Source organism: Pongo pygmaeus, chromosome 15, assembly GCF_028885625.2.
Source record: "Pongo pygmaeus isolate AG05252 chromosome 15, NHGRI_mPonPyg2-v2.0_pri, whole genome shotgun sequence".
Classification (NCBI taxonomy): domain Eukaryota; kingdom Metazoa; phylum Chordata; class Mammalia; order Primates; family Hominidae; genus Pongo; species Pongo pygmaeus.
In genome coordinates, this window is record NC_072388.2 from 41335067 (window position 1) to 41479245 (window position 144179).

Here is a 144179-nt window from a genome sequence, read left to right on the forward strand (position 1 = left end):
AGGAAGGGCTCCATTTTTAGCTTTCTACATATGGCTAGCCAGTTTTCCCAACACCATTTGTTAAATAGGGAATGTTTTCCCCATTACTTGTTTTTGTCAGGTTTGTCAAAGATCAGATGGTTGTAGATGTGTGGTGTAATTTCTGAGGCCTCTGTTCTGTTACATTTGTCTATGTATCTGTTTTGATACCCATACCATGCTGTTTTGGTTACTGTAGCCTTGTAGTATAGTTTGAAGTCTGGTAGTATGATGCCTCCAGCTTTGGTCTTTTTGCTTAGGATTTTCCTGGCTATGCAAGCTCTTTTTTGGTTCCATATGAACTTTAAAACAGTTTTTCCAATTCTGTGAAGGAAGTAAGTGCTAGCTTGATGGGGATTACTTCTCTCAGCTTAAGCACCACTGGAATGCAATAAAAAGGCAAGTCCAAATCCTAGTGTTTAATTTTACTTTAATGCCTGTTTAGTGACATTAAACAAATCAATATGCAGGACAGGATTTTTCTAGTTCATTGTTTTCAATATAATTGAAGAGGATTTAATCTAGTTATCAGTTGATGGATTGTTAAAATAATTTCTGATGACTAATCACCTTGTGACTTTGGAATATAAATCAAAAGTTTAAAGTATTGTGAGACTTTTCTGTGAAAAGTTACTTTATTTAAATGTAGTTTATTTATATGAACAGTTCTTCAGTGCTTCCACATTATAGCACTTAGAAATTGTCATCTCAATATACAAGCCATGAGAGAAAATTACTATATCTATTTCAATAAATGAGGAAATTCCAGTATGAAATGTAGACATTTATAAACTATCTAAATTAGTTGTACTTATAATATTTTGATCAACTGTCAACTGATAAGTATTAGCAAAGTCTCACAATACTTTAAACTTATATAAAATTTTAAAATACAATAGTTTAAACTTTCATAAAATTTTAAAAATTAGGAAAAACTTTTCACATAAATTAGAAAACTTTTAAAAATTGGAAAACTTAAAAATTTAAAAATTAGAAAACTACAAAATTTAGAAAACTTAAAAATTAGAAAAACTTTTCACATAAATAAACTACATTTAAATAAAGTAACTTTTCATGGTAAAGTCTCAAAGTACTTTAAACTTACATAAAATGTTAAAATAGAATACTTTAAATTTACATAAAACTTTAAAAATTAGATTTATAAGCTCAATAATATAAAATACATGAAATATTTATGTATATCCATAGTTCTGTTTCAGAGAAACATGAGAAGATAGTCACACTTTCAGGTGTAAGTATCACATCAGGACAGATCCTATGGTCAAAGTGGAATTGAAGCATAAATTCAAGGAGAAAAAAGATGTTCTAACAATGTTCCATATAAATGTTTTTCTAGTTTAGCCATAATCTTGTAGATTATATTATTATGTTCTTCAACTGGAATATAATATAAGGTCTAGGAAGAAAGGGATTAAGTGGGGCTGTGCTAATTGAAAGAGAGAGAGACAAATAACCATAGGCCTGTCCTTTTCTAATCTCTGTGATTACTTCTGAAATGCTGTAAATCATAACTTTGAATGTAGTACAACTGATGAGCTTTATATTCCTTTCCAATATCATTATTTTATGAAACATGATTAAAATATTTTCTTCAAATTGGAGCATTCACAAATTTCATCTTCAATGTGTTTATAATTTAGTCATATAAAATTGTATTCCTATAGAGTGTATTTAAAACTTAAAGTGGTACTAATTTTTCATTGTGTTTGAATAATTTGAGAAAATGTAATTTTAGCACTTTAAATAATTAAAAATTTAAATTTAGATTTTACAATGTCAGTAAGTACTTCTGTTTATAAAGCAATTTAAATAAAGTAGAAGTATAACATCAAATAAGGAGAGTAACCATTTCATGCTAATCTTCATATTTACTTACAAATTCTTACTGTTAAGTCTTTTTGTCATGTGGAACTGTGAGTCGATAAAACCTCTTTTCTTTATAAATTACCCAGTCAAGGATATTTCTTCATAGTGGTGTGAGAATGGACTAATGCACACATATAATTAAGATGTTTAAAAGTGGCTCCTAAACATACGAAAAATTTCAATGTCAACAGAGTATGAGAAATTCTTTAAAATAGCAATTAGATACAATTTGTCGAACATTTGCAAAAATTCAGAGTTTGTTGGTGAGACTGTAGGGAAATATGCACCCTCATACGTTGCTATAGAGTAAAAAGTGATTATATCACGAATGAAAAAAAATTCATTGATAACTAACAAAATTGCCTATTCATTTTCCCTTTGATAAAGCTACATGACTTAGACATTACCTTATTGGTAGGCTCCTAAAAATGCAGAAGTATATATGCACATATTATTAAATGAAGAACTATTTGCAATAAAATATTATTGGACTTTACAATTTGGTATGTTTTTGTAGTGGCTGGTACAAGTTGTTCCTTTCCATGCTTAGTGCTTCCTTTAGGAGCTCTTGTAAAGCAGGCCTGGTGGTGACAAAATCTCTCAGCATTTGCTTGTCTCTAAAGGATTTTATTTCTCTTTCACTTATGAAGCTTGGTTTGGCTGGATATGAAATTCTGGTTTGAAAATTCTTTTCTTTAAGAATGTTGAATATTGGCCTCCACTTTCTTCCGGCTTATAGGGTTTCTGCAGAGAGATCCACTGTTAGTCTGATGGGCTTACATTTGAGGGTAACCCAACCTTTCTCTCTGGCTGCCCTTAACATTTTTTCCTTCATTTCAACCTTTGTGAATCTGATGATTATGTGTCTTGGGGTTGCTCTTCTTGAGGAGTATCTTTGTGGTGATCTCTGTATTTCCTGAATTTGAATGTTGGCCTGCCTTGCTACGTTGGGGAAGTTCTCCAGATGACGGGTTGATGGCTGCAGCAAACCACCATGGCAAGCGTATACCTATGTAACAAACCTGCATGTTCTGCACATGTACCCTAGAACTTAAAGTATAATAATAAAAAAATTGGAAACTAAATGTCCAACTTTAGATGACTGATTGTTGTAAACTATAGTACATCCGAACAGTTGAATACTAGGTAACTGTACAAAAGAGTAAGACAGAATTCTATAACCTGTTACGAAGTGACTTCTAGGATATTTTGTTAAGTGAAAAATGCAAAATTCAAAGGAAGCAAATTACAGTATGTGACTTTTTGTGTATCACCAAAAAAAGAATAATAAAACATAAAAACCAACATGTGGCTGTTTATTTTGTTTTGTTTTGTTTTTTTCTTGCCTTTTGTTTTTCAAAATCTTTCTGTGGTAATTCAATAAAACTGCAACTCAGCTACCCCTTTGTAATTACACAAGGAAAGTCTTGTGAACTAATTATTTTATTGATTCAAGCAGCAATGGTTCTAAATCCGACTAAGTGTCCAACCCCAGGTGTGCTCTTGCTGTGTCAGGACTCCCTGCTCAACCCTAGGCCTTCAGATCTCTAAAGCGATGGGGCCTTGAGAGCAATTTTTTAAAAGTTCCCCAAGCTAGTTAGATGACTAGTTCAGTTTAAGGAAGACTTGTCTAGTGGTCTCTTGCAGGGCTTCTCAATGTCAGTATACCCTTGAAAAACTTTAAAAAGTGCAGATTTTATGTCCAATTCCAGGGGATTCTAATTGCTTAATGAGGTGTAGAAATAGACATTTTTAAGAATCTCTCAAGTTGCTTTTGGAAGAGGTTGCTAGTGTAGCTCACTTTAGGGAACTTTGCTCCATTCAGGGTTTGGAAAAAGACAGGCACATGGGAAAAGAACGGGACACATTTATGAGGCTTAACTGTTGCTTCTCCAAGGTCAGTTGCAAATCAGTCCTCTAAACAATGCATGTACCTATGGCTAACATGGTATCTATACCTAGAGACTCCAGTGGCCAGCAAGAGAGAGTGAGGGTAACAGCGACTATGGGGACAGCGTGGGCTTTCTGATGTATCTTGCTCTTCTTTTTTTTTTTCAACTTTTATATTAACTTCAGGGGTACATGTGCAGGATGTGAAAGTTTGTTACATAGGTAAACTTGTGTCATGGTGGTTTGCTGCACAGCTCATCCCATCACCTACACGTTGAGCTCAGCATCCATTAGCTATTCTTCCTGATGTTCTCCATCCCCCCAAAGCCCTTTGGCAGGCTCCAGAATGTGTTGCCCCCACCTGTGTCCATGTGTTCTCATCATTCAGCTCCCACTTATAAGTGAGAACACGTGGTGTTTGGTTTTCTGTTCTTGTGCTAGTTTGCAGAGAATAATGTCTTCCAACTCCATGCATATCGCTGCAAAGAACTTGATCTTTTTTTATGACTGCATATTATTCCATTCAATTCTAATTCATTATCATTGGTTCTATCTTACCGTTTTCATTTTCATATCAATATCTTCTTTCTCTCTGACAGTGAGAACGTTCATGTTCAATATACTTCATTTCAACATCAATATGTACCACATATATGGAAACTATATGTACCACATTTTCTTTATCCAGTCTATCATTGATGGGCATTTAGGTTGATTCTAGGTATTTGCTACTGTGAATAGTACTGCAATGAACATAGGCATTTATGTATCTTTATAATATAATTATTTATATTTCTTCTGGTGTATACCCAGCAAATAGATTGCTGGGTAAAATGGCATTTCTGTCTCTAGAACTTTGAGGTATCGTCACACCGTCTTCCACAATGGTTAAACTAATTTACACACCCATCAACAGTATAAAAGCATTTCATTTTCTCAGCAATCTCGTCAGCATCTGTTGTTTTTTGACTTTTTTATAATAGTCATTCTGACTGGTGTGAGATGGTATTTCATTGTAATTTTAATTTGCATTCCTCTAATGATTAATGATGCTGAGCTTTCTTTCATATTTTGCCCTCATGTATGTCTTCTTTTGAGAAGTGAGTGCTCGAGTTCTTTGCCCACTTTTTAAGGTGATTGTATTTTGTTTGTTTGTTTCTTGTACATTTGTTTAAGTTACTTGGTAGTCTTCACCAAAAAAATTCAAGTAAAACAAAAAGCAATAAATGTGCTTACCTATAAAAATTGAGTGGTGAACAGGGATAGAAGAAAAGTGTGACAGAGTGACATATTTCTGAGAATAATGATTTGCATAACTTTGCCTTTGGAAGTATGTTAATGTTCTACATATTTAAAAAATAAAATTAAATAATTAAGAAAAATAGGAGAAGGAAACTAGAAATAAAATAAAACCAATCAATCACAATAACATTTTAAATAAATAGCAATCCTGTAATCGCAGCACTTTGGGTGGCTGCGGTGGGCAGATAACCCAAGGTCAGGAGTTTGAGACCAGCCTGGCCAACATGGTGAAACCTTGTCTCTACTAAAAAATAAAAATAAAAAATAAAAACTTAGCCAGGCATGATGGCACATGCCTGTAATCCCAGCTACTTGGGAGGCTGAGGCAGGAGAATTATTTGAACACGGGAGGTGGAGGTTGCAGTGAGCCGAGATTGTGCCATTGCACTCCAGCCTGGGTGTCGCAGCGAGACTCTGTCTCAAAAAAAAAAAAATTAAATAAATAAATAGCAATACTGGAGGGATCAACAGGGGTTGGAGTACAGGAGAAAAGAAAACAAATCTTTAATTCTTTAAAAAAAATTTTTCTTAATTTTAGTATGAGCAAAGCAATTTTTAAACTATTATGACTATAAGATGAGCAAATATATTGATTTGAAAGTGAAGTATATTGAATGAGAGGGTTCTCTCTGTGAGAGAGAAAGAAGTTGTTAATATAAAAATAAAATGGCAAGATAGAACTAATGACAATGAATTAAAATTGAAGATATCAGTGTATAAACACATAATTTTGGGACTATGTGTCTTTGTATTTAGACTGGGTCTGAGTCTAAAGATCATTAAAAGGTATTAGAACACCTTTGGGGAATGAGGAATGACTCTCAGAAACAAGAGAAGAATATATATGAGTAGTTGTCAATTGTGTGTATATATCACAATTTCTCTATCCACTCTTATAATGACTTCTTTTCCTCTGGGTAGATACCCAGTAGTGGGATAGCTGGATCAAATGCTAGTTCTACTTGTGGTTCTTTAAGGAATTTCCACACTGTTGTCCCTAGTGTTTGTACTAGTTTTCATTCCCACCAGCACTATAGAAGTGTTCCCTTTTCACAGTGAAAATGGTGTCTTAAACAGCAAGTTAGGCAATCTGGGAAAAGAGTGTCACAGATAATGGAAGCTATGAAAATATGACTAAGGCAGACCAAGTGCTGCATTTTCAAGGGAAAACAAGGAGTTAGTGGTGGTTGGGCAGATGTACAACGGGGCCTATGGTAAGAGACAAGACAACAGAGGGCCAGGAGGTCACATTCTGTAGGGCTTTAAGGAACCATATTTTTGTGTTCTAAATACTTTTCAGATCACCCGAAACGCTGAAATATTATTTATTACAAGATATTTAGTGAATGGCCTTAATAGTGAAGCCAACATATTCTAGCCTGACTTAACTTTAATTATAGTTACAATGACTCCAACTCAAGTTTGTCTGACCACCGACCATATTATGCAAAATAGTTGGAAAACTAAAATTAAAGAATTTGTAAAGGAGTTTGCTAAAATGTTATACTTAGAATAGCTATATATCCAGATTATCGGAGGGATACTTAACTTGAAGGCATACATAACCATTAAAAGATAAAGAAACACAATCCACATCTCAGCGGTGTATAGATGTGAGGTTGCAAATTTGTGCTCCCTATAAACGGCCGAAGGAAGATGTTGCTGTTGGGAGAATCTGACATCTTTGGTAGCAGAAAAAGTTCCACTAGTAATGTAGCCAAGGAATTAATTGGATGTGAATATGTTGTTCAAGGAGAGTTATCTGCAAAAGTCTGTACCATAAATTTTTAATATAAATTATCATAAAAGAGTCTTCTCTAGTGAGTTGTTTAAGAACTGTAGAAAATAACCCCTGTTGAGCTATTGGTATTAGTTTCTTTAAAACAATATTTGTTAAAATCAAGATTTAAATATAATTTATTCTGAATTATAGACTTCTAGAAATGGAAAGAACATTAGGAATATTCCAGTCTAGCTGTTTTATGTTTCAAATTGGGCTGAGAGAAGTTAAATGATATTCCCCAAGGTTACATTAATTGACAAAAATGTTGGAAGTGAAACCAAGTTTCCATAGGTTTATTCTCCCTCCTTTTAAGTGGCAGTTCTAAAACCTATTCGGTCTAATAGGAGTATCATATCCCTGAAACTTTCCTGCAGTGTTCACCCAAATTGAAAGTAGAGTTGTGAAAGAGCAGCTACTATAAAAAGCAAAGAACTCAGGCAATTTATTCTCTTCTCCTGGTAGGAACGCACAGAACAGTATATTCTCATAAAGTTCATAAAGTGAAAACAGTAGAAAGAACCAGAGTTTATGTACAGGGAAAAAGTCATTAGATAGTCTCTTATAATGTCTGTTGAAGTGGTATTTTAAGAATTTTTATGGACATGTTTGCATCATTACTGGCCTGAGAATATTAATTCTTTTTCAATCAACTATTAATGATGGGGATATAGGTTAAGTTTTCCATAACACAAAATAAGATATAGATTGTATGAATCTATATTTTATTGAAATTGAATTAATTATTGACAAATGTAATACGGATGTAAATCACCAGGGGAAGTAAAATGCAGAACTCAGGGATTCCACATTCAAAGGCTGCTTCAGTAGGCTTAGTGGTGAAGACAGAATCTTCATATTTATCACAGGTAACTAAAATAACTGGTTCCTAGACCACGCTTTCAGAAAAGCTATTGCAATGCATCTGGATGTGTTTAGGGGCATTTTCTTACCTTCCTTCCTGGCTGTTGTTCATTGTATTTGTTTGTACTTTTGAAATTTTGCTGTATTCACTGATCATAGATAGACCAAGTTTAACTTTCATCAATGTATTTCCTTCATTATTTTTCTGTCAGTCAAAAAGTGTTGCAGTATAACTTGAAATGGTCATATTTATTACTGGCACTATCTTTGATAATATGTATTATAAACTGAATATAACAATGTATACATATGTACTGTATGACATTTCTACAAAAATTAAACATAAATGTGATTATCAAGATATCAGTTAATGAAATTAATAATATGCAGCTTTGGCTTCTGATAGGAGACTCAAAAGAGATATTCGTTTCAAAATTACTGAAAAGAATCCCTGGCTAGTTAGTTGTACTAAGTTAGAGTTTCATCTAAACTATGAATGAAATCATGTATACTGGAATGTGTTTTTTTTTTAAAGGAGAAGATTGAGCATTAATAAAATCCAGATTCTGATGCAGTAGGTTTCAGGTGAGGCATAAGATTCTGAATTTCTACCACACTCCCAACTGATACCTATATTCTGATCTGTGAATCAAGTTTTGTACAATGATGCTTTAGAGGACATCTCTTTCATTGACATATCACAACTCTGTGTGGTGAATCTATTTATCATACTATATTCACAATAGTGTTCCAGTGGAGTGTTGTTCAATCTACCTATGGAATTCTTTGACAGTGTGTATTGGAGATTTCTTTTGTCAGTTCCTGAAAAATAAAATGTTTTTCACCATCTGAGGTAATTTTTTCTTTGTATCCACTTATATATGAGATGCTCTGACTGTATTATTTCGGAACTAATTGCCCTAAATTGAGAATCAATTGACTCTTCAGCTCACATTCAGCTTGCATTGGTGAATTTTGCAAACTTCACTGTTAAACAAATCCTCAGTGATAAATAAGAAAAAATTAAAATCTTTCTGTTAAACTAAATGCCTCACGAGGGATTAAGAAAAATGTCCATCATTCCAGAATTGTCTGGTCGAATGGTAAAAAACAAGGGTTTCATATTTTGTACTGTAGAGTAAAATAGTTGGAAAATATTGGAAAGGCATTGTGATTTATTCAATTGAAAGGAAAAAAAATAAAAGAATATAGAGATTTATCTTTATAGAAGTCCTGAAATGTGGTATTAAAAAACCACTCATATATTTGAGAATGTTCCTAGACATATCAGGTCTTAAGAAATATGCAAATACCACCTCTGTGATAAAGTCAGGATATTATGACAGCTTTCTAGTTAAACTTAGAGATCTGTTTTAATGTCTCGACTCTCACTTCATTATTCTGCTTCCTGCTATTTCCTGCATTCTAAAGATGAAATAACCTTATAATATGCCATCGTATGCACCAAATGAAAGGAAAGACACATATATGAAGGAAAGAAAATTATTTTCTGTTCAGTTTGTCCTCCAAACCTATGTGAAATATCTCAGAAAATAAAACAAATTGATTTCCATCTTCAGGAAGAGAAAATTTCTACTATAATCTGTATCCTATATATTATGCTTTTCTAGAACCCAGAGCTTGTCTCCACAATTGAACACTAACTGAAGATTAAAACGTAGGTGCGATTGGAGGGATCTGGCAGGATGGCCGAATAGGAACAGCTTGTCTGCAGCTCCCAGCTAGACTAACGCAGAAGGCAGGTGATTTCTGTATTTCCAACTGAGCTGCCATGTTTATTGTTTATCTCACTGGGACAGGTTAGGCAGTAGGTGCAACCCACGGAGGGTGAGAAGAAGCAGGGTGGGGTGTCATCTCACCCAGAAAATTCAAGGAGCAAGGAGCCTCTCTTTCCTGGCAAAGGGAAGCCATGAGGGACTGTGCTATCTGGCCCCGATACTATGCCTTTCCCATGTTTTTTGCAATCTACAGACCAGGAGATTCCCTCGTGTGCCTACATTACCTGGGCCCTGGGTTTCAAGCATGAAACTGGGCAGCTGTTTGGGGAGACACCGAGCTAGCTGCAGTTTTTTTTCATACCCCAGTGACACCAGGAACCTCAGCGAGACAGAAGCGTTCACTCCCCTGGAAAGGGGGCTCTTTTGAGAAGAGTCTGTTTATATCACTTGCCCACTTTTTGAACGTTTTTTTTTTTCTCGTAAATCTGTTTAAGTTCCTTGTAGATTCTGGATATTAGACCTTTGTCAGATGGATAGATTGAAAAAATTTTCTCCCATTCTATAGGTTGCCTTTTCACTCTGATAATAGTTTCTTTTGTTCAGCAGAAGCTCTTTAGTTTAATTAGATCCCATTTGTCAATTTTAGTTTTTGTTGCAATTGCTTTTGGTGTTTTAGTCATGAAGCCTTTGCCCATGCCTATGTCCTGAATGATATTGCCTAGGTTTTCTTCTAGGGTTTTTATGATTTTAGGTCTCACTTTTAAGTCTTTAATAGACCTTGAGTTAATTTTCGTATAAGGTGTGTAAGGAAGATGTCCAGTTTTTGTTTTCTGCATACAGCTAGCTAGTTTTCCCAGCACTGTTTATTAAATAAGGAATCCTTTCCCCATTGCTTTTGTCAGGTTTGTCAAAGGTCAGATGGTTGTAGACGTGTGGTGTTATTTCTGAGGTCTCTGTTCTGTTCCATTGGTCTATATATCTGTTTTGGTACCAGTACCATGCTGCTTTGGATACTGTAGTTTAGTAGTATAGTTTGAAGTCAGGTAGAGTGATACCTCCAGCTTTGTTCTTTTTGCTTAGGATTGTCTTTGTTATACGGACTCTTTTTTGGTTCCATATGAAATTTAAAGTAGTATTTTTTCTAGTTCTGTGAAGAAAGTGATAGCTTGATGGGAATAGCATAGAATCTATAAATTACTTTGGGCAGCGTGGTCATTTTCATGATATTGATTCTTCCTATGCATGAGCATGGAATGTTTTTCCATTTGTTTGTGTTCTCTCTTATTTCCTTGAGCAGTGGTTTGTAGTTCACCTTAAAAAGGTCCTTCATGTCCCTTACAAGTTGTATTCCTAGGTATTTTATTTTCTTTGTAGCAATTGTGAATGGGAATTCACTCATGATTTGGCTCTCTGCTTGCCTATTATTGGTGTATAGAAAGGCTTGTGATTTTTACACACTTATTTTGTATTCTGAGACTTTGCTGAGGTTATCAGCTTAAGGAGCTTTTGGGCTGAGATGATGGGATTATCTAAATATACAATCATGTCGCTGCAAACAGAGACAATTTGACTTCCTCTCCTCCTATTTGAATACCACTTATTTGTTTCTCTTGCCTGATTGCCCTGGACAGAACTTCCAATACTGTGTTGAATAGGAGTGCTAAGAGAGGGCATCCTTGTCTTGTGCCAGTTTTCAAAGGAAATGCTTCAGCTTTTGCCCATTCACTGTGGTACTGGCTATGGATTTGTCATAAATGGCTCCTATTATTTTGGGATATGTTCCATCAATACCTAGTTTATTGAGAGTTTTTAGCATAAATGGGTGTTGAATTTTATTGAAGGTCTTTTCTGCATCTATTGAGATAATCATGTGGTTTTTGTCATTAGTTCTGTTTATGGGATGGATTAGTTTATTGATTTGTGTATGTTGAACCAGTCTTGCATCCCAGGGATGAAGCCAACTTGATTGTGGTACATACGCTTTTTGATGTGCTGCTGAATTCAGCTATCCAGTATTTTATTGAGGATTTTCGCATTGATGTTCATCAGGAATATTGGCCTGAAATTTTCTATTTTTCTTGTGTCTCTGCCAGGTTTGGGGATTAGGATGATGCTGGCTTCATAAAATGGTTAGGGAGGAGTCCCTCTTTTTCTATTTGGAAAATTTTCAGAAGGAATGGTACCAGCTCCTCTCTCGACCTCTGGTAGAATTTGGCTGTGATTCTGTCTGGTCTTGGGCTTTTTTTTAAATTGGTAGGCTATTAATTACTGCCTCAATTTCAGAACTTATTATTCATCTATTCAGAGAATCAACTTCTTCCTGGTTTAGTCTTGAGAGGGTGAATGTGTTGAGGAATTTACCCGTTTCCTCTCTATTTTCTAGTTTATTTTCATAGATGTGCTTATAGTATTCTCTGATGGTATTTTGTATATCTGTGGAATCAATGGTGATATCCCCTTTATCATTTTTTATGGTGTCTATTTGAGTCTTCTCTCTTTTCTCCTTTAGTGGTCTGGCTTGCAGTATATCTATTTTCTTAATCTTTTCAAGGAACCAGCTCCTGGATTCATTTTTTTTTTAAGGGTTTTTCATGTCTTTATCTCCTTCAGTTCTGCTCTGATCTTAGTTATTTCTTGTCTTCTGCTACTTTTTGAATTTGTCCTTGCTTCTCTAGTTCTTTTAATTGTGATGTAAGGGTGTCTATTTTAGATCTTTCTCACTTACTGATGTGGACATTTATTGCTATAAATTTCCCACTTAATACTGCTTTAGCTGCGTCCCAGAGATACTGGTACATTGTCTCTTTGTTCTCCTTGGTTTCAAGAACTTTGTTATTTCTGCCTTAATTTTGTTATTTACCCAGTAGCCATTCAGGAGCAGATTTTTAAGTTTCCATGTAGTTGTGTGGATTTAAGTGAGTTTCTTTATCTTGAGTTTTAATCTTATTGCACTATGGTCCGAGAGACTGTTTCTTATGATTTTCTTTCTTTTGCATTTGCTGAGGAGTATTTTACTACCGGTTATATGGTCGATTTTATAGCAAGTGCTATGTGGTGCTGAGAAGAATGTATATTCTGTTGATCTGGGGTGGAGAGTTCTGTAAATCTCTATAAGGTCTTCTTGGTCCTGAACTGAGTTCAATTCCTGAATATCCTTGTTAATTTTCTGTCTCATTGATCTAATATTGACAGTGGGATATTAAAGTCTCCCACTATTATTGTGTGGGAGTCTAAGTCTCTTTGTAGGTCTCTAAGAACTTGTTTTAGGACTATGGGTGCACCTGTATGGGGTGCATATATATTTACGATGGTTAGCTCTTCTTGTTGCATTGATCGCTTTACCATTACGTAATGCCCTTCTTTGTCTTTTTATCTTTGTTGGTTTAAAGTCTGTTTTACCAGAGACTAGGATTGCAGCCCCTTCTCTTTTTTTTTTTTTTTTTTTTTTGCTTTCCATTTGCTTCATAAATCTTCCTCCATCCCTTTATTTTCAGCCTATGTGTGTCTTTGCACATGAGATGAGTCTCCTGAATACAGCACACCAATGGATCTTGACTCTTTACCCAATTTGCCAGTGTGTGTGCTTTAATTGGGGCATTTAGCCCATTTACATTTAAGGTTACTATTAGTATGTGTGAATTTGATCCTGTCAGTATGATGCTAGCTGGTAATTTTGCACATTAGTTGATGTAGTTTCTTCATAGTGTCATTGGTATTTATATTTTGGTGTGTTTTTGCAGTGGCTGGTAAAAGTTTTTCCTTTCCATACTTAGTGCTTCCTTCAGAAGCTCTTGTAAGGCATGCTTGGTGGTGTCAAAATCCCTCAGCATTTGCTTCTCTGTGAAGGATTTTATTTCTCCTTCAATTATGAAACTTAGTTTGGCTGATATGAAATTCTGGGTTGAAAATTCTTTTCTTTAAGAATGTTGAATATTGGCCCCCACTCTCTTCTGGATTGCAGGGTTTCTGCAAAGAGATCTGCTGTTAGTCTGATGGGCTTCCCTTTGTATATAACTTGACCTTTCTCTCTGGCTATGCTTACATTTTTTCATCATTTCAACCTTGGAGAATCTGACAATTGTGTGTCTTTGGGTTTCTCTTCTTGCAGAGTATCTTAGTGGTGTTCTCTGTATTTCCTGAATTTTAATGATGGCCTGCCTTGCTAGGTTGGGGAAGTTCTCCTGGATCATATCCTGAAGTGTGTTTTACAACTTGGATCCATTCTTGCCCTCACTTTCATGGACCCCAATCTATTGTAGATTTGGTCTTTTCACATAGTCCCATATTTCTTGGAGGCTTTGTTTGTTCCTTTTCATTCTTTTTTTTTTTCTAATCTTGTCTTCATGCCTTATTTCAGTAAGTTGATCTTCAACTTCTGATATCATTTTTTCCACATGATCGATTCGGCTATTGATACTTGTGTATGCTTCACGAAGTTCTCATGCTGTATTTTTAAGCTCCATCAGGTCATTTATGTTCTTCTCTAAACTGGTTACTCTACTTAGCAGTTCCCGTAACCTTTTGTCAAGGTTCTTAGCTTTGTTGCATTGGGTTAAAACATGCTCTTTTAGCTTAGAAGAGTTTGTTATTATCCACCTTCTGAAGCCTACTTCTGTCAATTTGTCAAACTCATTCTCTGTTCAGTTTTGTGCCCTTGCTGGAGAGGACTTGTGATCATTTGGAGAAGAAGAGGCTTTCTGGTTTTTGGAATTTTCAGCATTTTTGTGCTGGTTTTTACTCATCTTTGTGGATTTATCTACCTTCGATCTTTGAGGCTGATGACCTCAAAGAGCAGGGATGTTGCAAGATGAGAGGGTACAAAAGAGAAAACAGGAGGTGCCAGACTCCTCTAAACAACAAGTTCTTGCCCAAACTAACAGAGCAAGAATTCGTTACCATGGGAAGGGCCCCTAGCCATTCATGAGAGGATCCATCCAATGTTGTATCAAACCCCTATGAACCTCAGTAGGAAATGCAAAAGGTTCAAGAGGCCAAAGAAGAGGCTCAGAGCCAGCAAATGAGCCATGAGTTTTTATTATGGACTTACAGGAAAGAGAGTCCAGTGGTGGCAGGCTAGACAAGAGAAATGGCCCAGTGGCGGTGGGCCAGACAAGATATCCACCTTCCTACCATCCAGTGGCAGTAAGCTGAGCAGGAAAATCTCAACCGCCTGCACACATCATGTATTTATATAGCATTTTCACTTAATACCCTCCCCTTATCGACATCCACCTGGCAACCTTCATCCAATGCAAAACTCACAGCCCCAATATCCTTAATGGCCCGTATTCCAAGAGAAGGGACAGGGGATCAAACGTTTCTTTTTTTTTTTTTTTTTGTGATGGAGTCTCGCTCTGTCACCCAGGCTGGAGTGCAATGGCGCGATCATGGCTCACTGCAAGCTCCGCCTCCCGGGTTCACGCCATTCTCCTGCCTCAGGCTCCTGAGTAGCTGGGACTACAGGCACCCACCACCATGCCCAGCTAATTTTTTTGTATTTTTAGTAGAGACAGGGTTTCACCTTGTTAGCCAGGATGGTCTCGATCTCTTGACCTTGTGATCCACCTATCTCAGCCTCCCAAAGTGCTGGGATTAAAGGCGTGAGCCACCACGCTTGGCCTCAAATGTTTCTTATAGACAAGGAACAATTTTCCAGATTGGCCAGCCCCCAATTTCCTACCTCAGAACACATATTCAGATGTTTCTGCCATACAGGGTCATTCTAAGAGTATGCTTAAGTTATTGCTATCAGATATGTTTACCCTATATCTCCATGATCCAAACACCTCCCATCAAGCCATACCTCCAACATTGGGGATCACATTTTAACATGAGATATAGAGTGGACAAAACAGCCAAACCGTATCAATATAATTCTAGAAAGGTCATTAAATTTACTTAGGCTGAAACTTTCAGTTATCCTATAAACTATGTTAAAATGCTTTAAAACATAGCAAAACCTTGTTTTTAAATTATAGTCTATTAATCTTTGTTAGAAATTGTGAAGCTGATTTTTAAAAATAGATTCTTGTATCCATCCTGTTCTCTGCCTTACTTAGTCTCACTGAAACAGACTCCTTTGAATAGCTCTCTTGAATATCTTTATAACAAGTATTGCAGTGAGTCTTTACACACTAAAGCTTGAGAAAACTCTGACAATTTTTTGCCCAGCTTTCCACAAAATAATTCCTCACAAGAAATATTGCTCTATAGAAAACATAAGACAAAGTTTAAAACATGATGAAAGAGATTATTGCTCAATGAAGTTTGAAGAGTGTACAAAAGATAAAAGGGCAAGCATAATATTTTGTATTCCTATCCAAGGCTTTTCACAAAGTCTGGCCTCGACTCCTAAAAAAGATGCAGAATTTACCTTTACAATATCTTAGAATTCTAATGACAGAATGTATTACCTTTTTTTTTTTGGAACATGGTAGATTAATTTGCCAAGCTGGATAAATTGACTAGTTTTTATAGAATTGACTAAAACTAGTATAGCTGACAACTGAGAAAAAAAAAAAAAGCCAGTATCAGTACCCTACATTCTGAGTTCAGAGAACAGCAAGCTGTGAAATCAGAGCCTGATGAGAAGCACTATTTTAGCAGGAGTGTGATTGCATTTCTATCCCACTTGCCTTTTCCAATTTAGGAGAACTACAGTTGGGATATAGGTAGTCTTTTGAGGAAGGAAAAATCATGAAGATAAGTTATCCCATTTATTTTTTCCCTCAAGAAAGGATTATTGACTGATTCTCATTACCAATACAGCATTAGGTGAATTGCTTGTAATTTCTGTGGGTGTCTATGAGGCAGGGCTAATTATTTATTTCCCCAGTCGGATATCTACTTGGCCATTGGGCTTAATGACTTCCACTTATGAGACTAAGTTGAAATGGAATCAGAGTGAGCAACAAATGACTGAGGAAAGACGGTTCGGTCAGGCTGAGATTAGGTAGGGACAACCCTCAAATACATGTTTCTGAAAGGTTGCAGAAAATGGATCTTACTTTTGCCTAGTTAGAATTGTAAAGGATATATGGAACTGGTCTCATATATTTTCTGGGACTACCAGTGTGTGTTTTAGAGTTTCAGGCATATTAAGAACATGCCACCAGCCCCCCTTTCTAGATGCCAGACTGAGTAAGTTCACTCTTCTCCATGTCCACTGATATTTGGGAGAGGTGTTTGAGCTTGAGTCAGCGAGGTCTGCTTTCACCTGTATTTATCTACAGCAAGATCAAATGTGATAACTTAGATCAGTTTTGATAAGCATAAAGTGAGTGAGATGGGAAGCAACTTACTATCTTCTATCTTTGCATATTTTTATTATCACTGGCAAAAAAAGGTGACGGCCAAGTGACACACACTCAAATACTAATATAAATAAACATATTTTATTTAATGCCTTCTCCTTCTTCCCAGCCTTTCACCAAGAAAATAAGTCAGTAGAAAAGAGAGGTGAGTTTGAAAGAACTACACCTGTCCCTGAATGCCCCTTATTCTCTCAGACACACGAGACACATGTGGTGACACTCATCCAACTTATACTAGCAGCTTTGACTCCAATATGGAATCTGTGCTTTATATTTCATTGCAGAAATCTTGAAAACCAAAACTGTCCAGATAATTTAATAACCAAAACCAAGTGAAAATTTAAAGGTGTCTAATGTGATATTATTAAAAGAACCCATTACCCAGGTGGTATGGTATGGCTGAAGGATTAGTTAAAATGGCAGAGAGGTGGTGTTAAATAAATAAATAAAAGACATAGTTTAATATTTATTTCAAAGAATTGAGTGAAATTAGTCAAAATGCTTTGTCATCTTATCCCTTATCCTGATGTTCACTAACTATCCTTTATTCACCACTTTCACTTCTTCCAATGTAGAAGCACTAGATTACAGGAAATTGGAGAAATTAAGCAATTTGGATATGTCACATTACATCTGCAAACCTTATTTCCCTCATTTGTAATATGCTAATTGTACTTTCCATCTCCCGGGAATTATAATACTTAAAGTTTGCTGTGGAAAATTTTGTGAGATGAGGACTAGGACATTTCTGAAATATTTTCTTGGGTTTTGGGTGGAGAAAAAACCAAATTGATTGACTGTCTGATTGACCACATGGGAAGGTGCCGATCAATTCAAATGAGGGGTAATATTTCCCTAGTCTTTCAAAAGTTTCATATACACTCATGGTGAAAAGTCCCTCCCTCTCTACCCTATTATTACACACAAAACACCCTCACAGGTCACATCCCAAAAGGTCCCGGTTACCTCTACCTCATTAAGACACTTTGACAGGTAGACCTTCCATTTAGTAGATTTCCTCAGATTGCTGCTAAAGGTTAAACCATTATAATGTTAAAACACTCTAAATATTTTTTGTAAGACCACAATTCTCCTACCATTGAAAATATTTTCTAACCAGGCATGCTAACCAACTTCTCAAGCAATTAAACAATAAAAGAAGGAATTATTTAGCGAATGGATACTAAATACCTGGATGATGAAATAATCTGTACAACAAACCCCCATGATGCACATTTACCTGTGTAACAAACTTGCACATCCTGCACAATCACTCCTGAACTTAAAATAAAAGTTAAAAATAAAATAGAAAATAAACAATTGGAAATGTTGCTTTCCTAGGGATATCAGCCCAGAATAGCTTAAATCTAATTTCCAATATAATTTATTTTATGGACTATGTTTATAAGTTAACTAGGTCATTAAGCTAATTTTGAATTGTGCCTGTAATATCCATCAAGGTTTAATCAGTATGTGTCTGTGAGCCTCTATTAGCATACCAGACACAATATTATGTATCACATGCTGTACGAAATGAAGAAAATTTTTGAATTCCTCGAAAAATTTTATAATCTATAGATGTGTTGTCTTTAAGATTCCCCAGTTCATTAGAGTAAACCAGATGTTTTTACATTCCTATTATATATGAACTACAAATTTTAAGCCTGTTTGGCAAACCTTCTGTTGATTATATTTTATCTAATTCAAATATTTTGACAAACAGCAATAAAATTACAATGTTCCTATGACTTAACACCAGTAGTCTCCAGGTGAGTAACATTTTTAAATTAACTAAATAATAATAAAAACAAATTATAGCAATATCACATTGCGATAACCACCTTAATTTAACTATTTTTCAGAATAAATGTGGAAGGAAATTAAATTACATAAAAATCATTTATGAAAATGCTTCTGGTGTTCAATTTTAATCTTTAAATTTTTGTTTTTATTTCATACACATTCTATGGCAGTCAGATGAATCTAGATATAGGGATATTTTTCTGAGCTAAGGAAAGATCCATTATAATTACCTATTGTTCCTGCCTCACTTCTATTTTAAAATTGTCATTGGCAGTCTATTTTCCCACGAACTAGATTACTGATTAATATAATTACTAAAACCTTGCTCTAAGGTATAATGTGGAAAATTTTGAGATTTTCAATGTGTTTTAAACATAAAAAGACTCATGCAAAAACAAATTATTATGATGATAAAATGCTTGGCTTCAACATCAATCTCATGTTCTAAAGAATATGAGAATTTAATGGAGATGGTAGAGCATATGCATTTTCAACAGGCACTAGAGAAAAAATTGCAATAAAAGTTATGGTTGATTGAAATTGGCTGGCAGAAACATTCACTTATATGTCCCAAAATTGTAATGTCTAATATTATACTGGCTAAAATTTGGAAACAAATGCACTTCACTGAAAATCCCGTGAAATTTTTCAGATATTGCTTCAGATGAACCCTTTATGAATGATCATCTGTTTAGTATAAAGTGCAGACAAATATCTTGCCTTGCAGAGTCCTGATATTTATCTGTATGTTTGCAGACTTTAAAACACATTGTTGCTGGCATGCCTGAGAAAGCAATTGGAAAGAATAGACACATTTGTAAAAATTACCTGAAAGGAAGACATGGACACTTAAAATTCTTATTATGACATTTGGGTCGGTTCCAAGTCTTTGCTATTGTGAATAGTGCTGCAATAAACATACGTGTGCATGCGTCTTTATAGCAGCATGATTTATAATCCTTTGGGTGTATACCCAGTAATGGGATTGCTGGGTCAAATGGTATTTCTAGTTCTAGATCCTTGAAGAATCGCCATACTGTCTTCCACAATGGTTGAACTAGTTTACAGTCCCACCAACAGTGTAAAAGTGTTCCTATTTCTCCACATCCTCTCCAGCACCTGTTGTTTCCTGACTTTTTAATGATCGCCATTCTAACTGGTGTGAGATGGTATTTCATTGTGGTTTTGATTTGCATTTCTCTGATGGCCAGTGATGATGAGCATTTTTTCATGTGTCTGTTGGCTGCATAAATGTCTTCTTTTGAGAAGTGTCTGTTCATATCCTTTGCCCACTTTTTGATGGGGTTGTTTGTTTTTTTCTTGTCAATTTGTCTGGGTTCTTTGTAGATTCTGGATATTAGCCCTTTGTCAGATGAGTAGATTGCAAAAATTTTCTCCTATTCTGTAGGTTGCCTGTTCACTCTGATGGTAGTTTGTTTTGCTGTGCAGAAGCTCTTGAGTTTAATTAGATCCCATTTGTCAATTTTGGCTTTTGTTGCCATTGCTTTTGGTGTTTTAGACATGAAGTCCTTGCCCATGCTTATGTCCTGAATGGTATTGCCTAGGTTTTCTTCTAGGGTTTTTATGGTTTTAGGTCTAACATTTAAGTCTTTAATCCATGTCCAACAATGCTAGACTGGATTAAGAAAATGTGGCACATATACACCATGGAATACTATGCAGCCATAAAAAATGATGAGTTCACATGCTTTGTAGGGACATGGATGAAGCTGGAAACCAACATTCTCAGCAAACTATCACAAGGCCAAAAAACCAAACACCGCATATTCTCACTGATAGGTGGGAATTGAACATTGAGAACACATGGACAGAGGAAGAGGAACATCACACAGTGGGTCCTGTTGTGGGGTGGAGGAGGGGAGAGAGATAGCATTTGGACATACAACTAATGTTAAATGACAAGTTACTGGGTGCAGCACACCAACATGGCACATGTATACATATGTAACTAACCTGCACTTTGTGCACATGTACCCTAAAACTTAAAGTATAATAAAAAAAAAAAAGAAATGTTGAAGACAGAAATGTAACCCTGGATTTTTCACTTGATGTTGGTTGGCAGCCATAATTATTACTCTGTTATTTTTTCTTACAAAAAAGAGATAAAATATTGATAATGCAACAAAATATTATATGAAGTTATATTTCAGCTTATTTTAAAACTCATATTCTGTCGATTTCAGTGGCAAAAAATATTTCCTTGTAGTAGTATTATTTATTGTCATCAGTTTTGGTAGGTTTTTCATAGAAACCCACGAGGAATCTGGTTTAAGGGTTACCCTCTTCTTAGGTAAACATATAGCCTTGAAGTTACTGAAAAGGGTCAGCATGGTGGATAGTCAATGCACAAGCAATAGAAACTTTTCATTTCAATTTATTCTCTAAAAGCCATAACTGCTCAGCACAATTCCATTGTACTTATCAGGTATTACTCACTTCTTATAGTTTTAACAGCTCTTAATTCATTTAATAAATAAATGTTTTAAAATAAAAAAATGCATATTATGAATAAGAACATAATGTAAGAACATAATGACTACATTAATCTATTTTACTATTTTTCTAAATAAGGGCTGAGGCAGGGCAAGTCTACTTAGCAATTTCTTAAATAAACTGATAACTTAAAATGCAAACACTTATATTAAAAATAATGGATATGTTCTCATTTTGGAGGGTCCATTAACCTTATAGATATATATAGTTTTTGCATCATATGTATTTAAGATGCCATTTGCCCACATACCCCTACTACAGCAAGGCAAAATATGTGTTAGCCCTTATACTTACTGTGACCTGCACAGGCCTGTTAGAAACCCAGGTATAAAACTGAATGAAAGAAGTCATTCAGTTTTAACACATATTAATAGCCTCAAATAAACTCTCTTGAAGTGACTTTGTTTTCTGGAAAATAAAGCTTTTATTTAACCAATTGTTGACAATGCTATTTAAATGTAGATATTGGAATCTGTTGTGTTTTTTTTGTATAGAAATTTGTAAATTATAGTAAACTACTGTTGACTGAATGTATAATATGTCTCACATATTAAACTATATGTCATTCATACATTTTTACAAGAATCTTAGGAATCCTTATGACACATATTCTAAATTTATATCTGAGGAAACTGAGGGTTAGAGTTGTTTGATAATTAATTTCAAGGCTCTTGTATTACAATGACAAAAATTTTCTTACTCCAAAGCTTGTTATAACAAAGCCATAAGAACCTATTGCTGTAGTCAAGATCCAACGTAAAAAATTTTTGATATTTAACAGATAGAAAAATAATCATCGAAACCAAGATTTTCTATGAACAACAAAGGATTTATTTCCTGAAGAAATGTTCTTACAAAGAAAAGTTTGAGAATAACAGGACTAAATTAAAACTCAAATACTGCTGTGGGATAACACATATATTATGTTATCTTTCTGAATGTCAGTTCCTGTATACATGTAATACATACAGAACTCTTTACAATATGCTTTACATATTATACCACATACAAATATGTAAAGCATAATAGCCACTAGAAGCATATGCTATAATATAAGCTTGTCCTACCTGTGGCCCAGGGGCTACATGAGGCACAGGATGGCTTCGAATGTGGCCCACACAAATTTGTAAACTTTCTTAAAGCATTATGAGGTTTTTTTTCTGATTTATTTTTTCTCATCAGCTATCAGTGTTAGTGTATTTTATGTGTGGCCCAAGATAATTCTTCTTCCAATGTGGCACAGGAAGCCAAAGGATTGGACAGCCCTGCAAATACTATAATATTTAAAAAAATTTAATTATTCCTTTTTTTTTTAACCTTCCTGGGAGAAAGGTGGTTACAAATAAGCTAGTAGCACAAATATAAGAGGGACTGTTTTCTCCAGCTTAACACTGCAATTTTATGTCTAGGGTAGGGTCATAATACATTGTCAAAATATAGCAACAAAATATGCAAATGCCCAAGAATAACATATGCAAATGCTCAGAATATAACAATAAAATAGCAAATGCCCAAATTAAGTGAGAGATTTTAACAAACATTTCAAAATATGTGAGAAAAGAGCAGAAATTCTCATAAATAATATATTGTTAGGAGGCAATTATCTATGCAACTATTGCATTTCTGCACATCTGGTAAGCAAAGGCATTGAAAGTCAACTTTTTTAGATGATTTTTTAAGGATATTTATGTAGCAAACAGCTTTGGAAGATAGAGATAGTGTCTTCCTCCAGAGCAAAGGGCCAGTTTGCTTATAACCTTGGAAGATGGTGATAGTGTCTCTCTTTGGAAAAACTAATGGCCATTCTTAGTGTTCAGGATAAAGATTGGGATTTTGTAGACTCTTGGGTCCTCTCTTTTAATACAATTTACTGCATCACTGGGTACCACTTGGTTTTATTTCTGTTGGTCTTTGTGAATCGAGATGTTGAAAAGTGACACCAAGATGATGATCCTCTGATACTCTGGCTACTCTGATTTCTAAGATTAATAAACTGTTGACTCAGGAGTCCTTGGGTCCTGTCATATCCAAGAAACTGTGATAGGCTAACCTGTTAGCTAGTATGTTGGTGAAAATTTTATGCTCTTTAAAACATACGACATTTTAAAGATGATAATAAGAAAATAAAAAACAAAAATCATAGCTTTCCAAGAATGAAGAATGAAAGCTCCGTAGCTGATTAAAAGAATATGTGGAAAACCCAGGACATTCAATAGTCAATATGTTGGCCAAATTACATGGTCAAACCAGCAAAAAATCGTTTCCTTTTATTGTCTGTTTCCATTTAGCAGGGAGAAGGTTTAATTACTGTAGCCTGAACAGTGCCTTGCTTGTGCTAACCCTGCTCTATGCAAGTAAGATTACTTGTCAATCTGGCAATCAGACTCCTGCTTGCCCTATTGCAACAATTAAGATTACACTAAGATATAGCTTGGATGGGCAGAAGATTATGACTCCTTACAGGTAATAGTAATGGAAACACAATGAGAAGGAAAGGAAGGAAACTCATCAACATTATGGGTATAAATCAAAGACATTGTTGTAATTTTGGCTGGTCCACTTAGGAGATAAGAAAAGAGGGAATGCAATCTTGTTGAGAAGCAACGACAACAGTGGTATTCTTTTATGGGCCTACCTGTCTTGCATTTATTACATCAACTTAGATAAATTTCGAGATGGCAATGGAAGGTCCCTTCCTAGTTGAAATAAGAGAGCTTTTTCTCAGGGAGTTTTCCCTCAGGCAGTAAACTCACAGGAAAGCTTAGAAAAGAAATTGATGAAATTCCAGGTTCTTACTGTCCTGGCTTGGGTTTATAATGCTAATAAATGTTATCCATGCTAATAAAGGTTATAATGCTAATAAAGGAGAATGAGAAAGTGATATAAGGAAATCTATATAATGTATGTGGTGAACTCTATTCTAAGAAAACTCCACTGGCCCTTTGTGTTAAAAATGGATGAGAACCTAAGAGATGTGACCTTGAGAATGGAAAAGTGGATGCCCCACATTAAGGAGGACTAAAAAATAGTTGCTACTGCTTAAGTTAAGCCCAAGTCAGCTAAGGCTACTTAGTAAAAGGGTTCTCAAAGCTAAAATAAATGATGTAAGTAATGACAGACTTACCACATGACCCCAAAGCTAAAATAAATGATGTAAGTAATGACAGCCTTACCACATGATTGAGAGCTTTGATTACACACACACACACACACAAATTGAAGCCTATTTAGTTGAGCTATGAGCAGTTGTCACAATGTTGGGCACCTTGTTTAATGGAATGAACTGAATCTTCACTATGCCCCCTGATCTCTCTCTCCTTCCTACTGACCTTAGCTGATTTAAGAAGAAGGAAGGGAAGGGGAGGGGATGGGAGGGGAAGGGGAGGGGAGGGGAAAGGGAGGGGAGGGGAGGGGAAGGGAAGGGGAGGGGAAAGGGAGGGGAGAGGAAGGGAAGGAGAGGGGAGGGGAGGGGAGGGGAAAGCAAAGGGAGGGGAAGGGAAGGGGAGGGGAGGGGAAAGGGAGGGGAGGGGAGGGGATGGGAGGGGAAAGGGAGGGGAGGGGAAGGGAAGGGGAGGGGAAGGGAAGGGGAGGGGAAGGGAAGGGGAGGGGAGGGGAGGGGACAGGGAGGGGAGGGAAGGGGAGGGGAGGGGAAAGGGAGGGGAGGGGAAGGGAAGGGGAGGGGAAGGGAAGGGGAGGGGAAGGGAAGGGGAGGGGAGGGGAGGAGAAGGGAAGGGGAGGGGAAGGGAAGGGAAGGGGAGGAGAGGGAAGGGGAGGGGAGGGGAAAGGGAGGGGAGAGGAAGGGAAGGGGAGGAGAGGGGAAGGGAAGGGGAGTGGAAGGGAAGGGGAGGGGAGGGGAAAGGGAGGGGAGAGGAAGGGAAGGGGAGGGGAGGGAAGGGGAGGGGAGGGGAAAGGGAGGGGAGAGGAAGGGAAGGGGAGGGAAAGGGAAGGGAAGGGGAGGAGAGGGGAAGGGAAGGGGAGTGGAAGGGGAGGGGAGGGGAAAGGGAGGGGAGAGGAAGGGAAGGGGAGGGGAAGGGAAGGGAAGGGGAGGGGAGGGGAAAGGGAGGGGAGGGGAAGGGAAGGGGAGGGGAGGGGAAAGGGAGGGGAGGGGAAGGGAAGGGGAGGGGAAGGGAAGGGAAGGGGAGGGGAAGGGAAGGGGAGGGGAGGGGAAAGGGAGGGGAGGGGAAGGGAAGGGGAAGGGAAGGGAAGGGGAGGGGAAAGGGAGGGGAGGGGAAGGGGAGGGGAGGGGAAAGGGAGGGGAGGGGAAGGGGAAGGGGAGGGGAGGGGAAAGGGAGGGGAGGGGAAGGGGAAGGGGAGGGGAGGGGAAAGGGAGGGGAGGGGAAGGGAAGGGGAGGGGAAGGGAAGGGGAAGGGAAGGGAAGGGGAGGGGAAAGGGAGGGGAGGGAAAGGGAAGCAGAGGGGAAGGGAGGGGAAGGGAAGGGGAGGGGAAGGGAAGGGAAGGGGAGGGGAAGGGAAGGGAAGGGGAGGGGAGGGGAAAGGGAGGGGAGGGGAAGGGAAGGGGAGGGGAAGGGAAGGGGAGGGGAGGGGAAAGGGAGGGTAGGGGAAGGGAAGGGGAGGGGAAGGGGAGGGGAGGGGAAGGGGAGGGGAGGGGAGGGGAGGGGAGGGGAAGGGAGGGGAAGGGGGAGACAGAGAGAGAGAGAAAGAGGAAAGAAAGAAAGAGAAAGAAAGCAAGAAACCAAGAAATCAAGAAAGCAAGAAAGCAATAGTCCAAGCTCTCACTGTCACCAAGAAGGGCTAAAGGTGATATGAACCTATATAGGTATGCTAGGAAATTTCAGAAAGGAAAGAGACTTAAGCTTTTATGAATCTACTGAATGCAGGTTCCCACGTCACCAACCTTTCCAGTCTTGTGGAGGGAGAAGGAGCCCAGATTCAGCTGATGAAGTGTGAGTGAATTTCACAGTTGGAAAGGCGATTTGTGGTTTGTGCTCTTCAGGCCAATTCAACAGTTTTTGGCTACTGGTGCTGAATTTATAATTGCTATTGATGTCTTACTTGCTTGTTATGTGGAATATTAAAATAGAGGAAGGATTTTCTTGATCGGGAAGAACTCATGTATAAAAGTGCTAATGGGACACATGAATAGCTCCACCAACTGTTTCCCAAGTCACTCTCAGGCAGTCCAGTAGGAACATTATGAAATCCCATGAGGTGAGAGAGAAATCATAGTCTTGAATTAAATCTGGAAAGTTATACATGTAGGAAAATAAAGTGCTATTTCAATGGCCTGGCTGGCCAGTGATAATGCCAAATAAAGGTGGTGATTTACAGGGAATTATCATGTACTAATTTCATTTAGATCCATTAGTCTCAGTTGTTCCAGATGTTAGGGCTATAACTGAACCCATTGCACAAACTAATGGCATTTACTGTGCTGCCTTGGACTTTCCCAATTCCTTTTCTATAAAAATGACATCTAAGAACCATGATCAATTTGCAGTCACATAGCAAGGCCTCCAATATACCTTTGCATGGCACTCCGAGCAGGACCTAAACTCCCCTGCAGTTGGTCTTTAATGGTTAATCACGATTCAGTGCAATAACCTCTATCCTTTGGTGTCCACATTTTTTTTACTACATAAATGATGTCTTATTGGTTGGCAAATCAGAAGCCTCTGTGTCAACAACCCTGACTGGTTGCACTATCACACCTCTACTAGCAGAAGCCACTGAAAACATTCTGGGGATTGCTTAGCAAGTAAAATGTATTGGGACTAGGTGGGCAAATCTACATTGTGAATACCATTGGAATCAGGAAAAAGATTGTTTCCTTTTCAGAACCAGCCACCTAAAAACGATCTTATTGAATACTTGAGACAGTTATGTTTTTCATTTGGACATTCTACCTGGTCCTTTACATCAGTGAATCCTCAAATCGGCATATTTTGAGTGGAATCCAAACTAAGAGTCTTTAATCTAACCAGCAAGTTCTATTTTTAGGGTCCAAGAACTTTAACATAATTACATACATATAAAGTGCAAAAATATTCAAAATTTAACTATAGATTTGGAATGTATGAATACTTGGTAAAATTATAAGAAAAACTAAGAAAATAATTTATAAAAGTATCTTTCATTCTAGAAAATGTTTTTTCTATATTTTATTTAATTGAATGATTTGTATGTAAAGTGACTGATTTGAGATAAGTATTTAAGTGAATATTATGTATAAACAATAATGGGAAGGGGCTTTGTAGGTCCTGTCATGTCCTTCCTTTTACAAGTTGCTCTTTGATTACATGCTATGCTCAATCTACTCAGTTCTAACTTGATGGGAAAATATTTTGGACTCTGAAAAACCTGAGACCAGCAAAACTTTGATATGTTCCCTTACTGCTTTTACCACCAATGTGTTTTATTTCAGGCAAATCTGCAATACCACTTCTCCAGTCGTAGTAGAGAAAATATTGCTTATCACTATGGTACTAATAAATTTTGAAGGAAATTATATGTATATTAAGACCAACAATTAGTGTCGATATTATCAACCATATTTTTGGTCGTGGATTCCCAAATGCATACTTTAAATGTGCTGGCTGGCAGAAGGAAAGAAATCCATGGTGTTTTCTGACCTACTTCCTACATGAGATAAATAGTTGGAAATCAGCAAGAGGGATACCTGCTGTGTGAGTAACAAATGCAGAGGACTTAAAAGGAATTCCAGAATGAAATTATAGTGTTTATTTGAAACATGTAAATAGAATATTATATATATATTTAATAGACTATTCTCAGATATTCTTCCATGCTCGTTATCTGCAAAATAATGTTTTCCAAATCAACAGGGGGAATGGAATTAAGAGAAATAACTGAGTAGAGGGAAAGAGCTTGGTCCATCGCAGAGTGCTTGAGGAGAGAATAATCAATAAATGGATTAGACTGGAGACCAGATCCTTTTCCAATTACTTAAGCTATTGATATTTTTAAATGCTGGATTTTTTATTTACATATAAATTGAAAATAATATTAGACATGATCAGAATCCCCAAAAAAATCCACTCTTTTGAATTAAGTCACACTTCTTTGAAAAAGTCTGTCCTCAAGATGTATTAAAAAATCATTATAAATGTGCTAATTTTGTATTGCATCATACCATTAATTTCTTAAAACCAAGAACAATGCCCTTTTTTAATATTCAGGTTTTGCACATTTTCAAAACTACCAAAATGTTAACATTCTATGTACATTAATATACATGCTTTGTTTTTCAAGTAACAAAAGGGCAATTTATGGTAAGGGCCATTTGGGATCCTGGTCAGCTTGATTTACCTCTCTAAAGACAGAGCATGCTGTATCATTTCTCATTTTAGCTGCCATTTTACACTACCATTGAAATTAAAGTCACTTTTCTCTGTGTTGAAATAGGTAAAAATATTAAGCTAATAGAACACAGAAATATCTAGCCCAGTGTTTTTCAAATATTACCATGCATATGACTCATCTGAGAACCTTAATAAAATAGAGATTATAATTTAGTAGGTAGGGAATGATGTGTGGTATTGTGCATTTCTAATAAGCTGCCAAGTAATGCCAATATCCGCACACCACACACCCCTCTCGTTTTCCAGGAAAATAAAAAATAGTTCAAACATTGAGTGACTTCCTCATAATGGAGGCACACCCGGCAGGAGAAAACATCTGGGCCACCGGAGTTCACTACATCAAACCTCTCTGGATGAGGAAATTATTTCACAAGCCAAACTAGGAAAGCCTCTAAATGGAAGATGTAACAGTCTTCAAGAAGTAGTTCTCATCCCATGCTCATACTCATTTTAAACTTCAAAACAGTGTTCTTTAAAGCTTAGTCTGCTGCAGGGAACTTCTATTACTCAAAAGCCACAACTACTTTAGTTTCAGCAGTGGTGCTTCACATCTGTCAGTGGTAGATTTATTAAATGTTGCACTATTTAGAAAGAGAGGGACAAAAGGTTAAAAAAAAGGAAGAATAAAAACACGTAAAGAGGTTTTCCAGCAGCTTGCTTTTTCTAGAACAAACTATGAACTTAATTATCAACACTGAAACATGTGTTCCTTCATGCTTCCTCAAATGCTTGTTGGCTAAATATCAAAGAAATTAATTTTGTTGGGCTGAGATTTGACTTCTGGAAACTCAGTACTCTCAATTAATTTATAAAAATTATTGTCTTGAAGAGTTCAAATACTGGAAAAATGAAAGCCATTTAAAAATGGTTTGTAGTTCATTGCTCATTATTTCTGAAAAATTGTACTTCATTTTTCATTATTTTTGTTGTTTCAAGAATGTGAAGTTCAAATTTGTGTATTAATACCTTTTTTACTGATATATGCTATATATAAATTATCTCACATTTTCAAGTGCATGCTTTCTTATCTTGATGAACAGGAATTGCCATTTGCCTTTTCTACTTGTTTATTTCTCAGGTGGCACTTAGTAGAATGCTATGGACTTTGTGAGTGCTGAATAAATGGCTATGGACATACTGAGAGTTTAAGTTCAAATTTTATGATCAATTTCTTATAAATCTGAAATTTCTCGACTTGGTTTTCACATTGTTCTAATACTTAAGGGAATATATATATGTATGTATATATATATACAGCTGCCATCTCTATTATTATACAACCAGTTGCCGAAAATCATAGGATAGGTGGTTGATGGATCCACTGGCAATTCTGGGACAAGTGTTAAGGGTTAAAATATGTTAGGTCACTTTTCCAAGCTTGATAATTCCCATTTGGTACAAGCATTTCAAAATGTTATTTTGTCATAAAGTATATCAAGTGCTGAAGTCATTCTCTATAGATAGATTTGGAGTTGATGCATTTTAGTTTAACAAATAATTCAATTTGCATGTTCCCTTCATTTTCATGTTTTCATTCTTCTCTGCCTCCAGGATTTTCTGCTATAAATGCAAATTTTGTCATGGTTAACTTTATATAGATATGCTATATTATTATATATATATACAATAACATAATGTAAATAACTGACAAATTTATTTTTCAGTCCTAATTAATGTCTAGTACATTGCTCATATTTATTTCTTGTTATTAATTGAAAAGCTGGGATATGAAGTCACAGTAAATATCATCCATAATGGCCATATAGTCAAAATTACTTTGAAATTTTATAATAGCATGTGCAGTATAATGTAGACAAATTTTTCTTTTTTTTTGTAAAAATAAAATATGCCTACAATAGAAAACTTGAAAAGTACTGAAAAAGTTATGTGAAGACGTATAAAACAAAGCCTATATTCTATTACCCATTGATAGGATTTGTTAGAATTTTATTTCCTTCCTTTCTGTGCCTCCTATCCCAGATGTACAAACACAGATAATAAAAATTCATCTGTACTTTGGGGTTCACTTTCTGCACAAAGATTTGAATAATGATTTTTAAATAATCATTGCAACATGGCACAGGAATTATTTATAAGATTGTCTACATTATATTAGGTGAATGAAGAATAAATTCTACAACTATCATCTATGCTTGAACATTTCAAAATTTTACATGTAATTACTGCTTACTTTATGTATTAGGTGTTTAGAATTTTGGAATTTTATTCACATGATTAATACTGCTAACTTTCTTGGCCAGGAAAGTCATGTCATTCGCTTCCATTGGCATTTAGCAAGACTGCTTCTTTCCACTCACCATAAGATGCCAAATAAATGCATGAGACTGTGATAAACAGGATATTTGTGTAGACTCATATTAGCTTCTTCCAAATATTCATGGGTTACCATGATGGTTTTAATATATACCCACAAGTTATTTAATACCTTTCCTTTCGGGAAATGGAACTTCATTTTCCTCCACCTAAATGTGACCTAGATTTCATCACTTTCTTCTGATGAATTATTCTTTGGAAAGGAAACCAGAGTAATTCTATAGTACAGAAACTTGGCAGACACCACTTTAACCATAAAGAAATGTTTTTATCACCAGTGATATGCTATGTTCATATTATGCGCCCACCAGTACAATGCAAAGAAAGGGCATTCACCTGTGTGATAGTTTTTCTCAAAATTATAACCTTAAGTCTAATCATGAGAAAATGTCAGACAATCCAAAAATGAGCAGCATTTAAAAAATACCAGGCCAGTATATTTCAAACATGTAAAAGTCATGAAGAACAAGGAATCTCTGAAAATTTGTCATGGAATGAAGATGACTAAGGGAACATGATGATGAAATACAATTTATTATCCTGGATTGGATCCTGAAACAGAAAACAAAGGACATAATGGAATTAAAAAAACTGGCCAAATTCAAATATGTCTGTAGTTTAGTAAATAGTACTGTATTAATATTAGATTCTGAGTTTTGATAAATGTACCATGGTTATATAAGGCTTTGACTTTAGGTGAAGCTGTTTGAAAATACAGAGGAGCTCTCTGAACTATTTTTTATGACTTTCTTGTAAATCTAAAATCATTTCTAAGTAAAATTGTTTTTAAAAGTAAAAGAGAAACACTAATAAATTTCTGTTACTCTTGTTTTCCATTCAATAGGTCACTAATATTTCATCCATTTTTTCATGAGACGTAAATATCAATTCTACTTTCTTTCTTTGCTTTATTGTCTCTCTTTTTTTAATTTAATAGTCTGTTTTGAGCTGTGTGAAACAACAGCCTGTGTGGGAAGTCAACATATTTAATCAGAGCTTTACCTCAAGGCCAAGACACCTTGTTGTCAGGAAATTTGTATGGATTTGCTTTGTTCATAAGCTTTTCCAATCATATTTCCTGTTGTTTACATCCAGAATACATTAGCTTCTTTTACTCTGAAAGGCCCAACATTTATAGAAGTAACTTAACTTTATCTCTGCTTGAAAATACCAATTCTTGACTGAGCTAATATCTTTCAATAATATCTTGTTAAACACAGCAAGCTATAGTCAATATTCAATAATGCATCAACTTTTTTCTATCTTTTTTTAGAGCTACCAGCTAAACCCTTGGTTTTCAAATTACTGTAACAAGTACAATTACTAAATATTTTGTTACTGATTAATGTGACCTTCTTCTTTTCAGCTTTCCAAATCAGTTTATTTGTTCTGCAGAACCATATACTAAACTAATATCACATATTTTCATATGTTGGTTTGTTGTTATGGCAATATCTATCTTTTAGTATCAATTTATATATAAGTAATTTTAGGCTACATTGTACTAACAAATACACCCAGAACTTTAGATGGTGTAAATTTAAAAAATGTTGGTTCATTGTTCATATTACAGTCCAAAGTGTGACTTCCAAAGAATGTTACATGTTACCTTTGTCTGTAACTACGTTAAAATAAGAAATATATGAGTGTGTATATATATTACCGTATAATTTACAATACATATTTCAATATAGTATACATTATCTAGAGCTATATTAAATAGATCAATATTATATAATTTAATATAATATATAAAAACATACATTTTAATGTAATATATTACATGTAAATTATATTATATATTTAATTTATAAATATTATAACATATATAAACATTAAATGTAATCTATGTTATATATAGATTATATAACATCTAAAAATTTATATATTAAATACAAACTTTATATATGAGGAGCGAGAGATCACACACCTGCAAAAACCAGGCACTGAAAATAATAGCTGCTCACTTTACATTCCTAGAACTCAATTACATGATCATATCTAATGAAAAGGGAGGCTGGGAAACATAGCCTAACTCTGTGATGAAAAGTTTGTTGACATAAAAGTTATTGTTTGTTTTGATTCATAGAACAACAATGTTTGGCTGAAAAACATTGAGCTTTTGTCAAAGATTTTGTAAATGTTTTACATTTTGAAATAAATTTTACATAAAGAAGTACTTCTTAAACAGCAAGTCAGTATTCGATGATTCCACTGATTTGATGAAACATGGGAAATAACATACGTACATATAGTCACCTATGATACAAATAGAAATACATGTAGATATGGGTACATATAAAAATGCTGTTTTTTAAATAAAACTCAAAGTAATTATTTAATATTGAAATCATTCCATAGAAACTTTTAAAATAAAATCTATTTTTTCAGTTTGAGAACATTTAGAAAAAACAGAAGTCTAAACTGTATGTTCGTGATCAATTACTTATGTATATTGCATACAATTTAATGTAACACATTTTAAAATACATTTATGTATTGGTTGTTATAAAAAAGTTTGACCACACTATTACATAAAATATCATAAAGCACATATTATCAACTTAAGTAAAACTGATTGGCTAGGAATTAAACAGTACATTTTAAGACAATAATATCCAGCCAACTAGTAAATTGGTATGTATGATATCCTTGAAAGTTATTTAATATCTACTTGTAGTAGTTTTTTCTAATTCTGTGAAGAAAGTCAATGGTAGCTTGATGGGGATATCATTGAATCTAAAAGTTACTTTGGGCAGTATGGCTGTTTTCAATATATTGATTCTTCCTATCCATGAGCATGGAATGATTTTCTGTTTGTTTGTGTCCTCTCTTATTTCCTTAAGGAGTGGTTTGTAGTTCCCCTTGAAGAGGTCCTTCACATCCCTTTTAAGTTATATTCCTAGGTATTTTATTCTCTTTGTAGCAGTTGTGAATGTGAGTTCACTCATGATTTGGCTGTTGGTTTGTCTGTTATTGGTGTATAGGAATACTTGTGATTTTTGCACATTGATTTTGTATCCCAAGACTTTGCTGAAGTTGACTATCTGCTTAAGGAGATTTTGGGCTGAGATGATGGGGTGTTCTAAATATACAATCATGTCATCTGCAAACAGAGACAATTTGACTTCCTCTCTTCCTATTTGAATACGCTTTATTCCATTCTCTTTCCTGATTGCCCTGGCCAGAACTTCCAATACTATGTTGAATAGGAGTGATAAGAGAGGGCATCCTGTCCTGGGCCAGTTTTCAAAGAGAATTCTTCCAGCTTTCACCCATTCAGCATGATATGGCTGTGGGTTTGTCATAAACAGCTTTTATTATTTTGAGATACATTCCATCAATACTTAGTTTATTAACGGCTTTTAGCATGAAGCGCTGTTACATTTTATCAAAAGCCTTTTCTACATCTATTGAGATAATCATGTGGTTTTTGTCATTGGTTCTGTTTATGTGATGGATTATGTTTATTGATTTGTGTAGGTTGAACTAGCCTTGTATCCCAGGGATAAAGCCAACTTGATTGCGGTGGATAAGCTTTTTGATGTGCTGCTTGATTCAGTTTGCCAGTATTTTACTGAGGCTTTTCACATCGATGTTCATCAGGAATACTGGCCTGAAATTTTCTGTGTTTGTTATGTCTCTGCCAGGTTTTGGAATCAGGATGATGCTGGCCTCATACAGCGAGTTAGGGAGGAGTCCCTCTGTTTCTATTGTTTGAAATGGTTTCAGAAGGAATGGTACAATCTCCTCTTTGTACCTGTGGTAGAATTCACCTGTGAATCCATCTGGTCCGGCGTTTTTTTTTTTTTTTTTTGGTTCATAGGCTATTAATTATTGCCTCAATTTCAGAACTTGTCATTGGTCTATTCAGGGATTTTACTTCTTCCTAGTTTAGTTTTGGGAGACTGTGTGTGTCCAAGAATTTATCAATTTCTTCTAGATTTTCTAGTTTATTTGTGTAGAGGAGTTTACAGTATTCTCTGATGGTAGTTTGTATTTCTGTGGAATCAGTGGTGATAGCCAATTTATCACTTTTTATTGTGTCTATTTGATTCTTCTCTCTTTTTTTCCTTATTAGTCTGGATAGCAGTCTATCTATTTTGTTATTCTTTTCAAAAAACAGCTCCTGGGTTCATTGATTTTTTTAAGGGCTTTTCGTGCCTCTGTCTCCTTCAGTTCTGTCCTCATCTTAGTTGTTTCTTGTCTTCTACTAGATTTTGAATTTGTTTGCTCTTGTGTCTCTAGTTCTTTTAATTGTGACATTAAGGTGTTGATTTTAGATCTTTCCTGCTTTCACCTATGGGCATTGAGTGCTATAAATTTCCCTCTAAACACTGCTTTAGCTGTGCCCCAGAGATTCTGGTACATTGTGTCTTTGTTCTCATTGGTTTCATAGAACTTATTTATTCTGTCTTAATTTTGTTATTTTTCTGGTAATCATTCAGGAGCTGATTGTTCAGTTTCCATGTACTTGTATGGTTTTGAGTGAGTTTCTTAATTTTGAGTTCTAATTTGATTGCACTGTGGTCTTACAGACTGTTGTGATTTTCATTTTTTGCATTTGCTAAGGAGAGTTTTACATCCAATTATTTAGTCAATTTTAGAATAAGTGTGAGGTGATGCTAAAAGGAATGTATATTCTGTTGATTTGGAGTGGAGAGTTCTATGGATGTCTATTAGGTCCACTCGGCCCACAGCTGAGTTCAAGTTCTGAATATCCTTGTTAATTTTATGTCTCATTGATCTGTCAAATATTGACAGTGGGGTGTTAAAGTCCCCCATTATTATTGTGTGGGAGTCTAAGTCTCTTTGTAGATCTCTAAGAACTTGCTTTATGAATCTGGGTACTCCTGTACTGGGTGCATATATATTTAGGATAGTTAGCTTTTCTTGTTGCATTGAACCCCTTACCATTATGTAATGCCCTTCTTTGTCTTTTTTATCTTCATTGGTTTAAAGTCTGTTTTATCAGAGTCTAGGATTGAAACCCCTGCTTTTTTTTTGCTTTCCATTTGCTTGGTAAATATTCCTCCATCCATTTATTTTGAGCCTATGTGCGTCTTTGAACATGAGATGGGTCTCCTGAATACAGCACATCGATGAGTCTTGACTCTTCATCCAATTTACCAGTCTGTGTCTTTTAATTGGGGCATTTACCCCATTAACATTTAAGATTAATATTGCTATGTGTGATTTTGATCTTGTCATTTTGTTGCTAGATGGTTATTTTGGCTGTTAGTTGGTGCAGCTTCTTCATAGTGTCAATGATCTTTAAAATTTGGTATGTTTTTGCAGTGGTTGATACAAGTTTTTCCTTTCCATGTTTAGTGGTTCCTTCAGGAGCTCTTGTAAGTCAGGACTGGTGGTGACAAAATCTCTCAGCATTCACTTCTCTGTAAAGGATTTTATTTCTCCTTTGCTTATGACGCTTAGTTTGGCTGGATATGAAATTCTGGGTTGAAAATTTATTTCTTTAAGAATGTTGAATATTGGCCCCTGTAGGAGTTTGGTTAGGGTGGTAGGAGAAATTATAAGAAGAAATTATAGGGAAAGATGCAAACCTTCTTGGAAGGCCAGGAGGTTTTACAAAAGCTTTGAAAGATAATTTGGCTGAAGGCAGCCAAATTCTCTTATCTGGAGCCTGAGAGCAAAAGGTAGATAACAAGGAAGTGTGTGGCCTTATTCATCCACATGCAAGACTGCCATCTCCAGGAGGGTGACCATGTTAATTACCAACAAGTTGTGTTGACTCAAAGCCTTTGTCATTAAATCTGTACTAAATAAATGCCTGCAGTGCCAGCTTGTCAGGGCTGTAGCTGCTGTGACTCTTTATGGCACCGTCCTTGGTGTCTGTGAGCAGGTCAGTCCCCTAGCCTCACGGCCAGGCAAAAAACCTGTGTCTGTCTATATTTTATCATTCATTGCTCAGCCAGGGTTTGCTGGTCAGACCTGGCAGCTGGTTCTCCATGTAAGGAACGATGCAACAGATCATGACGGAACCCTCAAAAATGAGGGTGAAGAGGCTGCACAGTCAGTAAGTCAATAAGTCATTGGTGCCTGCTTAGGATTTCAAGTTCGAGGGAATTGTTCAGGCTAGGGTTTCATCGTGGGACAACAGTTATCAGCACAACAGAAGCAGTATATGAAAGTATTGGAACAACTGCTTAAAGATAGTGGAGGCTTTGTTTCACAGGAGTAATTAAGGGACCTAATGCAAACCGTTATTTTCCATAACCCATGGTTCCTGGAAGAAGGTATGCTAGATGTAGAGCTCTGGGAACAAGTGGAGAGAAATCTTAAACATCATGATGCACAAGGGCAACAGGTCCCAGTAACATCTCTAATGTTATGGACCTTAGTTGGGACTGCTCTGTCCCCACTATACACAGATGAGCCTAAAAGGGGGTGGGAGGAGGAATCATCATCTACCTTACTGCTTCCTCCTTCTCCTTCACTCCCGCTGTTACCAGGCAAAAATAACAAAGAGGAAACAGAGGTTTTGCCTGAGCCCCCTCATCCAATAAATTGGAAAAAAGACAAGGGATACACTACAGCTATGGGACCCTGTCTTAGGCAAATGGCATTAGAAGAGGAGCTCTTGGCCTGCCCGGTAATGCAAAATCAACAAGGCAATCAGATATATGAACTCATTTATTTTAATGCTTATAAAGAGATAAGAAAAAGCATTAAAAGAAAATGAAACAGTTAGCCTATTTACGAAAGGAATAATGGAAACCATGGCAGACAACATCCATATGACCCTACGGGACTGGTCAGTGCTAGCTAAAACAATTTTGGAGCCCAGGCAATACCTCCTCTGGAGGGCAGAATATGATGAGTTATGTGAACAACAAGCCAACCATAATCAAGTGGCCGGGCAAGACATAACAGCTGCTGTGCTCCAGGGGAGGGGTCCCCATGCTGATGTACAGCAATAACTAAATTTTGATCCCCAGGTCTATGCACAAGTGTCTTTGTGTGCTCTCAGGGCTTGGAACTGAATTCCTGAAAGTGAAGTTCAATGGGGATCTTTTATAAATGTTCGACAAGGGCCTCAGAAGCCGTTTGTTGAATTTATCAATCAGTTAACCCAGGCAATTAAGAGACAAATTAGTCATGCCTAGGCTGCTGATATCTTATTGTTGCAATTGGCTTATGAAAATGCTAACATCAACTGCCAGCAAGCAATGCAGACAATCAGAAGAAAGGCAGCCACAGTCGGGGAACTTACACGAGCATGTCAACTGATGGGGACTGAAACACACAAAGCCAAAATATTGGCTATGGCATTAAGGCCTCCTAAAGTGAAAAGAAAGAGAAATCCAAATTGTTTTCTATGTGCGGAGCAAGGTCATATGAAGCGGGAATGCCCCAATAATACAGGCTAAGGTAACTCAGGAAAAGAACCCCCTTCTATATGCCCCCAATGTAAAAAGGGGAAACATTGGGCAAATCAATGCAGGTCCAAATTTGATAAAAATGGCAATCCCATAAGTAGTCAGGTGGGAAACTTCATGAGGGGCTGTCCCCAGGCCCCATTCCAAACTGGGGCAATGCCAGTGGCTTTCCTCAGTCAGATAGAAAGCCCACAGTCTTCTCTCTTAGAGCAGCCACCATTGAGAGTGCAGGACTGGACTTACTCTGCCAATGAATTAGTGCTAAAAGAAGGAAAGGACCCTAAAAAGGTTACAACCAAGGTGTGGGGCCTACTGCCTCCGGGAACAGCGGGAACAGTGAGATTAGTTGTAGGGTGGTCAAGCCTATTCAGTAAAGAAATTAATGTGCTCACCGGGGTAATTGATAATGACTATCAAGGTGAGATATTAGTTATGATGAAATGTAAAGGTCTGCATATTCTTCCCCCTGGATCAAAGACAGCTCAGTGACTACTGTTACCATACTGGGTCCCCAATGCCCAGGGAAAGGAAAGGGGAAAGGGAAGTTTTGGAAGCACAGGAGTCATAGGAATATATTGGAATCAACTAATCACTGATCAGAGTCCCACGATCACCTTAAAGATTGGAAATAAGAATTTTACTGGCTTATTGGAAACAGGGGTGGATATTTCAATAATTAGTGATCAAAACTGGGCAGAAACTTGGCCTTGGGTCACTCAGAAACAAAAAATTGTCAGCATCGGGGAAGTGCACACAGCCAAGCAGAGCACGCACCCCCTAACATGTTGTGATTTTCAAGGAAGAAAGGCAGTTATACAGCCTCTAGTTATGTCCATCCCTGTTAATCTCCGGGGATGAGACCTGTTAGTCAAGTTGGGGGTGGGGGGTCACTCTGCAGACCCCTTTGTAATAATGGCCACTGTTATTATCCCTTCCTTACCCTTGATGTGGCTTTCTTAAGATCCAATTTGGGTGGAACAGTGGCCTTTAAAGGGAGAGAAATTACAAAGAGCCCCTGAATTAGTTGAAGAGCAATTGAAAGCCAGCCATATACAACCATCAAACAGCCCTTGGAATTCAGCCGTTTTCATCATTCCCAAAAAGTCTGGTAAATGGAGACTTTTGCATTACTTACGTGCTATCAATGCTAATTTGCAACCTATGGGACCCCTTAAGCAGGGGTTCCCTTCCCCCACGGTGATTCCTCAAGAAACGCCTATAGTCATTATTCACTTGAAAGACTGCTTTTATACTATTCCCCTTACAGGACAGAGAAAAAATTGTGTTTGCCATAGCAGCTATCAATAATGAAAGGCCAGCTCACTGATTTCATTGGAAGGTACTTCCTCAAGGAATGCTGAACAGCTCTGCCATGTGTCAGTATCATGTAAATCAGGCTTTGTTCCCCAGTAGAAAAGAATTTTCTAATTGTCATATTATTCATTTTATGGATGATATTTTACTAGCAGCCCCAATAGAGCCAGTACTTTTAAGTGTATATGCCTCTGTTGTAAAGAATACACAGTTAAGAGGTTTAATCATAGCACCTGAAAAAGTACAGATGTCCTCTCCTTGGAAATATCTTGGATACATACTAACTTCCCAGTCAGTAAGACCTCAAAAGGTTGAATTAAATACCAGCAACTTACACACCTTAAATGATTATCAGAAATTGTTGGGTTATATGAATTGACTTCATCCTACCTTGGGCATAACTACTGGTAAGTTACAAAACCTGTTGTCTATCCTAAAGGGCAATGCATCCCTAGACTCTTTCAGGTGTTTAACTCCTGCAGCAAAAAGGGAAATTGATGAAATAGAGCAAGATATTTCTCAGAGGCAACTAGATCTCATAGATCCATTACATTCAGTTCAGTTGTTTGTTTTTCCCACTAAACATTCCCCAACAGGATTAATAGGACAGAAGGCCCCAGGGCTGTGCTTTCTAGAATGTATTTTTTGCTCACATACGGAGACTAAAACTCTATCTCCCTATATCCAGCTAGTTAGTAAAGTCATCTATTCAGGCCACAGATGATGCAATCTATTGCTAGGTTATGACCCTGATGTTATTAGAATTCCTTTGAGTAATAAGCAATTTGAAGCAGTATTGCCCTTATGTCTAAACCTGCAAATAGCACTCTCTTATTACACAGGCCATATAGAACATGCCCTTCCTGCCAACAAACTCCTTCAGTTCTCATCTTGTAATCCTGTGGTTTTGCTTGGAAGTTACTTATGTTTATATAAAAAGAAACTATTAAAAATTTTCTACTGGAGCAACTGCACACAAGGAAGGCCAAGACAAACACAAATCGAGAAATGGAGTCCTCCCAAAGCTGCAGTATGAAAATAAACAGTTAATTCCACACACATGAATGGGTTTCTTTGCTACAGAAAATCCAAGTGAAATAAGGAATGGACATGTTTGACAAGGTTTCGTTTTAAAAAGGATGAGACCCTATATGCGTTTAGTTTTCTGCTCCATCACATTTTTCTCCTGCATTGTCTGATGTCCATAGTGTTAGGTTGTTTCTAATCAACTTCTATGGTGGGTGCTGTCTTTGCATAAGTGTTCATTAAGTTTATCAAGTTTTGCAATGGCCTCATTAAAAGCCTTTTTATTAAGGATCTCATGGTAAAAGATGGAAAAGCTGAGAGCCAGATCATGGGAGATTGGGTGTGTGGGTTGCGTCTTTTTCTTGCTTCTATCAAATGCTTTTTAGTAAGCTCCTTGGGAATTATCTTTCATTTGTTTCCAATCATTACCATATGCAACTTCAGTAAAGTACAAGAAGTAGTCTCTCTTCAGTTTCAGAAAGAAAACCTTGCTCTTTGGATTAGTTGTATTGGCTGGTAAATGCTTATCCAAAAATTCCAAGACCCTGGTGCAGATGGATCTCAGCTCAGACTTCACTTTCTGCTTATAGTCCTTAATCAGCTGCAACTTCTTGTCAGAGTTGTCAGTTTTCTGCTTGAGATAGTCCTTAATCAGCTGCAAATTTTTGTTGGAGGTGTTGGTTTTCTGCTCAATGCTTCATTCAGATGACCTTCCAGGCAGACCTGTGGCCCCTGACCATGGTCTTGTAGGCCACTGAGAGCAGATTGTACTCCTCTTTGGGCAACTGGGCACCTTGCTTGACCACGGCTTTCCTGAATGTGGCCATGTTGAAGCGCTCTCAGCCTGCTTGGTCAGCTTAGCCTTCTGAATCAGCCGTAGATCTACTCCATGACATGTGGTGAGCTGTTTGTAGGGCCAGGGCTGAGGATGAAGAGAGTGATGGTGAGTGTCTACCTGGATCGGAGGAGTTCTTCTCAAGAGCTTTAAGTCTGTTGGCCATAAAAGCAGTCTCCATTATCTTTATAATAAAATTCAAATAATTTATGTGGCTCACCAGGCTATACATTAGCTGGCCCCTGCCTGTTTCATAAACTGCTACAAATATTCCTTCACTGTAGTACAGGATCAGACTGTCCCTGGAAAACAATGTAATCTACATCATTGAAATGTTATACTTCTTCCAACTGCCAGTAACGTTCATCCTGCAAATTGTCATATGACTGGCTTATTCTTGCAATAAGCACTGCTGGTCTCATGTCACTTCCTCAGATGTCTTACCAGAGAACACTATCAAAAATACTTACTGTGCCTCCACCAACAACTTTAGTTCTATTTTATTTCATGTTTTATGTTCCTCATACAGTAAAGCACAGCCTATAGTTTTACTATCTATGGGCCCTTTATTTGACAAGGGCCTTGTCTGGTTTGTCATTCCTGTGTTTCACCATTTAACATTAATTCAAAATTATTTATTGAGTTCCTGAGAAAATATAGAGAATCAGTAAATAATTTTGAAGGAAATAAATAAATCCTCCCGAATATTTATACTATTTCTACATTTATATTGAACAAAATACTAAAAGCATAATTCTGTCACATTGTTTTCATTGATAATAGTGTAAATAGAATTTATAATACGCCATTTCTATCAAAAAATATATAAACTTTCCACACTACCCAGAAACAGTACTGTTTACTTCAATTTACTTTTATTCTTACCTAGCCAATCAATCTGTTAGTCATAGAGAGATTTAAAATTAAAAATGCTTCAGGAAAACCAGAGATGATTATATTTAGAAATATTCAAAATTATTAGTCAAATATACTTTGAATATCAAACTAAATAGCAATATTGAATCAAATTAAGTAGCAATTCTATTTGTGATTTATGTACTGATTATAATAAACTTGATTTTATAAATAAAATATTAATGAGTATATGTCAATATTCAATATAAAATAAAATATAGAAGAATAACTATTTAATATTTAGCTACTTTGATACTTTATCCTAAAAGCTAAAAACATTATTTTAAAGACTTTTATCACAGAAAAAAAATGTGATTTTTCCATGATGGAGACAAAATAATGCATTTTCACAAACTGAGACTTTAGGCTACATCTTTTTTGCTAGGTGATTTTTTTCAATGATTTTTTTCACCTATGGGACAACTAAATAGTAAGGCGTTCTTGCTATTACAATGCTTTAGCCTTCTCTTTTCCTTTTAAATAAGTATATGTCAAGTTCATTTGTGCATAGAATTCAGTCAGGAAATTTTGTAAGTAAATCAAATATTTCCAAATGCTATAATATTTTTATTGATTCTATAAAAATTTTAGAGTTGTTTTTCCAACTGTACATATTGCTACAAAAAGATAAAAACCACATAGGCACTGTAAAATGTAAGTATCCTTTGGGTTTTGACAATCCAGTGTTTCATGTTTCCCTTTAGGCAAGAAAGAAAACACGCAATCAGTCTATGTGATGTGTGTACCAATGTATTGTACTTTTGTATAATGATCATTATATATAAATGATCATTATATAGCTAGAACAGAAAAATTTTCTTCAATTGTTCACTCAAATAACTATTCCAGACTTTGTTTTCTCCCTTGGGAACACCAATTATTCTCTGGTTTAGCCAGTTTAATTCTGAAATTCTCTCTTCTACTTGTTCAATGCATTTTTAAAAGTGTTCATTGTATTTGTATTTTGTAACTCCCTAAGTGTGTCTTTCATTTCCAGAAGTTCTAATTGGTATTTCTTTATGTTATCTATCTTTCTAGAAAATTTTGTATTCATATTCTAAGATGCTTTTTAAATTTCTTTATGATAGTTTTCACCTTTCTCTGGTATCTCTTTAATTAGCTTAATAATTAATATTCTGAATTATTTATCTGGAATTTCGCAGATGTCGTCTTGGTTTGGATTCATTGCTGGAAAGTTAGTGTGATCTTTTGGAAGTGTCATAGAACCCTGTTTTTTTTTTGTCATATTACCAGAGTAAATTTTCTGGTTCCTCCTCAATTTTGCTAGACTATTTCTTCAAACTATTTTTGAATTTATGTTTGATTTGACTGTTTTTTTTTAATTTCTTTTTTCTCCTTAAGGATGTGACTTTAATGGTTATGGTTAATTATAGTCTAATTTGGTTCTTTGTGCTTTCAGGGGTAAAGACTCCATAAGTGTTTCTTGGCTACAAAGAGTCTTTGTATAATGGTTTTCTCATATGCTGGTTGTAGTAGCAAAGTGTATGAGTAGGTTCACCATCTTCTGTGGGGTTGGAAGGGTAGCGGTCTCTTGAAGCTTATCTAATTCCCCCATGGTGTGCACTTTTTTTATTTGTATTTTTTGTTTGTTTGCTTTTTTGAGACAGTTTCACTCTTTTCGCCCAGGCTGGAGTGCAAGGGTGCAATCTCAGCTCACTGCGACATCTGCTTCCCAGGTTCAAGCAATTCTCCTGCCTCATCCTCCCCGGTAGCTGGAATTACAGGTGCTTGCCACTACATCAGATCAATTTTTTTTTTTTTTTGTATTTTTAGTAGAAATGGTGTTTCACCATGTTGGCCAGGCTGGTCTTGAACTCCTGACCTCAGGTGATCTGCCTGCTTCAGCCTCCCAAAGTGCTGGGATTACAAGCATGAGCCACCGCACCTGGCCTTATTTATTTGTTTTTACCCAGTATTTTAATTACAATTTTGATGGTCTGGGCTTCAGGATAGTAGGGGAGAAACCTCTACAGGGGTCCCCTACACAGGGACCCAAATTATGGCTAAAGCAGGTGGGTAAATACAATACCCAATGGTAGACAGAGGTCCCAGGCTTGTCCAAGGTGGCTGAGGGAGCTCTCAGTGAGCTGTACTGATGTCTTATCAGGGAGAAGGGTTGGAGCCACCTCAGATCCCCTGCCAGGTCAGCAGAAAAGCTATCTACCTCCCAGACACACTCTTGTCCCAGTGCTCCAGCTATCCAGATCAGCCAGGTACATCTTTTCATCTTAAGAATTTTGATGATCCAAGTAGAGGGAAATTGTGACTCTGCCTCTTATGCAAGCTTAAACCTGGAGGGTACACTTCCTGGGGGGATTCAGAATTTTTCTCTGTTCAACTTCTCCCCCTGTTTTACATTTTTTCCTTCTCTTCCATCTTAGTACAACACCATCATGCCCAGCTTTTGTTTTTGTTTTTCTTTTTTTGTTTGTTTTTTTTAGTAGAGTCGAGGTTTCATCACGTTGGTCAGGTTAGTCTTGAACTCCTGACCTAAGGTGATCCACCGGTCTCAGCCTCGTAAAATGTTGGGATTGCAGGTGTTAGCCACCACGCCCAGCCAGATGGACTCTTTTATAAATCGAAACCTGGGTTTCCTATTACAAAATACATGAATACCTATACTGCTGATTGTTTTCTTTGCTGTAATTCTTTCAAGCATTTTTTTTAAAATGAATGTCTATACCTCTTACATTCTTGCAGTACATTCTTAACTCATTTCAGTTCAGGTTAGAATTTTTGTTTTTCTATGTGACAATATAAACTTATAATGACACTAAAATTGGGGCTGCTGTCAACTCATCATTGGAGGTAAGCTAGTTCTAAATATTAATTCTGTTTTGTTTTGTTTTGAGACTGAATCTTGCTCTTTCATCCAAGCTGGAGTGCAGTGACACAGTCTTGGCCCAATGCAACCTCCACCTCTTCCTGGTTTCAAGCTATTCCCCCACTTCAGGCTCTCGAGTAGGTGGGACTACAGGTGTGCATGATCACACCCAGTTAAATTTTGTATTTTTTGACAGAGACAGGATTTCACCATGTTAGCCAGGCAGGTCTCAAACTCCTGACCTCAAGTGATCTGCCCACCTGGACCTCCCAAAGTTCTGGGATTACAGGCATGAACCACTGCACCCGGCCTAAATATCAATTTTAAAAAATGTGCCAGGGACTTTAAATAATGTACTAGTTCTTCCTTATGTGTGTAATTTTAGAAGTATTCCAATAAATTATTATTAAATAATTCATTTTATAAAGATAAAAGCAGGAAAGCTATTTTATGTACTGTTATAATGATTAGCATATACTAGCTACTCTATAAAAATGTTACCTTATTATCAGGAAACACATTGCCTGTGGTACATTAATACCTCTGATTTCACTCCATCACTACAGATTTATTGTATTGGTGTACTTATAGCAGAGTATAATATTCATCTAAAATTATATGACTACAATATTCACCTAGTATGATATTTATTTATTAGCAACAAACTACATTGTAAACAAGGTCCCCTATGACAGAGATAATTAAACATAATTTAGGTATGCAAACATTTCACTTATTTTATGGCTGAATAGTATCCTATTGCAAATAGAATACATATTGCATATCTACAATATGTTTAATTATCATATAATACCATATTTTTATGAACAGATGAATAAAGAAAATGTGATATAGATATCTAATCATCTGTTGATAGACATTCAGATTTCTTCCATATCTTGGCTATGGTGAATAGTCCTAAATAAACATAGGGTTAAAGATATCTCTTCAATATACTGATTTCCTTTCTTTTGGATAAATACCCAGCAGTGGGATTGCTGGATTATATGGTAGTTCTATTCTTAGTTTTTTGAATAACTTGTATGCTGTTTTTCACAATGGCTGTACTAATTTACATTCCCTCCAAGAGTGTCTAAGAATGTCCTTTTCTTCAAATCCTCATGAACATTTGTTATTTTTCCTCTTTTTGATAATAGCCATTCTCATTATGGTAACATATTTCATTGTGGCTTTGATTTACATTTTCTAGTGATTAGTCATATTGAGTACTTTTTCATATATTTGTTGGCCATTTATATGTCTTCTTTTCAGAAATATTCTAAGATCCTTTGCCTATTTTTAAATCAGAAGGTGATGATGATGATGACTATTATTATTATTGCTGTTGAGTTGTTTGAGTTCATTGTAAATTACGGATATTAATTACTTATCAGATGAATAGTTTGCAAATATATTCTCCCAATCAATGGATTGTCTCTTCACTGTATTGTTTCCTTTTTTGTGTAGAAGCCTTATAGTTTAATGTAGACCCATTAGTATATCTTTGCTTTTGTTGCCTGTGTTTTTGTAGTCTTTTGAAGCCATAAAATCTTTACCTAGACCAATGTACTGGAGTGTGTTCCCTATTTTCTTTTAGTAGATTTATAGTTCTAGATCTTTTGCTTAATCAATCCACTTTGAGTTTATTTTTGTATAGGGTGAGAGATAGAGTTCTGATTTCATTCTTCTGCATATAGAAATCCAGTTTTCCCAGCACAATTCATGAAAAAAGGTGTTATTTTCCCAATTATGGTCTTAGCATCTTTGTTACAAATGAATTGGCTATGAATATGTGAATTTACTTAGCGGTTCACTATTCTGTTTTATTGGGCCATGTGTCGGCTTTTGTACCAATGCCATGATATTTTGTTTATTATAGCTTTTTATTATATTTTAAAATCAAATAATATGATGCTTCTAGCTTTGTTCTTTTTGTTCAGTATTGCTTCGGCTATGTGGGGTCTTTTGTGGTTCTATACAAGTTTTAGTGTTTTAGCTTTTTTTTTTTTTTACTGTTTCTGTGAAGAATGTCATTGGTATTTAGATGGGAATTGCATTGAATCTGTAGATTTCTTTGGGTAGTATAGTCATTTTAGCAATATTAATTCTTCAAATTCATGAGCATGAGATATCTCTCCATTTGTTCATTTCCTAAATTTCTTTCAACATTGTTTTGTAGCATCTGTTGCAGAGGTCTCGTACCTCTTTAGTTAAGTTTATTTCTAGGTAATATTTTTGTAGTTATTGTAAACTTCATTACTTCCTCAATTTCTTTTTCAACTAGTTTGTTATTGGTGTATGGAAACAATACTGATTTTTGTTTGATGATTTTGTATCCTGCTACTTTGCTGAATTCTTGTTTTAGTTCTCAGATTTTTGGGTGGTGTTTTTAGGTTTTTCTATATGTAAAGATTATGTTGTCTGCAAATCCTAATTGATCGTGGTGTATCTTTTTGAGACACCATGTTATTGGATTTGGTTGCTATTTTGTTGGTGATTTTGGCATTCATATTTATCAGAGGTATTTAGGTTTAGTTTTCTTTTTTTGTTACGTTCTTGTCTGGTTTTGGTATCAGGGTAATGCTGGCCTCGTAGAATGAGTTAGGAAGTACTCCTTTGTCTTCAATTTTTTTGGAAGAGTTTGAGAAGAATTGGTATTAGTTCTTCTAACTAGTGGAATTCAGATATAAAGCCATCCAGTCTTGAAGGGCTTTTCTTAGTTGGGAAACTTTTTATTACTTATTAAATCTATTTATTGATTATTGTTCTGTTCAGGTTTTTTTTTTTCTTTTTGGTTAAATTTTGGTGTGTTTATATATCCAGAAATTTATTCATTTCCTCTAAGTTTTTAAATTTGTTTATTTTAATGTATTCATATAGCCTTTAATGGTCCTTTGTATTTCTGTGGTATAAGTTGTGAAGTCTCCCTTTTCATATCTGATTTTCTTTATTTGGGTCTTCTCTCATTTATTCTTGGTTACTCTAGCTAACAGTTTATCAATTTTGTTTGCTTTTAAAAAATTGTATTTTGTTGATTCTTATATATTTCAATTAATATTCTTAAATATTTCTTATTAATATTAATAATTTCTTATTAATTATTAATTTATTTCTTATTAATGTTGATTCTTAAACATTAATTTTCAATTAGTATTCTTAAATATTAAAAATATATTTTTAATATTTGTTTTGTTTAGTACTGCCCTGATTTCATTTTTTTCCTTCTCCTACATTTTGGTTTGGTTTGTTCTTCCCTTTCTAGTTCCTTCAGGTGCATCTTTATGTTTATTTGAAATCTTTCAACCTTTTTGGTATAGAAATTTATCGCTTTAAACTTCCCTCTTAATATTTCTTTTACTACCTTCTATAGGTTTTAGTATGCTGTGTGTCCATTTTTACTTATTTTAAGAAAAATTTCAATTTTCTTCTTCATTTCTTAATTGACTCAATGATCATTGAGGAGCACATTGTACAATTTCCATGTATTTGTACAATTTCCAAAATTCTTGTCTTTTACTTACAGTTTTATCCCATTGTTGTCTGAGAAGACACTTGATACGACATTATTTTTAAAAAATTTGTTGAGACATGTTTTGAGTCCTAATAATATTGTCTTTCATGGAGAAAGTTCCAGGCACTGATGTGATCTCTCTTTTGAACTTCATAAATGCCCAAAGAAACTTACTTAGAAATATGAATCATCAATGTATAATGTTTGTCCTTTTTTATTGTTCCTAGAGGGCTTTTATAAAAGCAATTCATAAAGAAGAATATAGTAATGACTATTGGCACTGGGTTATACTCATAACAATGCTAGAATAAAAAGCTGATATTCTAAACACTAAAAATTAATTCACAAGCCAGTATAAAACACTAGTTCAATGTATTCCAGAATAATAATTTTTTTCCTAAAAAGCTACACAAAATGCCAATATCTCTGCAGATGTGATATTAATGGACATTCTTCATTCAATGAAAATGTGAGTCATTAATATTATATGAATGCTTCTATTACATGAAGTATTTTCTTCCTGCAGAATGAGTAGCCCATTATAAATAGAAGTAAAGGAGGTTTATGAATTATCACCATTATGCACTTTTTTCATTTTGTTGATTTTTTTATATTTTTAATATTTATTTTGTGTAGTACTGCTCCGATTTTATTCTTTTCCTACTCCTAATTTTTGGTTTGGTTTGTTCTTGCCTTTCTAGTTTCTTTATGTTTATTTGAAATCTTCCCACTTTTTTGATATACACATTTATTGCTGTTTCTCTCTTAATATTTCAAAAATCACTATTATAAATTTAATCGTTACAAAAATCACTATTATAAATTTAAGGGATAATAACAGTGCAAAAATGTAGCATATGAACTCTGTATTTAAAAAGTATCCATTTATCTTCTGCATGATTTTCTTTATTTTCTCACTTTTAGGCAAATTGTATTTTCTATGAATTTAATAAACAGTGCATATGTGCCACTATGTTTACACATGATAGTAAGTATTTGTGAATGTGGCTAATGAGTTCTTCCCAAAGACTAAGCATTCATTAATAGTAAATCTCTTTTCCCCATGAGTTATATTTTATGTGAACATTTACCAAACATCCAAATAACTGGATTTCTCTTCTAGAGGTTTTACAGTTTCAGGACTTACATTTAAATCTTTATTCCATTTTGAGTTTACACTTATATGAGATAAAATAATGGTCCAATTTCATTCTTCTGCATTTGGATAGTCAGTTTTCTCAATGGTATTTATTAAAGAGACTTTCCTTTTCCCATTGTCTGCTGTTGATATTTTTGTAAAAAATTAATTGATCTAGGATGCATAAGTTTATTTCTGAGCTCTTTATCCTATTACTTTGATCAATGCATCTTTTTTTTTCCTTGCCAGTAGCATACTCTTTTGATTACTATAGCTTTGTAATATATCTTTAAATCAGCTAGAGTGATGCCATTACCTTTGTTCTTGCTGAGGAGTGCTTTGGCTATTTGGGTGCTTTTGTAGTTTCATATAAATTTTAGGATTCTTTATTTAATTTCTGTGAAAAATGACGTTGAAATTTTGATAAGAACTTCAATGAATGTGCAGATCACTTTGAGTTGTATCAACACTGGGCAACAATTTCATATACTTGACCCCAAAACACAAGCAACAAAGGCAAATAGACAAATGAGATTGCATTAAACTAAAAAGCTTTTGCTCAACAAAAGAAACAATTAACAGAGTAAAGAGACAACCCATAGACTGGGAGATTATATTTTCAAATTATAAATTTGATAAGGAGCTAATATCCAAAACATAAAAGGACTTCAAAATACTAACAACAACAACAAAAATCAAATAATCCTATTAAAAATGGGTAAAGGACCTGAGTAGATGTTTCTTAAAAGACATAGAAATAGCCGTCAGATATACGAAAAAAAATGAACAACATAAGTAATCATCAGAGAAATGCAAATTAAAACAACAATCTATCTCCTCACTCCTATTAAAATGACCATTACTGAAAAAAAAAAGATAAATGTGGATGAGAATGTGGAAAAGTAAAATACTTATACACTGTGGGTGGGACTGTAAATTAGTATAACCATTTTAAAAACAGTATGGAGTTTCCTTAAAAACTAAAAGTAGAATTATCGTATGGTCCAGCAATCCCGCTTCTGTGTGTTTATCAAAAGAAAGTGAAATCAGCATGTTGAAAGGATGTCTGTATGTTCATGTTCACTGCAACGTTATTCAAGATAGTAAACATATGTAAACAACCTAAGTATGTCTCAAATGGTAAATGGATACAGAAACTGTGGCATATGTACTTACACACTGGAATAGAATCCAGCTTTACAAAGAAAATTTTGTCATTTAGGACAGCATGGGTGTATCTAGAGGAAACTATGCCAAGTGAAACAGGTCAGGTACAGAAAGACAAATGCTGCATGATCTTGCTTAAATGTAAAATCTAAAAAGTCAAAATCATAGAAGTAGAGGGTGGAATGATGGCTACCAGAAAGTGAGCATGGGCCAGTGGACCAAGAAGGTGGATATGTTGGTCAAAGGCTAAAAAGTTTTGGTTAGACAAGACAAGTAATTTCTGGTTGATCCATTGCAGCATTGTGACTATAGTTAATAATCATGTATTCCATATTTCGAAGTTACTAAAATAATAAAATGTAAATGTTTTAATTACAAAGAAATGATAGATTTGTGAGATGATAAATGTGTTAGTGTGGCTTGATCATTGTGCTATGCATACATGTGTATAATAACATCACACTTTACCACCTAAATATATGCAATTATTATTTGTCAATTACAAATAAAATACAATTTTAAAGATAGATCACTCTTGAGTTGCCTCAGATATTGTTAGATAAATGCATCTTTCAACTCCAAAGCCTGCACAGGTGGTGTGTCACCAAAATTATCCATTTCAATATCACTTTCTGAAAATTTTATTATTTGAATCGAGGCATTTTTTTCTACTATTCTTTCTTTCACTATTAATATTTAATACTTCCTTCTGATGGACTGTGTAATCTCTAGGTCAGACAAAATCTCCAAAGAAAAAGACTAAGGAGTGGAATGAGCATTCTCCATTTCATTGTTCATGGTGGTTTTCACATGTATTTTACTCCTACTCTATAGCAAACATCTCTACCGGGGTGTTATGTTATATTCCAACAAAATATGTGGTGGGTATAGTTATCTGTTCTCTGATATCTTTTTGGTTTCCTTAACATCAAGACGAAACAATCATTTACAGTGGCTACTAAATGCCACCTGTAATTAAATATTTTTCTTTTTTTTTTCCTTTTCCTGATAGATATAAGCAGCTATCTACATGCAATCTTTAGCTTCTTTTTTCTTTTCTTTTTTTTTTTTTTTGGAGAGGGAATCTCGCTCTGTCGCCCAGGCTGGAGTGCAGTGGCACAAACTCAGCTCACTGCCACTCTCGTCTCCCAGGTTCAAGCAACTCTCCTGCCTCAGCCTCCCGAGTAGCTGGGATTACAGGTGCATGCCACCATGCCCGGTTAATTTTTGTATTTCAGTAGAGATGGGGTTTCACCATGTTAGCCAGGCTGGTCTCAAACTCCTGACCTCAGATGATCTGCCCACCTCGGCCTCCCAAAGTACTGGGATCACAGGTGTGAGCCATCATGCCTGGCCTGGCTTCTTTCTTATCTCAAAAAAAGTTACTAAACACATAAATAAATAGAAATATGTCATTTTTCTTGTCCTTGAGAGTTTCTATTTTGACCAATTGAACTAAAAAAAAAGGCTCAAATTCAGTTTACAGTTGACAAACTAAATAATTGATATTAACCCTGCTTCTGAAGACAATTTTAAAAACTGGTGAAATAGGTTTTAAAATTGGATTTAAAATGTGATATCAAAGATGATGAGGCATTATTGTGCGATGGCACAGGAGACTGCAGAAACTTTAATATATGAGCCCATCATAGAAGCACATGTGCTTCAAAAACAGTTTGATGATATATATAAGAAGCTGAGAGAGTGAGCTATAATTTTGAGACCTTTAAGGGCCACAGGAACAATGACATATCCAGAGACTGTCAAGATTTAGGACTCTAATAATTCCATCACCCAACTTGGAAATGGGACATTAAAGAATTCATTAACCAGCTCATTCCCAGACTATGGCACTCCAATGAAAAATTCTTTTTTTTTCTTTTTTTTTGGTGGAGTCTCGCTCTGTCACCCAGGCTGAAGTCTAGTGTGCAATCTTGGCTCACTGCAACCTCTGCCTCCCGGGTTCAAGCAATTCTCCTGCCTCAGCCTCCTGAGTAGCTGGGACTACAGGCTCATGCCACCATGCCCAGCTAATTTTTGTATTTTTAATAGAGATGGGGTTTCACCAGGTTGGCCAGGAAGGTCTCGATCTCTTGACCTCATGATCCACCCACCTTGGCCTTCCTAAGTGCTGGGAATACAGGAGTGAGCCACTGCACCCAGCCTCCAATGAATAATCTGAGTGCTTCTACACCTGGATGAAGGCATCTTAAATTGTGGCTGACTTGAGGTGCCATAAAAATGCAAATAAGAGTAAATTCATCTTAGTCGTCGAATCATGACAAGTATTAATATATTTTAAGCAAATGACCAGATTAAATTCATAGATAACCTGACACATGCAAGATTAGGTAAAATAAGCAAGAATAAGTGAAAAAAACATTTAAAACGACTAATGGGAAACCAAGATACTAAAAATAAAATTGTTCCAGTATAAAAAGTAACTATGCACAACATGTCAAGAAGAAAAATTCTAAGCATAAATATTTTAGGAGAAACTAAAAATTAATAAAAATTAGCACAGCATATTAGAAAATTAACCAATTAGGTACTCTAGACTACAAAATACAGTAATTGAAATCAATATAGCAGCAGATTGTATATAGCTAAATAAAAAATTAGTATAGTATCAAAAGAAATTTTATAATTTATTGTAATAAGATACTAAAAGATGAGAAATACAGCACAGAATGTAGAGTACATAGAACATAAAATATAATTTTATAGATATGATGAAAGATTTTTAAGACGCGGAGTAAGCTCAGAAAAGCCAAGAAAAATGAATAAGAAAATAAATTTAAATATAGACACAAAAGAATATCTTACACACAAATAAGGGTGAGAAAGACAAGAAAGACAGATTGCATTGCAACAACAGTTAAACTGAGAGCTGACTTCTGTACAAACACTAGAAGCATGAGACAGTGAAATGATATCTTCTGTGGACTAAAAGGGAAAAATGACAGCATAATATCTACATTTACATAAAATGCCCTTATAGAATGATGAGAAATTAAATATAATTTAAGCAGAAAACTGAAAAATTTGGAACAGATGAACCACAGTAAATGAAATTCTAAAGACTGTTCTCTTTAGAATTTCACATAGACCAGAAATCATCTAAGTAAAATGCCACAGATGAAAAAAGGAATAAAGAGAAAAAAGGGAAAAGAATGTTAAATCTAAATTAATGCTTACTTTAAACCAGTAACTGTGATTTTCCATAATTACTTGAAGACAATAGCAAGATATATATATATATGGATTAAAGTGTTCTATATGTGTTTCATTGCTTCAGTGATGAATAAAGGTATTCATTGAGACCAGATTAGGTCAAGATTGGTAAATTTAGCATGCATCATTCAAGATAATCTAGCTTATACTGAATTTACACACATCTATACATTTCAGTGGCTTATAATGAAAAGTTTTTTTTTTCTTACACTGCATGTTCATCATCAATCACCTGGAAGCTATGTTCCAACGGAAATATTGCATATTGTTATGCTGAGGGAAAAAGAAAATGACAAACCATGCTCTGAATGAACATAATGAGTAGCCTATCTTATTCTTCTGTTCACCAAGTATTCAGTGTGTTCACATTACATATATTTCCCCTTTATCACTACAGTATTTGACCACACCTGAAACACAAATTGGAGAACATATTCTACTGAAGAGTGAGGACATATTCTACTGAAGAACATATTCTACTGAAGACTGAGAACATATTCTACTGAAGAGTGAGGAGTTTTCTCAACCCATTCGTGTATAGTAATTAAGCACTTTTTTTTTTGAGAAATGAGAAGTGTCATTTTATCCTACATGAAAGCTAACATCGTGGATGCTGGTAGAAGACACAAAACTCCTGGATCAGAGATAAAAGAGTTTATTTTCACAGCAGTAGTAGTAGCCGTAATTTCAGGATTTTGTGTGTGTGTGTGCCAGTACACTGATCCCTAATTCTCACATGGTGACATGAAAGGCAAGATGGGACTTCGTGTGCAGTGAGTGTGGTTCAGAAAAAGACCCCTCAGTTTAGTATACCTTATCTCTTATAATGGGAAGTAAACATGCCTCCTTTTGTTCTGTAGAGATATCCTAAATCTTTCAAGACTATAAGCAAACCTTCCTATAGATACAGAAGGAGCCACTATGTTTTTCAAAGTCATTTGCTATACGAACATTCTTGAAAACATACTCTGAAACAAAGGGCAGTCTGTGCCCTGCTTCACAAGACACAACAACACAAGAAACCTATGGATAATTGCTTCCCAACAGTTTTAAGCCACAGAAAATCATGGTAATGTATATTCCAAGCTTATTTTTTGCCAATATAAATCTAAAAAAATTAGTCAGCTTTGTATATATTTGATTCCAGTCAGGCATGCGTAGTAATAACCACAGACAGAGATACTATTGAGTATATTTCTTTCATTGAATTAATAGTTTTATCTGAGTAATTTTTTAAATTTTTTTGAGATGGAGTCTCACTCTATTGCCCAGGCTGGAGTGCAGTGGCATGATCTCAGCTCACTGCAACCTCTGCCTCCTGGGTTCAAGTGTTTCTCCTGCCTCAGCCTTCTGAGTAGCTGGGATTACAGGCACCCACCACCATGCTTGGCTAATTTTTGTATTTTTACTAGAGATGGGGTTTCACCATGTTGGCCAGGCTGGTCTCGAACTCTTGAGCTCAAGTGATCCACCCGCCTTGGCCTCCCAAAGTGCTGGGAGTACAGGCTCGAGCCACCACGCCTGGTCATGAATTTTATGTGTAATAAATTTCGCTTGTACTAATTGTGCATTTCAATTCTTTTTAGTATTTTAATATAGTTTTACAACCGTTACTGCAATATGTCTATTACCCCAGAGAGAAATTTCATACCTATTTACATCCATTTCCCATTTTTACCCACAGCACTAGGCAACCATTAATCAACTTTTGTCTCTGTATAATTTCCTTTCCTTAACATTTCATATAAATGGAATCATAAAATGGGTTATTTTGTGTTTGTGCACATTTATTTAACATAATATTTTTGAGGTTCATTCATATTGTAGCATCTGTCAGTAATTAATTTTTTATCACCAAATAATATTCCATTGTATGTATATTCCATATGTGTTATCAGCTCACTAACTGATGGATAATTATGTTGTTTTTACTTTTTGGTGATTGCCACTTGCATACATATGGGTTTATTTTTGGGTTATCTATTCTTGTCCATTGGTTGATGGGTCTGTTTTTATGAAATACCATGCTATAGCTCTGTATTATAATTTGAAATTAGGTAATGTAATTCCTCCAGTTTTATTCTTTTTTTAGGAGAGCTTTGGTTATTCTCAGTCTTTTGTGGTTCCGTAAAAATTTTAAGTATTGTTTTTATCTGTGAAGAATATCATTACTATTTTTATAAGGCTTTCATTGAATCTATCAATTGCTTTGGGTAGTATGGACATTGATATGGTTTGGCTATGTCCCCACCCAAATCTCATCTTAAATTTCCATGTGTTGTGGGAGGGACTAAGTGGTAGGGAGTTGAATCATGAAGGCAGGTTGTTCCTGTGATGTTCTTGTTATAGTGAATGAGTCTCATGAGATCTGATGGTTTTAAAAAGGGGAGTTTCCCTGCATGAGCTCTCCTCTCTTGTCTGCTGCAATATGAGATGTGCCTTTCACCTTCCACCATGATTGTGAGGTCTCTCCAGCCATGTGAAGCTGTAAGTCCAATAAACCTCTTTTTTTTTTTTTTTTTTTTTTGTAAATTCTCCTTTCTCAGTTACGTCTTTATCAACAGTGTGAAAACAGACTAATAGAGTACATTGGTACCAGTAGAGTGGGGCACTGCTGAAAAGATACCCAAAAATGTGAAAGTCACTTTGGAACTGGGTAGCAGGCAGAAATTGGAACAGTTTAGTGAGCTCAAAAGAAGACAGAAAAGTATGGGAGTGTTTGGAACTTTCTAGAGACTTGTTGAATAGCTTTGACAAAAATATTGATAGTGATAAGAACAATAGGTCCATGCTGAGGTGGACTCAGATTGAGATGAGGAACTTGTTTGGAACTAGAGTAAAGTTGACTCTTGTTCACGTTTTAGCAGAGACTGGCAGTATTTTGCCCTGCCCTAGAAATCTGTGGAACTTTGAACTTGAGAGAGTTGATTTAGGGTATTTGGCAGAAGAAATTTTTAAGCAGCAAAGCATTCAAGAGGGGACTTGGGTGCTGTTAAAGGCATTCAGTTTTATAAGGGAAGCAGAGCATAAAATTTGGAAGCTTTGTAGCCTTACAATGTAATAGAAAAGAAAATCCCATGTTCTGAGAAGAAATCCAAGCTGGCTGCAGTAATTTGCATAAGTAATGAGGAACCAAATGTTAATCCCCCAGACAATGGGAAAAATGTCTCCACAGCATGTCAGAAGTTTTCTTGGCAGCCCCTCCCATCATGGGCCTGGAGGCCTAGAAGGAGAAAATGGTTGTGTGTGCTGGGCCCAGGGTCCCTGTGCTGTGTGTATGTAGCCTAGGGAATTGGTGCCTTGAATCTCAGCCACTCCAATCATGTCCAAAAGGGGCCATCATAAATCTCAGGTCATGGCTTCAGAGAGTGCAAGCTCCAAGCCTTGGCAGCTTCCACATGGTGTTGAGCCTGTGAGTGCAGAGAAGTTAAGAATGGGGGTTTGGGAACCTCCACATAGATTTCAGAGAATGTATGGAAATGACTGGATGCCCAGGCAGAAGTTAGCTGCAGGGGGGTTGAGGTCCTCATGAAGAACCTGTGCTAGGGCAGTGCAGAAGGGTAATGTGGGGTGGGAACCCCCACACAGAGTCCCTACTGGGGCACCATCTAGTGGAGCTGTGAGAAGAAGGCCACCATCCTCCAGACCCCAGAATGGTAGATCCACCTACAGCTTGTACTATGCACCTGAAAAAGCCACAGACACTCAATGCCAGCCCATAAAAGCAGCTGAGAGGGAGGCTGTACCCTGCAAAACCACAGAGGCAGAGCTGCCCAATACCATGTAAACCCACCTCTTGCATTAGTATGACCTGGATGTAAGACTTGAAGTCAAAAGAGTTCATTTTGGAGCTTTAAGATTTGACTGCTCTGCTGGATTTTGGATTTGCATGGGACCTTTAGTTCCTATGTATCAGCCAATTCCTCCCATTTGGAACAGCTGTATTTACCCAATGCCTGTACCACCATTGTATCTAGGAAGTAACTAACTTGCTTTTGATTTTACAGGCTCATAGGTTAAAGGGACCTGCCTTGTCTCAGATGAGACTTTTGACTGTGAATTTTGAGTTAATGCTGAAATGAGTTGAGACTTTGGAAGACTGTTAGGACAGCATGATTTGTTTCAAAATGCAAGGACATGAGACTTAGGAGAGGCCAGGTGCAGAATGATGTGGTTTGGCTGTGTCCGTATTCAAATATCATCTTAAATTCCCACATGTTGTGAAAGGGACCCGAGGGGAGGTAATTGAATCATGGGGGCAGGTCTTTCCTGTGCTTTTCTCATGAAAGTGAACAAGTCTCATGAGATCTGATAGTTTTAAAAAGGGGAGTTTTCCTGCAGAAGCTCTCTTTCCTTGTCTGCTACCATGTGAGACGTGACTTTCAACTCCCACCATGATTGCAAGGCCTCCGCAGCCATGTGAAGCTGTAAGTCTAATAAACCTCTTTCTTTTGTAAATTGCCCAGCCTCGAGTATGTCTTTATCAGCAGCATGAAAACAAACTAATACAAACATTTTTACAATATTGATTCTTCCAGTACATGAACATAAAATAACTTTCAATTTTTGGGGGTTCTCCTCATTTTCTTGCATCAGTGTTTTATATTTTTCATTGTGGATGTCTTTTAATTTTTTGCTTCATTTTCAAATATTTTATTTTTTCACTATTGTAAATAAGATTACTTTCTTTTTTTTTTTTTCTTTTATTATTATTATTATTATTATTATTATACTTTAGGTTTTATGGTACATGTGCGCAATGTGCAGGTAAGTTACATATGTATACATGTGCCATGCTGGTGCGCTGCACCCACCAACTCGTCATCTAGCATTAGGTATATCTCCCAATGCTATCCCTCCCCCCTCCCCCCACCCCATAACAGTCCCCAGAGTGTGATGTTCCCCTTCCTGTGTCCATGCGTTCTCATTGTTCAATTCCCACCTATGAGTGAGAATATGCGGTGTTTGGTTTTTTGTTCTTGCGATAGTTTACTGAGAATGATGATTTCCAATTTCATCCATGTCCCTACAAAGGACATGAATTCATCATTTTTTATGGCTGCATAGTATTCCATGGTGTATATGTGCCACATTTTCTTAATCCAGTCTATCATTGTAGGACATTTGGGTTGGTTCCAAGTCTTTGCTATTGTGAATAATGCCGCAATAAACATACGTGTGCATGTGTCTTTATAGCAGCATGATTTATAGTCCTTTGGGTATATACCCAGTAATGGGATGGCTGGGTCGAATGGAATTTCTAGTTCTAGATCCCTGAGGAATCGCCACACTGACTTCCACAAGGGTTGAACTAGTTTACAGTCCCACCAACAGTGTAAAAGTGTTCCTATTTCTCCACATCCTCTCCAGCACCTGTTGTTTCCTGACTTTTTAATGATTGCCATTCTAACTGGTGTGAGATGGTATCTCATTGTGGTTTTGATTTGCATTTCTCTGATGGCCAGTGATGGTGAGCATTTTTTCATGTGTTTTTTGGCTGCATAAATGTCTTCTTTTGAGAAGTGTCTGTTCATGTCCTTCGCCCACTTTTTGATGGGGTTGTTTGTTTTTTTCTTGTAAATTTGTTGGAGTTCATTGTAGATTCTGGATATTAGCCCTTTGTCAGATGAGTAGGTTGCGAAAATTTTCTCCCATTTTGTAGGTTGCCTGTTCACTCTGATGGTGGTTTCTTTTGCTGTGCAGAAGCTCTTGAGTTTAATTAGATCCCATTTGTCAATTTTGGCTTTTGTTGCCATTGCTTTTGGTGTTTTAGACATGAAGTCCTTGCCCATGCCTATGTCCTGAATGGTAATGCCTAGGTTTTCTTCTAGGGTTTTTATGGTTTTAGGTCTAACATTTAAGTCTTTAATCCATCTTGAATTGATTTTTGTATAAGGTGTAAGGAAGGGATCCAGTTTCAGCTTTCTACATATGGCTAGCCAGTTTTCCCAGCACCATTTATTAAATAGGGAATCCTTTCCCCATTTCTTGTTTTTGTCAGGTTTGTCAAAGATCAGATACTTGTAGATATGTGGCATCATTTCTGACGGCTCTGTTCTGTTCCATTGATCTATATCTCTGTTTTGGTACCAGTACCATGCTGTTTTGGTTACTGTAGCCTTGTAGTATAGTTTGAAGTCAGGTAGTGTGATGCCTCCAGCTTAGACTCCCACACATTAATAATGGGAGACTTTAACACCCCACTATCAACATTAGACAGATCAACGAGACAGAAAGTCAACAAGGATACCCAGGAATTGAACTCAGCTCTGCACCAAGCGGACCTAATAGACATCTACAGAACTCTCCACCCCAAATCAACAGACTATACATTTTTTTCACCACCACACCACACCTATTCCAAAATTGACCATATACTTGGAAGTAAAGCTCTCCTCAATAAATGTAAAAGAACAGAAATTGTAACAAACTGTCTCTCAGATCACAGTGCAATCAAGCTAGAACTCAGGATTAAGAATCTCACTCAAAACCGCTCAACTACGTGGAAACTGAACAACCTGCTCCTGAATGACTACTGGGTACATAACGAAATGAAGGCAGAAATAAAGATGTTCTTTGAAACCAACGAGAACCAAGACACAACATACCAGAATCTCTGGGATGCATTCAAAGCAGTGTGTAGAGGGAAATTTATAGCACTAAATGCCCACAAGAGAAAGCAGGAAAGATCCAAAATTGACACCCTAACATCACAATTAAAAGAACTAGAAAAGCAAGAGCAAACACATTCAAAAGCTAGCAGAAGGCAAGAAATAACTAAAATCAGAGCAGAACTGAAGGAAATAGAGACACAAAAAACCCTTCAAAAAATAAATGAATCCAGGAGCTGGTTTTTTGAAAGGATCAACAAAATTGATAGACCGCTAGCAAGATTAATAAAGAAAAAAAGAGAGAAGAATCAAATAGATGCAATAAAAAATGATAAAGGGGATATCACCACCGATCCCACAGAAATACAAACTACCATCAGAGAATATTACAAACACCTCTATGCAAATAAACTAGAAAATCTAGAAGAAATGGATAAATTCCTCGACACATACACCCTCCCAAGACTAAACCAGGAAGAAGTTGAATCTCTGAATAGACCAATAACAGGAGCTGAAATTGTGGCAATAATCAATAGCTTACCAACCAAAAAAAGTCCAGGTCCAGATGGATTCACAGCCGAATTCTACCAGAGGTACAAGGAGGAGCTGGTACCATTCCTTCTGAAACTATTCCAATCAATAGAAAAAGAGGGAATCCTCCCTAACTCATTTTATGAGGCCAGCATCATCCTGATACCAAAGCCTGGCAGAGACACAACAAAAAAAGAGAATTTTAGACCAATATCCTTGATGAACATTGATGCAAAAATCCTCAATAAAATACTGGCAAACAGAATCCAGCAGCACATCAAAAAGCTTATCCACCATGATCAAGTGGGCTTCATCCCTGGGATGCAAGGCTGGTTCAATATACGCAAATCAATAAATGTAATCCAGCATATAAACAGAACCAAAGACAAAAACCACATGATTATCTCAATAGATGCAGAAAGGCCTTTGACAAAATTCAACAACTCTTCATGCTAAAAACTCTCAATAAATTAGGAATTGATGGGACGTATCTCAAAATAATAAGAGCTATTTATGACAAACCCACAGCCAATATCATACTGAATGGGCAAAAACTGGAAGCATTCCCTTTGAAAACTGGCACAAGACAGGGATGCCCTCTCTCACCACTTCTATTCAACATAGTGTTGGAAGTTCTGGCCAGGGCAATTAGGCAGGAGAAGGAAATCAAGGGTATTCAATTAGGAAAAGAGGAAATCAAATTGTCCCTGTTTGCAGATGACATGATAGTATATCTAGAAAACCCCATTGTCTCAGCCCAAAATCTCCTTAAGCTGATAAGCAACTTCAGCAAAGTCTCAGGATACAAAATCAACGTGCAAAAATCACAAGCATTCTTATACATCAATAACAGACAAACAGAGAGCCAAATCATGAGTGAACTCCCATTCACAATTGCTTCAAAGAGAATAAAATACCTAGGAATCCAACTTACAAGGGATGTGAAAGACCTCTTCAAGGAGAACTACAAACCACTGCTCAAGGAAATAAAAGAGGATACAAACAAATGGAAGAACATTCCATGCTCATGGGTAGGAAGAATCAATATCATGAAAATGGCCATCCTTCCCAAGGTAATTTACAGATTCAATGCCATCCCCATCAAGCTACCAATGACTTTCTTCTCAGAATTGGAAAAAACTACTTTAAAGTTCATATGGAACCAAAAAAGAGCCCGCATCGCCAAGTCAATCCTAAGCCAAAAGATTACTTTCTTAATTTCTTTTTTCAAATTATTCACTGTTGGCATACAAAAATGCTACTGATTTTTGTATGTTGATTTTGTATCCTGCCACTTTGCTGAATTTGTTAATCAGTTCTAATAATTTTTTGGTGAAATCTAGGTTTTATTCCAAATATAAGCTCATATGATGTGCAAAAAGGACAATACAGCTTCTTCCTTTTTGATTTGAACGTCTTTTATTTCCTTCTCTTGTCTTATTGCTCTAGCTATGACTTCTAGTACTATGTTGAATAATAGTGGTGAAAGGGAAAACCCTTGTCTTGTTTCAGATCTTAGAGGAAAGGCTTTCAGTTATTTCCCAATCAATATGATACTAGCTATGGGTCTGTTGTATCTGGCTTTTATTATGTTGAAGTATGTTCCTTCCATACCCAGATCTTTGAGGGCATTTATCATGAATGGATGTTGAATTTTATAAAATACTCTTTCAGTATCAATTGAAAGGATCATATGTTTTTTGTTTTTTATTTTGTTGATATGATGTATCACTTTGATTGATTTGCATATATTGAATAATTCTTGATTCTTGGGGATAAATATTACTTGGTCATGATGAGTGAAAGGTTGTTGTCCTGAACGGTCTTGATGCTTTTTTTTTGTTTTTTTTTTGAGACAGAGTCTCGCTCTGTTGCCAGGCTTGAGTGCAGTAGTATGCTTACTGCAAACTCCGCCTCCCAGGTTGAAGTGATTTTTCTGTCTCAGCCTCTCGAGTAGCTGGGATTACAGGCACACACCACCACACCCAGCTAATTTTTGTATTTTTAGTAGAGACAGGGTTTCACCATGTTGACCAGGATGGTCTCAATCTCCCAACCTCATGAACTGCCTGCCTCGGCCTCCCATAGTGCTGGGATTACAGGCATAAGCCACTGTGCACGGTCTAGATGCTTTTGAATGGTTGTTTGTATGTGGACATTAAAGAGTTAGATATTTACTGTTGTCTTCACAGTCTGGGGTTTTTTGTACCCATCTTCTTGAGAATTCTTTCCAAGTATTCAAAGGGTCTTGAGTATTGTAATCCAAGGTTTTGTTCACTGCAATCATGTTTTCATTAGTGGGCAGTCTAAGCCCAGTAATGCTGTTGCTTTTGCAGCCTCATAGAGGTACCACCTCGGTGGTCTTGGGCAAGGTCCAGAAGAATTTCCTGAATTACAAGGGAGAAACCCTTGTTCTGTTCCCTTACTTTCTTCCAAGAAAATTGAGTCTCTTTTTGCTGAGCCATATGGTGTTTGGGGAGAAGTGACATAAGCACACCTGTGGCCACCACTAGGACCGTGCTGCATCAGACTCAAAGTGAAAACAGTACTAGGTCTTACCCAAGGCCTGTAGTAAACACTGCCTAACTACTACCTATGTTCACTAAGGCACAAGAGCTCTACAATCAGCAGATGGTGAATCCAGCCTAGCTTCTATCATTCCTTTCAGGTCAGCTAGTTCTTCCTAATCCCGGATATGTTCAGAGATGCATTCTGGGAGCAAGGCCTAGATTTGGGAACCTTGAGAATCTACCTAATACTCTATTCTACTGTGGCTGAGCTGGCACCCAAGCTGCAAGGCCTAGTCCTTCCCACTTTTACCTCCTATTTCCTCAAACAGAGGAGTCTCTCCCCATGGCCATTACCACCCCAGATTCATGACAAATACTTCCTCCTCACTGCTGATGCTCGTTCAAAGCTCAAGGACTCTTCATTCAGTGTGTGCTGAATGCTTCCAGGCCTGGGTCTCTCCTCTCAGGGAAATGGGCTGTCTTCTGCCCCAGGGCAGATTCAGAAATGCCATCTAAGAGGCAAGACCTGGAATCAGGAACCCTAGGAGCCTTCTTGATGCTCCACCCCACTGTGGCTGAGTGAGTACCCAACCTGCAAGAAAAAGTTTCCTTTAATCTTTTCTCTCCCTTCCCCAAGCAGAAGTTCCTCCCCATAGCCAACAGTTGGAAATGTGATGGGTCACAAGTGAAGCTATCAAAGCCCTGGGTCTCACCCAAGGCCTGTGGTAAGTACTGCCTGGCTACCACTGCTGATTATTCAGGGTCCAGGGGCTATTTAGTCAGCAGGTGATGAATCCTGCCAAGACTGGGTCCTTCCCTTCTAAGCAGTAAGTTCCCTTCTGGCCCAGGGTGTGTCTAATAGTTTCACAATTTGAGATATTAAATTTAAGTCTTAAATCCATTTTTTATTTGTTTTTATATATGGCCAGACATAGGGGGCTATTTTCAGTACTTGTTTTTGGTCATCTGAGAGCCTAGAATAGGGGATTCACAACTCTGCCTGGTTCTCTATTTTACTGTGGCTGAGCTGATATCCAAAATTTGCAAAACAAGTCCTCTTTACTCTTCCCTGTCTTCTCCTCAAGCGGAAGGTAGGAGTCTCTCTTGGAGCTGCAAGCTTCATTGCTTGGGGTTGGGGGAGGAGTGATGCAAGCAGTCCCTTGGTCATGCCAGCTGGTGTCTCACTAGGTCATGGGCACCCCAAATCAACTACCTCTGAGCCCAGCACAAGAACAGTATGTGCCCAGGAATTCCAGTCCTTTAGGCCTACTATGTCTTCCATGTTTCTTTAGAATCCAAGAGCCCTTTAGCCCTTGGTGGCTAGGCTTGCTGGAACTCAGGTTTCAACCACTGGAATATAAGATTTGCCTTTGCCTAGGGTTGGCCTAAATGCTCCCTCTGTGGGCACCGGCTTAGTTCTGCCCCCTGTTGCTTTTCACTGTGAGAGGGAAGCACTGACTTCCAGTGCAAAATTCCACAATCACTGTGGTCTCCCTCTTTCAAGGCACAGATTTTCTCTCTAGCTCATGTGGCTGCTACTGGGAGATTGGGGAGGAGTTGTGTAGGTGATTCAAGACAGTCTTTCTACCCTCTTCTGCATCTCTTTACTTAATATGATGTTAAAACCAGGTACTGTGATCACCCACCTAATTTTTCATTTTTATGAGAGTGTTTTTGTGTGGATAGTTGTTCAATTTGGTGTTCCTGTGTGGGAGATGATTGTTGGAGGCTTTTATTTGGCCATCTTGCTCCACCTCCTTTCTCCTTCTCCAATTTTTAAATTGAGTTGTCTTTTCATTACTTAGTTGTAAGTGGTCTTCATATAAGCTGGACGTAAGTCCTTTATTACATATATTATTTCAAAGTATTTTCTCTCAATCTGTGAATTATCTTTATTTGTGCTTAATGCTGTTTTTTGAAATGCATAACTTTTACTTTTTACAACCCATATTTTTTACCTTTATTACCCGTGCCTTTGGTGTCATATCTAAGTAACTCTTGCCAAAGTAGGAGCCTATTTTTTTCTAACAATTTTATTCTTTTCACTCTGACAGCCCTGTGTCAACCATACTTCTTGCATTTCTGTCATTGTTTCTCCATGATTGTCTCCAGAATTAATTATGGTTAAGTTTATTAGGCTTTCATAGCAAAGCCTAATGATTAGTCCTTTCCACTAAGTCCTTTGTTCTAAGCGAAGTAATTTATTTCATGACACAGAAATAATTGGACCTTAATTCTGAGAAATTTTTATAGATTTAGTGATTACTATAACTAATGGGTGTGACCATAATATACTTAATTTGGTCCATGGTATAACACTGAATGTAGTTGGTATTTATCACTGAAGGCATTTCTGAAATTTGACTTTGACTATTTGGGGATGAGAAGCAATGGCATTTTCAAACCTGCAAGTTGCCAAAATTGTGGGCTATTTTTAGTCTTCATTTATTTCTGCTTTCAGACTAGCCAATTATTTCCTGAACACATTTCTTTCTTGCATTACCTTGTATTATTTTGCCAACTATGGCCACAGAGATCATGTCACAGAATAAGATTTCCATTCCCAAACTCTTCCCATAGAGCTACAATATATTACATACCTAATGTGCTTTCCAAGCTCCCAAAGACAAATGTTTGTCAAATAATTTGCCACTATGTAAATAATGTCATCATATTTCCTGTTATAACAATTTCTATACAGAACACCCTTCTTAGGTTTTCACCTTTTATATGATAATAAAATTTGTGTATTAGACAAAATATATTATATTGCAGTAATAACAAAGAGCAAAATCTTAGTAGTTTATAATAAACAAAATCTGCCTTACGTAAAATACACTCATTGAAGTTGAACTGGGTGGTCTAACTTACATGCTCCACTCCAGAGGCCAGGATGACAGAACAAATCATCTTAAATGCTCCTCGTCCTTCTTTGAACAGCCTATTGGATACCACAAATGAATAATGAGTAAAAGAATGGAAATAGAGATTATAACGTTTATACTTTTGTATACAGAGTGATGATAAAAATGATTACTCCATTCTTCTAAAAGAAGGTAAAAAATAAAAGAGAAAAGGAACAAAAAATGCATTAAAGACTAAATGTTAGACCTAAAACCATAAAAACCCTAGAAGAAAACCTAGGCAACACCATTCAGGACATAGGCATGGGCAAGGACTTCATGTCTAAAACACCAAAGGCAATGGCAACAAAAGCCAAAATTGACAAATGGGATCTAATTAAACTAAAGAACTTCTGCACATCAAAGGAAACTACCATCAGAGTGAACAGGCAACCTACAGAATAGGAGAAAATTTTTGCAATCTACTCATCTGACAAAGGGCTAATATCCAAAATCTACAAAGAACTCAAACAAATTTACAAGAAAAAAACAAACAACCCCATCAACAAGTGGGCAAAGGATATGAACAGACACTTCTCAAAAGAAGACATTTATGCAGCCAACAGACACATGAAAAAATGCTCATCATCACCGGCCATCAGAGAAATACAAATCAAAACCACAATGTGATACCATCTCACACCAGTTAGAATAGCGATCATTAAAAAGTCAGGAAACAACAGGTGCTGGAGAGGATGTGGAGAAATAGGAACACTTTTACACTGTTGGTGGGACTGTAAACTAGTTCAACCATTGTGGAAGACAGTGTGGTGATTCCTCAGGGATCTAGAACTAGAAATACCATTTGACCCAGCCATCCCATTACTGGGTATATACACAAAGGAATATCAGTCATGCTGCTATAAAGACACATGCACACATATGTTTATTGCGGCACTATTCACAATAGCAAAGACTTGGAACCAACCCAAATGTCCAACAATGATAGACTAGATTAAGAAAATGTGGCACATATACACCATGGAATACCACGCAGCCATAAAAAATGATGAGTTCCTGTCGTTTATAGGGACATGGATGAAGCTGGAAACCATCATTCTCAGCAAACTATCACAAGGACAAAAAACCAAACACCGCATGTTCTCACTCATAGGTGGGAATTGAGCAATGAGAACACTTGGACACAGGAAGGGGATCATCACACACTGGAGCCTGGCATGGGGTGGTGGGAGTGGGGAGGGATAGCATTAGGAGATATACCTAATGTAAATGACGAGTTAATGGGTGCAGCACACCAACATGGCACATGTATACATATGTAACAAACTTGCACGTTGTGCACATGTACCCTAGAACTTAAATTATAAGAACAAATAAATAAACAAAAGGCAAGCAAAAAAAATAGGCAGCATATTTAGAAAGTGCTGAAATAAGTGATAAATATGACTTGTTAAAAGGGTAACTTCAATAAATTTAAATAGAATAAATGTTTCAGATAAAAATAAAATATTTTTGGATTGTATAACTTAACATAATAATAAGATTTTTATAAATGACCTATATAAGGTGCAATACCTTCTTTTAAAAGTAAAACAGGTTAAAAAATATACCATGCAATTATTAGCTAGAAGAAGGTGGAGGTTGCTTAAAATAAAACATGTTATTAGAGACAAAGGGATCACCTTCTGTAAATTATAGGCCTAATTTAACATTACACAAATTAGACTTTATGTTTCCATAAAATGACATAACCAAATAAGGAGCTAGTAAAACCCAATAAGAAGATAATGAGAGAAGAAAATTGCATATGAATCTTATCCTGGAATATAAATCCAAAGGTATTAATAAACTAATACAGTAATTTATACAGTAGTATAAATAGAATACTATGCCTAATAAGATTGAGCTGTGCATTCTGAGGTATGCACATTAACAGTAGATCAATTAATTTAATTCATAATACTAACAACCAATATAGAGATATTACAGAGTTATCAGTAGATGCAGAAATATGGTGTATCAAAATCAACATTTGTTGATTATTAAAATATTAGTTACTGGTAAAAAATTAAATGTTTTAGCTATGTGTTTGAAAACCACTTCTGTCCAGCACTTTATTTTATCTCCAAATTATTGCAGTAAAACAATACGAAAACAAAATATACAAAGATTACCAAAAAAAGTTATTTTTATGACACATTGTACCTGTAAAAATCATAATAGTTTGGCGATTGTAGTAATATCACTGTATACCAAATTTTATATTTATGTATACTATGAACAAATAAATAGAATTTACTCATCAAAGAACCAAAAATCAATAAATAGTAATCTTTCAAAAAAACAAAATATATTATATACACATACATACATTCATATATATACACACATATATACACATACACAAATACATTCATATTTTAAATGTGTGTGTATATAAATCTATGTGTATATATAAATGTGTTTGTCTAGCTAGCTACCTAGCTTGTTATGTACATCTATGCAGCAGTCCCCAACCTTTTTGGTACCAGGGACTGGTTTTGTGGAAGACAATTTTCCACACACTGAGCAGGAGTGGATGGTTTCAGGATGATTCAAGTGCATTACATTTATTATGCACTTAATTTCTATTATTATCATATTGTGATATATGATGAAATAATTATACAATTCACCATAATGTAGAATCAATGGGAGCCCTGAGCTTGTTTTCCTGCAACTAGACAGCCGCATCTGGGAGTGATGGAAGTCAGTGACAATCAGGCATTAGATTCTCATAAGGAGAACTTAATAGATCCCTCACATTCGCAGTTCACAATAGGGTTTGAGCTCTTGTGGGAATCTAATGCCGCTGCTAATTGGACAGGAGGTGGAGCTCAGACAGTAATGTGGGAGATGGGGAGTGGCTGTAAATACAGATGAAGTTTCACTTGCACACCCACCACTCACTTCTTGCTTTGTGGCCAGGTTCCTAACAGGCCACAGACCGCTAATTTCCCATGGCCCAGGGATTGGGGACACCTGTCTATATGTATGAATGTATGTGTGTGTGTATGTATGTATAATCTACCTATCACCTTCTTTGCTTTGTCTATGCCAGAAATTGTAAGGTATGACATATCATGTACCAAAAGGAAAGTTAACACAGTGATGATTAAACTAATGCAGAATGCCTTCTTATTAGTTAGGATTTTTATTTTATAGAGATCGCAAGAGTTCATTTTTACTCATTTAGACTTATGTGTAGTCATATATAATTTATGCAAATACATATAATTAAAATGAGATTCAAACATTTTATTTTACAAAATCCTAAAATGTTTACAAATTTGGAATGTTACACATCTGAGTTATTTTTTTGACTTGGAATTTTTGACATTCATATTTTTCACATTTTTTTTTTATTCCAGGAGTTTTAATGACTCGGGATATTACTCAAACTTTAAAATTTGATAGTCATTCTAAAAATGTTGATATCCTCTGTTATATTTCACAAAATGTCTAGTTTCTCTTTTTCTTTAATTGAACACATGTTATAACTTCTCAAAAATTTAGCAACAAATTTCAGACAAAATGTTATTCAAGTATTCCATGCCATGCATATGTTGGTTATACCAGCTCTTACTTGGGCTTTAACATGAGACTGGTCAATTTCTTCAACCTGCTATTGTATGACTTTGTAAGACTTTTATCAGCACATGAGTAAAACACACTGTATTAGTCCGTTTTCATGATGCTGATAAAGACATGCCTGAGACTAGACAACTTACAAAAGAAAGAGGTTTCATTGGACAGACAGTTCTGCGTGACTGGGTAAGCTTCATATCATGGCAGAAGGCAAGGAACAGCAAGTCATGTCTTACATGGATGGCAGCAGGCAAAGAGAGAATGAGGAAGCCACAAAAGCGGAAACCCCTGATGAAACCATCAGATCTCGTGAGACTTATCTACTACCATGAGAACTGTATGGGGGAAACTGCCCCCATGATTCAATTATCTCCCACCAGGGTCCCTCCCACTACACATGGGAATTATGGGAGTACAATTTAAGATGAGATTTTGGTGAGGACACAGAGCCAAACCATATCACACATCTCTGTCTATCCACTGGCCATTGTTAGGTCTCTTCAAATCACTTAATTTTTGCTTTATAACAAAATAGGGAATTGCCATCATTCTTTCAGTGATGAATCTCTGCTTCATAGCATCAAATTAACACTCCATTTCTCTATAATTATGACTTTCTGCACACAAAAACTTTCCACTCAATTATCATTTACAGCTTAATTTTTAAATAAACTTTTAGAAGTTTTGAATTACAGTTACAGAACCATTGCAAAAACAGTAGAGTTCTCCATATATCTCACATCCAGTTTTCTCCATTGTTATCTTTTTACATTATCATCTTCACATTTGTTGAAACTAAGAAAGCACTGTTATATTGCATTACCAACAGTCAAAATTCAGACTTGATTTAGATTTCACCAGCTTTTCCAATAATATCATCTTTTGTTCCAGGATCAGTTAGTTACTATATATTATTTGTTTTTCATCGCTCCTATTCTCCTCTTGTCTCAGGCACTGTCTTCATCTTACTTTGGTTTTCATGACATTAACAGTATTGAGGAGCACTGACCGTGTATCCAGTAGAATATATACTAATCTGAATTTATCTGGTGTTTTCTCATTATTTGATATGTTAATTTCTTTGAAGACAATTTAAATAGTTATGAAAATTTAATATATTTAATAGTAGAATCCAAATAGCTGTATATAAGTCAAATAAAAATGCAATTATATGAATATCCATGACCAAAGTGAAGCTACCTAGCTAGACATTGATTCTGGCCACCTGTTAGGGAGTGCTTGTAAATGTCATGGATTATAAGACATTTCCTGTCCTCAAACTTGCTAACAGGTACATCTTGGAATCTACGAACTAGAATAGCATTTTGTCTACTTAAGATTCTTTCCAGAACAGGTTAACTGATAGCTGGGAACAGATGTTACCTGACTGCTACCCACAATATAGGTTCAATAAATCCATTTTTTTTTATTATACTTTAAGTTCTAGGGTACATGGGCAAGGAAAAGTAAATCTTAGGAAGGATGGAATTTATTCATGCCAACACATGTAGTTTTTTCTGGGCATTTTCCATCTTAGCATAATACACAACAAGATGATGGGTTAATTTTGATAATCAAGAAGTAAATTAAAAAGAGTAGGCAGAGGTGGAGTTTCTAATGAAAATAAAGGACTGCAAATAAAGAAGTGTTTCTTGTTCTAGGCCCCTAATCAATACAACTGTTTAAGGTTAGAGCTTGTCAGTGACACCAATAAAAAGAGATGTGGTCTCAGCCTAAAAATTCTTTATTGAATATATACAACTACAAAAGTTAATTACTTTAAAGCAAAAGGCATTTGCATGTCTTTAGCAAAAGCAAAGACATGACAACTGTTTTACTAGAAGACAGAGAAAGTAACTTGAATCACATTTCATTCAGTTCTCTGAAACTTACAGGAAAGGTATTTTACATGATAAACAACAAAGTATGTGTGCTAATAAGTATATTAAGGTGCAATATATAAGATATAAAGTAACAGTCACTACAAGAAAATAAGAATGGGCTTATTATTTCTGTACATGGGTGCTATTCGTGTCCACTGTGAGTAATAGATCTGCATCTGAAGAATAATTTAGGTATATTTATTTGGCAAGAAAATTTTTAACAAGAAAAAATGTTTAAATTGTGGATATGATAAATACATAAAATGACAGGTAGACTGTCTATCTGCTCCAGTTACATAGTATGAAGTAATCTTTTTGGAGTAAGGTAGATCTATTACCTGAGGAACTGAGTCTATTTTATTTTTAAACCATTAACAATCACATAAAGCATAAGTTTCACAAAAAAGGTGCTAAATAATGGTAATTTTCAAATTATATAGATATAAAAGAACACAAAATCTAACACAGGAATCAGAAAATATTCCATAAAGTGAAATTTGAATATGTTTAATTTTAATTTTAATTGAATATGAAATTGTCAATATTTTTTAAAATATACATAAAGTTTGTTGAAGTGGGAGTGAAGGATAAGCAGGTGGAGCACAGAAAATTATTAGAGCATTGAAACTACTGTATATGATACTAGAACAGTGAATTCATGCCAATATATTTTGCTCAAATCCATTAAATGTATATCACCATGAAAGAACTCTAGTGTAAACCATGGACTCTGGGTAGTAATTATGTGTAAATGCAGCTTCATTAATTGTAACAAATGTATCATTCTGATGGGGAATGTTGATAATGGGGGAGGCTATAAATAGGTGGGAGCAGGTTTTATGTGGGAAATCTCTGTAACTTCCATTCAAATTTGCTCTGAACCTAAAACTGCACTAAAAAATAAAGCCTGTTAAAAATAAATTACCAACCAGAATTTTGAACTCAGGACTTCTAACCAAATGCTCATCAAGCTGTTTTTAGTCAAAGAAAACCTTTGTCTAAATTTATATGGCTTCTGGAATCTATTTAAGTCTGGATATATGAAGAGTAAATTTTTTAAAAGAAAAGAGTTGAATGTCATGTTATAAAATTGAGATATGATAAAGATGTTGTTTGCCTCAAACAAAACTGTATTACAAACATAAGCCTTAAACATCCTGACAATAACAATAAGTTAGAATGGATAAATATTTTATATAAAATGCTGATGATCTGTTTAAGAAACGGAGGTTACTACAGAAATGGAAGATGCAGCAATGTACTTTAATGTCTACTTAATGAATAAATATGTTATTTGGTAGCAATAGGAAGTCATCAAACGTCATTTAGTGAATTAGTAACATGATTAAAATAGCAATTGGAAAGATTAACTTCAGAGTGTGTTTAGGATAAATTAAAGTAAAAGAGGTACGATGCTGCCTAATGTTTGCTGAACTTGTTTTAATGAAAGTCATGTGTAATAGGATTCTCTCCTGTGAGTGACAACATTCTTTGTGGTAAAATTTCTTTCACACTTTGTGTCTTTTTTATTGCAGCTAATGTTTATTTATATTTTACTCCACACATATTTTGTTTTACCATAAGAATGTGAATTCATATGTTCCTGAATAAGTGCTTAAATATTCTTTAGCACATTATTGTGTAGCCAGAAAACATGTGTGCCAATTTGCCAAATCAGAACTGGAAAAAAAAAAAACTGGTCTTTGAAATAATTAGAAAATTAACTAATGTATTATTAACATACGTATAAAGTAATTACTAAATAATAATTATTGATTAATTACTAATCACACTGTAATATAATGTCCAATACAGTTTCAGCAATGGAAATGGAAATTACATTGCACAGGTTGCCAAAAACAATTAATCTAATGAAAGATGAATTGAATGAGGAAATAGTCTGAATCAAAGACAGATCCCAGGTTTCAAGCTTGGAATCTAAGGGGAAAAGATGCCATTAATAGAAGAAAGAAACCTTAAACTTGTAAAATGACCACTTTTCCTTTCCATTCTTTTTTCCAAATGGAATATTCTTTTTAACACTAGAGAAAGTTCTATCTTCCTTTCATAGTCTCCACTTAATGTTCTCTAATAGATGTTGTATTTTTCTATATAGTTACCATACAGAGCAAATAACTCTCTTTGTAACAATGCTTAAAAATATAATTTAATACAGTATTATAAAATTTTATTTTCTTTAATTCATTGTGTCCAAAGTCAGTTACATTTCTTGCTCTGCCCTTACAATTCTTTCATCAGGTTTTTAGGACAGACCTTTAACTAAAACTGTCTTGTTTTCCTTCTTTGTCCTGCTTGCATTATTCATTATTGCAATTGAGATAAATAAGTAAAGCTGAAAGGCATGCTTGGAAGTTTCTTTTTAAATAAAATCTAACACAATATGATTTATTATATTAAAGTTATTTGAGTAAACAAAGTTGTTTAACTCAAACAGAAACATCCATACAACTGTAAAGAATAAAGAAAATAAATTATTTCAGTGTTTAGCAAATGTCAAATATTCTAAGTGTTCTAAATATATTAACTTATTATTACGACATCTTTATTATGTTGAGAATATTACTATCTGTATTTTATAGATGAGGAAAGAGAGGGAGATTTGTTACTTGAGCAATAATATAGGTTTAATCAGCCTCAGGACTAGGATTTTAATTCAGACATGCCCCAACACATATAAACACACTGAAATTCCATGATTTGAGCAAAACAAAATGCAGCTATGTTTTTATTGTACTTTTCAGGTATATTTTAATTTGCAGGATATTTTTTACACTTAAAATTCATAAGCATTTGTGCAATGCTACCTAAGATTCACATTTATTTTATAACAACAAAATTACATCTAATCAATTCCATATTGCAAAGTGAGTTTGTCATTCTGTTGTGGGCCACAATAGTTTAAGAAATATGCTGAGTTTCATTGTTGTCATGTTTCTTTGAAGGTTTTTATTGCCACAAATCCATAGAAAAAAAAATACCGTGTTGGATTTGAGTTTCTGTTGCAGTTTTCTTGTTTGCATATATCTCCATTTTCTTTCTCATCCTTTCTGCTCTGATTAATTATATATATATTCATATACATAACATGTTATATAAAAGATGTATATGTTATGAATACAATACATTGTATAATTTCTTAATCACGCTTTGTTTTAAAAAAGAAAACAATTTATATTGTCTTTTAAAATCGTCTACATTATTACATTTTCTAATATGCTTTAGCAGATTCATGTTAACATCTGGTATTTCATTGTTACAGGTAGTCAGACAGGCACAAGTAGGGCAGGAGGATGCTCTCCTCCACCCTCTAGGAATGTCGGTGATGTTTTGGCAATTGTCAGTTTGCCTCTCTACAAGTGATAAACTGGCAGCTGGCACTAGGGAGAGACAATCTCCTAATGGTCCACAGCTGTTAACATTAAAGCATTAATTGAATGCAGGTGCCAGGAAGAAGCAAAAGGGGGCTTCCACTAAAATCTCATGTACTGGGTGAGTGAGCCCGGGCTTGCGCATTAAGGGAAAAAATGGTGGAGTATGACCTTCCTGGGGCACGCCACCGGAAAAGGGAAGAAAGCCAGGCGGTCATGTGTAAAACTTCCTAAACATATTGTGCATGCTCACTTCGCAAGGATAAGAAGGGCGCTGCACATGTGGGCAGCCCACCCTAAGGGAAGAATCATGGGAAAGGGGTGCACAAGACGCTGGAGGTGGGCCAGCCTATAAAGTCCTAGGATCATAGTTAAATGGGACACTTGTTCTTCAAGTTGCCCACTTGGATCTCTTCCAAGTGCACTTTCCTTTCTTTCTTGCTCTGAAGCTTTTTAAAATTAACTTCCTCTATTGCTCTGAAATTTACCTCGATCTCTTTCTCTGCCTTATGCCCCTCAGTCAAATTCTTTCTTCTGAGGAGGCAAGAATTAAGGTTGCTGAAAACTCCTATGGATTTGCCACTGTTAACTGGAATACCTTCCACCAGTAACAACACCCTTTCAGCTTGAAGCAGTCTCTAGTATATATCTTAAAATAAGTCTGTTGCCATAAAATGATCTCATTCTTTACTAATTTGGAATATTTGTATTTGGGTCTAATTTTTTTTTTTTTTTTTTTTTTGAGATGGAGTCTTGCTCTGTTGCCCAGGCTGGAGTGCAGTGGCACCATCTCGGCTCACAGCAAGTTCTGCCTCCCGGGTTCATGCCATTCTCCTGCCTCAGCCTCCTTAGTAGCTGGGACTACAGGCGCCTGACACCACGCCCGGCTAATTTTTTGTATTTTTTAGTAGACACGGGGTTTCACCGTGTTAGCCAGGATGGTCTCGATCTCCTGACCTCGTGATCCACCCGCCTTGGCCTGGGTCTCATTTTTAAAATACAGTTTTACTGGATGTAGAATTATTGTTTGATTGTTTTTAAGTTTTTTTCTAATTCCTTAAGTAAAATATTAGCTTATTGATTTGAGATGTTCCTTTTCTTATATGTCTCATCTTAAATTTCTTCAAAGTACTGCTTTGCTGAAGCTTTTCAGTTTTACAGTGTTGCATTTTCATTTTAATTCACTACAACATATTTTCTTTTTCTTATGATTTCATTTTTGAACCATTTGTTATTTATTTTCAGTTTTTTTTAAATTTCTGTTGGTACTTGGCATATATATTTATGGGGTACATGAGATATTTTGATACAGGCATGTGGTGTGAGATAATGGATAACAAAGAATAAAGAATAGGGTATTCATCTTGAAAACTGCGGTATACACCATGAAGAATGGGGTATCCACGCCTCAAGCACTTATCCTTTTCATTCCAATTAGATTCTTTAAGTTATATTAAAATATACACTTAAGTTAATATTGACTATAGTCACCCTATTGTGCTATTAGATAGTAGATATTATTCATTCTATTTTTTTTTTTTTTTTGTGCTCAACCATCTCCACTCCTGCCCCAACAATTGATCCCAACCGCTCCTGCAATCCTTCCCAGCTTCTGGTCTCCATTCTTCTACTACTCTGTCTGTGCACAAGTTCACTTGTTTTAATTTTTAGATCCCACAAATAAGTGAGGATATGTGATGTTTGTCTTTCTGCCCCACGCTTATTTCATTTAACATAATGATCTCTAGTTCTATCCATGTTGCTGCAATGAATGAATCTCATTCTTTTTTATGGCTGAGTAGTACTCCATTGTGTATATGTACCACATTTCTTTATGCATTCATCTGTTGATAGCACTTTGGTTGCTTCCAAACCTTAGCTATGTTGTAAATAGTGCTGCAACAAATATAGAAGTGCAGATACCTCTTCAATATACCGATTTCCTTTCCTTGAGGTATATACCCACAATAGGATTGTGGGATCACATAGTAGTTCTATTTGTAGTTTGTTGAGGAACCTCCAAACTTCTCCACAGTGATTGCACCAACTTGCATTCCCATCAACAGTGTACAAAGTTTCTCTTTTCTCCACATCCTTGCCAGAATTCGTTATTGCCTGTCTTTAGGATATAAGCCATTTTAACTGGGGTGAGATGATATCTCATTGTAGTTTTGTTTTGCATTTCCCTGATGATCAATGATGTTGAGCACCTTTCGTATGCCTGTTTGCCATTTGTATGTCTTCTTTTGAGAAATGTCTATACAACTCTTTTGCCCATTTTTGATTAGATTGTTAGGATTTTTCCTATAGGGTTGTTTGAGCTCCTTATACAATCTGGTTATTTATCTCTTGTCAGAGAGACAGTTTGTAAATGTCTTCTCCTATTCTTTGGGTTGTCTCTTCATTTTGTTGATTGTCTCCTTTGCTGTGCAGAAGCTTTTTAACTTGATTTGATCCCATTTTTCCACATTGGTTTTGGTTGTCTGTGCTTGTGGGGTATTGCTCAAAAAGTCGTTCTAAAGACTGGTCCTGGGAATTTTTCTTAGTATTTTCCTGTAGGAGTTTCATAGTTGGAGGTTTTATATTTAATTCTTTAATTCATTTTTATTTTATTTTTGTATATGGCAAGAGATAGGAGTCTAGTTTCTTTTGCATGTGGATATCCTGTTTTCCCAGCACCATTTATTGAAGAGACTGCCTTTTCTCCAATGTATTTCTTGGCACTTTTGTCAAAAATGAGTTCACTATAGGTGTGTAGATTTATTTCTGGGTTCTCTATTCTGTTCCATTGGTCTATGTGTCTGTTTTTATGCAAGTACCTTGCTGTTTTGATTATTATAGCTTTCTAGTATAATTGGAAGTCAGGTGATGTGATTCTTCCAGTTTTGTTCTTTTTGCTTAGCATAGCTTTGGCTATTCTCGATCTTCTGTGGTTGTATATAAGTTTTAGGATTCTTTTTTCTGTTTCTGTGAAGAGTGTTACTGGTATTCTTTTAGGTATTACATGGAATCTATAGATTGCTTTGAGTTGTATGAACAATTTAAAAATATTGACTCTTTCAATCCATGAACATGGAATATTTTTCCATTTCTTGGTGTTCTCTTCAATTTTGTTTGTCAGAGTTTTATAGTTTTCATTATGGAAGTCTTGTACTTCTTTGGTTAATGCCTGGGTATTTAACTTCATTTGTGGCTATTGTAAATGAGATTATTAATTTTTTCACATTGTTCACTGTTGGTATATACTGATACTAATATATGCTACTGATTTTTGCATGTTGATTTTGTATTCTGAAACATTACTGAATTTGTTTATCAGTTATAATAGTTTTCTTGTTAAGTCTTTAGGGTTTTCCAAATATAAGATTATATAATCAGCAAACAAGGATAATTTGACTTCTTACTGTTGAATTTGGATGCTCTTTACTTCTTTCTCTTATCTCATTGCTCTAGCTAGGTCTTTCAATATCATACTATATAACAGTGGTGACAGTGGGCATCCCAAAGGGAATGTTTGTGTTTTTCCCCATTCAGTATGAAACTGGCTGTGGATCTGTCATATATTGGCTTTTATTATGTTGAGGTGTATTTTTTCTATTCTCAGTTTTTTGAGGGTTTTGATCATGAAGAGACGTTGAATTTTATGAAATACTTATTTTCAGCATCAATTGAAATAATAATATAGTTTTTATCCTTCGTTCTGCCAATATGATATATACCCTTAATTAATTTGTGTATGTTGAACCAACGTTGGTTGAACCAAAGTTGGTTCAACATACACAAATCCCAGTTGGACATAATAAGTGATCTTTCTAATGTATTGTTGAATTTGGTTGGCTAGTATTTTTTTCAGGATTTTTGCACCAATATTTATCAGAGATATTGGTCTGCAGTTTCCTTTTTGTGTGTGACTTTGTCTTTTTTTGGTATCCCAGAAATATTGGTCTTGTAGAATGAGTTTGGAAGTACTCCCTTCTCCTCTATTTTTAGCAATAATTTGAGTAGCAATGGTATTAGTACTTTTTTGAATGTTTGGTAAAATTCAGCAGAAAAGCCATTGGGTCCTGAGCTTTTTTTTACTGAGAGACTTTTTATTATGATTTTGGTCTTGTTATGTGTTATTGGCCTGTTCAGATTTTGGATTTCTTCCTGATTCAATCTTGGTAGGTTGTATGGCTCTATGAATTTTTGTATTTCTTCTAGATTTTCCAATTTATTGGTATTTATTTGCTCACCGTAGCCACTAATAATCCTTTCAATTTCTACAGTATCAGTTGTAATGTCTCCTATTCATTTCTGATTTTATTTGTGTTTTCTCTTTTTTTTTCTTAGTCTGGATAAGGGTTTGTCAATTTTGTTTAACTTTTCAAAAAAACAACTTTTGTTTCATTGGTCTTATTGATTTTTTTCTCATTTCAATTTCATTTATTTTTACCCTGTTCTTTATTATTTCTTTCTACTGATCTTGGGTTTGGTTTGCTCTCACTTTTATAGTTCTTTAAGATGCATGGTTAGACTTTTTGTTTGATTTTATTGCTCTTTTTTTTGATGTAGGCACTTGTAAACTTCCTTCTGAGTATTTTTTTGCAGTATCCTATAGGTTTTAATATGTTGTGCTTCCATTATCATTTGTCTCAATACATTTTTCAAATTTCTTTTTAATTTTTTTACTGGCCCACTGGTCATTCAGGATCATATTGTGTACTTTCCTTGTATTTGTGTTATTTCCAAAATGTCACTTGTTATTAATTTCTAGTTTTATTTCATTTTGGTCAGAGATAATACTTGATATTATTTCAATGTCTTTGAATATTTTAAGACTTGATTTGTGACCTAATGTATGCTCTATCATTGAGAATGATCTATGTGCTGAGGACAAGAATGTGCATCTGGCAGCCTTTGGATAAACTCTTCTGTAAATATATATTAGGTCCATTTGGTGCAGATTGAGTCTGATGTTTGTTCGTTTTCTGTCTAGAAGATCTGTCCGATGCTGAAAGTGGGATGTTGAAGTTTCTAGCTATTATTGTACTGAAGTCTATCTCTCTCTTTAGTTTGGATAATATTTCGTTTATCTGGGTGCTCCAGTGTTGAGTGCATATATATTTAAAATTTTTATATCCTCTTGCTGAACTGACCACTTTATCATTACATAGTGACCTTCTTTGAGTCTTCTTATAATTTTTGTCTTGAAATAAATTTTGTCTGATATATGTACAGCCACTTCTGCTTTTTTGTTTCCATTGGTATGAAATATCTTTTGCCATCACTTTATTTTTAGTCTATGTGTGTCTTTATAGGTGAAGTATGTTTCTTATAGGCAACAGATTGATGGATTTTTTAAAAAATCCATTCTGCCACTCTAGGTCTTTTGATTGGAGACTTTAGTTCATTTATATTCAGTGTTATTATTGATAAGTAAGGACTTACTCCTTTCATTTTGTTATTTGTTTTCTGGTAGTTTTGTAGTCTTCTCTTTCTTGTTTCTTTCCTTCCTGTCTTTTCTTGGTGAAGATGATTTTCTCTAGGGATATGACTTAGTTTCTTGCATTTTATGTTTTGTGTATCTATTGTATGTGTTTCAGTTTGAAGTTACCATGAGGTTTGCAAATACTATCTCATAACCCATTATTTTAACTTGATAACCAGAACACCACTTGCATAAACAAACAAGCTAAAAGAAAACTAATAAAAACTATGTCTTAACTTCATCTCTCTTTACTTTTTAATTTTGGTTGTTTCTAGTTAATCTTATTGTACTTACTGTGTCTTGAAAAGTTGTTATTTTTTATTGGTTAATCATTTAGTCTTTCTACTTAGGATAAGAGTATCTTATACACCACAGTTACTGTGTCATAATACTCTGTTTTTCTGTGTACTTACTGTTACTAGTGAGTGTTGTACCTCTAGGTGATCATTTATTGCTTAATAATGTTCTTTTTTTCTGACTGAAGTACTTCCCTTAGCATTTCTTGTTGGACAACTCTGATATTAATAAATCCTTCAGCTTTTGTTTGTCTTTGTCTTTTTTTTTTTTTTTTTTTTTTTTTGAGATGGAGTTTTGCTCTTGTTGCCCAGGCTAGAGTGCAATGGCGCGATCTCAGCTCGCCGCAACCTCCACCTCCCAGGTTCAAGCAATTCTCCTGCCGCAGCCTCCCGAGTAGCTGGGATGTTTGCCTTCTTTATGTTTGGATATTTTAGCAGGATATACTATTCTAGGGTAAAAGTTTTTTTTTCCTTCACTATTTTAAATATGTCATGCCACTCTCTGCTGGCTTTTAAGGTTTCCAGTAAAAAGTCTGCTGTCAGATGTATTGAAATTCCATCGTATGTTATTTGTTCCTTTTCACTTGCTGATTTTAGAATCCTTTCCTTACCTCTGACTTTTGGGAGTTTGATTATTAAATGCATTGATATTTTTTTCTCTGGGTTAAATCTGATTAGTGTTCTATAACCTTCTTGTACTTGGATATTGATATCTTTCTCTGGGTTTGGAAAGTTCTCTTCTATTTTCACTTTGAATAAAACCCCTATCTCTTTCTCTACCTCATCCTTAAGCCCAATAACACTTAGATTTGCCCATTTGAGGCTATTTTCTAGCTTCCTTAGGCATGCTTTACTGTTTTTATTATTTTTTCTGTTGTCTTTTCTGACCGTGTGTATTTAATTAGCCTGTTGTGAAGCTCACTAATGCTTTCTTCTGCTTGATCAGTTCTGCTATTAAAAGACTCTGATTCATTCTTCAGTATGCCAATTGCATTTTTCAGCTCCAGAATTTCTGGTTAATTATTTTTATTTATTTTAAACTCCTTGATAAGTATTTTTTCTGTTAGAATTCTGAATTCCTTTTTTGTGTTATCTTGAATTTCTTTTTTTTTTTTTTTCGAGACGGAGTTTTGCTCTTGTTGTCCAGGCTAGAGTGCAATGGCGTGATCTCAGCTCACGGCAACCTCTGCTTCCCAGGTTCAAACGATTCTCCTGCCTCAGCCTCCTGAGTAGCTGGGGTTACAGGCACCTGCCACCATGCTCAGCTAATTTTTTGTATTTTTAGTAGAGACAGGGTTTCACCATGCTGGACAGGCTGGTCTTGAACTCCCGACCTCACCTGATCTGCCTGCCTCTGCATCCCAAAGTGCTGGGATTACAGGCGTGAGCCACCTCGCCTGGCCCCTTGAATTTCTTTGAGTTTTCTTAACACAGCTATTTTGAATTCTCTGAAAGGTCACATATCTCTGTGTTTCTAGGATTGGTTCCTGGTGACTTATTTAATTCATTTTGAAGGACATGTTTTTCTGGATGTTGTTGATGCTAATAGATGTTCAGCGTCTAGTCACTGAAGGGTTAGGTATTTGTAGTATTCATTGTCTGGGCTTATTTGTAGCCATTTTTGAGGGGATGGCTCTTCCATTATTTGAAAGGACTTGAGTGTTGTGATCTAAGCTGTATCTAAGCTGTTCATTAGATTAGAACAATGAACATTAACAAATTCTTATATTTTTATGTAAATTCAGATTAAGATGCTCCTGTTTTTTAGGATAAATAGAAAAGAGGCAGAGAGTGAGAAATGTCACACAGATGGACTGGGAGGGAATATTCTATTATTTGTAGTTCTGATTCACCTTGTGAGTAGCTTTCAGCTAAACATTTATGCTTTCTTTTATGTCCTTGGATATTTTGTATTTTGTGGCAACATTCTAAGATTTATTTATATCACATTGTGTCTTTTTAACACTCTTACAGAAAGATTTAGGTGCAGGAACTACAAAAGGAAATGCTTCTGTTACATCTCATAACGTGGTCATTTGTAGAAGCTTCAGAGCTTATCTGTGCAGTGCAAACTTAGAAAACTTAGGAGTTCTATCACTATTAAGCCATTTAACTGTGCCCTGCTCTACAGTTATAATTTGTGTTTCTGAGTTTTATCTGCTGTGTGTTAAGCATATGCTTTTAGTCTCAAGAGGGACTCTCGATTATTACAGAAAAATTAACCCAAATAGAAAATAAATTCTGTAATATTAACTCTGATGGTGCCCTATTATTCTGAGAAAAAGGAACACATTATCTCAAAGTTCACTGTTTATTGTAGGCTTTTCTGTGATCATCACTGAGGCACTGAGATAAATAACTTGCCCGAGAGTTTGCTAATTATTTTCCTCACTGCTTCATTTCAACTGGGTTTAAACACTTTTTCCACAGAAGTTGTGTTTTCAAATTATTAATAGTCATGATTAAGCAATTTCAAATTCTTCATAGTACTACAAATAAGCATAGATGATATATTTATCAGCCGATTTACAAAGTTATAATATCAAAGCATTTTGATTACACTTTTACCCTCCACCCTTCATCACAATTTTAAACTGATTGACTAAAAATCTTAAGAAACATCTGGGCTTTAAGCCAAAATGTGATGCTATTTGAAATCTGATAAAATGTCAACTTTATATTTGGATGAAATATTAATTACTTTATCTGCTAGCACAGTGAGTATTGCTGACTAAATTTATTTAGCAACAGAAAAAAAAATTCTAAAAAACTCCAGGACTTATCCTGTCTCATGACTTCAAATTCTCATGACTTCAAAATTCATATTTAATATAGAAAATCATAGTTAACACTTATTTTTAGATGTCAGCTTTTTCCATTTAGTCAAAGTATTTGAAAAATTATTAGTTTAAGAATTTATTTGCTTTTTAAAATCACAACTGAGAAATAATGTATACTCTATGTATTAATTTTATAGTCCATTAAGGATCTTGAAAGAAAATTGTGTGAAGTATTTAAAAATGTAGTATCAGAGAATGCTTAATTGCTGCAAATGTCTGCCTGCATTTTGTAATCCTAGATATCACTAAAGATTATAATATTCAGTAAAAAGCTCCAAAGCTAGTACAAATGTATATATTTTTATTCTATTTGTGTTACAGACACAGTATACTGACTTGCCTGTAGCTATCTTCTTCCTCTGCTTCCACCCCCATCTTCTTTCTTACAGGTATAACCCAAATCTGTTTAGGTCAACAAATTACCCAAATCCCAAAGATAACCATTATCACTTACAGCCAGGCATGTTAATTGTATTCCCTTTTACCAGATATGTCTTTGACCAGCCTTTGTAAAGTAGAGGCTGCCATGTTACTCAAATCTAGTGAAACCAATCTAGGTGTCCATCAGTGGTTGATTGAATACACAAAGTGTGGTATTTATACAGAATGGAATATTATACAACCATAAAAAAGATGAAATCAAGTCTTTACAGCAACATGGATGGAGCTGGAGGCCAGTTTCCTAAATGAACTAACTCAGAAAAAGAAAATCAAATACCATAGGTTCTTACTTATAAGTGGGAGCGAACTAATGGGTGCACATGGATATAAAGATGGAGGTAATTGACAATGCAGACTCCAAAAGGGAGAGTGAGAGGAGGGGGGGAGGGTTGAACAATTATTTGTTGGGTACAATGTTCAATATTAGTGTGATGAATTCCCTAAAAGCCCAATCCCCACCATTACCCAATATAGCCATGTAACAAACATGTACTTGTACCCTAGAATCTAAAATTTTAAAAATAAATAATTAAAATAAAAAATAAAAAGAAAGGAAAGAATGCCAAAAGCCTTCTGGGAGAGTTTCATTATTTAAAAAATACAGAAACAATACAACAACAACAGCAATAGAAAGATTGTCCCCTGCGTCTTTATGTTTAGGATGCTAATGATAATAGATTATATCTTGAGCTGTGGTAGCCATTTGCAACTGGTATAAAGACTAAAGGCAACACACTGAGATGAGAAGAACAGAAAGTTGAAAACAGCTTGAGTCCCTGATGACATATTTGAGCTGTTTTATAGTTCTGAATTGCGTGTCTCTCTACCTCTTAAATAAACAATAAGTGCTGTCATATTTTATGCCAGAATTTGCAGGTTTTTCTATTGCAGCTATAAACATTTGTAACATTAAATTACTTTCCAATTAATTCATATCATACTGGAGAAAGAAATCTCATTTTTTAAATGCCTTCAGCCAAACTGTTCCATAGTTGTAAGAAATGTGAATTTAAATTTTGTAGAATAAATAGTTGCATGCCAGCTTGCTTTATAAGGATATTATCAATAAATTTCAAACCTTACTTTTTGCTAAGGAAATGTTAAATATTTTTTATGTTCATATCAAACATTTCAACAAACTCTAGTGTAGTTACCTATGAAGGCCAACATTTAAACATTTGGAGAAATAACTCTTCAAACTGAAAATAATTAAGCTTAAATAATGCCTTTTGAGGGCTTTCACAGTGATGTTGAAAGTTCTATTATAACTTAGGCCTTCACGTATTTCAAAATGAAACAAACAAACACAAAAACAAGAATAAGATGAAAACATTACAAAAGTTATAATACAGCAGTATCCTGGAATTATTAAAGACACAGATGAACGTCATTACTCTTTGAAATGATTAGTTATTAGTTCTGGATGACAGAAAGATAGAATGTACCACATATTAATTTTATTAAAATGAGACTCCATGGAATTCCTCATGCATTGTCTTATTTGTATGATTTTAACACGAATACATTAAATTTACTACAGAATTATTAGACATTGCTTACTCTAAGGGCCTATAAACTATTTTTTGAGAAGGGCCAGATAATAACTACAGGCATACCTCAGAGATTTTGCAGGCTCAGTTCTAGAACAAGGCAATAAAGGAAAGATCAGAATAAAGCTAATCACACAATATTTTTGGTTTCACATTATATACAAAATTATATTTAAACTATATTGTAGCTTATAAAATGTGAAATAGCATCATCTCTAAAAAATAACATACAAACTTAATTAAAAATACTTTATCGTGGCCAGGCGCGGTGGCTCACGCCTGTAATCCCAGCACTTTGGGAGGCCGAGGTGGGCAGATCACGAGGTCAGGAGATTGAGACCATCCTGGCTAACACGGTGAAACCTCGTCTCTACTAAAAAAAGAAAAAATACAAAAAATTAGCCGGGCGTGGTGGCGGGTGCTTGTAGTCCCTGCTACTCGGGAGGCTGAGGCAGGAGAATTGGGTGAACCCAGGGGCGGAGCACGCAGTGAGCCGAGATCGGGCCACTCCACTCCAACCTGAGCGACAGAGTGAGACACTGTCTCAAAAAAATAAATAAATAAATAAATAAATAAAATAAAAAAAAATACTTTATTGCTTAATTAAATGCTAGTAATTTTTAGAGGCTTCAACGAGTTGTAATCTTTTACCTGGCAGAGGGGCTGGCCTTCATGTTGATGGCTGCTGATTGATTAGGATGGTGGTTGCTGAGGGCTGGGGTGGCTGTGGCAATTCGCAAAATAAGACAAAAATGAATTTTTTGTCTTATTTGCATCAATTGACTCTTTTTCACTGAAGATTTTTTTAACCACGAAATGCTGTTTTATAGCATTTTTCTATAGTAGAACTTCTTCCAAAATTGGAGTCAATTCTTTCAAATCCTGCCACTGCTTTATCAACTAAGTTTATGTAATACTCTAAAATTTTTGACATTTCAACAATGTTCACAGCATTTTCACTAGGAGTAGATTCCATCTCAAAAAATCCTTTCTTTGCTCATCCTTAAGAACCAACTACTCATCCATTAAAATTGTATCATGAGATTGCAGCAATTTAGTCACATCTTCTGGCTTCACTTCTAATTCTCTGTTTTTATCACATCTGATTTACATTCTCCACTGAAGTCTTGAGCACCTCAAAGCTATCCAGGAGGGTTGGAATCAAGTTTTTTTGAAAATCTTGTTAATGCCAATATTTTGACCTCCCAGGAATCACATTTTTTTTTTTTCAAACATGGTTTCACGGCTCACTGCAAACTCAATCTCCTGGGCTCAAAAAATCCTCCTGCCTTAGCCTCCAAAGTTGCTGGGACTACAGGCACACATTACTATGCCCAATTAATGTTTTAATTTTTTGTGCAAATGAAGTCTACTGTGTTGTCCAGGCTGGTCTTAAACCCCCGGTCTCAAGCAATCTTTCTATCTCAAACTCCCAAAGTATTTTGATTATAGATGTGAGCCACTGCTCCCGGGCCATGAATGTTTTTCTGTGGCATCTAAAACCATGAATCTTTTCCAAAGCTTTTCAAGTTATTTTCCCCAGATCCATCAGAATAATTACTATCTATGGTACCTATAGTCATAAACTGTATTTTTTACATAGTACAGCTTGAAAGTGGAAATTACTCCTTAATCCATGGGCTGTAGAATGGATGTTTGGTTAGTAGGCATGAAAACAACATTAATCTCCTTGTTCATCTCCATTAGAAGCTTAGGTGAAAAGATGTATTGTCAATGAGCCATAATATTTTGAAAATAATTTTTTTCTCTGAGCACTGGGTCTCAACAGTGGGCTTAAAATACTCAGTAACCCATCCTATAAACAGATACACTATCATCCAGGCTTTGTTCTTTCATATATAGAGCACAGGCAGAGTAGATTTAGCCTAACTCTTAAGGGCCCTGTGATTTTTGGAAATGTAAATGAACATTGGCTTCAACTTAAAGTCACCAGCTGCATTAGCCTCTAATAAGAGAGTCAATCTCTTCTTTGAATTTTTGAATCCAGGCATTGACTTCTCTTCTCTAGCTTTGAAAGTCCTAGATGGCATTGTCTTCCAATAGAAGGCTGATTCATGTACGTGGAAAATCTGTCAATTAGTGTAGCCACCTTTAACGATGATCTTAGCTAGATCTTCTTGATAATTTGCTGCAGCTTCTGTATCAGTACCTGATGCTTAACCTTGCACTTTTATGTTATAGAGACAACTACCTTACTTAAATGTCATAACCTCTGCTAGCTTCAGACTTTTATTCTACAGCTTCCTCACCTCTCTCAGCTGTTGTAAAATTGAAGAGACTAAGGGCTTTAATCTGAATTAGTCTTTGACTTAAGGGAATGTTGTGACTGGTTTGATTTTCTATCCAGACTACTAAAACTTTCTATGTATCAGCAGTAAAGCAGTTTCAGTTTCTTATTGTTTGTGTGTTCACTGGAGTAGCACTTTTAATTTCCTTCAAGAACTTTCTCTTTACATTCCTAACTTGGCTAATTATTTGGCATAAGAGGCCTATTTTTTAACCTGTCTCAACTTTCTAGATGGCTTTCTCTTTAAGCAAAATCACTTTTAGCTTTTGATTTAGTGTGAGAGGTATGCAACTCTTCGTTTTACTTAGAGTCCATTGCAGGGTTTTTAATGGGCTAAATTACAGTATTATTGTATCCCCAAAATAGGGAGGGAAAGCTGGTTGGTAGGGCAGTCGGAAAATACACCTTTATTGTGTAAGTTCACTGTTTATATGGGCATGTTTTGTGGCACCACAAAACAATTGCAATAGTAACATCAAAGATCACTGATCATAGATCACCATAGCAGATGTAATTTCAAAAAGTTTGAAATATTGTGAGAATGATCAAAATGTGGCACAGAGAAGTGAAGTGAGCAATGCTATTAGAAAAATGGTGCCCAAAGGTTTGCTTAATGCAGGGTTCCCACAAACATTGAATTTGTGAAAAAACGCAGTATCTGCAAAGTACAATAAACCAAAAGTAATAAAATGACGTATGCCTGCACTTAGACTCTGTAGGTCATTAAAGTGCCTGTCCCAATTACTCACTGCCTTTCTTATATGGTTAAAATAGCCATATATAAGACCAAAGTGAATGGGTATGTTGTTTTGCAATAAATGTTATTTACAAAAACTGGCAGCAGTCCAGATTTAGCTCCAAAGCTGTAGATATGACCCCTCTTCAGATAGAATTTTCTTGAAAGTTGACACAATTCAGATTGACAAATTTTTTTATAGAAGAGCTCTGAAACTTGACATTGTAGTAGTAAAATTTAGCAAATGACATGGTTTCAAAAACTTCCCACCAAAGGTTTATGGAGTTTACAAATTAAGCTTTTTAAGTAGTGTTTCTATAGGAAAAAAAGTATCCTGGCTGGGTGAGGCAGTTCATGTCTGTAATCCCAGCACTTTGAGAGGACAAGGCAGGCAGATCACAAGATCAAGAGATCAAGACCATCCTGGCCAACATAGTGAAACCCAATCTCTACTAAAAATACAAAAATTAGCTGGGCGTGGTGGCGGGCACCTGTAGTCCCAGCTACTCAGGAGGCTGAGGCAGGAGAATTGCTTGAACCCAGGAGGTGGAGGTTGCAGTGAACCAAGATCACACCACTGCACTCCAGCCTGGGCAAGAAAGCGAGTCTCTGTCTCAACAAAAAAAAAAAAAAAAAAAAAAAAAATTCCTAAAGTAGAAATCTGCATAATGAATTCATGGTCTTGTTTTCTCCTATTTTAGAATTGATCAGAAAACTCCATTGTTGTTATTTAAATGTAAAATGAAAAAAAATGCCCAGTTCTACTAGTTGCTGTATAAAAACAATGATCTCAAATAATCCACAACCTTTTGTTTTCTCATGTAGTCCAAGGGTCCAGAATCAGCAAGCAGCTAAGGTGGTGGTTCTGGATTAGGTAGCATAGATTTATTTACTAATATGCAGTGGGTTTAGGGATCACAATAACACCTTTGGGACACCCAAATGTTTTAAATTTCTCTTAAAATCAAAGGAACAAGTATTTAGGTCAGAAAAAATGTGTTTGTTTATAGTATCAATATGATCATTTTATGACAATACAATAATTATATATAGCTAAAATGTTATTTTTACCAATTGGGTAGGTTGATATAATAAGTGTAATACATACTTTTGTGGAGAGATTTCTCATTCTTTTACTTGTTCCTTTTCTGCCCCATTCAGATATGCAAAATATGTACACATACACACACACACACATATACACACATATACATACATATATGTGTGTATTTATATATGTATGTGTGTATGTGTATATATATACACATACACACATACATATGTATGTATATGTGTGACAGAGAAAGAAGGAGAGAAAAAGGGCCCACAAAGACCAAATTAAAAGGAGTAGAAGTTCCTAGGGCCTCAGAAAATTATAATGCATTGCTGTCAACGTGGCTCTTGATTCAGGGTCCGTCATGCAGTTGGTTAAGACAAGCTGCCAGCAAGAGCTGCAGTTTCTGAAGACTTGTCTGAGGCTCGGGGTCCACTTCCAAGCTTATTCACATGGCTGTTGGCTGGAAGTTTCAATTCCTCTCCACAGGGGTTGCTGCTCATATTTGGTTTTCCCCAGAGTGAGTGGTGTCAAAGAAAATAAGCATGAGTGAGCAAGAAGATATACTGTTTATTATAACTTAATCTTGAAACCGGAATGCCATCATTTTTGTTGTATTCTACTAGTCCCAGTCCAATCCTGGTGATTTTGGAGGTACTTCATAAGGGGTGAATAGTAAGAAGCAGGAATTACTGGGTGTCATCTTGGCAGCTAACTACCATTCCAGGGGGGTCAGGACAGCCATGGTACAGCATTACCTTATGTGGGACGGAAGTAATAAGAATGCACCTCAGACAGAATTTTACTCACTGAATATAAAACTTCAAGCTAAATTTTATTTTTAAAATTTACTCTAAAATAAAATAGAATTTTTCATATTTTATAATACATTGCTAAATTTAATAAAAATAATGTTATGCAGTAATTAACAATTATTACTGCTTACTGAACATACCTCCACTGATAAAGTTTTCATAAAATCTTATCTACTGTGAATAACTATGCCACATATTTTATAAGCCAACCATTACAATTAGAAGACTAATATGTGTATCAGTGTTTGTATCTTTTATTTGTTTTTGTGTGTCACTGCCTCGAATATTCTGTAGGAAAAAAAAGCATAGTTAAGAGCAAAAATTAAAGTAGATAAAATATAATTCTGTCATAACTTTCTCTTTATAAAATAAATTCTGTGAAATTAAAATGTGGTCCAATATAAACAACTACTCAATACTTATGTCTTCAACACAATTCTTATAATTCCAATTTCTCCCACTGACTTTCTTATTGGTTTGTTGTATCTACCAGACTTATATTTCTCCCTCCAGAGACTGCATATAGAGGTTGTACTTCATTTGTCTCTTTTCATGAAAAAAGGAACATGCTTCTAACAGAAACTGGGGCAAGCTTTTTTTTTTTTCTTCTTCCTTTTTCTTTTTGCTGTAATTGCAGACTTCTTTGTTGCTGAGCTCAGATACTAAGAAATCCATTACTCCTTTTCAGCTAATGTGAAGTGTATGTACCCTTGGCTGTCCCAAGGAGAAAAGAAAAACACAGACAGGAGAAAAAAAAAAAATATATCAGTCAGAAGTGGAAGATGCCGACTCAGGTTTCTACCCGCAGTAAAATAGCCACTCTTTCTTGAAATACAGTTGTTAATAGACATCAGAATTAATCCTTTCCAGCATGGATTTTCAGAAACAGTGTTGCAAACTGTTGATAATGAACATCATGTACGTATTTTTTCACCTCATTTTACATAAAATAAATGATATATAACTGTAACTACCTAACATGTTAAAGTCATTTACATGGGAAAAACTATGCCTCAAAGTTATCTGAAATCTTTGTTACTTGCTTTTGTATTATCATTTTCTTTATCACTTAAGTAACCCTTAAAGTGACATCAAATTTAATAGTTTTCTTTCTTTAAAATACTTTCATATCGTTTTTCATTTTACAGCTCTTACATTTCTATACCTTATAAGTTTATTGTTGAATTTATGCATTCATTCAACAATTCAACATTCATTAAATGTATATAAAGTGTTAATGAAGACTAGAACGTACAGGTAGAAATAAAAACTATTGATAAACTGTTCTGAAGCTCATACTACTTAGCTAAAGGATGCTATATACTTGAATAAGGTGATCAGAGATCACCTGGCCAAAATATTATTTTAAACAGTTATGTTTGTTGATAAGAATAAATATAACACATACTTTTGTGCAAAGATCACTAATTCATTCCTCTTCTGCCCCAGCTATAGCATCCATACATGCTTTGAAATTACTAAAATAATTATGAATACCCTGCCTGTGCATAAAATATAATAGAATAGGGATAAGTACATTGCACAGACCAGAAAAATGTTTTTGTTGTTTTTCTAATTAAATACAGAGGGGCCAGACTGATTGGATGCAATGCATTCAGCACACAATTCCACTTACTGAGAAAACAGCAGAGGAAGTCAGGCACTGGCAGCAGCTAACACCATCTAATTGGAGGAGCAAGAGCAAGCCATGGGACAGATGGAGAACAAGCTACTTGGATCAATTTTTATACTACAAATCAACAGCTTTGAGAAGCAGTTATGTTGAGCACCCCATGGTTTTTTCAATGTTTAAACCGAGTCGAAGCTGGTACTTCAGTTGTTCCTCCCTCATGGAGCACCAAAGAGTACTGGGAAGACCAAGGAGAGCCACACCTTATGCAAATTATAGGGGCAGAACAACAAAAATTTAATGTATCGAAATTGGAGCCTTGGCAATGGCTTCTACTCATCGTGATGCCAAGTAGAGGAAAGTATCTGAATTGGAATTGGCAGCTCTCTCACTATACACCTCAGGGATGCTGGATCACTGAACTCAAAATGTCTGTACTAATCGACTAGCCCTTCAGTATGACATCTCTGCTGTACAATATATTTCAGGTTAGTTTGAGGATTTTATATTTCACCTATTTTCTTTCTTCCTTTCCCATCATTGTGTTTAATTAAATTAAGCATTTTAAAGTGTAGGCATTTTTATACATGTTGTGAAAAAGGAGGGAGTGACATCAAAGGCCAAAGTTCATAATATCCCTGATACTGGTCCAGGAAGAGTTACCATCACTGGCCCAGGTGGTCTCTACCCTAACTTGGTATAATTTATGTCTCATGCAGTGTCAATGACCCTTGAACTGCTGGGCTTCTCATTTTCTGGTCTGCATAAAACAAGAGGATTGAAATGAAGTGTTATGATTTATTTTTCCAACAAAGATGAATGAAATGTCAAGAGCAGCAAGAAGAAATTTTAAATACTGTCACATTTGTGTCCTGCAACATTTGGTATTTTTTTTTACTTTAACATCTTTAGGTAGTTGATTATTATATTAAAAAGATTGAAGTATTTGTGTGTGAACTTTAGTTTCTTAAACTCAGCCTTAAGAGATATAACATCAACTATATATATATATATTTTAAAAGTATATTAAATATGGCTCGGAACCTATGTGCTGATACCATGTTAAGACTATTGATTTCAGTCACTACTGAGGTTCTTTCACCCTCCAATGATTGCACAAGAATCAAGGACTCTTAAGCAATGCTAACAGCAGAAAGTACCTTCATTCTTCAGCTCATCATAATTATCTATATTCTAATTGTCCCAGATTATAAGGACTCTTGAAGTTTTTGCTTTTACTACTTATGATCCAAACTTGGGCCTGGAAATTTTTACTGATAGTGGTAGTCATGTAACTCAAGTTCCTGTTCCCTAAGGGAAACACTCAGGTATTGCCCTGTTTATTCATTCCGTTCCTGCTTTGTCTCAAGGGTGTATTTTTTGCATTGCCATCTATTTGGACTCTTAGGAAGTCTCTTCACCCTATTTTGCAAACTTAAAGTCATTTACCTTTTTATCTTCTATATTACCTAAATAACCACAGAAACATAAATGTTTAGAAATCAGAAACCGGAAACATAGTTGTACACGTGCTACATGTATTTAGCCTAATAACAACAAATCTCTCCTGGGGCAAGGAAACCAACAGTTTTATTACCTATTTGAAGGGAGGAAAGTGAGTATAGGGAGAATAAAACACAAATTAATATTTCAACACATTATTCTGCCCCACTTACACCTTTAAAATTAAAAAGGAATACCCTTGTCATACATTTTAATTTTATCTGGATATTAGACTTGATTTATTAGTATTTTATTTCCACAATAAAAGGAAACTTAATTGTTAATGGCAGTGATATATATGTTCCTTGAAAAATTATCACAGCTCACCTACTGAATGTTGAGTCTCATGTTCTTATTACAAGTGATTCATTAGCAAATTATGATAATAATAATGACCTTAATAAGATCTGTCATAAAACTGATGTCTGTTATGTGCCAAAATATACCAGGATATTTTCACACATTATCTCATCAACTCTCAACAATGCTGAAGCAGAAATTATTATTCCAATATTTCATATTAAGCTCAATTAAATTAAATTCACATGGATAGTAAGTAGAGGTGCCTTGATTCAACCTCATATCTATACATACATTACATGGTATCATTTTCTAGTACCTCATCATGGTGATTTTTCCACAGTCATTTTTTAATCAAACAAACAATTCTTGTAACAATTTTGAGACAACATACTTTTCCTGGAAAACATAAATTTTATTTTTAATTTCAAAGATTAGTATAAAGTTTTGCATATTTATTTTTTCTGTTTTTTTAAATTGTCCTCAGCACTTATGATATTTTAGCCATCTTTATTTTTTTAAATATCTTGACTAAAATAGTGGAGTCGTTTATGAATGTTTTATTAAAATATTATTTTTGATATATTACTTATTTTTCTCATTAACTCACTAATTTTTGCCTTACATGTATTGATTGATTTTCTCCAATTTTTCTGTTTTGATATTAATAATGAAAAACTTACTTATTTTCATTGTTATTTATCAGTTAAAGTGGTGAAAGGAATTGATCTTTCTTGATTGATTTTTTAAAAAGTATTCCATATATTTTGAAATGTCTTAATATTGCTATTATTAAGTCATATAAGACTTGATTCTCTCTTTGGGCATTTATTCACTAACTATTTGTTGAGGGTTTTAATAATCTAGAGACTGTTTTCTGTGTGGCAAATACTGTGAAATATATGGCAGAAAATATTCTTTGCTTATAGATCAAAGACCTATGGGAGTGTGATGGTAAAAGTCAAAAAATAAGCAAATTCTTTGTTGTTCTCTACATTGTCCTCAAACTGAGTAGCTGCTGTTAAGATTTGAGTAAAACTTGCCATCTTACCACCCTTTCTATATTTTGGAGTTGGAGAGTCCTCAAAAGAGCAGCCGCAAAGGACACACTAAGACTAGAGTGATTTAGATCTGTCTCAGGGTCCAGTTCGAATTTTGAGAAAGCCTCAATAAAGTGCAAATGGAAATCAGTGGAGGACTCACCTGTATTCTGAGTACTACAGGAAAGTAACTCCTCTCAGATCACTTTAGTCGAAAAGCTTCAAGTACTTCCATTAGCAACCAAGATCCATGGGTTTCTAATGCCCTCAGATCTTCCTTAGTTTTGAGGGAGGGACATGAACTAGTTGCCTTCCCTTAGCCACCTTATCCTTTGATGGAGTGGTCTTCTGAACCCTTGTGTGCTTGCACCATTGAAAGAGCAAAGTGTCCTAGTTGCAGAATTTCACACAGTATCCAGTGCACATCCTGTGTGTGATGGGGAGGGGACTTTAAACTGTTAGCATGCTTCAGAATACTGCAGACTTTTGGGGCACAGTGAATATAAGTCCCTAAATGAGTGCTATCAGCTGATAAGGAAGACACAGTTATGACCCTGGGGTCCTCAGTTGCTTCTCAGTAGCATCTGTTTTGCTGATGATGGTTTCCTTCCTAATGAAGGGCTGGTTTTCCTCATGTTGAGATGAAAAAAAATGTGTATTATAGAGTACTTTGTTCTCTCCTCTCTGTTTACCTTCATCACATCAACATCTTGTTTTATCGCCTTTTCCCATGTGACTTGTTGCCCTTATATGGGTCACAGTTTTTATCCAAGTTCTCCTTTTTTACCTTGATCATGTGTCTCAATCACGTCTGTGTTCCTACCTCCATGGTGTATGGATAAGGAAATCTTGTATGTGGAATCTAGGCTGAGATAGAGCCTAGATTTTGGCTAGCCTAGTTTTTTGGCTAGGCCAAAAAACACACAAATCTGTGCCCTCAAACAGAGCAGGTGATTCCTTATCAGGTAAAGAGGTTGTGCCCTTGTCCTTCTTTACAGCGAAATTCATAAGTGAAGAGAACGACTCTCTAAGATAGCATCACCTCCACCTTCCCTGGAGTCAGATTGAGGCAAGGAGAGATAAATAAATGCAAAGGATGCAGAGGGAGGAGGGGCAGCAGGGAAAGGACAGAGAGGTTTCTGTGAAAGGGATAGTGCCTCTAAGTATTGTATTCGCTCTTCTATTTTTCTCAGTCTTTTCACTAGCTACCCAAATTAATTTTAAAATGATATTTATTTCATAAACACCAGTAATTCGTTTACTTGGGATGAGGACTCTCCAAGAAGTAAAAGCATTAATTTATCCAAATCAAAATAACCATCTTTAGGCCATTACAAATCTGGATTTTTATATATTCATTCCAAATATGACAGTAAGATTTTAGCTTTCAAAGAGAAATGCCTGCAGGCAACATTCCTGACTTTCCATATTTTTCAACCATATGGCAATCCTGATGGGATTGTAGAGCCTGCATTGCCCATGCGTATTCAATATTAAAGTATTCTATTTGGAAAGGGTGGTTCATCTAGCTAGTTTTCAAAAAAAAAAAAAAAAAAAAGCTGAGACCTAGAAGGGAGAGACATTGTAAAATTTGTGGTCTCTTACTTGATACTAGGAAAGCCACAGACATTTAGATGGTCAGCCCAATTTAGGAGCTGCCACACATCCAGTCCGCATCACCAGAATTGATGAAGGAATAGAATTATAAACACTTTCTTTCCAACCCAGGCAACATCCCCACAAAGCTAGAAGAGAAAGAAAACAATTTTATTAATGAATAAACATTAAGCCAAAATGTGAAGGGCATCATAGAAAATTTACTAAAGAGATCGCAAAGACAAAAAAAAAAAAAACTCACAATTTTATGTAGCCAAACAGATAAAACATTATATTCATGTTCTCAAATAAGTAATAACTAGTCCTCAAGTCAGAGGACTCGACCACACCATGTGTCAGACATAGTTCATCCTAAATTCACATGAAAATTGACATCACCATCTGTGCTAACTAATTGGCTTTATCCAAAGGAAAAACAAGCTTCTCATAACTCTATTACAGAAGATAGTTTTTGCAGCTTGAGGCTAAATGAGATTAGAAATTAGTCTCCATCTTAGTTGAGGTTGCCATAACAGAATGCCATAGACTGGATGGCTTAAACAACAAGTACTTATTTTTGACAGCTCTAGAGGCTGAGAAGTCTAAAATTGAAGCACTGGTAGGTCTTGTGAGGTCACATTTCCCTGTTCACAGAGAGCATTTTCTGTTTCCTTACATGATCAACAGAAAGACAGACAGACAGACACACACACACATACAGAGACGGGGGGGGGGAATCTAGTATCTTTCTTCTTATAAGGACATTAATCCCATTTATGAGGGCTCCACCCTGATGACCTAATTAGGTCCCAGAAGTACAACCCTTAAATACCATCACCTTGATAATTAGGCTTCAACATTTGAATCTGGCAGAAACAAAAACATTCAGTCTATAGCAGGATCCTACCCTCCTACAGAAACAGGTAAATAGGGTCACTTTCCTTGATCATTACATTTCAAAGAGATGGTTTTCAGATCCTTGAGATTTACTTACATTTCAAATAGGTAGAGAAAAAAGTTACAATTACAAAATGTGTAAAGCAAATTCTCTAAGAAAAGAAAGGAAGATCTTTCTCCTTGTTTTTAATATGGTGAATTAAGCCTCTTGTATTTAATTTGTGTTTGCCCTTACACTTTTGTTAATTTAAGAGATTTTTTATATCAAAAATACATTATTTGTATTTTTTTACATTTGTTTTAAATTTATATCCATTTGTAGGTCTGTATTAGTCAGGGTTCCCTGGAACGACAGAACTAATAGGATAGATGTATACATGAAATGGAGTTTATTAAGGAGTATTGACTCACAAGGCAAAGTCCCACAATAGGCCGCTTGCAAGCTGAGGAGCAAGGGAGCCAGTCCAAGTCTGAAAACATCAAAAGTAGTGAATCTGACAGTGCAGCCTTCAGTCTGTGGCCAAAGGCCCAAGAATCCCTAGCAAACCACTGGTGTAAGTCCAAGAGTCCAAAGCTGAAGAAGTTGGAGTCTGATGTTTGAGAACAGGAGGCATCCAGCATGGGAGAAAGATGGAAGCCAGAAGACTCAGTCAGTCTAGTCTTTCCACGTTCCTCTGCCTGTTTTTATCCTAGTCATGGTGGCAGCTGACTAAATTGTGCCCACCCAGAATGAGGTTGGGTCTGCCTCTCTCAGTCCACTGACTCAAATGTTAATCTCCCTTGGCAACATCCTCACAGACACACCCAGGAATGATACCTTGCATCCTTCAATCCAATCAAGTTGACACTCAATGTTAACCATCACAAGGTCTTTAGATTTTTAAAATCTCTTTTGATTAACTAAGGTTCTTAACAGCAGTGCCATCATATTTCAGTGTTTTACTTTATGCATAGTGTTTAAAGAAATCCTTACCTATCACGAGGTCAGGAGAATGTGCACCTATATTTTCCTTACAGAAGTCAAAAATTTTGCTATTGTAAGAGCTTATATGTAAGACCTTAACAAATCTATAGTTGATTTTATGTATGTTGAAATATTTTATTATATTTTTGTATGGCTGACTCATTAAATTAACTAAATTTACTAAAGGGTCTCTTCTTTCCCCTATGAGCTACAGTTCTACCATTAACTCATATCAAAGTTCAATATAAGAGTGAAACTGACTTTGAGGTCTCTGTTTCATTTTATTTTAAATTGCTTAACACTGTTGAATTCTAAATTATTTTACTTATTATACCTTTATATTTGGTACAAAATATACTGTTTCCTTATGAGTGCCTATAGTGATAAGTACAGAGTATTGATTATTCATTTTCCTTTACTTTATAACTTATATATTTGAATCAACATGTGACATTGTACAAAGAATACTGATGAGATTAAAGTAGAATTTCTTTAAATCTGTATCACAATTTAAGAAAATTTTAATTTTTTATAGTATGTGTTCTTCTTATCAGTGAACACAGAACATTCCTCAACTTGATCAGAACTTTTTAAAGCCTTACAGTATAATTTTATAATTTTATATACAGTTCTTAAATTTTCTTGTCATTCATTTTATATACCATATAGATATTTTTTTCTGTTATGAAGAATGAATAAAACCATGTAATATCATTATTTGAAGGTCAATGAGCTATTCTTTAAACTATGAAATCTAATTACACGAGGGCTAATTATTACCTTGGGTAGAAATGCTCCATTTGTAACTCCATTTATTAAGACACATTGTTAAGCACATTGATTAATTTTAGAAATTTGTAAACATTTTTGCATTTCTACCTAGATAAACATATAATCCACAAAATGCTGGCTAAGATCTTCAGAGCAATGTTAAACAAACTCACTGGTAAAGTTCATCTTACCATCTGACTGATTTTAAATGAAATGTTTTCCTGGTCATATAAATTAACATGGCTGAAGAGATATAGCGGTTCCCTTCACTCATAATTAACCGAAGCTTTTTTGTTCATTTGTCTTCTGGCTTTATAATAATAGTGTAATTACTAAACCATAGATGAAGACTATTTTAATGATTTCCAAAGAACAGATCTTTAGTGTAATTCGTTATCTCTTCTATTTCCTATTTTCCTATTTCATTGATTTCTGCTTTACATTTTTTAAAGATTTGCTTCAACTTACCTTGAGTTTAATCTTCAGTCATCTATCTAACATTTTTATGTTAAAAACGTTGCCTGCCAAATTAAGAATAAATATCCTTCTTTTATTAAAAATAAAATAAAATACCATTTATTGTTATAAATGTTCTGTGAAACTTCACTTCTATAGAATTAAATAATTTAAGCGAAAAGCTGTTGGAACTTTATATTATTTTGAGCCTTGAGAGGAATATGGCTAAGTGACCTGAATCATATAGCATGCAGCTGCAACTTCTGCTTTTTCTTGTGAGTGATATGAAAAGATCAAGTAGCTCCAGAGATAAGGCTTTTTTGAAATCATTACCCTCTTCACTAAATGTTGAAACAATCTTCTTCGGAATGTAGTGAGCTGTAGTCAATCAAATCACTGTGATGTATGTACTGTCCTTCTATGGAAAATAATGTGACCCTGTTACACTTCTCTATTTCTGACTATATAAGTGAAACCTTAATTTCTCTACTTTGGAGCACTGATCCTATTTTTTTGGAGTAAGTGGTTTTTGAGTGGCCATCCTCAAATTTTATCCTCAGGTAAATGCAATAATTACATTTTCTAAAGCTCACTATTTAAGACTGACACTCTCATGACATATAACAGATTTTGGTATGTAATTTTTAAAATATCTTTGATTTAAAATATTTTAATGTAAATTATAATTCATTTCTGACACATGATTTATTGTTACATGATTCAATAAATTGCATTTATTTTTATTTGCAAGTATATTTTGATTTATGTTTTACCATTTAGAAATGAACTTCCACATAAATTGCATTGTAGTCAGAGAATATAGTATGTAAAATTGCCTATGAGATTCGCTAACATTTATATTAAAACAAACACATGTCTGTGTTCCATGTTTGCATATAATGTGAACTTATAATCATTGAAAGCAGGATTACTTACATGATGACAACATCAAATTGTAAATTTTGTGCAACACTGTTTTGCTGATCATTGTTTTATCTGTCAACTAATGAGAAGTTTATTAATTTATTTACCTTACAGATAAGAGTCTCACCTATTGCCCAGGCTGGAGTGTAGTGTTGCAATCACAGCTCACTGTTATCTTGAACTCCTAGGATCAAGCCATCTTCTTGCCTCAGTCTCCCAAGCAGCTAGGACTACAGGTGCACACCACTATGCCTGGCTATTTTTTGTTTGTTTGTTTTGTAGAAATGGTTTCACCTTGTGCCCAGGCTAGCCTTGAACTTCTGGCTTCAAACAACACTCCTGGCTCAGCTTCCCAAAGTGTTGGGAATACTGGCATGAGCCACCATGCCCTGCCTAGAAATATTTTTAAATCTCCCACTATAGTGATAGATTTCTCCAATTACCTCTGCAGTTCTAATGAGTAATTTTATATATCCAAGCTATGTTTTAAGTGTAACACATTTAAACTACATATGCCATACAGTTGAATTACAATTTTATTATTTTATAATAGCCTTCTTTATCCCTAAAACAGTTTACTGTAAAATCATTTACTCTCATATTATATGGATATATCAAATAGTTTTGTTTTAAATAAACTATACCTTGCTTGTTTTAGCACGTATGTGTGGGGATGATGGGGAGGACAATGCTTCAAACCTCTCTTTCCCAGCAGAAACCAGAATTACCCTTGAGAATGTGTTGCACCTGGGCTCTAACTGTTATGGAATAAAAAAGGCTAATTCAAACTTTTAATGTCCCATTATGCTGTAAGCTGAACTTTCTAGAAATTACTGAATGTTCTGGGTCCACAATTTTAAGCACACTTTCATAATTATAAATCTCCATTTTTTTCTTGGCTGTCAGCAGGCATAAAAACAAAGCACAAGGCTGAGTGCGCAGGCAATTGTCCTAGATGCTTTTCATTTTAGAGATCAGAGAGAGAAACTCAGCCAACATAAGACACGTGAGAAATTAGGACTGTTTGAAGTCGGGTTAGCCATGCCTCAACATAGTTGTCACTTTGTGCATGACATGTTTTATTGAACACTTTTCACCTTTGGCAAAGGAGACAGTCTTTCTGTGGGCTCAGTTTTGATGTCAAAGGTTAAATTGATTTGAAATTACCTGGTGCCCTCAAATGCAGAGTTGTGAAGACGTGTGCGTTAGAGGAGGGAAGATGTAGTAACACTGAGATTTCATATATAACTGAAAGTAAGAAAAAAAATCTTTCCTCAAATTATTTGGCCTTTCAAATTTTATCATCTTGCCCTATTGCTTGAATCATATTATAATATATAATATATATAAAATCATTATTTTAATACTTATGAAAAAGAACTAGATGTCTGTTTAAAAGTTAAAGATATATTAACTTTCTAGTTCTTTGTAAAGCTACATAAGAAACCCCACACCCAAAGTTCCACAAAAGCTGTGATATGGACAATTTTATATTTCACATTGAATGCTTATCATCTTTCACTGTGCATGATAAAAAGTGAGCATGAATAAAATTTATTAAATTAATGAATCACTGAACTGAGAAATGAGGTATATTTTTAAATAACATTAAATAAATGTCAGTACTGAAGATCTGGATTAATTGTTTTTTATTTTTAGTTAATGGGCAGCAGATATATGTGTGTGGAGGATGGTAAATAGAAGATATTTTATTATCATTTTAATGTTAATTTTAAAACTAAGTGTTAGTCTTAACTTTTGAAAACACAAAATTCTCATAGATACAATGGAAGCATAGATGTTAAATGTAATTCAAGCTGGACTATTCATTCTGCAGCTTCATCAACATTCAGTTATAATAAATGATTTAGGTTTCTGAAGAATAGCTCAGAAACATGGTGAGTATATATTATATATCTATATATGTGTGTTTATCAGTATCTGTGTCTATACTTCTCTATATCTATATATCTAAACATATATATGTGATATAGTATGTATACATTTATTTTATATAAAGCAATATAATCAGAAAATGACAATAAAGTAACTTATTATTTAATATATTTTTATTTTCCTAAAAGCACCACTCTTGACATTGTCTCAGTAGATTGCTAGGAATATCATCACTTACTTTAAGATGATAATTCCATTTTAAGCCTTTCATACAGTGTTTCTGTAATTTTTATACACATTAAACATTTTAAATTTTAAAATCCTATGAATGTGGAAATATTACATTAGCATATTACATGAGTAAAGTTCAATAGAAAGAGATATAACAAATCTCACAAGCAGTACCGTACATGCTTAAGATTCAAATGTCTATTTGTAACGTTGGATAGACTATGCCTTCCTTAATAAATATGAGGAGTGAAATGCTTTTTTTTGTTTGTTTTTTCCAAGACAGAGTCTCGCTCTGTCGCCCAGGCTGGAGTGCAGTGGCATGATCTCGGCTCACTGCAACCTGAGGAGTGAAAGACTTTAAAAAAAATGCTTAACTTGGAAAATTTATAAGTGATGCCAAAAACACACAATCTTATTTTTTAATTTTTAGAGAAAGGTGAACATCCATTAATCAAATGCCATTTGAATTACAATTAATGGTGAAAAACAGCAATTTTCAGTATTTTGATGTTAAATACTTAGAGGTCCTCAGGATATTTTCAGGGAGCCTATAAAGCCAAAAATATTTTAGTAATAAGGCTATGATGCAATTTTCCTTTATTATCCCCATTCCTTCACAAATATAGAGCACAAAAATTGTACTGATATAATTTCCACATCTACATTTCATTAACCCTTAAAGACACTACCACTTATCCTCCAAAAAGAATTATTCTGAAACCTGAAGATCTCATGGAGTAGCTTAGGCTTCCTTGGGATCTATTATCTTTTCCTTCTTTCTTATTCCTACCTTTTGGAATAGAAATATCTATCCTACCTGTGCCTGTCCCACCACTGGATTTTGAAAACACATAACTCATTTGGTTTCATAGATTCACCAAGAAGGAGAACTTTAGTTTTAGGAGAAATCATACCTTGAGTCTCACCCACATCTGATTAAGATGATATTTAGATGAGGCTTTGGACTTTAGACTTTAGAGCTGATGTTGTAATGAGTTAAGATTTGGTGATCTGTTGGGGTGGAAAAAATGTGTGTTAACGTGTGAGAAGGACATGAATTATGAGGAGCCAAAGGAAAAATGTTATGGACTGAATGTGTCCCCCCACAAATTCAAATATCAAAACTCCAATCTCCAATGTGGTAATATCAGAAGGTGGGGCTTTGAGAGATAAATAATATTAGTTGAAGTTATGTGGAGATAAGTACCATTGTAAGAGTCCCCAGAGAGTGATTTGATTCTTGCAGTTCTTCACCATGTGAAGATACAACGGCAAGCCAGCAGTTTGCAACACACAAGAGAGCCCTCAACAGAACTCAACCTTGTTGACACTCTGATTTCATATTTCCAGCCTCCAGAATTGTGAGAAACGAAATTTCTCTTTTTCATAAGCCACCTCATCTATGGTAATTTGTTATAACAGGTTGTATTAAGACAACAAATTACCTCTCTTGGCCAATTTAGTAAGCTCCCACTCTTTAGTTCAAGACCTAATATATAATCCAAGTGCTTCAATTCAATGTAACAACAGAGACTTGGAGATAGTTTGTGAACTGAGAAGAGTCATTCTTTCATTATGATGTTAAAGTCTTTATGTAGCATAACTTTGTCTTACTGTTTTGGAAAGTTGGGGTTCCAGCTGAATTCTTTCCATGTCTTTAGATCATGTGATAAAAGTACTAGTCCAGTATATTTTATCTAGAAACTTCTAAGTCATTGATAAACTAAATATAATTATACAGTATTTCTAACTTAAACTCCAGAAACTGTGAGAGTTCTCATTTTGGTAGAGAAACAAGTTTTTGCTTTATTCTAAGTTGTGATATTTTCAGGACAACTAATATGGATATGAGTTTTTATTAGTCAGGGCTCTCCAGAGAAACAGAACCGAGAGGAGATACACACACACACACCCCTCCCACACACACACACACATACACACACACACACATACACAGTGAGAGAGAGAGGAGAGATTTTTAATGAGAAATTAGCTTATGAAATTATGGAAGCTGAGAAGTCCCATGATTTGCCATTTATAAGATGGAGATCCAGGGAAGCTGGTGCTAAAAATTCAGTTCATGTCAAAAGGCACGATAAACAGCATAGTCAATGATGTAAATCCCAGTCTGAGGCCAAGAGAAGAAGAGATGAGCTGTCCCAGCTCAATCAGGAAGGCAGGAAAAAAAGGTGCTAATTTCTCCTTTTGCTCTGTTCGGGCCCTCAACAGATTGGATCGTGCCCACCCACATTGGAGAAGACAATCTGCTTTACTCATTCCATCAAATGAATGCTAATCTCATGAAAAAAACTGACATAGAAGTAATGTTTAATTTGGGCATGTTGTGCCAAGTCAAGATGACCCATAAAATTAACCATGACAGAGTTGTTCTTCATTTACTCTTTTATTTTCCTAAGATTTTATGTTTGATCCTTCAGTTGTATCTCATTTTTTATTTTCCCTCCTCTTAAAGGAAATCCGTTTCTCCCCAATTATACAAATACTATATGTTGATAAACTTTACATACTACCAAAAGAAAGGGATAGTCTAAAATTTACTGCAACAAACACCTCTGTACCTCAGAGAAGCAGTTATTTTATTTTAAAAAAAAGTCCTAAAAGTTGATTGCTTACATATCAACAACAACAAATACCTAGATACCTAATACCAATCAATATAACTTTTCTGGTATTATAGCTTTTTAAATGTTTTGCTAAATCAATGGGGAAAATAGCATATTTGATGAGATTTTAATTTTAATTTTAAGGATTTGAATATCACTTAATATGTTTAATTAGCCACTTGGATTTAAATTTATTGGGATACCAATTGCTTGCACCAGTTAGCACTTGCCACATAACGATAATCCTAAACTGGGTGACATACAAAACCATTCAGCTGTTCTAGCTGTGCTCCATGGTGCGGCTCTAATATGCATGGCTGAATCACTTTAGCATCTGTGGGTGGATAGAATGGGGAATTTGGTTACATCTAGCCTTGGGATGATTCAGCTTTGTACCTCCTTCTTGTTCATGTTTCATCCTTTTCCTGAGTCCAGCAGGCTAGTTCATAAATGTCCTTCTCAGGCAATGGCAAAAGTGCAGGAGAGCAAATAATAACTCACAAGACATCTTAAGCCCCAGTACTGGAATGGACACATCATCACTCTGCTTAATTGATTCTCCTAAACAAATCAAATGGTACTCCCAAATTCCACAGATGAGAAAACAGACTCAACCTCTTACTAGAAAGAACACCCAATAACATGACATGGGGTGTGGATAAAGGGAAGGGTGATATGCTGAAATCAACAGGGCAATTAACCACAGTCTGCCCTCTTGGATGCATTGATTTATATACCTTTGTGTGGAAAATAATGTAACAGAGATACTAGGATATCCAAAAGACATTTAATGACAATCAGGATTGAAATTCAGGATCCAATGATTTATATAAGATTGCACATGATGCTTCTCTTCATCTGGTGGTCTATGAGCTAAATGCAAATGTGATTTGCCCTCCACACAAGACGTGTGAAATGCTGAAACAGGAGCAGATAAACACAAGGTACACACATTCAGAAAAGTAAAAAGTGTGAGGCAAAGAGCAGTGGGTGGCCAATAGGAATTCTGAAATCCCACTGAGTTTTACCAGATAGGTCCCTCTGGAGGTGATAATGTTTGTTGATTGAGCCTGGTTCTTCTCTGTCAGCATTTCTTTCAAGTATATTGATATCTGTCCTTTGAGATGTTCTTCCTTCCTCCATTACCTTCCTTAGTTGCTTCTGAAAAGGCATCAGATAATATATTTTTGTGCAAATTTCTCAGCCTACTTGTTACTGGCATAAAGTTAAGGGCCCAAATAACTAATTGCATATTGAATAATCTCAGACCTTGAGACTGTCCAAAGCTAGAACTGATAAATCTATCTGGGGAAAAAATATATAAACTAATAATAATGGACATCTAATGAGCCTATGGACCAAAGAAAAATTCCAAAGGAAAATTAGAAAATATTCTTAATCAATGAGAGGGAAAACACAACATATACAAAACTTGTGGGATGAAGCTGAAAGAAAACAGTGATTTGAGGAAAATATAAAGCATGGAAGAAATAAAATGAACTAAGCCTCCATTATAAGAAATTATAGAAATAAAAGAAGAACAAATTAAACCCAAATAAGGCAGAAGAGTAGGAACAGTACCAGAGTCGAAAGTAATGAAAAAAGAAAATAGATGAGCATTAAAGGGAAGAAAAATAAAACCCGAAGTACATAATTTGAAAATATCCAAGAATAATATTAATATAAATAAAATACATTTATATAACATTATAAATATATTAATACAAATATTAAATGAAAGTAATAAATCTCTAGGTAGACATTATAGAAAAGAGAGAAAACACATGACCAATATTCAGAATGAGCAAAGTGACATCACTACACATTCTGTAAACAATAAAAAAAGGAAATACAATATTATAAAGTACTTTACCAATGATCTGAGAAGTTAGAATACATGAATAAATTTCTTAAAAAAGGAAGAATACTTAAGCTAACTAAAAAAAAAACTTAATTTATTTCATTTTTTAAAACCTCAACACTTTAATTAATAAAGATTTCCTGCAAAAAGTACTCCTGTCCTTGAGAAGGTGGCTTCATTGGTGCATTCTACCAAACATGTAAGGGAGACATAATGACATTTCTCCAAAAACTTTTTCAGAAATTTGAAGTTACAAACTCATTCTATGAACTCAGCATTACTTGATACCCAAACAGAAAAGGCTATTAAAAGGAAAGTAAACCACAGACCAATATCTATCATAAACAAATGCACAGAATTCTCTAACAAAATGATAGACATTCAAATTCAACAATATATACCTGGGATGAATCTCATTTTGGTCATGGTATATATAAATGGGATTTGCCCTCCACATACAACATGTGTGTTATATATACCATGACCAAAATGAGATTCATCCCAGGAATACATGATTGATTTCACAATAAAAACCAACTAATGTATTTCAATGTGCTTACAGACTTAACTAAATTACCATCTTAAGAACCATTTGTAAAATCCAATATCTATACATGATAAAAGTCTCAAAAAACTAGCTATACAATGTAGAATTTTACCTGATAGAGAACATATCTGTGAAAAATCCCTAGCTAGTGTCATACCGAATTTTGAAAAACTAAATGTTTTATCCCTAAGACAAGGAACAAGAAAAAATATCTAATCTAACCAACTTAGTTCAACATTGTAGTAGAGATTGTAGCCAAAATAATAATCATCCCCCATTAATAACAATAATAATGATGATAATAATAATAAGCATCAAATGAAAAAGGAAGAAATAAAATTATTTTTATCCACAAACAACATGATAGTTTATGTAGAAAGTTTCAATGTGTGTGTGTACATATGTGTGTATACATGTATTTACGTGTGTGTGTGTGTGTAATGTCTTATCTTAAGATAGTCTTAGGTAAGACTAATGATGTCTTATCTTAAAAAGTTCTAAGCATTCAACTCGGCTATTCCAGCCCTGTGGTGGTTAATTTTATATGTCACTTTGCCTAGGCTAAGAGATGTTCAGATAGCTGGTAAAACATTTATGGGCATGTCTGTGAGTGTGTTTTCAGAAGAGATTAGCATTTGAATCAGTTGACTGAGTAAAATGATCTGTTCTCACCAATGTGAATAGGCATCATTCAATCTTTTGAGAGGCTGAACAGCCTTTTGAGAGCCTGAACAAAATGCCAGGTTAAAGGTAATTTCTCCCTCTCTCTTCTTGAATCAAGAAGTCTATCTTCTCCTGCCCTTGAACATCACAGCTCCTGAATTTTAGGCATTTGGACTCCAGATCTTACACAATCCTCTCTCCCTCTCTTTCAGCTTGAGCTGAATTACACCATTGGCCACTGCCTTTCCTAGTTCTCCAGCTTGCAGGTGATAAAACTACTAGGCCTTCCTAATCATTTGAGCCAATTCCAATAATGCATCTCTCTCTCTTTGTATATATGTGCATGTGTATATATATTCACATATATGTACACATATAAGCATATATATGTATATACACATATATACATCTCCTACTGGTTCTTTTTCTCTGAAGAACAATACACAATACAATTCCTACACTTTTCAAAATAAAAATAAAACCATATGTCCATGAAAACATGTCTATACAATTGAATAACCAAATTTTAGTCTATATTATAGCCACTTACAGAAGAAAGGAGGAACCCAAATTTTCTTCTTCTTTTCTTCTATAAATATCTTTCCAGATATTTATAATGATGAAAATGTTCAATTGTATATTGCTATGATGCTACATCTATGCCATCCTGTGTATAATTCCTTAAACACATTGCAGCATATCATTTCCATTTATTCAACAAGACTAGTATCTTCTAATGATCTTAATATTGCCACATTAAAACACTTACTCTAGTAGTTTGCATTACTATATTTATCTTTAATCTTTTGGAAGAACTAACATAAGTCTCATTAAATTCAACCTACAGTTATTGCATTCCTAATGTTTGAGCCCTAGCTGTGTATACTGGAGATTGAAATCTTCACTCAAACTACATTAGTGTCCTTAACATTCATAATGTTTCTGTACCCAGCTATATATTATTTTGACCTGTTCTAAATTCCTTTAGTGTTTTGTCTTATTTATTTTTCACCAATAAGATTCTGGTTTTTTTTCCATCATGATAGAGTACGGAAAGCATTTAATTTGATGAAGGACAATTTGTTTCTAGCTCTTTTATTTACTTACTGTATAATCTTAATCATCTATTTTTTCCATCTCATTATTGGGGTAATAGTCATTCTCCTTCTTCCACAGTTCCTGATTGCATTATAAAGGAAGAAATATCCACCTTGCTCCCCCAGTGAGCAAATTCTGTGGAAGGTCTGCTGTCCCTCCATTCTTCTGCTTAGTTCTCCCTCTTGAGAGGATGACTAATTTAATTGAAGGAACTTTACATTTATTAGTCTGTAATAATTATATTAGAAAGATATCTCTATTTTTTCTCTTTTTAACTTGTTTCTTAAAAACAAGACTGCTCATGATTTTTACATACTAGAGTAGATAATAACCTTGCAATGAATGGCACATAGTTTAAAATAAGTATATTGCTAGTGACTGAATGATTCCACTGCTGGACTTTGGACTCCGTTCTCAAATGTGGTTGCCTTAGACAAGAGAATGACCACTAGCTAGCTACTTTGAAACTAAAAATATAAATAACACTGAAATATTTTCAGAACATCATAAAGAATGTTACAGCTTTCGAGAGCTACTTGGTTGTTACAGGTGCTGAGTCTCCTAATTAGAGTTAATAAATTTTTTCCTAGAGAGTGCAGATTCTAAAATATAAGATATTATTCTTGCAAGACAGCAATTTTCTTTTTTCAGAAATGTCTGAATTAGTAAAAATTACCATTTGGGGAAATATTGGCATTTGCTGATCATTCAAAAGCAATGATTCATCTAAACTGCTCAGGCTGATTATTGTAACAGGATTCCACTGTGCTTTTTATATTTTTTCATAAGGAAATTAACAGACTGTTCATAATTCAGAGCAGACACAGGTGTTCATTACCTTTTCTGAGAACACAGTTACAAAAGCACTTATCTCTAATAATGGAAAAATGAAAAGGATTCAAAGAATTACACAGACAGATTGGTTAAAATACAAGAATATTTTTCACATTCTACAATGAGCCTGGTTCAATTGTGTCATATAATTCTTCAGGATGAGTATTGGCAAGTGAGAGTAGAAAAAACATACTTTATCTATAGAAGACTCTAAGTCAGAAAACCGTTATTTCCATGAATAGCATAATTGTAAAGACCTTAATTTCATCCTGTGAATATAAAAGTAAGAAGCAAATCATAAAGCTATCGTTACACCATTTAAGAAAGCCAAATTTCAGTTATGCTCTGAATTTGGCAGTGTCTTAAAGTAATTATCTGGAGTTATATATTTGAAAAATCCTTAAATAGCAGTCATAATTAGTTTAACAGAAGGAAATATCGTTCTTTACGTATCTTGTAAATTGAGACAGCTCTATTTTAATTATATGACTAGAAATTATAAAATTGTGAACTAATTTGATCGTAAGATCTAGAACTCCGAACTCACAGCTGAATGTGATGATATTCTCTACCTCTCTCTCTTCCTCTGTGATATTCTTCACCTTTCTTCCATAGATTCAGTATGGTAATAGTATATCAGTTGCCTGAATATACATTTGGTCATTAGTTCCCTGGAAAAGGAAACTGGAACCATTAGAAACAACTGAAGCTCCTTGGGTTGTCTTCCTCCATGAATTTATATTAACTGTCAAGCATGATATGGCATAGCCATAATATATATTTCTTGAAGAAAAGATACTTTTCCTTTTTCCAGAGCTTTATGAACAAGGTGACTATAGTCAATAATAATTTAATTGTGTGTTTTAAAATAATTATAATAGTATAATTGGATTGTTTATGAAACAAAGAAAGGATAAATGCTTGAGGTGATGGATACCTCATTTACCCTGATGTGATTATCACACATTATCTGCCTGTATCAAAATATCTCATATATCCCATAAATATATACAACTATGTGCCCCCAAAATTTAAAAATTTTAAATTTAAAAATTTTCAAAAGGGGAAATATAAGAAATATTGATCCTCATTTATGTTTGCAGCCTGACCTTAGTGTTGATCTGGATGATACTCTCCAGGTAAAATTTCTCAGTGGTTTTCTTATCTGTAAAAAAAAATGATGACAGTACTAGGGCTAATAATACCTGGTTTACACATTTTTACTTTTTATTTTTAAAAGCTATCACGGCCAGTCACAGTGGTTCACGCTTATAATGCTAGCACTTTGGGAGGCCAAGGTGCGCAGATCGCTTGAGGCCAGGAGTTTGAGACCAGCCTGGCTAATATGATGAAACTCTGTGCCACTAAAAATACAAAATCAGCTGAGTGTGGTGACACATGCTACTCAGAAGGCTGAGACATGATAACTACTTGAACCTGAGAAGTGGAGATTTCAGTGAGCCGAGATCACAACACTGCAGTTCAGCCTGGGTGACAGACTGAGACTCTGTCTCAAAAAACAAAAACAAAAAACACCAAAAACTAACACATATTCTGAAATGTGGTAGACAATATCTATTCGAATAAATGAATGAATGAAAATCATTCCAAACAAAACTCTAAAAATAAAAACAAGATTTTCCAGCAAAAATCTAAAGAAAAATTGCTTTGCTTTTCAGCATTTTGTTCAGATAGAAGATTCATGGAAATCTTAGAGAGAAAAAATGCTTTGCTTTTTAGCATTTTGTTTGGATATAAGATTCATGAGAATTCTAGCTTTGTTACTATATTCTACAAAGTCCAAAAAATGATGAAATATATTTATTTAACTCTGATTTGTTAATACGAGGGTCTTGATATTGTTCTGCTATTAATCAGAGGCTATCGGGGATGAGCTATAAATCCGTTGTCCACCACACCAGCTTCAAGATCAATAATTCACTAGAAGGAGTCATAGAACTCAGAAAAACTGATATACTCCCTGTGGCCATTTATTACAGTGAAAGAATATGGATTTAAATCAGCAAAGCAAAAAAGTATATGGAGCAAAGTCCAAGAGTAACTAGGCACAAGCTGGCAGGTGTCCTCTTTCCACTGGAATAACATGGGTATACTTATTTCTCCCAGCCATATGTGACAATATTGGTGATTTTTTTGCCAACCAGGAAGGCTCTCCCAATGTCTAATACTCATGGTTTTTATTGAGGGTCAAACATGCTGTTAAGCAGCACCTGTATAATTGACAGCTACTCAGATTCCATCTCCTAGAGAAAAAATAGGTATTTCACTATAAACTACATTAGCATAAACTATCTGATCAAACTGATGCTACTACATGGCCTAAGGCCTCAGTAATACATATACGTAATATCACCCTAAATTATAATGTTAGCATAACTTATTTCATCAAAGTGGTGGTACATGGACATTTATCCAAAAAGACCTACAAATGATGAATAGGTATTTGAAAGGATGTTAAACATCCTAATCATCAGGGAAATGCAAATTAAAACTACAAGAACATGTAATCTCACACTGAGTATGTTGGCCATTAACAAATAATGATAATAATATTAATTATAATAATGATACTCAGGGTCAGTAAGTATGTGGAGAAATTGAAACCTGTACACTGCTGGTAGAAATGTAAAATGGTGACGCTGTTATGGAAAACAGTAAGAAAGTTTCTCAAAAGAAAAAAAAAAGAACTACTCTATTCTCCAATGGTCCTACTTCTGAGTATTTACTCAAAAGAATTAAAATCAGTATCTCAAAGTGATAGATGTCCATTTATATTCATTGTAGCATTATTCACGGAAGCTAAGATGTGGAATATATATACAATAAAATATTATTTACTTTTTAAAAAGTAGAAAATTTTGCCATAGGAGACAACATGGATGAACCTTGAGGACATTATGGCAAGCAGAATAAGACAAAGAAGAAAATATACTGTATGATTCCATTTATGTGGCATTTAAAATATCAGACTCAGAAATGGGAAGCAGAATGGTGGTTTCCAGGGGATAAGGAAAGTGAGAAACAGGGATTTGCTGTTCAATAGTTGTAAAGTTACAGTAACATAAGATAAATATGTTCTAGAGTAGTACTTTACAGCATTGTGCTTGCAGTTAACACTATACTGTACACAAAACTTGTTAGTAGGGTAGATCTCATGTTACCTGATTTTGTCACAGTAAAACATAAAAAACAGTTTCTATCAATATCTATAGATAGTTTGGTGATTACTGCAATCATAACAACGTTAATTTTCTTATCCACAAAGATGGGATGACTTGCAATTTATTTGGACCTCTTAAAATTTATTTTAAAAATGTTTTATAGTTATTAGAGTACAAATTTTGTTTGTTTTAAAAAATTTAGGTATTCTCTTCTTTTTTAGATTACTATAAATCAAATTGTTCCCTTAATTCTAATTTTTAAATATTCACTGCTAGTGTATAGAAATAAAATTGGTTTTTGAATATTTATATTGTATCTTGCAGCCTTACTGCATTCGCTTATTTTTTCTTATATTTTAGTAGTGGATTCCTCAAGATTTTCTATATGTGAGATTATGTTATCTCAAATAGAGACAATTATACCCCTTCCTTTCCAATCTATATGTCTTCTCTTTTTCTTTCTTGCCTACCTGTCCTGAGTAGAACCTCCAGCACAATGACGAGTAAAACTGGCAAGAATGAACATAATTGTGTTGTTCCTGATCTTACTGGCAAAATGGACTCAGCCTTCTATCATTAACTGTAATGTTAGGTGTTGGTATTTCATAGATGTCCTTATTTGATTTAGAGTGTTTTTATCACTCTTTATAATTTTTTTTAGAAATTTTAAAACTGATTTTTCTCTGTGTTCTTCACATCACACAATATCTATCAATCCATTTTCAAGTTCATTTATTCTCTCTTCTGCCAGTTCAAATGTTTTATTGAGATCCTAAAGTAAAATTAGCCAGCTAATTTTCTACCATTTACCACTAGATGTGTGTGTGGCTTGGAGGTTGCTCTTACAGTTTAGAGAGTTTACTTTTTTGTTGTTATTCCAGATTCAGCTAAGAGCTAGTAGCTTGGAGGTTCTCTTTCTGTTCACCTTTGAGAGGGCTCATGTTTAAGCATGGTGGTAGTAGAATAATGCCTCCCTGCAAGATGGCCACAACTTAATGTCTGGATCTCGTGTTGAATTTTATAGATATTAGAGAAAAGGAAAATTAAATTTGTGGATGGAGTAAAGATTACTAATATTCTGCCTTTAAAATAGAGACATAATCTCTGTTTATCCAAGTAGTCCAAATGTAATGACAAGGGTCTTAAAAAAGAAAAGGGATGCAAAAGAGAACTATTGAGATGGCAGAATAAAAAGAACTCTGATATTACTGAATGTGAAGATGAGGAAGGAGGCCATGAGCAAAGAAATCCAGGCAGCCTCTAAAAGTTGGGAGAAAAAAACCCTAAAACTCAAGAAAACCAATTATCCTCTTGATCTGTAAAGCGTAATGCAGCCCTGCTGACATCTCGATTTTTTAGTCTACTGAGACCAATTGTAGATTATTTTTACTAAAAACTGTAAGGTAATACATTTGTATTATTTTAAGCTACTTGGTTTGTTGTCATTTGTCGTAGCATCCATAGAAAGTGAGCATGTGCAGACCATAGTTTTCCAGGCTGCCAGTGATGACTACAACAGTATTTTAAAGATCAGCCTCTTAAGAGTTGCTCCTAGATGAGAATAGCTTACTCTTTAGTCAGTGTTCAGCCGAAGGTTTTGTTAATCTTATTGGACTAGTGAGGTCTTGGTTTCCTTTTTGCACTGATGAGTCTGTACATGTGCTGGAGACTGTACATGTGCTTTCAAGTCTACCCAGATTCTTGTTCTGATTGCCTCTAAAGTGGGCCCTGCTTAGCATATGCACCCAGTTTTCTTGACACCCGAATTTGACTCTGAACACAGGAAAAGTGTTTTTGGATAACTTTTCCCCTGACTTTTTCTGGTTGCTCTGCTGTTTTGCTTTTATCAGAGCTACTAGCCTTTTCTTTATTGCTTTCCAATAAAGATCTCCTCTGTTCTCAACAATACCCTTAAGGCATGAAGCTCTAAGTAAAATCAATTTTCTCAGCAAGTTCCACACAGAGCTCTTCTTGCTAACATCCTGCCTTTCCCTTTGGGCAGAAGTCTCACAACACTGCACTGGATTCAGCAGCAGGGAACCTTGTGTCCCCAGAATGATACTCAATTTCTACAAGTGTGCAGTATGGTGAGTGGCAGTACCTGATCTTTTCAGCTTGTCCCTAATTGCATAGAACCACAATCCTATGAGTGAGCTGGGATAGTAGTGATTGGAACTCCAGTATTCTCAGACTATCAAATCTGGTGCTTCCACTGTAGGAGGAAGTCTGGGTGGGTTAAGAGAGTCTCTGTGCTTTCAGGAATGAATCTCTGGATTAAACCTGCTGTAACATAGAGATGAGGGTATGGGGTATGGCCTACGTACCTACATCTTTGTGAGTGAAACCTTAGCTCCAGACTATGAGCTTATGGAAGAAGTAGTCTTGTCTCCTTGGCTATACATAACTCCTATAGCTGCCATAATTTGGAGCTGGAGAAACGGGATGTAAGGGAGTATGTCATGGCTCAAATGCCTCAGGTCCTTTATGAGATTTAGTAGATTACCTTGAGTGATTGTGTCTTCATTTGCTATATGCCTCTTGGACAGTCCCCAGAGATATATTTTCATTGTTTTTTAAAAATAATTTTGACTAATTAAATTTTTGTTTTGCAATGGAAAAAAATATCCACCGAGCTTCCTACTTCACCATTTTGGAAATAATACCCTTCTACTGTCATACAGCTTGCTTTAGCAGTATGGCCATTTGTGTTTAGTTCCAAATATACCATTCCATTTTGTGACGGAATGCCACTGGATATATCTAAGTGCACAACTTGGTTGGTGTAACTCTATCCACCTGTCAGTAAATTTTCCATTAGCATGACAGGAGCTATTTTACAAACAGTGTGTAAAATTTCCTGTTGTAGATGACATTTTTCTTCAGAACTCTGAAGACCTATATTTTGATTAAGGGCTTCTAGCCTATAAAGTCTTTATTTTGCATATATATCTAACAGCTTAGTAGTGTGTAATAATAATATTCATTTTTCTAAGTGTAGAAAAAAATTTTAATGAAATAACATACTACAACAGATGTTGAACATATAAATTTATCTCTTAAAATATCCATCTGTCCTGAGATTTGAAGAGAAGAAGGCTGATGCCTTAGGGCATTTTTCATTACAGAGATCCATCTTCACTAAATTCTCAATTTTATGCTGATTCTTGCTGTATTTTAGAAATAAAGGAGTATTCACAGAACCAGATATAGATCAGGTTACTCTCATGTCTCACAATATATGATCTCTCCCTTTTGTGAAAATATTTATTTTTAATTAAATAATTTAGGATGCGTGAATAAAATTCAGGATAAGGATAAAGCATTAGGAAAACTGAGAGATTAAGATAAAAGGGAAAAAGTTTAAATGAAATGTATTATTATTATTGTAAGTTTTATCAAATAATACAGGTTCTTCATTTACTGTTTTATAGCTATTTATACTGAAAATATTTTAAGAGTGGAATTTGTTCTTTTAAGTTTTCATGAGCAAAGATATCAGAAGGCTAAATTAATGTAGAGTCTGTAGAATTTCCTTAAATTAAAATAAGGCATTTTAAAAGATTATCAGAGGTATATTTTCTAATTATGCAATAGGAAAAGTAGTAGACAAGTTGACTAATCATATTAAAATATAACCTAACCTTTCCAAATATTTTATAATTGATATTCCTGGTGGTATACTGATTTTGATTATGTTTACTTTCTCAATCTATCTAAATCAGTCTTGATTAGATTTAGTAAGGAGTTTAGGCATACCTTAATGACACTTTTAAATTAATCAAAACCCAAGTAATTTAATATTTAAGACATTAATCAAGAAACTAAGGCTGTATTTTTATAGACTTCCATGACTCTATTGTTGTTAACTTGTCCACATGGTACTTCTGATTTGTTACAGGTCTGCACAGCACAGCGTTCAATGGACATTACAACAATTGTGTTTGAAATTAGAATCTTACATATGTGCGCTTACTAAAATCCCATTACTGCAGGTTTGTGTTCACACAGAAATGAACTTAAATTACTACACTTCCAGTAGAATTTCCAGCAATATTAACTAAGTAGTTGAAATACAACCATAAAAAATTATTAATGGAGATAACCTGTAACATCAAATCACTCATATAGATAATGGTTTTTTGAGAAAATTGAAATTAAAAAAATTAACCCAGTAATATTTTATTAGGTGGAAAAATGTTAAGCTAAAATATATCACTGCACATAGATGGAGAAATTGAACAAGTTCTCTTAATGTTCAACAACTTTTAATATGTTTTATGGAAAAGTGGAACACCTATGAACTATTTTTAATAAGGCATAATAAGTTAGATTATAAATTACAGAAACTAACTTTAAATGGTTATTTATAAGTATTAGCATTATACAATCGTATAATATTTGAACTAAAATGGTTTGAATTTGCATGAGGATGGTAAATTGAACTATTAAAATATCTTGAAATGCCAGAAATTTATGTAAAAAATTTTTCTAAAGTACTGTTAAAGAGAATTTAGAATATTTTTTAATCAGTACATCAAATCTCTTGAAAAAATTCTCAGAAAATAAAAAACTAATGGAATATATTTATGGAAAACAGAAACACTGCTCCAAAAAGGGTGCAAGCAATTAGGTTCCTTTCATTATTTCACCATTTCACCAGTTGGTTAATTACCAAGTTCAGAATCTCATCCTAAGATTATATTTCTAGAGCCACTAAAACTGAAGATTGTAACTCGGGTTGGTCCAAATAAAACTGACCTGAAAATGACCATACTGCCAAAATACATATATAAATTTAATAATTTTTTTTTCAAAATACCATCATCATTCTTCATAGAACTAGGAAAATGCAATCCTGAAAGGAACCAAAAAAGAGCCTGCACAGCCAAAGCAAGACTAAGCAAAAAGAACAAATCTCGCCTGGCGCAGTGGCTCATGCCTGTGATCCCAGCACTTTGAGAGGCTGAGGTGGGTGGATCACGAGGTCAGGAGATCGAGGCCAACATCATCTGTTCCACAAAAACTATTGAAATAAAAAAAAAAAGTGTGTGTGTGTGAAGGTAAACATGATTTGAGCATTTTAAAATTGAGTATGTTTGAATATTTTTTTCTTCTAAAATTTAACACAATTCCTGAGCTGCGATTTAAGAAAACAACCTATAGTAGAAATGGGAAATATATACTAATTATAACAATTTATATGAAGAAATAAAAAATACAATTATAAATGTTCAAAATACATTTATAGGAGACATACAAATAAAAAAACCTCAATGATAAATATTAAAATATTGAGCATTAAAATGTTCTCTTAACATTTTAAAATAAAAATGCTTACAATCATATGTAAATATTAAAATATTGAGGTGTTTTTAAATACCTCAGATAAATTAAAATATTATATTAATTATGTTAAATATAAATATATTCTATACATATGAAAATTGGAAAACATTAAATAGCTATTAAATTGGTGCCTTATTCCATTTTCTGCTGCTATAACAGACTACCACAAACTGGGTAATTTATAAACAATTGAAGTTTATATGAGTCATTGTTCTGAAAGCTGGAAAATTTAAAAGGATGATGCAAGCATTTGGTGAGGGCTTTCTTGCTGCATCATCTCATGGAGGAAGTTGAAATGAAGCACAAAAGCCAGAGGCAGGAGAAGAACAAACTGGTTATTATAATAGGCTCACTCTTGCAATAACTAACTCACTTCCTATACAACAACATTAATCACTTATTAGGTTCCAGCACTCAACAGTGTTGCATTGGGAATTAAGCTCTCAACATATTAACTTTGGAGGACACATTTAGGCCATAATGTTCAGCTAACATTTTAAAATATAAATCCCATTATATGTAAATCCAAATATACAGTAGTCCCCCCTTATTTGTGGTGTATGTTTCAGAACCACCAGTGGATGCCTGAAACCACAGACAATAAGCAACTCTAAGTTTTTTTCTATACATATATACATATCTATAATAAAGTTAAATTTATAAATTAAGCACAATAAGAAATTCACAAGTAATAACAAAATAAAACAATTATAACAATAATCAAAGTTATGTGAATGTGGTCTCCCTGTCTCTCACTCACACACACAATGTCTTATTGTGCTGTACTCACCTATTTTCAGACCTTAGTTGACCATGGGTCAGTAAAACTGCAGAAAGCAAAATCGCAGATAATAAGGGACTACTGTATAGGTATGTATATCTTTGTTTGTGTGTGTATAGAGAGAGATCTTCATATATATGTACCTTCTGTATATGTGTGAGTATATTTGGTTGTGTGTGTATATATATATGTATACTTATGTGAATATATATATATATATGAAGATACAGACACACACACAGAGATACACACACATACAGTAGTCCCTCACACACAAAGATACATATATCTTTGTATATATGTGTATATACAAAGATGTATATATGTGTATATAAGGATGTTTATATGTGTACATGCAAAGATGTATATATGTATATACAAAGATATATTTGTATATATGTGTATCATTGTACATATATATATACACACACACAAAGTTACACACACATACACAGAAGGTATATGTATGTGTGTGTGTGTATATATATATATACCCCTCTGTCAGATATTTGAGTTATATGTGTATTTAAATATATATCTCTGCCCTGTTATGTTATACTCAGTACAAAATCTTTAAGGGTAATTTGGGAAAGCAAACATAATCTATGGGCATTAATATATTCCCACAGAAATTTAAATTTAGGATTTCTATCTAGAGGAATTACTAAAAATTTGCAGAAAATAGTTTTGATTATACTTGGGAGCTTTTCTGAGTTGTGTTTAATAAACATGAGTATTGAAAAAATCTAGTATTTGCAGAACTGAGGAGTTGCTATAATAATGTGTGTACATTCATTGATGAAATTTCAATTTACTAAAAAGTATTTAATTAAGAATACTTAATAGTAATTGAAATGTTTATGACACAGCTTGCCACATATGCATTGCCAAATATGCAGGAACTAATGCAAAATATGTGAGTTAGTATATGTCTGTGTGGATGGTAAATAATTGTGCAAGTGTTGTTCATATATCTTCACCACTTCTTTATAGCTGGGTAATCATATATATCATATATTTTATTTTCTTAAGACTTTTGCAAGTCTCTAGTAAGCACATATGACTGTTTATATTCTGATTTAAAAATATATTTTGCCTCTCATTAGCAGAATCTAAACCAGAAATCTCATAGAAGAATTCTGGTAAAGGACATTCGCAGGGTTCTGGCCTCAAGGTATGGGCACACCTCAGTCTGAAGTTTGTAAGGCTAAAGATTACTTGAATTGAGTTTCCTCACCATTTGAGAAGAAAGGAAGACATAAAAGCAATTAATTTTGTTCTGGCTTTTTAGATTGCATTTGATAGACAAGTTTTTTTTTTAAATAAACTTGCATTCTGCAACTTCCTTGATATCAGGGCAATTTGGAAGCAAAAACTTATAATAAATATGCATGAGTAAGGAAGAAAGCAAATCTTTCTAGAGATTTTCTAATGAGAAAAAGAAAGCCCACATCTGAGTAACTGGATTGTACCTGCAGTGGAATTCCGCATAATGCCTAGGCTCGAGTGGGTAAAGTATGGGTTATATGGTGGGCTCTAGAGATTTTTGAGAAGTGGTGTGTTCTAAAATGCATAAATATCTCCAAAGTATTATGTTTGCCAAAAGTCAATCACTAAACAAATATCTAAAATAGTGTCTGGCATTGAACATAAAGTCATTACCAATATGGAAACAGCATTTGTCATTATTGATTGCATAGAGAGTATAAGCAAAGTGATTGCACATAGTTAATTATCAGTAACTAATTGAATAAATATTAGAATGCAAAATGCAGCAAAGGATAAATCTTAAGTTCCACACAAATAGGTAGTAACAGAGCAGGAAACCACATCAACTCACAGAGTACGCTAAGTCAAATAGTGAACACTTTTGAGACAGGATACTAAGTGAAAATCGGCAATAAGAGAAACAGTCACTATTTCAATTATGCTTTTAGCCCCAATATATAATACTTATATACAGCCAATAATACTTATAGAATGTGATGAAGTTACCTACACTAATTGTATACCAATTATTCCATAAAAGAGAATATTCAATCAAAATATTAATATATAAAATCTGAACATATGCTTTTTCTCTCTAATGGACCTTAAAATTTTAATGAGGTTCTTGAAAGACATATAAAATTTCTGTTAGAATCCTACATGAATCTTAAAAATTAATACTTATATATCTCCTTCTGTAAAAATCAGACAACCTAAAAAAGTACTGAACAAAAATGTTTTAATGGTGAAATAGAAGAAACCCCACCTGAACAGAAAACGCTCCTCTGAGAGATAAATAATACTATGTCAAAAATTATACATATTGTTATCATAAATATTTAGTAGTCAATATTCCAATTTTCTACAACATACATATATGATATAGTCAAACATACAAAATGAGAAGGGATCCAGCTAAAAATGAATGTCATTAAATAATTAACAAATCCTTAGTTAAATTCCTGGTTATTTCATTTCTAATCGAGATATTTTACTGTAGGTTGTGTTTATCATAATTATAACCATTGCCTGTGAGAATTATTTAATCAATTAATTAAATGTAATTCTTCTTGAATAATGGCTTGTGTCTTGGAAATAATGGCATGCACTGTGAAACCAACTACAATTTTTACCTCCGTTGCTATCTAACACATTCCCACTCATCTTAAGTAATCATGTCAAGTGTTATATAGCATTTTCTTAAAAATGGAAAGTCATTTTCTAAAACAATATGTGTTCAGAGCTTAACAGAAGAAAAGATCCCTCCATGATGAAGCCTATAAATATTATAAATATAAGAAGGGAAGTGTAGGGTGCTAAAAAAAAAAGTGACTAGAGTAATATAACATAATGGGCATTGGAAGTTCAGAAAAGTTTTTTAAAAGAGGTGATATATAAGGTGAAACTTGACAAATAAATAGATGTTACCCAGATAAAAGAAAAGATGGTAGACAATGTTTTTTAAAAAAAGCATAATTAGAGCCAAATCCTGAGTGAACTCCCGCTCACCATTGCTACAAAGAGAATAAAATACCTAGGAATACAACTTACAAGGAATATGAAGGACCTCTTCAAGGAGAACTACAAACCACAGCTCAAGGAAATAAGAGAGGACACAAACAAATGGAAGAACATTCCATGCTCATGGATAGGAAGAATCAATATCGTGAAAATGGCCATACTGCCCAAAGTAATTTATAGATTCAGTGCTATCCCCATCAAGCAACCACTGACTTTCTTCACATAATTAGAAAAAACTACTTCAAATTTCATATTGAACCAAAAAAGAGCCTGTATAGCCAAGGCAATTCTAAGCAAAAAGAACAAAGCTGGAGGCATCACACTACCTGACTTCAAACTATACTACAAGGCTACAGTAAGCAAAACAGAATGGTACTGGTAGTAAAACAGATATATAGACCAATGAAACAAAACACAGGCTTCAGAAAAAATGCCATACATCTACAACCATCTGAAGTTTGACAAACCTAACAAAAACAAGCAATGAGGAAAGAATTCCCTATTTAATAAATGGTGTTGGGAAAACTGGCTAGCCATATGCAGAAAACTGAAACTGGACCCCCTTCCTTACACCCTAAACAAAAATTAACTCAAGATGGATTAAAGACTTAAATGTAAGACCTAAATCCATAAAAACCCTAGGAGAAAATCTAGGCAATACCATTCAGGACATACGCATGGGCAAAGACTTCATGACTAAAACATCAAAAGCAATGACGGCAAAAGCCAAAATTGACAAATGGGATCTAATTAAACTAAAGAACTTCTTCACAGAAAAACAAACAAACAAACAAAAAAAAAACTATCATCACAGTGAACAGGCAACCTACAGAATAGGAAAAAATTTTTGCAATCTATCCATCTGACAAAAGGCTAATATCCAGAATCTACAAGTAAGTTAAACAAATTTACAAGAAAAAAATATCAAAAATAGGCGAAGGATATGAACAGACACTTCTCAAAAGAAGACATTTATGTGGCCAACAAACTTATGAAAAAAAGCTTATCATCACTGGTCATTAGAGAAATGCAAATCAAAACTACAATGAGATACCATCTCACGCCAGTTAGAACGGCAATCATTAAAAAGTCAGGAAACAACAGATGCTGGAGAGGATGTGGAGAAATAGGAACACTTTCACATTGTTGGTGGGAGTGTAAATTAGTTAAACCATTGTGGAAGATAGTGTGGCGATTCTTCAAGCATCTAGAACCAGAAATGCCATTTAACCCAGCAATCCCATTACTGGGTATATACTGAAAGGATTATAAATCATTCTACTATAAAGACATATGCACACCTATGTTTATTGAAGCACTATTCACAATAGCAAAGACTTGGAACCAACCCAAATGCCCATCAATGATAGACTGGATAAAGAAAATGTGGCACATATACACCATGGAACACTATGTAGCCATAAAAAAGTATGAGTTCATGTCTTTTGCAGGGACATGAATGAAGCTTGAAACCATCATTCTCAGCAAACTAACATAGGAACAGAAAACCAAACACCACATCCTCTCACTCATAAGTGGGAGTTAAACAATGAGAACACATGTACACAGGGAGGGGAACATCACAAACCAGGGCCTGTCGGGGGATTGGGGATTAGGGGAGGGATAGAATTAGGAGAAATACCTAATGTAGATGATGGGTTGATATGTGCAGCAAACCACCATGGCACATGTATACCTGTGTAGCAAACCTGCACGTTCTGCACATGTATCCCAGAACTTAAAGTATAATAAAAAGAAGCATAATTAAATTATTAAAAGCTCACAATAGTTAAGCATGACTATTTGTGTCTTCAGTCTATAGAACTGACAAGTATAGAAGTGAAAATATAGAGCCAAATTACTCAGGAGTTTGAATGCTATATGAAATTTTAAAAAGCTTTACCTTAAGGAAATGAAAAGTGTAATAATTTTTAAATTTTAGAACAATTATTCTGACAGTAGAATATATAGAGAAGACATAAGAGATGAAAAGGCAATTTTAAGAGGGTCACTTTGGTAATTTAGAAAAGAGATCATGGTGGGTTAACTTCTGGAAGTGGCAGTGAGTATGAAAAAATGTAGATGGATTTGATAGATAAGCCTGAATTATCAGGCTTAGTCATTATGTGATACATGGGCTAAGAAATTTCATCTATAAAACTTGTGCAGTGTGATATAAAAGAAATCACACACAACAGATATTGAGACACACAGATTGTCAATTAATGTATTATTCGGGGCTATACCTTGGGTATGTAACAACAAGAGTATAGAAATTTTTAACCCTCTCCAGCTCCATGTAAAATTATTTTCAGTAATATTCGTGTTATCAGGAATAATAACCGGAATTTCATAATTTATTCTTTAGTTTTCAAACAACATTAAAGAGAAAATAAGTTTCAAATACAAAATTCAATTTCAGTAAAATATTTCATATATAAACTAAAATTTACAACTTACTAGACAAAAAAAAATTACTCATTGATAGCCACACTGTCTCACAGTTTACAATTTTGAAAGCAAATAAAATCTCCAAATAGACTTACAGAATAAAAGAATTGAAATAACTAAAGGTTTGTTTCATTACAATGACTATATCATGGCTAGTTTTGAATCTACTGTTTAATGGGAGAAATAAGGAATATTATAGGGATTTAAAACACAAAGCAAGCTCGAGGAATTACCAATCTTTATAAACTTACTTTCAATAGAAACACGTGTTTCAGGGATCCTACTATATAACTGAAAATTCCCAAAAGTAATCCCATTTAGAATACAATGTAAAATGTCAATGTTTATTAATGAATAAATAATGAATTATGTTCATCTGATTTATGTATCTGTATATATGCATATATGTATATAATCTTAAGCATATATCAACAGTATATGCATAGAGCATATGTATAACAATGTATATGTATATGTATATGTATATGTATATGTATATGTATGGTATGGTTTGGCTCTGTGTGCCCACCCAAATTTCATATCAAATCATAATCCCCCAGTGTTGAGGGAGGAACCTGGTGGGAGGTGATTGCATCGTGGGAGCAGTTTCCCCCATGCCGTTCATGTGACAGTGGATTCTCACGAGATAATGGTTTTATAAGTGTTTGGCAAGTTTCTCCTTCAGTTGCTCACTCTCTCACCTGCCGCCATGTGAGAAGTGCCTTCTTCCCCTTCTGCCATGATTATAAGCTGCCTGAGGCCTCCCCAGCCATGTGGAACTGTGAGTCTATTAAATCTCCTTTGTTTATAAATTACCCAGTCTTGCGTAGTATCTTTACAGCAGTGTGAAAACGAACTACTATCACATATATACATATATAATGTGTGATTTTTTTTTATATCACCTGCTCTGGATGAAGATATATGCATTTATTTTATACTTAGAACTATAAAATACTCCATTGTTTGAGGGTTAGTAAATAATTCTGGTAATATTTTATACAACTCTACAGGTTGTATAAAAGGAGTTAATAACCGCCAGTATTTTTTCACCTGCTTTCTAGTAACAGCCTATACTGAAAGTGCCTGTGGAATCAGTAAGTCACAATTTTCTAAATTTGCTGAAATCATTTGACAAAGTAAGTTAAAAGAGACAGGAGAAAGCTTTACAATAAATAACAAAGGAATTTAGAACATTTTAACATCTCAGAAGATGAAAAGTTGGTATTTTTTACTTACTGTTTTACAGTCAGAAGCTCTGGGTATAATGTCCTAGAAACTGTCTTTTCAAAAATGAGAAATTTGCAATTGAAAAACAGCAAGTTAGTAGACTATTATGCTCATTTCTATGCTTGCAAGTAAGAAAGATTTGAGATAGTGTTGTATTTAATACAAAAAATTAGATCACTTTTCTTCCCCATCTCCTTTTTATATCATTTGAAGATTTATTTCAGTCAAATAATTTATCAGTAATTGTTATCTAAAATATTATATTACTTAATCACACTCTCCATTAATGGAATTGAGGATAAAACTTAAAAAGTTCAAAATATTACATCATTTTGAAAATTTCAGGCAAGAGACAGTGCACACAAAAAGCAAATTAAAAACAAATGTGATAGAAAAAAATAAAAACATAATCAAAATTTTCAAATTATATTTTTATTAAAATCCTTTCTTTATCACAAATATTGTAGCCTCAATACTGTCTCCTCAGTTATAGGTAACTAGGTAAGCTATGCTAGACAATGAAGCGAAGTTCCTACAAGTCAGATGGTACATCAGATTCAAATTTTAATTATATAAATTCTGAGTAGTGTGATTTGAGAAAATTAAATCTCTGTATGTGTCAGTCTACTATTGTGAAAGAAAGAAGAAATAGTATGTATCTAGTCTATAGAATAGTTTGATTTATCAAATTCAATGAAGTAATCCACTTCTAGCCAGCACGTTATCTAGCTTATTCTGGCTTCAGCTCTCTGATGGCTTTAACTGTTTCTCTCTTGCTCTGGCATAAGGTAACAGTTGCCTACAACGTATGCCTGATATTTAACCACCATGTATGAGTCCTTTAAACTGCTAAAACCTGTAGAAATATTGTCTACATTACAGTCTCTGGAATTAAATCATTTGAATTGTGTTGTGCCATTCCAGATATTTAACAGACAGTGCTTTAGTTTCTAAATGCTACACTTGAGACAAATGTATGTTTTGCAAAATATAAACTAATAAACCATTTTCATTGTCTATATTTTATTAAAAATCAATACTATATTTTCATAAACGCATTTAGAATATATACAGCATAGGTCCACTGAATACTGATTTATGTACTTAATATTCTGTCTTTTATTAATAATATATTTCCCCTTAAGATATTTGAGTTATGTGTAACCAACAAAAAATGAAAGTGAAAGCCTCATATGTTTATGATTAAAAACCTAATATTCTTACTATAAAATATGTATGGAAAATTCAAAGAAAATAGCATCTTATGATTTTGTGTTTATAACAAGAAATATCAATATTTATTCTGTGAAAAAAAATGGTGCCTTAAGCAGTTAGTCACATAAAATATAATATGAAGGAGCTGCAAAATATTTTTATAAAGATAATAAGAATATAAATGATGTCATTATCCATATAAAAATGTAGAAAGTTCCAATTTCCAACCAATATTAGTTTTGAAATATTTTATATATATTTTACATTTTTTGAATGGTTCAACATTTTATAATATGTACTACATATAAAAGTTTAATAACAATTGCTTTCCAAGTGTATTGTCTAAAGATCTATAATTATTGCTCACACAATTTAAGAACTAATTACAAGAATACATAATGAATAATAAGCCAGAACTAACAAGTTGTGATTACACATAAGTGACAATCTTTTAGTCTGTCAAATAAATGAATGGGTAATGAAGATAGAGAAAACTAAAATAAATAAGTCAAACTGTAATGTCATTTAAATATGAGTAAATATAATAATTTTATCATCTTTTGACATTAAAAAACTTATATTTTTTGCCTATAACTACATATAACTGGTTCATCACCTGTTTGTCTTATTCTAGTGCCACATTTGTAACATTGTAGTTAAGGCTGTGTCAGCATCTCCATTATAATTTTATATTTTCATCTATTTGTAACACTGCAATTAAAATTTTTTCAGAACCAAAGTTGGACTGCAACATGTTTTTCATAGAGGACATTAAAAACAAGTTTTTAAAAGCTTACACTCATTTGAAAGATATATCTTATCCTGAGAATAGAATGTATTGTAAGTGATGCCAGTTGCTAGTTTTGATATTCTTCATATTTATTTTTTGTTTTTTAGTAAATATTTCTTTTGACTGAGAAAATAATAGGTATTACTAAAATATACATTTTATTTTTCATTAAAAACAAACAAGTATTATATATTAGGTTTATAAATTTAACTTTAAAATAACACAATATAGATACACTACTTTGTCTTTTGATCTGTGATGTCACAGGTTAATCTTCAAGTTTTATGAAAAAATTGACAAGCAGAAAAATATTTATAAAATTACTTAATACTTTTGAACATGCAAAAAAGTTAGCTTTACATTTTCTCAGTTCATGAATAACTATAGAGAAAATAAAACATAGCCAAAATACTCTTTACTCTTACATGTGCAATTCAATCATCTGTATTTTAGCAGGACAAAAAAAAATCGAGAGTAATAAATTAACAAGTACCAATATTTAAAAATTATTTCATTTTTTGATGCTCATATTCAAAGTAAGACTACTACCAGAATAGAATTAAAATTAAAAATACTACTATTTAAATATTATTAAAACATGAAAAAATTGCAGAATATTATAATTCAGTATTTGTCTTATGTACAAAATCTGTAGTAAAGTTTATGAGCACAAAATCACAAGAATTATATCAAATTATAATTCACAATATTTATGTTAATTAAATCATCAATATTTTTGACAAGTATCAACATCTGAAGTTATTTTATAAAGGAAGACAAGTTATTATATTTTTAGTTACGAAATTTGGAATTTTTGCAATGCAATCTTTTTTTACATTTATTTTTTGTTTTAGGTACAGAAGTTACATGTACATATTTATTACGAATTGCACGACACTGAGTATTGCATGACACTGAGGTTTGTAATATGGATTCCCTTACCCTGGTAGTGGTTGTAGTATCAGATAGGTATTTTTTTAACCCACACACCCTCCCTCCACCCTCTGGTAGTCCACAGTATCTACTGTTCCCTTATTTGTGTCCATGTGTGCTCAATGCTTAGCTCCCAATTATAAGTGAGAATATGCAGTATTTGGTTTTTTTATTTCTGCGCTAATTTGGTTAGGTTGATGGCCTCTAGCTCCACTGATGTTGCTGCAAAGGACATGATTTCATCCTTTTATAGATGATTCTATGGTGTATATGTACCACATTTTTTTATCCAATCAACCATTGATGGGAACCTGGGTTGATTCCAAGTCTTTGCTATTGGGAATAGTGCAGTAATAAACATATGCACACATGTGTCTTTTTGATAGAATGACTTCTTTTTGGAGGATGAATAAACCCAGTAATGGGATTGTCGGGTCAAATGGTAACTGCTTTACGTTCCTTGAGAGATCACGAAACTGCTTTCTACAGTGTTGGACTAATTTACATTCCCACCAACAGTACACAAGCATTTCCTTTTCTCCATAGTCTTGTCAGCATCTGTTGTTTTTGACTTTTTAATAATAGCCATTCTGAATGTTAGAGGGTGCCTCACTGTAGTTTTGATTTGCATTTCTCTGATGATTAGTGATGCTTGGCATTTTTTCCTTTTTGTTGGTCGATTGTAAGTCTTTTATCGAGAAGTGTCTGTTCATGTTCTTTGCCATTATTTTTTAAAATTTTACTTTAAGTTCCGTGATACATGTGCAGAATGTGCAGGTTTGTTACATAGGTATACATGTGGCATGGTGATTTGCTGCACCTATCAATGCCAATTTTTTAATGGGGTCATTTGTTCTTTGCTTGTTGATTTGCTTAAGTTCCTAATAGATTCTGGATATTAGTTTCTTTTGCTAAGCAGAAGTTCCTTATTTTAATTAGATGTTACTTGTCAATTTTTGTTTTTGTTTCAAATTCATTTGAGGACATAGCCAAAATTCTTTGCTGAGACTGAAGTCAAGAAAAGTATTTCCTAGGTTGTCTTTCAGGATTTTTCTAGTTTGAAATCTAACACTTAAATCTTTAATTTTTACACTTTAATCTTTTGAGTTAATCTTTGTATATGGTGAAAAGTAGGGGCCCAGGTTTTATGTTCTGCATATGACTAGCCAATTATCCCAGCACTATTTATTGATTAGGGCTTCCTTTCCTCATTGCCTGTTTTTCTTGGCCTTGTCAAAGATCAGATATTTATAGGTGTGCAGCTTTACTTCTGAGTTTTCCATAATGTTCCATTGGTCTATATGTCTGTTTTTGATGCAGTACCAACCTGTTTTGGTTATTATGGTTTTATATAATTTGAAATCAGATAGAGTGATGCCTCCAACTTCATTCTTTTTATTTAGGATTGTTTTGGCCCTTCAGGCTCCTTTTTAGTTCCACATAAATTTTAGATGAGTTTTTTTTTCTAATTCTGTAAAGAATCATGTTGTTGGTTTGATAGAAATGGCATAGAATCTGAAAATTGCTTTAGGTTGCATGGCTATTTTAACAATATTGATTGTTCCAATCCATGAGTATCAAATGTTTTTCTATTTATTTGTGTTGTCTGTGATTTCCTTCAATGATGTTTTGCAGTTCTTCTTGTAGAGATGTTTCTCCTCCTTGGTTAGCTCTACTCCTAGATATTTTCAATTCTTTTTTTTATTTTGGCTATTATGAGTGGGGTTGTGTTCTTGATTTCACTCTCAGCCTGGATGTTATTGGTGTATAGAAATGCTACTGCTTTTTGTATATTGATCTTGTGTCCTGAAACTTTATTTTTTTATTTTTACTTTTTTCAGACAAGGCCTGGCTCTATCGCTCAGGCCGGAGTGCAGAGGTGCTATCTCAGCTCACTGCAACCTCCACCTCATGGCCTCAAGCCATTCTCCCAACTCAGCCTCCCAAGTAGATGGGACCACAGGATTGTACCACCACAATTGGAAAATTTTTGTGTTTTTGGTAGAGATGGGGTTTCGCCATGTTGCCCAGGTTGGTCTCCAACTCCTGAGCTCAAGTGATCTGCCCGCCTCCACCTCTCAAAGTGCTGGGATCACAGCCATGAGCCACCACACCCAGCAAGGGTCCTGAAAGTTTACTGAAGTTGTCTATAAATTTTAGGAGCCTTTTAGCAGAGTCTTTAGGATGTTCTTGGTATAGAAGCATATAGTCAATGAAGAGATATACTTGAGTTTTCTATGTTGATGCCTTTTATTACTTTCTCTTGCCTGATTGGCTGGGCCAGGACTTCCAGTATTTTGTTGAATAGAAGTGGTTAGAGTAGACATCTTTATCTTGTTCTATTTCTCAAGGGAAACTTCTTAAGCTTTTGCTCTTTCATTGTGTTGTTCGCTGTGGGTTTGTCCAAGCTGGCTCTTATGGTTTTGAGGTATTTTTTTTGATGCCTAGTCCTTTGAAGTTTTTTATCATTAAGAGATGTTGGAACTTATCAAATGCTTTCTCTGTGTCTATAGAGATAATCATATGGTTTTTGCTTTTTCTTTTGTTTATGTGGTGAATCACATATATTGATTTAAATATGTTGAACAAGCCTTGCATCCGAGGAACAAAGACTACTTGATTATGGTGTATTAGCTTTTTGATATGCCGCTGGATTCAATGTGTTAGTATTTTATTTAGGATTTTTGTGTCATGAATGATATTGTTCTAAAGTTTATTTTCTTCGTTCCGTGTCTGCTAGATATGGTAAAAGGCTGAGGCTAGCTTCATAGAATGAGTTAAGAGGGAGCCCCTCCTCGATTTATTGGAATAATATTAGTAGGATGGGTATCAGCTCTTTGTAAATCTGGTAGAATTCATCTGTGAATCCATCTGATTCTTTACTAATGATTCAATTTCAGCAGTTCATGTTTGTCTGTTCAGTTTCAATCTCTTCCTGATTCAATCCTGGCAGACTGTATGCTTCCAGGACTTTATTCATTTCCACTAAATTTTCTAATTTGTTCACAGAGTTGTTCATAGTAGTCTTTGAGAATCTTTCATATTTTTGTAGGATCACTGTTAATATCACCTTTGTCATTTGTGATTGTGATTATTTGGATTTCCTTCTTTTTCTTTGTTAATCTAGCTAGCAGCCAGTCAATCTTATTTATTTTTCAAAAGCCAACTCTTCATTTCATTGATCTTTTGTATAAACTTTTACATTTCAATTTCATTCAATTCTTCTCAAATTTTAGTTATTTCCTTTCTTCTTCCAGCTTTGGGGTTGGTTTGTTCCTTTTTTTTTCTTTAGTTCTTTAGGTGGAAAGTAAGATTGTTAATGTCAGACTTTCCAACTTCTTGATGAAGACATTATATGGCTATAAACTTTCCTTTTAATACTGCTTTTTCTGCATCATAGAGATTTTGGTAAGTCATGTCCCTATTTCTATTAATTTCATTTTTTTTAAATTTCTGCCTTAATTTCAATATTTACCCAGAAGTTATTCAGGAGTAATTTGTTCAATTTCCATGTGTTTCGAGTGGTCTTCTTGGTATTTTATTGCACTGTGGTCTGAGAGTGCTTGGTACGATTTTTTGAAAATATTGAGATTGTTTTATAACTGAGCATGTGGTCACTGTTAGAAGAATGTTCCATCCTGCATGTGAGAACAATGCATATTCTTTGGTGGTAGGGTGGAATGTTTGGTAAATTTTTATTAGGTCCAATCGGTCAAGTGTCAAATCTACCTCATTGATTTGTCTAATGCTGTTAGTGTGGTGTTGGGGTGACCCACTATTATTGTGTGGTCAAGGAAATCTTTTCATAGGCCAAAAGAACATGTTTTATAAATCTGGGTGCTCCAATATTGAATGAGGATATATTTAGGATAGTTAACTCTTCTTCTTGGATTGCACCCTTTATTATTATGAAATGACCTCTATTGTCTTTAATTTGTATTGGTTTAAAGTCTGTCCTATCTGATATAAGGATATAGACTCCTGCTCTTTTTGTTTCTGCTTGCATGGTAGATTTTACTCCACCCTTTCACTTTGAGGGTCTTGTATTGTTACTTATGAGATGGGTCTCTTGATGACAATATATAGTAGAGTCTTGTCTCTTTATTCAGCCTTCCATTCTGTGTCTTCAGGTGGGGCATTTTGCCAATTTATGTTAAAGGTTAGTACTGATATATGTGATATTGATCCTATCATGGTGTTATTCGCTGGCTGTTATATAAATTTGATTGTTTAGTTGCTTTATAGTGTCTGTGGGCTCTGTGCTTAAGTGTGCTTTTGTGGTAATGGGTGTCATTCCTTTGAATCCCTGTTTAGTATTCCTTTAAGGACTTCTGCTATGGCTGGTCTAGTTTAAACATATTCTTTCAGCATTTGCTTGTCAAAGGATTTTATTTTTCCTCCACCTGTGTAGCTCAGTTTGGCAGGATATAAAACTCTTGGTTAAAATTTCTTTTCTTTAAGGATACAGAAAATAGGCCCCCAATGTCTTCTGGCTTGCAAGGTTTCTGCTGAGACATCTGCTGCTAATGGGTTTTCCTCTGTAGGTGACCTGCCCCTTCTTTCTAGCTGCTTTTAAGATTTTTTTTAGCCAGACTCAGTGGCTCACACCTGTAATCCCAGCACTTTGGGAGGCTGAGGCAGGCAGATCATGAGGTCAGGAGATCAAGACCATCCTGGCTAACACGGTGAAACCCTGTCTCTACTAAAAACACAAAAAATTAGCCGGGCATGGTGGCAGGTGCCTGTATTCCCAGCTACTCGGGAGGCTGAGGCAGGAGAATGGCGTGAACCCAGGAGGTGGAGCTTGCAGTAAGCCGAGATCGCGCCACTGCACTCCAGCCTGGGTGACAGAGCGAGACTCTGTCACAAAAAAAAAAAAAAAGATTTTTTTTTATTGTGCATTGACCTTGGTGCATCTGATAACTGTGTGCCTTGGGATAGTTGTCTTATGTAGTATCAGGCTGTATTTCATTTGCAAATCCACCTCTCTGGTTCAATTAGGAAATTTTTCATGTATTATATCCTCAAACTTTTTTTCCAAGTGGCTTATTTACATTTACTATTCCTTCTTAGGAAGGGCTTTGAGTCATAGATTTGAACTTTTTACATTTTTGAGGTCTGAAATTCTTTCCTCAGCTTGGTCTATTCTCATGTTAATACTTCCAATTGTATTATGAAATCCTTGTACTGAATTTCTAAGCTCAAGATGCTGAGTTTGAGTCTCTCCTGACACCATGTAAGACGTGTCTTACTTCTTTGCCTTCTGCCATGAGGACTTCCCAGCCATGCAGAGCTGTAAGTCAATTAAACCTCTTTTCTTCATAAATTACCCAGTCTCAGGTAATATCTTTATAGCAGTGTGAAAACAGAATGATACACATACCTATACACCAACACATCAGGAGTTGCGGCAGAGAAAGAGTTTAATAATTTTGTGGAAGCCAAAAGAGATTAGAGGAACACTTAAATCTATCTACACAAGGTGTACTGACCTAGGGTTTTTAAGGGAATGATGACAAGCATAGGGCTGGAGAGTTGAGGTTACTGATTGGGCAGATCCAGGGTATGAAATCATAAGGATGTGGAAATTGCCTTCAACTCCTCAACCAAAATAATTTAGTTTCTACATCCGTATGATTGGTTGTTTCGCCAGAATGCAGACTCTAAAAATTATCTTAAATGAAAAACATAATATTTCTCAACATTAAAGATATGTATAGAAACAATTACAGGAAGTTTGTACCTTGAGCTATGTGATTTAGAAGCAGTAAAGAAATATAAGGAATTGGGCTAAAAGACAAGTTGATTAATGGTTAATGTTGAGCTGTAAATCTGTCCTAAGCTTACGCTTTTGTTAAAAACACCTGGCAACTAATTTTATTAATTTTATTAGTACAATTTCAGAAGGTCACTCTTGAATATTCAGTTGAGTCTTCAATATGCTTGTAAAGAAACTACTTGAATCAAGAAAAGAGCCAAAGTGGGAATAAAATTACAGGTCCTGGAGCTTAGATAAGGGCCTGGAAAATGTTTGCTAGCAAAAGCCAGATGAGAAAATCTCATAGTCTATGGTAAGTCAGTTAGAATAACAAGATTCTTGCCTCAATCGTGGAAAAAATTAACCTACTATAAATCACACTCTGTTCCCACCAAAAAAGAAAAACTTAAAATAACTGAACACATCAACTGTTTCTAAGTAATCTAATTATGTCCCAGAACAGAGTTTTACAGAATATTTTAAAGGCAAAAGGATCCTGTACTTTACAAGGTCTGATATTCGATAAACTCACAATGTCTAATATTCAATGAAAAATTTTCAGACATAGAGCGAAGCAGGGAAATACAACACATAATGAGGAGAAAAGTCAATCAATCAAAATGGAATCCAAAATGACTGGTTATATATTTGAGAGAGAAGAGGCTGAGCGTGGGGGCTCACGCCTGTAATCCCAGCACTTTGGGAGGCCGAGGCGGGTGGATCACAAGGTCAGGAGATCGAGACCATCCTGGCTAACACGGAGAAACCCCGTCTCTACTAAAAAATACAAAAAATTTGCTGAGCGTGGTGGTGGGCGCCTGTAGTCCCAGCTACTTGGGAGGCTGAGGCAGAAGAATGGCGTGAACTCGGAAGGCGGAGCTTGCAGTGAGCCGAGATCGTGCCACTGCACTCCAGCCTGGGTGACAGAGTGAGACTCCGTCTCAAAAAAAAAAAAAAAAAAGAGAGAGAGGAAATTAAAATAGCCATTATGACTCTATTCTAAAAGTTTAACTAGAATGAGGGTCAGGAAAGTTATTTTAAAGCTGTATACTAAATATTTTAAGTTTGTTGGCCATAGTTTTGTTGAAATTATAATGTGAAAGCAGCCATAAATAATATGTTAATGAATAGGTAAGGCTATATTTAAGTACAAATTTATTCACAAAAGTAGTATTATTTTGGTCTTGGGGGATGGCTGTAATTTACTGACTCTTGAGCTAAAAGAAAAAATGAGCATTTCAGAAGAAATTGCAGAAGGAAAAGATCAGTAAATATATCAATAGAAACAATCCATACATAGAAACTGGACAAATATAAAGACTAATACATATAGTAGCTGGAAATGTGCAAAATAAAACACAGAAAAAATAATTAAATATTTTTATAAAGCATTCATGAATTTGCAGAAAACGTCAGGTAACCAAATATATGTGTAATTACAGTCCTCAAAGGAGATAAATGCAAGAGAATACTGAAAACATTTTTTTCTTTGAATATTTTACTCCACTCTCTTCTTGCTTGCATGGTTTCTGAAGAGATTTCTCATGTAATAATAATTTTTATTTCTCTATAAAGGAGAATTGTATGTATGTTTGTTTGTTTTCTCCCCTCTGGCATCTGTCAAGATTTTTTACTTGTCTTTGAAATGTTTTTATTCACTTATTTTTTAAGGTTGAATACAATATGCCTAAATGTAGATTTGTGTGTGTGTGTGTGTGTGTGTTTATTCTGTTTTGCATTCTCTGAGTTTTCTGATTTTGTGCCTTGGTTTCTATTATTAATTTTGAAAATTTCTAAGTCACTATTGTTCAAATGTTTCTTCTGTTATCTTCCTTTCTCCTCCTTCTGGTATTCCCATTACATGTATTTACATATTTTCTAATTGCCACATTTTTCTCGGATATTCTGTTTCATCTTGTTCGTGTTCTCGGATATTCTGTTTCATCTTTTTCCTGTTTTATTTTTGTTTTTTTTTTCTCTGAGTTTCAGTGTTGGAAAATTTGTGTTGACATTTCTTTAAGCTTACTGATTCTTCACTTCACATTATCTAGCACATTGAGGAGCCCATTAAAGGCCTTCTTCATTTCTATTACTCTGTTTTTGCTTTCCTGCACGCCTTTTGACTCCTTTTTAGAGATTCCATCTTTATGTTTAAATTACTCATATGTTCTTGCTTGTTGTCCACTTTATTCATCAGCTCTAAACATATTAATCATATGTATTTTATGTTTGAGGTCTAATAACTTCAATATTTCTGCCATATTCAAATCTGATTCTGATATTATTTCTGTATCTTCAAAGTGTGTATTTTGTCTTTTAGCATGTTCTGCCATTTTTTGAAAGCTGCATTTGGAAGACTGGGTAAAGTAATTAAAGTAAATCAGCCTTAACGTGAATTTTTACATTTATCTGGCTAGGAGTTGGGCTGTTTACTAATTGGTATAGCTGCAAGTGTCAGAAGCTAAAATGTTCTCTGATGTCTTATTTTGTCCCCTCTTGTTGTCTTTGGATTTCCCTAAAGACTTCTCAAATAAAATCTGAGATGTGTAGTTATTTTAGTCATAATCCTTTTTTGTTTTTTTTTTTTTTTTGAGACGGAGTCTCATTCTGTCACCAGGCTGGAGTGCTGTGAAACAATCTCAGCTCACTGCAACCTCTGCCTCCTGTGTCAGGTTCAAGCAATCCTCCTGCCTCAGCCTCCTGAGTAGCTGGGACTACAGGTGTGCACAACCACACCCAGCTAATTTTTGTATTTTTAGTAGAGATGGGGTTTCACCATGTTGGCCAGGATAGTCCCGATCTCTTGACATCATGATCCACCCACCTCAGCCTCCCAAAGTGCTGGGATTACAAGCATGAGCCACTGCGCCCAGTGTATAATCCCAATTATTATACAGGTACCCTAATGATGTTGGTGTAAGGTTAAGGGATGGGGAAGCGTTTCATAATTCTATCATTAGTCCTCAGTCTTCCAGGGAGCCTGTGTCCTTGGACTATGACCTTCACAAGTGTTTCTCAGTTTTGTACTCCATGCCTCCTTAGGTGAGACAAAAAGGAGAGGGTTGTAGTTGGGGTTTTTCCTTCCCCCAAGTCACATACTGACAAAGCCCAAGCCAATTTGCACTCATAAAATAGTTCCCTTTGAGGGCTGGCCTTCTTAAGGAGAATAAAATATAACGCTAAGGGCATATTCCAAAATGGCTGCCTTTTCTGTCTGGTAATTGGAAGCAGGAGAGGGTTTTTTCCCGATCTTCACTGCGGGAACGCGTAGGGCTTCTGCAGGTAGAACTCACAACTGCAAGGGAATTCTCCAACACTGCAGAGTCTGGGAATTTTCAATACTCAAATTTGTCTACGCTGAGTGTGTAGTCTGGATGCTTGTCTCCTCTAAATCTTATGTTGAAATGTAATCCTCAGTGTTGGAGGTGGGGCCTGATGGGAGGTGACTGAGTCATAGGGGTGGATTTCTCATGAATGGTTTAGCACCATCCCCTTGGTGATAAGTGAATTCTCACTCTGAGTTTACGTGAGACCTGGCTGTTTCAATATGTATGGCACCTCCCCACTTCTTGCTCCCACTCTCACCATGTGACAGACTGGCTCCCCTTGCCTTCTGCCATGACTGGACTTTCTGAGTTCTTCACCAGAAGTAGATGCTGGCTTTGCACTTCTTGTACTGTCTGCAGAACCATGAGCCAACCTCTTTTCTTTATAAATTACGCAATCTCAGGTATTTCTTTATAGCAAAACAAAAACAGCCTAACACACTGACCCTCAGCAATACTTTAAGTTTTCCTGCTCTGTTATAATTCCAATGAAGGTTTCTTTTTCCAAGCTCCAGTGAGCTGTGATTCTCCCTATCTGCCTGTTTGTGTCTCCAATTTTGGAGGCGGCTGTTTTCCCTGTGAGCTCCACACTCATGACTCTAAGAAGAGTCAACGTTTTCAATTCAGTTAGCTCTTCTCTTCCAGTGAAGACTGGAGTGACAATTTCTATCTCAGTCAATTTGTATCACTATTAAAAAGATATCATAGACTAGGTAGCTTAAGAACAACAAACACTTATTTCTCTCAGTTCTAGAGGCTAAAAAATTCAAGATCAAAGTGTCAACAGATCTAGGGTCTGGTGAAGACCGGCTTCCTTACGTGTACACAGCAGCCTTCTGCCTATATGTTTAAGTAACCAAGGCAGAGTTCATCTCTCATCTGTCTCTTATGAAAGCACTAACTCCATTCAGGAGAGCTCCACTTACATGTCTGAATTATTTTCCAAAGGCTCCACTTTCAAATGCCATCACATTGGAGATTAGGCTGATATATATGAATTTTAAGGGTGACAAAACCATTCAATCTATAACAACTCCCAAGATCCTTACATGCCAGTATGGACAAACATATTAAAAAAAAAAAAGCAATGGCCAAATATTTGCAAGTTTGGTGAAAAATACAAACAAATATCCAAGACACTTAACAAAACCCATGCAAAATACACAGGAAGAAAATTGCATCAAAATACTTTGTATTAATTTGTGAAAACTGTCATAACAAAATACCACAGACTGGGTGGCTTTAAAAAAATTTGTCTTCTCACGGTTCTGAACACTGGAAACCTAACAATGAGGTTTCAGCAGGATTGGTTCCTTTTCTGAGGGCTGTGATGAGACTGATCCAGGCTTGCAGATGGGCATTTTCTCCCTGTGTCTTCACATTGTCTCTTCTCTGTACATGTCTTGGTCTCAGTTTTCTCTTCTTATAGGAACACTAGTCATATTGGATTACACCCATCCTGATGACCTCATTTGAATTTAATTGCCTGCTTAAAGATATTGTCTCCAAATAAGGTCACCTTCTAGGGTACTGAGAGTTAGACATCAATATTTAAGCTTGTGATGGAGGAAAATTTATTCCTTAACACACCTAATCTTTTTTTTTTTTTAAAGAGAGAAATAAAGAAAATAATTTAAAATTAACTAGATTTAAAAAAAGGCACATTGTATTAGGAAGAAAAGGAAAGGCAAAAATAACAGATTTGTCACATAGTCTAACATATGAGAAATATGAAGAGGCCCAAAAACCTGGCAAAAGCTTTCTCTTCAGGACACTTATTGTTTTCTTGGGCTACATTAGAGGCAGGAGAGCTATAATGCAGACTTTAAAGAGCCAAAAAATCCCATCTCTCTCAATATTTAGGAGTTAAATGACTACTATACAAAAGAGGCCTTCTTCAATCTTGCAATCACTCTCTCTATTAAGATATTTGAAAGGCTTGAAATCTATGCAGCCAAAAGTACAGTGTGGAAAGAAGGCAAAAATGTATACTCAAAACCCATGCAGGGCAAAACAGAATCCCCATAATCTTCAATATCTCAATCTAAAGTCCATATTATTTCACCACCACATTCTGCAGACTCTCAAGGACAGAGAAGACATATGAAGCATATTTCTTCTCAATGCCATACAAGAGGCTAAATATTTTTTGGGTTTTATTATTTTGCTTCTCAGCTCTGATAGGAAAATATAGTATCTTTTTTTTTAAAGTTTTCAATACACATAAGTCTTCCAAAGGCCAAAAGAAGACTTAATTTGCCTTCTATGTACCTAGAAAAGTCATCCAGATGTTCTGGTTTCACTTGTATAGCAGCTTTCTGTTAGAAGAACTTGTGCCCAAACTTCTTGAGTGAAATAATGAATCTAAGACTCTAGGGAGCTAAATGCAGAACAGATTTATTTCTCAAAACAGGATACAAATTTCTTGATAAGCACAGAAAACTAGAAACTGTGTTTCTGTTTTTGAACACTTACAATTTTGATTAGGAAGATTTTAATACCTAGATCTTTGCAAACACTGAGATACCATAAAATAACAACTCTCCTAAAATGAGTCACAAATTTGATGAAAGAAAGTCATAGTGCATATTTATTAAAGGGAGTAGTAGATACTTAATTATATTGAAGGAAGTAGAAAATATGAAATCTATTAAATTTATAGTAGACCTCTGAGAAAATTTTAAATAAAACATAAAAATACTTGTCAATATTGACCAGAAAAGCTGTCTATATACTGAGTAATGGAACTGCTGGATGCCCAATTAGAATAAAAACAGAAAAAAATTATTTGGTAATATTGAGAAAAATAGAAAATTATGTAAGAGACTTGGAAGATGGATCTGATCTATAATGTAAATAATAGGAATTCCCAAAGAAAAACAAAACATGATGATAATAACTATTAGTGAACAATAGAATATTTATCTGAGATAAAGAATGGCTTGATTTGCAGATTTTATAACTTGCTAGAATCCTATAGTAAGTTATTAAATACCCACACATCAATATCTTAGTAAAAATTATAAATTTAAGCATTAAGAAATACTTTGAGAATGTAAAATATTCTAGACAAAAGAAAAATGATAGATTTAGAAGAAAGAAAATCCTGTTGAAATTGGATTTCTTATTTCCATCAGTGTGAACAAATAAATTATAATATAATAGATTAGAGGAGTAGAATTCTGAAAGCAACAGCCAATCATGAAATAATTTCTCTGTCAAGTCAAAAAAAATGAAGGCATGTAAAAATACCAACAGTACTCCACTCCTGTATTTGAAAGAACTATATATTCTAACATATTCTAAACAAAAGATTGAGATAAAGGAAAATTGTAAAAAAAAATGGAAATACATTGCACATTTTTATTGTTTAAAATAATTTAAATATGATTAGATATGTGTAATAAGTTTCAAATATCTTCTAACACCAAAGATTTAAATCAATTACACAAAACATATTGGTGGAAGGAGGAGAGAGTAGACCGGAGGTGAATAGGTTGAAGAGTAAGAAAGTAAAATACATTAAACTGCCTTTTTGAGGAAGCATCCAACTGGAAAGGAAGATTTGTTTTTGAAATGTTCCTATAATAGTTGAAAAGCATATGCCATTATATTATAAAGTATATTTGGAAAATACATTTTACCAAAAATGTTAATAAGAGTATGTAGTAACACAAAAGGTCAGATTGTCGAATCTGATTCCCAGAGACCCTGGTCCAAAATTGGAATTCATTTCAAATTGGATTTGACATGCAAGGTTCATTCAAACCAATTCATGTGGAATCATCACTTATAAAGGGTACCATGTGAGTATGGAGCATATTTATTTTATATTCCATTGCTTATAAAACTTATATTATTTTTGTTCGTTATCCATCCAACCATCATAAACCCCTACAAATTTATGAGTCGAAGTTTTGTTTTGCTTTGTTGTGTTCACAATAAGTGGCCTAGAGAGAACAGGTATATCGTGCTCACAATTCATAGGCAAGATATATGCATGAGTATTTTTCTAGTAAGCATTCTAAGTATTTTTAGAAAAGGTCTGGTTATTAACATGTTTAAAAGGGATTTGACTGAGTCACTTTTTACTCGTTAGCTGTCTCTGTTCAAAAGAAAGATTACAAGCCCATTCCAGTTCTTTTTTTGCCATTGTAAAATTTTAAACTAACAATGGGAACAAAAGGAATATATCGAAACTTAAAAAGAAAAAGGAAATAAATACATAACAGTAAACCAATTAAATAAATATTTATGCTATTGCATTAATCATTAATGAAATTAATTACAAAAATATTAACAAATAGCTATGTATAGGTCAAGCAGAAAATGTTAGTAATCAAGATTATGCAAATAAAAAATTAACAAACTAAATGAATACATATTTATACAAAATGTAAAAAGTGCATTGTTGCGTTTCCTGTATTAGTCCATTCTCACACTGCTACACTGCTGTAAAGAACTGCCAAAAACTGAGTAATTTGCAAAGAAAAGAGGTTTAATTAACTGACAGTTCCACATGGCTGGGGAAGCCTAAGGAAACTTACAATCATAGCAGAAGGGGAAGCAGACACTTCTTACATGGCGACAGGTGTGACAGAGAGAGAAAGAGAGCAAAAAGGAGGAAGAATCCCTTATGAAACCATCAGGTCTCATGAGAACTCACTCACTATCATGATAACAGCATGGGGGAATTCACCCCCATGATCCAGTCACCTCTCACCAGATGCCTCCCCCAACATGTGGGGATTACAATTCAGATTAAAATTTGAGATAAGATTTGGGTGGGGACACAGCCAAACAATATCATGTACATAAAAACCTTTAATTAATTTGACAATATAGACACAAAGAAGTTTCAATAAACTTCAAAGAATAATAGTAAAACACATTCTATTTTTGAAAACAATATTTTAACCAAATTAGAAATTAGATATATATATACACATATATAAAATACAAATGTTTATTTTTGTTTCATTTTTAAATTAAGCTCAATATTATTTAGGCATAGAAAGGGAATCACACTAAAAATTTTAAAAAATTTAAAACTGAGGCCAGGCATGGTGGCTCACACCTGTAATCCCAGCAATTTGGGAGACTGAGGTGGGCGGATCACGAGGTCAAGAGTTCAAGACCAGTCTGACCAACATGGTGAAACCCCGTCTCTACTAAGAATACAAAAATTAGCTGGGCATGGTGGCACACAACTGTAATCCCAGCTACTTGG

The 144179-nt window shown here is 34.8% G+C and overlaps 1 pseudogene; it reads right to left on the reverse strand.

Annotated features, from left to right (window-relative positions):
• Nucleotides 1-40654: 40654 nt before the first annotated feature.
• On the reverse strand, nucleotides 40655-41780 carry LOC134738092 (14-3-3 protein theta-like; annotated as a pseudogene).
• Nucleotides 41781-144179: the final 102399 nt, after the last annotated feature.